The sequence below is a fragment of the Glycine soja genome, chromosome 11 (assembly GCF_004193775.1).
Source record: "Glycine soja cultivar W05 chromosome 11, ASM419377v2, whole genome shotgun sequence".
In the NCBI taxonomy this organism is placed as follows: Eukaryota; Viridiplantae; Streptophyta; class Magnoliopsida; order Fabales; family Fabaceae; genus Glycine; species Glycine soja.
The window spans coordinates 40,009,843-40,136,583 of NC_041012.1; the positions used below are offsets into that span (position 1 = coordinate 40,009,843).

The window sequence follows — 126,741 nt, forward strand, 5'->3', positions numbered from 1 at the left end:
ATAAATTTATTTTTAAAAATAAATTTAGTTAGTAATAAAATTTTCCCAGTTAGTTATTTTGTTTTAATATATAATGACCACACAGGTCTACACTAAAATTGAAACCATAAATTTCATGACTCTTAAAGTTATTATCTTAATGTTACTACAATATTCATTTTTATCACAAACTAAATAGGATATTATTTTTAATTTATTTGAATCACCTTTTCTTTTACATCATTTATCATTTGTTTATTAATTAACAATCACAAGCCACATGTTTTTTTTCTATGAAATCAATCAATCACCGGCCAGTTAAGCAAGAATTATTGACTTTGAGAGACAAAATGCCACAAGCTCCACACACCCTCCTCCCTCTTCCACATAATATCTTATCCAACAACTTTCGTTTAAAGAGGAAGCTAAAATTTTAAAATACATTGAAAAAAGAAGTGGCGAGGGCACATTCATACTTTTCTGCAATAATACTCTTCCTTTAAAAATTACACTCATTTTTAATTATTATTATTATTATTATTATTATTGTTATTATTATTATTCATCCCTTTTTATGTCTCAAACACTTTCTTAAAGCTCTGCACCACAACCTTCTTCAACTTGAACTCGAAGTATGCGGTTTGTGTGAGATCCAAAAGTCTATGTTCCTTTATTCAGTCTCAATTTTCCATCACAATCTGCTTCTTCAATTCTCCAATTTCAATATTCTTATTCTGCTTTGAAATCCTAAGCACCACCCTTTGTTCGATGTCTCTACTTATTCGTTTTCTTTAGCAGAGTTAGTGATTATCGCCGCAGCAGATCCTCCAAGATTAGTTCTTTCCGCTGATTCTTAGCTTAACGCCTTGTAACAATTCACACTCCAACTTGATCTGAGACTTTGGCCTTTTCAGCTACATTTCAAGATCTTCTCCATTTCTTTTTGGTTTTTTTGGTTTTTTTTTTTGTTCCCTATTTAGTTTTTTTATATTTTTCATATTCTAATACTATGATATCCTAGTACGTGTTTTTTAGTTTTTTAGTTGCAGTTGTTGTATTCGCTGCTAAACTATTCTAGGTCTCTTTTTTTGTTGAGCTCCGTTCAAGTTTGAATTGAAAGTTTTCTCCTTTACTTCTTCATTTTTTATTTGGTTTTTCTTACTTTGCATTTTGAGCGCCCCTTTTGATCTGGGGGCGTTCTGGTGTTTGTGTGGTTCTCTGTTTTAGTGTTTTCTTTTCGGAGATTTTGAAGTGGAAGTGGGAGTTTGGGTGATCTGGGTTTTGAGTTGAGGTAAGGGGTTTGTTGGATACACCTATTGGCTTAAACCATTTGAAGGGTTTTTATGCTTTGTTGCGAAGATGCTTCCTGATCAGAGAAAAAAGGTAAAGTTACTTAACTGATGTGTATATATGTAGCTTAATCTGTGACACAACACAGTTGTGTTGTGTTGTGTTGTGTTATGAGTTCTGCTTCTATAGTATATGGATAGAGTTTGTATTCATCATGATTGAAAATTTTTGTTTTCTTATCCCATCTTGTGTGGAGCTCTTACTCTTCTCTGGCACTACTTTTTTATTCTCTCTCTCTCTCTCTCTTGCTTGTGGATATGAGAACCGTTTCTAGTTAAGAAGAAACAAAGTGTGTAGCAAATGACTATATTTCTCTTCTATATGCCTAAGTCTGTAGTGTTTGATTTATGAGAGACTGCAGAAAGTTTTCCATCGCTTAAGATTTGATTGTCTACTATTTTGGTTTCTATGGTATCTACAGACTATTGCAATGGCTTATTTTAGCCTCCACCTCTCCCCTTTTATGTTTCATTTCATTTTAATATTACCAGATTACTAATAGTGAAATTTGTATCTTTTTTAATCATGAATCTTTTATCCCTCTGAAATTTAATTATACCTTGCCAATTCTACATTTGGGATTTAAAACATTCAAAAAATATGTTTGTTTCATTACTTTTAGAGAGGATCAAGTCAAATGTACATTCCATATTTTTTGTAATACGAATCTTATCTTATGTTTAACTGTAAATTAACTGCCTCATCTTTAAAAACTTGGTGCGACCTTTATCCCCTGTTACAACTTTCTTGTATAAAAATATGGAGCATAATTATGTTTCCTTCATTAAAATATGGATGTTGCAGATCATTTAAACCATACGTATGGCTTTGAGTTGGCTTAGTATCTTCATTAGAATAATTTGGTTTGTTGTGTTTTAGCAGTCATCTGTAGAGGTGGACTTCTTTACTGAATACGGTGAAGGGAGCAGATACAGAATAGAGGAAGTAATTGGTAAAGGAAGCTATGGTGTTGTCTGCTCTGCATATGATACACACACTGGAGAAAAGGTTGCAATAAAGAAAATAAATGACATATTTGAACATGTTTCTGATGCCACTCGCATTCTTCGTGAGATTAAGCTTCTTAGACTTTTACGCCATCCAGATATTGTGGAGATCAAACATATTCTGTTACCTCCTTCTAGAAGGGAATTCAAGGATATATATGTTGTCTTCGAACTCATGGAATCTGATTTACATCAGGTCATCAAAGCTAATGATGATCTGACACCAGAGCATTACCAGTTTTTTTTGTATCAGCTTCTTCGAGGCATGAAGTATATACATACAGGTTAGTTAGGGAATCTTTCGTAGATTGCCTGCTGTAGCATATATATATTTTTGTTATTGCATAAAACTAGTAGCAAAATTATATGATCACTATGGCTGATTTTGAACTTCTTAATGGACTTGTAGCAAATGTTTTTCACCGTGATCTAAAGCCAAAAAACATTTTAGCAAATGCTGACTGCAAACTGAAGATTTGCGACTTTGGTCTTGCCAGAGTGGCTTTCAATGATACTCCAACTGCTATTTTCTGGACAGTATGAATCTTTTTCCCTGAAACTATCACCTTCAATTGAGCATAGCTCTCTTTCTCAGTTCATCTCGTCACCTCTTAATGTTTGTTTGCTTGCAGGATTATGTTGCAACCAGGTGGTATAGGGCTCCTGAGTTGTGTGGATCCTTTTTTTCCAAGGTGCAATATATGTTATGACTTATGACTATTATTTAAGATCATTGGTCAATTTTATCCAAGATGATTTACCCCTGCTTGATATGATTTACTAAGTTAAAAAGATTTATTTTAAATGATGAATGTTTCAAATAGAAATTTTAAATTTTAACTTTACTAAATAATATATGTACAACCACTTTTTCTCACTTAAGTAGGTTGGCCACATAGATCAACAGGAATCAGTGCCTATCATTGTTTGTTTCATAGTTTAAAGCAGTAGCCAGTAAGTTGATCCCGTCTATGAAATGAAGATGGACAATGTTTCTATGCTTCTGTGTACCATAATGATTTATTATCTTATCCCGGACCTGGACTTGGTAAACATATTTGGTCATAAACTTTTGTTTTTCAGTATACACCAGCTATAGACATATGGAGCATTGGCTGCATTTTTGCAGAACTTTTGACGGGAAAACCTCTTTTCCCTGGGAAGAATGTTGTCCATCAACTAGACCTTATGACTGATCTTCTTGGAACTCCATCTCTTGAAGCCATTGCTAGGGTCTGTTGTTCAGTTTCCCTTCCTTTTGGCAATTTTGTTTGTTCTATTTTGTTACTCAATGCAACCTTGGTATTACACTAAAAGGTACGAAATGAGAAAGCTCGGAGATATTTGAGCAGCATGCGAAAGAAGAAGCCTGTTCCTCTCTCGCAGAAGTTTCCTAATGCAGACCCCCTTGCTCTTCGTTTGTTAGAAAAAATGTTGGCATTTGAGCCTAAGGATCGGCCTACTGCTGAAGAGGTTAGATCTTGATGTCCATCTATCTGTAGTTCACATTCTCTGTTATATCTGGTTATTAGGTTATCATGTGTATAATAATGTCAGGCTCTAGCGGATCCATATTTTAAAGGCCTGGCCAAGGTTGAGAGAGAACCATCTGCTCAGCCAGTTACCAAGATGGAGTTTGAATTTGAGAGACGCCGGATAACAAAGGAAGATGTACGAGAGCTTATATACCGAGAGATTCTGGAGTATCATCCAAAGATGTTGAAGGAATTTCTAGAGGGATCAGAGCCAACAGGTTTCATGTATCCAAGGTATTGTCTAAATCTCTATCCAAATTTCTGTTTTGCACCTCATTAGCACTTCATGAACAACACATTTGGGGGTTGGTCTCACTTGATATTGTTGCCTAACAGTTCATAAATTTGGACACTTGTCGGTTTTACAATTTTCATTTTTGCTCATTAAGGAGCCTATGTTTACAATACCTTTTTAGTTAGATTTAAGTCATGTAACTCCTATATTCAGAATAGAGTTATGGCTAAAATTATCAAATTTATTGAAGTACAAAAGAAAATGCTATGACAAACTTCCAACAAATACTAACAAAACAACCTCCATTGCTTTTTCTCTTAAGGTTAAAAGCCACATGCCCACTTGGTTTTCAAATTTCATATTAAGTTCATAGATATATGAAAATAACTGATATATGGATACTTACTATTTGGCATGTCTTGCTAATTTTCTTCTTTTTCTTAAAAAAATAAATTACATCATATGTTTGTTGAGATGCAATTTTAACTGCAAATTCATCATTTATGGGATTGTAAATTTGTGATTTTCAAGCATATTTAATTTTAGTTGATGTATTTTAGAATTGCCTAGTTTTGTTACTCTAATTTCTGTTAGGTGTAACATTAGCTTGTTTTTCTTTTCCAAATTGTATTTTGAATAGTGCTGTGGACCACTTCAAGAAACAATTTGCATATCTTGAGGAGCATTACGGCAAAGGGGGGACTGTTACTCCCCCTGAGAGGCAACATGCATCATTACCAAGGTATCCTAATTTCTGTTACTATTTTTTGAAATTGTTCCTTTCTTCTTTTTCCATTGTTCTTTTATATTGTCAAATTCCAATATAGAATAACCCCTTTATTTGCTTTGGAATTGCCAACTTCGCTGATTTGTTGCTGTACATGCAGACCTTGTGTATTGTATTCAGACCACTCAATGCAGAATACATCTGAGGTTGCAGATGACCTATCCAAATGTTGCATCAAAGAAGTTGAGAAACAACCCATAGATAGCAGTAGTGCCATCCCTATGTCTCGACTTCCTTTACAAGCACCCCAAAATATTCAAGGTGTGATGATTGACTTTAGTATACATTTTGCCCCTTCTCTGTCTCCCGTTTGTTCTTCCTATCTATGTTACACACATGGCTGACATTATCTGATAAAGAGTGTTGTGCCGTCCTGAAGCTTGTTTCATTTTAATTCATCTCTTTTTAATCTTTGCAAACATGTACTTCTTTCTTCAGCCACATGGTGGAATTTTGTGTGAATGGCTGATAGCTACAAGTCTGTATAGAAGAAATGCTTAAATAGAGCTGTGGAATTCTTTTATTTTATTTTATTTTTTATGTTTTTTGTAATCATATTCTTTATTCTAGCTGCACCTTAATGTATCCATATACATGCACATAATTCACAAGATTTGGCTACAAAATGTCTGGCAGAATATAAATACTGTTATTCCCAAAAAAGAAAAAAAACTGGCTTATAGAATATGGTAATATTACATATAGATTTAACTTGGTATAATATAATTTTTCATCCTACAGATTTAAAGTACCATGATGCTATTATCATCCAATGTACATTTGTGGTTCCCTTTCTGTAGGTGTTGCTGCAAGGCCCGGAAAGGTTGTGGGTTCAGTAATGCGTTACAACAACTGTGGGGTAGCCGGGACGGCCGAGGCTGAACAGCGTCGGGTGGTCAGGAATCCATCTGTTTCAGCTCAGTACGCAGCATCGAGCTGTTCATATCCTAGGAGAAACTCAGGCTATAAAAGTGAGAGGGGGACAGAGGAGGGTGGGATTGAAGGTTCAAATGGACTGCAGCCAAAGCCTCAATACATGGCAAGAAAAGTGGCTGCTGCTCAAGCTGGACCTGGTGGTCAGTGGTATTGATAATGAATTATATTGAATCTATGTGGCCAACGAGAGCCTTGTGTTGTGCCATGAAACTCTGATAATACCCGAGTTTCTCGTGCTATGCCTAATGTTGATCATCTGAACTGAAATTTCACATTTGAAGTAACAAACAAAGGGGAAAGCTTAAGGGACTCAAAGTCCTAATGTTGAAGTATCTAGGGGATGATTTCTAATTCACACAATTTGCATGGTCAAATTTGAAAGGGTTCTCATGATCCAATTGATGATTTTCTTGCACTCTAATTTGCTAATAAAAGAGTACACGAAAGATCTGAAAAACCATGAACTTGAAGGCAGACCGGTTGCTTCATTGCATAATTGAAGTTGTTACTTTTACCCTAGTATTATTTGGGTACCAATACCAAGATAATGTATTTTCTTCTTTAAAAAAAAAAAAAAACTTATAGCCAAACTGCCAAAGTCATATTCTCTCGTCTCTTTCTCTATGGGGGTATCTTTGGTGTTAGTAACTTAATTAGGTGCAACAAAAGAAACGAAGTGTTGGTCCCCAATGAATGTTAACTCCTTGTTTCACAGGTTTGCTTACCGAATTCCACGTGTGCAGTCTGATATTTCCCTGCAAGTATTTTCCTCAGCCTATGAAAATCACAAGTGCTTGTCGTATCTTATTATGGGTGAACGTGGGTACACACTTTTATGTCGTTACACAGAAAACAACACACTAATTCATTCAAGAGATAAGGAGGCGGTTTTCTATGCAGGTCCTATTTGGGGGATGGAGGGGCTCAGTTCCTCTGTCATTCAGACTTTAGCATACAAATGCAGCAAACTCGTTGCCCACATCATCAGATGGCACTTTAACTCATCAGTCTCATTCATGACATCTTTTTTAGATCACGCCCTTTATTCGCCAAGAAGTCTTAAACCAAGACAAGAACAGTAATAGAACAAGTAAGAGCATGTTTGGTTTATCATCTAACTTGTGTATGAATTTTGAGACAAAATCACAGTTCAATGGAAATTGAATGTAAAAGGGGTTTTAGATGTTTTTTATTTTGCCACTTTTAATGATAAATCAAACGTGTACTAAACCATTCATTTTGTTCGTTGCCCATTAGCAAGCAATGGATAATTTTCATGAGTAGAAGTAATGTTCAAGTTCAAAACATTCACACCTTGACTGGTCTAGTGACATTGTTTTCCAACTATAATAAAGGTTTTCCATACTGTAATTCAATAAGATTGTTGAATTTTAGTATAATTATTTAAAAAGTTGTGTTCAAGATGGTTTCTAACTAATTGATGACATAAAATCTTTGACCCAGTATGTCATTATCAAAATCACTTTTTTTCCCTCCGTTTCTTCTGTTGTGTAGTATCATCTAATGAAGTGAGATTTACTGATGTATATAGGAGAAGGAGTTAGTAGTTTTTCATAACACAGTGAATCAATATTTCTAAGAAATAAAATCTAACGAAGTGATTTTTCTATCGAACAGTATTGCATGTAAAGAAGGGCATTTCTAAGAAATAGTAAAAACCTAACGAATAGATTTTTCTTTTCATTCAGAAACAACACATGTTTAGAAGCAAGATTCCAAAACCTTAGTCAACAACAAGAGTGAGTTAGTACGCCAGAATAGCGTTCTGAGTATAAATATCAAGTTGTAGAAAGTATAGTCTTAATTATATTTTTTTTACTAAACCTGTTCTCATTTCATCAATCTATCTCAATTCTCATGTGGACGAGCAGTAGTATTTACAGCGAGTGTTCCATGCTCCGCAGGCTCCTCTGCACTTCTCTTCCCCGTCTTCCACTAAAACCACAATCTTCCTCCTTAACCATTCTCAACTCCTCACTCACCCAAAATCAAAAACAAAAACAGAAACCCTTATCTTCCCACACCATCAAATCCTTCTCCACTTCCAAAATGGGGGACGCGCCAAGACCCTTATCCGTTCCAATCCCCACTTTGGAAAAAGCAGAACGCTCCGACCTTCTCCGCGCCCTAGAAGCTTCCATGGGTTCCCCTTTCAGCTCGGAGCCTCTCTCCCCAAACCCTAACTCTCTCATCATCGTCATCAGCGGTCCCAGCGGCGTCGGCAAGGACGCCCTCATCTCGCGCCTCCGCGACAACTCCCGCCTCGCCCTCCACTTCGTCGTCACCGTCACCACCCGCCCCCGCCGCCCCGCCGAGGTCGACGGGAAAGACTACATCTTCGTATCCAAGGAAGAGTTTCTCGGGATGGTGGAGCGGGAGGAGCTGCTGGAGTATGCACTGGTCTACGGTGACTACAAGGGGGTCCCGAAGCAGCAGATTCGGGAGTGTCTCGCGAAGGGCTGCGACGTCGTTCTGAGGGTGGATATTCAGGGGGCTGCCACGCTGAAGAAGGTGCTCGGGAAGTCGGCGGTGTTTGTGTTTGTGGCGGCGGAGAGCGAGATGGCGTTGGTAGAGAGGCTCGTGGACCGGAAGACGGAGACCGTGGAGTCGTTGTTGGTGAGGATTGGTACTGCCAGGGAGGAGATGAAGCATGTTAAGAATTTTGATTATGTTGTGGTCAATGCTAAAGGGAAGCTTGATAATGCGGTCAAGTTGATGGAGTCTATTATTGATGCTGAGAAAGCTAGGGTTTCTCAGAGGACTCCTCTTTTGTAACAGACATGCACATGGTATACCTGATTTATTTTTATCTTTTTCTGAGTATGCAATTGAGGATTTGTGTTTTATGTGAAATTTCCGTGCTCAGTAGAATGAATTTGTTTGCACTTGACTGAATGAAATTGTCATGTGTGTTTCACTGTGGAAAGGATTGGTGTTTCTGAGGAAATGGCAGCTGCCCCCCCATTGACAATGAATTGAATCAAAGGATATATTCAAACCAATGTTTATTATGTTCTAAGTTCTCCGCAAAACTCAAAATATCTCAAGTAAGCAAAAGCATCTAAAGAGGGATATCCACACAACATATGAAGTAGCTGTTTGTTTCATTTGGTAGTAGTTATCCATACAACGTACTGACAAAATTCAGTATTTTGCATGGACTATGTACTTGAGTGATATCAGCTCTTTGCAATGCTTCATTGAGATGTGCCCAAAGGTATTTGATAGTGAAATTTGGAAAACAAAAAGGTATTAGGTACGTACTTCTGTGAGCATGTGTACCTGGTAAAGTTAGATAGTTGACAGGCTTAGATTAAAATTGGGGGCCTGCTACATACTCTAAAATTGGATTGATATAAGTTGCACATAGTTTTTGAATGGAGAAGGTCACTACATTAAATGTCAGAAACACATTTTGCACTGTGAAATGTTGACATTATGAATTCAAAGTTGAGATTGTCTCAGTTCATAGTGTGAGATTCTTTTTATTATGGAGATGCATGCTATACAGGGGTGAGTTTATTTTTGCTGGACCTGCTTATTCTTGATTATAAATAACAGTATTTGCTATATTTATTTATTTACTTTAATAAAATGATTTTTTTCCTTACAATTTTTTATTATGTGTTGATATTGATTGTGGTACATCAAATATGACATGTGGCAGTATGCTGTAGCTCCTTGTACTATAAAGAACTTACTTATATGCTTAATCATTAATATTTTTTGAATTGCTATTTCCTTTATTTTCTGGGCTAACATAAGTCACTTGAACCTTGTGTTTCTGGTACTTGTAACCAAAGATAAGCACCAATACTTTAAAATAGTAGCAAAATCTGTGCCAGTATTGATGTTGGACACTTCACAGATACTTGGTACTCCTAGTTTTGTTTTACAGTTTTTTCAGTTCTAGTTTTTGAACTTTTATATCAATATAGGCAAGACTTCAACAATAATTGGACAAATGATAGTATTTTATTATGTTTACAATGATTTATGCTAACTGATAAAACATCTTTTATCTCTTTTGATTTAATATTTGAGTTTTTAATTGAATTTTAACTATTTTTATTTATTGTATAGTTGTACCTGTCCTGTAATTTTAAGAATTGCCATATTTCAGTGTCAGCATCATGTTGTATCTGTGCTTTCTAACTTGTAACGTGCATGACATAACTGACTGTATTGTTAATATTGCCTTTTCCCTGTAGGTTTTATGATGGATGATAAACTGAGTTGGTGATTTTTACTTGTGAGCTTTGCTTGCCTCTGACGAGCTTGATGCTCATTTCCTACAACTGGTGTCATGTCATCATGGGAAGACATGTTGGGGGTTATGCTTGTGGTGATTCTTCCAATACTGCCTTAAATGAAGTACAAGTTCTTGGTGAATAGAAATTCTAATTACAATGTCTAATATCATTTGTTTATTTTATTCGGTGATCTGGTTTGAAATAGTTATCTAGGAAGCATATTGAATTTAGTGGATGAAACAGTGAACTGAATTGACACATATAGCCTTGATACCTGGTGTAATCCTTCTTATGAACTGATTCAAAAAGCCAGTGGCTCAAACTTAATCACAATAGGTTTTTATGCATATATACTGGGTTCTACTTTTCCTTTCTCTCTCCTCTCATTCACTCTTTGGTTAAACTGCAATATTTAGATATGCTTGAAGAACAGATAGGAATGAATCAATTTTTATACTTGTTCAGTTGTTCTAATTCAATAAAGAAGGTGGAAAATAAGGTTTTTTTTTTTTGATCAGCCAAAATAAGTATATATATATTAGCAAAGTACCAGAGGTACTAGAATTACAAGCTAAGATTCTAGTCTAGTTCAGCACCATAACAATTTGGTTGCAGACCAGAATAAGTTTCATATTATAGACTAATACAATTATTGAACCTAGATTCAAATCCTCATCTGCGGAAGAATCCTTCAGATAGGTGGAAAATAAGGTTATAAATTATTTCCATCTTTTCTTTGTATATTTACAATTAGAGTTTGTGAACAATGAAATAAAGATCCTAGTCGCTCTTATGTCACATTTGTTATTACCTCTTCAGTTTAATATTTTAGTGGCATAATTTTGCTCTCATCTTATCCGTGAATTACACGAGTCATATATGATTTGGGTTGAAGATCCAATCCTTATTTTTTCGTTTACTGACATGGATTTGATGTAATGTATTTTTGAAGTTACTTAAAGAATGTTGCTGTTTTTATTATTATTTTTCCTCGCCGTTTACCCTTTTTTAAGAAGTTTTTGCCGTGGAAGTCATGACTTCATATCAAATTGAAATGGTAGAAGATAAATTGTTAAAATTTGGGTTATTAGAGGAATGAATGGATCTAAAACATTGCTCAAGCATGTGAGTCTTCTCCAGAATCTCCTCATATTCGAAATTAGGAATCTCCTCCAAATGATGGAAGAGGGCAAATTTGACTTGGCGATTTGGCTGAGCTTCCTAGACCCTGCAGTGTCTGCGTGTCGTGTAGTTACCTACTTCCCTCTCCATATTCACCAAAAAAAAAGATTAAATTCATATATCATGATGAAATGATGGTTACATCCTAATTTTAAAAAACTGTAGCTGAGAGATATCTCATTTCATATTCCTAACGTATTGAATAAATGAGGGTTATTGCAACTTCTACAAAAAGTTCTTCTGGTTTTTAGCATCGCCCTTGTATGGTGCAAAGGTTATTTGTCTTGACAGAAGTTTTCGTGTACTCTGGTCATTGAAACCGTATTGTTCGCAATGATGTGTCAATATGGGTTCACTATGGACCCAAATTGTTTGCTGCAGGAGCAGACCCAGAAGTTTAATTTTTCTTATAAATTTTTCACATATATAACAATAAGAAATTTAATACATATAATTGATTTTTTTTTTAGTAGAAGAAAAACTTCCTTTCTCTAATTGTAGGTAATTTAAATCCGTTTACTATTGTGGCAAATGTATTGAACATGAAGGAAAATTTAAATATTGTTCTAGTCATTGTGGTTTTTTTTAATTTTTTATTTTAATCTTTATACTTTATTCGTTTGTTTTGAATTCCTATAATTTCAAAATTAGGTCCGTGGTGCAAAAACCAAAATCCAAATTGTATGCACGATGCTAATTTCTAGTGATTTTAAAAATCATCCGATCAATTTTTATTTTATAGAAAATCAAATTTAAACTTTTAAGGTATAACTACTAACTATTTTTTTAATCAAATATTGAAACTAAATGCATTTAAATCGTAATAAAAAAGAAAAACTACACACATATTGATAAAGAACTTAATGTCTATGCAATGTGTAAAACTTTTTACAGTCGGTATATAACTTTTTTGTCATTTATAAAACTTTAAATTTTAGGAAATAGTAGTTTTTTTAAAAGTTTATCAGAAAGTTAAAAAAAACTTGTGAAATAAGTTGGATGAGAAAATTTAAATAATAATAAAATAATTATTAAAACAAAATTGTAACAGTAGCATGACGAGAGGTTATTCTTGCCATCGAAATTGTAGACGAAAAAAATATCATTTTTCAAAAATATAAAAAATAATTAAATTTTAAAAAAAAGAGAAAATTAAAATATATTTTATACAGTAATTGAAATAATAAATTAAAATGGAATAAAAATTGAAACAGAGCAGAAGAGAAAGGAGCAACACATACTAGATAGCTCATCCCCTTTGCATATAAATAAATAAAAATATCTCCATTAACTTAAGCTTGTAGCATATATCGCTGCTCTGTTTTACGTGTACGCGTAAAATAAAACCAAGATATTCCACAAGCATAAACTTATGGCCTGGGTTCTTTTAAGGAACCCAAAGAATCTAGATTTGATTATTGTGAGGTCCTTAATTATTTTCTCTTTTTTTTTTTTTTTGCTTTCTTCTTAGGCCTCCCTTTTCTGCTTCACTTTCTTTTACTTTTCCCTTTTCGCCTACGCTTTCTGGGACCTAAAAACGAAAATGAAAGACATGACAAAGACCTTAATTTGTTACAGAACAGCAGATTGTTCCTCACATGGACTCATTGCATTTATACTGTGCTATCTCTATCTCTTTCTTTTTTATCATGGAATAAAATTAAAATCAATAGTCAAATTCGTACATGAAAGCATGAAATACTAATAAATTAATTCTTCAAAAGCTAAAAATTTAAATTTAGTCTCTTCATGCATAAAAAATATGACAAATTAATCATGCCGACAATTTAATAATAAATTGGTCTTTAAACTTTGTAACTTAATATCAAATTGGTCATAAAAAATTTCAACTTATTATCAAATTAATCATTAAACATTACAACTTAAATGGTTTCACAAATTTAACGACTAACTTGTTGCACAATGAGGAACTAAATTATATTTTTAATCTTTCAAGGATCAATTTGTCATCGCATTACTTTAGAGGACAAATTTGACTATTAACCCGTAAAATAACATATATTATCATTGGCTTAAATATATTTTGTGTTTTTTTCATTTTCATCCTTGTAAATTATTTTTTTTGTTTTAGTCATTGCAAAATGTGTTTGTTTTATTTTTCGTTCTTAAAATACTTTAGATAGCACTTTGAATTGTAAAAATATATTTTAAATAGGAAAAAAAATATTAACTAAAATACTTTAAGGAAGAAAAACAAAAAGAAACACATTTTGTAAGAAGTAAAACAAAAATAAAAAAAACTAAATTACAAAAATAAAAAATATATTTAAACCTTATTTTTGTCGCTATTTTATGTACTAGAGGCTAGTCCCAATTGTTATGTAGTTAGTTTTAGGCCTATAATTCCCAAAAGTTAGTTTATGGGAAAAAGGTTGCCTTTGTTATATACTTTATTTTGGTTGTGCTACTATTTAATATGAGACTTCCAATACAAATTTTAACGCCGAAGGCCTAATATTTTGAGCATAAAATTTTCAAAAGTTAAATATTTACATGTTATACATATTTATATAATAAAATACATGAAAATATGAAATTATATAAAATGATTTCATTCAAAAAACATAAAGGAATTCACATGGGTAAAATGTTCTTTTTCGTGTTAATCATCAAATTAAAAACTTATCAATTAAGGGTATGAAAACATTTCCGACTCAAATTAGGACTGTTCAAGTTTACAAAAGAACTCAAGTTAAGTAGCATAATAAAATAAAGTAAAATGACATGTTTAGAATATTATGCAACTGAAATAAAAACTCATGTCTCAATGTCACATTCTATTAAAGAATTGTGTTTCGATGTCCTCCAACACGAGGTTCCCTAAAGCAATCCACCTAGTCATCTCCTCCACGAACACAAGGTTCGAAATTATCACATGATCCAAACACAAACACAAGGAGAGTGAATTATCACATTCCTAAACAAATAAAGATAAATGAAGACACATATATAATATCAATATAACAAGCTCAACTTAGCACAATTTGTATAATTTTACCACTCATTATGTAACATCAATTGTCCCAAGGATTTAATCACAAAATCACATTTCACACCTTCACATTAATCATGTGTTCAAAACAACAAATCTCAAGTACAACACAACATCTCACACAATTCATTACCCACCATCATGTAGCAAGTCACAATGATCATTACACATGTGTTATGTAACAGATACACTAAGACTCAAATATATATGCAATGTGGTACTATGTCAGTAAAAAATCTCATCGGATGCCTAGAAATACATGACAAGATAGACCACACACTGGTAAGCCAGGTCACTCTCACTAGGTAAAATCATAGAGAGACCCGTTAGGGTCATGCTGTTTTGCGAGAATGCTCCAACCATGTTGGATCAGCACATACTTAAAAGAGCACTTAAACCGAGTGTATTTACCCCCAAAGTCTAGACTCCGAAGAGTCCGTCAGGGCTTCTCCCTCCTAATTCAAGTTCAACCTAGAAAATATTTTAACAAACAAACTTTATCTATGAACTATATAAACATATGACTCATCAATTGTTTTCAAAATAATTTTAACTTGTCGCGCCTCAAAATGATTCAACTCGTCGGTTTCCCACAATGGACCCATCACAATATTCATTGTGCATTAACTCGTCGCCCTTGAAGGATTTTACAATAGTTTAATTGTATAGTTCATAACTCACAACTCAATGACATCACTTTACACTTCACAATAACATGTATAATCACATTGAGGAACATATCAATCCCACACTTGTTCACAACACATGTCTCATCACACCTTTTCACTAACACATTATCACTTCACACACACACACACACACATCATACAATAGTAATCTTCCAACATTTAAGGCATATAATCATTTACTTATTTATTCAGTTAATAGCATGGAACATGTGATCAGATCATGGGGAACAAAACCCCTTAATCAATTTCAAGAAAACATGCAAGAATCAAGAGTTCTCAAATTTCTAGGTTTCTAACATTCAAAGCCAAACACTCAATTAAACCATTCAATTCGCATCAGAGCATTAATTAACCCATCAAACATGAGCAATTTGTAGTTATCATTGTGCAGACAAAATTAAAACGCATAAAAACACCCCAAAATTAATCTCAATTTGATCCTCTAAGGATCTTTATACATGTTCACTTTAACCCCTATTGCGATATACTCATCTCTTGCCTTTAAGCGAGCTCACATGTGTAGTCTGACAGTGATAGCGATGTATCTAGCGGTTTCCTAAGATTCATCAAAGCTTTTCCTTTGATTGTTTTGCTAGAGTTTTCAAGCATTAGAGAAAACAAAAAGGGATTGAAGCCTCAATTGTGTGAGGGTAATTTCTCTCTCTTAAAATATTATTTCCTATATCCCAATGATGGGAATGTGCAATTTTGAAGGTGGTGTCCAAATTTACAGACGATCCAACGGTTAATAAATCCGAAATTATAGTTTTACTAGATCATATTTGAGTGTATGCGGGGAAAAAAAGGATTTTGGGAGAGAAAAAAGGAAGAATGAATTTGGGAGAAAGAGAGAGCTTAAAATATATCATAAATGTAAAAATTGACCTAATATATTTTTATGTATAGTTAAGATACTATGAGCCTATTATTTACTCTATTTTTATTTTATTTTATTATTTTATAAAAAAAGAACTTTATTTTACTATTTCATTAAATAAATAACCAATTAAAACATCCATTTATTTTCTAAAACATCATTTTACTCTATTTATTTTTTAATACTATGAAACTCTTATTTTAATTAACAAAAAATCTTTTCTCTCATTTATTTAATTTCTAAAACTCTATTAGTTTTTAAATATTTTTTTTTTATTTCTTTTACAAAAAAATAAAATGTTACATTGTCTGATAATGAGTAACTCAACAATAATTACACAAATAAACTCTAATACTATCTTATAATTACGGTTCATACCTAATTCAATCACTAAAGTTACCGTATAAAAATGATCTTCTGCTTATTTATACGGTTAATCATACTACTATGTGATAAGAACAAATGGTCATTAGACCCATTCCAATAAAGCAACAATCATGGTAGCTAAATAATGCAGTTTATACTTTGCATTTTTGAATTAGATGCTTGAGGCTCAATAACCAACATTTCCCTTTTTTTATTATACAAGATGGGTAGCACGCATGAGCAACGTAATTAGCCACAAGCTAAATCCATACACACAAAAAAAAAAAAGCTACGGGTTTCGAAAGTAACTCGTTTTTAATGGAAAATAATGAGTCATGTTAGAGTGTGATAATGATCTATCCGTGCACTCCAACTCCAAGCGACAACAGAAGAGTTTTCCCGTGTGGTATAGCTTTTAAAAAATGTGGAGAAACCAATCATAGGGAAGATGATTTTTGTGCGTAATTTTCTGTTACTTTACACATTCACATGCTCTAATTTTTGCATAAAGCTTCATGCAATTCTTGTGGGGAAGACTCTTCTACATGGATTCTACACAAGAATCAGTTCCTTATACATTTTTTAATGTAAAATATGGAGTAAATAAAAAATAATATGTGCGAACATTTTTTTTTATATAATCTCTTACGGAAAAATATGTATACATTAGTTGGAATGTATATACTTGTCTAAAAATATCTACTTGATTTTTACATTTTCCTTTTTCTGAGTAAAGAAAGATGGAAAACATATTGAAAGGTATATACTTAATGTTATTATTTTTTTATTAGAAGGATTTAAAAGGGAATAAAAAAGTTATTTAAGCTTAATATAAGTTGTCTAAAGTGTAAATGTTACTCTCTTTTTTTTTTTTCTGCAAATGCTCTGTTACTTTGTGGGCTTAAGTAACTCACTCTTTTTAAAGTTAGACTACAGTTTGAAAGGAAAGATCGCTCAATAAAGACATTCAGGCAATTTTTTTTTATGGATATTAATTACTGATAAATAATTTGCATCAATATCACAAAGATTAAAAAAATTTAAATTATAATTTGTGTGAAAGAATTTTTTTTAATAGTAGAATGGAATTAACTTATTTCCAACAGATACCAAAAATATGTCTACTTATTATTTTTATCGATGTTAATCGTAGCATAGACTAATAATAAATAGCAACAATATCTCACGTGTGCTCAACAAAACATTTGGAGATAAAATTATGAGCTGACAAACTACAACTCGTATTTTTTTACTTTTGCCAAGTCAACCAATACTTTTTAACAGAGAATTAATCACGCATGGCATGGGTTGAGGTGGACTACTGCCAAATTGTAGATAGAGAAATGCATATGATTTTGTAATTAATTTTTAATAAATTTCCACTAATAAAAAGTATATGTTATTATTTTTTTTTAATATAATCACTGTATTTTATCAGAATCAAATATGTACTAAAGTATGAAAATAGGTTTAAATAAAAGTAAAAACTACACACACTTACACAGCAATGAATCTATTTAGTTTTAATTGATTAACTTTGAGAAAAAAAATCTGTTCAATTCTTTAAAAGCTTATTTTGAATATATTGCGTGTAGAGTGATGTTATATCTTCTTATAAATACTCTTGTAATTAAATTTTTTTACTGTATTATTAAAAATCTTAAATATAAAAGTAAATATATTTAATGTCTTGAAAATATTTTAGGCTCTGAATTATGATAGCGACTGTACCTTTTACATCATTTCTCAATAGAATCAACGTAGGAAAAGTTCTATTGGTCTCAACATATTTACTTTTTACATTATTTTTTATTAAAAAAGTATTTTTGATCTTGTGTAAATTAGGTGCATTTCTATTCATTTTCACATTAAGATCATGATTATGAGCATTAAAACTACTTGAGTAGTTTCAAAAAGATGTGTGCCAAATGATTTCTAACGGTGTTTTTACTTTTTGAGAAATATTTACTATAAAATTTTACACTTTCATGTATATATATATAGTAGGTTTATTAATTTTATAATAATTTCTTATACCTAACATGATTTTTAATTGATTCAGATTACTTAAACTATTGTATATTTTGTTGTATGAATATCCTTTTTTCAAAACACAAACAAGAAATGTTTACTTCTCCTTACTGCCAGTGCCAGAGCTTCCATTCCTCTCCATGTCTGTATAAAGTAGAAAAAGACCAATCTGGTTGACGAACAAAATTATTTGACTTGCTACTCCTTTCAGTTGCAGTATTCCACCAATTAGAACTTGGTGTGAATCTTTGAAGCTGATACTTCAAAAAAAAAAAACGTGAGATATCCGCTTTGTCGTGTTATGCTACGTAGATTGACACTTATAAGAAACTTTCTAGGAAGAGAAAAACAATGCAAGCTTTACACGAGAGAAAGAAATAAGTTTAACCCTTCCACACGTTACTAAGATTGCTAAAAAAGCAAAAACCAACGACATCTTCGAAAATAGACGGCAAGATAGTGAAGCTTGGCGTCACTCTTTCCCCAACACGCCTCAATATAAACGTGCCCTCTAAGCTCCTCATTCTTATTCATTCCATTCTTGTATAAAAAACCCTCTTACCCTTAATTCTTGATAGACACTATACAACAACACAAAAAACATTCACTTCAAAATTGCAACATATAATAGCATTTCATTAATATCATGGATCGTAGGCTTTCTGTGAAAATAGAAGGAGAGGGAAGTGTTCATATACAAGTTGCTGAACTCCACAGGCTAAGCGAGACAAGCAAAACCAGCACAATGTTTGAGCCTCGTGGACTCAGCAGCATTGAGAAGAGAGACAGTGATGCAGCTGATAACTACTCTTTCTCTTCAGCAACGGCTAGAGCACCAGAAAAGAAGCTGACCCTCTTCGCTCTTCGTCTTGCGGTGCTTGAAAAAGCAGCCACTAGCCTTGGAACTCTTGGTTTCATATGGGCAACCGTTGTCCTTCTTGGCGGTTTTGCCATCACTTTGGACAAAACCGATTTCTGGTTCATCACCATCATACTGTTGATTGAAGGGACAAGGATTTTCAGTAGGAGCCATGAGCTTGAGTGGCAGCATCAAGCCACATGGTCTATAACTGAAGTTGGAATCAACAGTTTCAGGATGCTAAGGTCCTCCCCAAACTTGATTCTTCAAAGTATCAAGAGCCTTTTCAGGCCAATTGTAATCAAGAAGCAAAGGAGAGACATGGTGGAGGCTAATGTTACCCCGAGGCATAGTGATAATCATAATACCATTAGCATAAGGACACCAACTCGCATGTGGATTAGTTCAGATGTTCCACTTCTTCCATATGCTAGATGGTTTTTCCTTTCAAGGCATATCAGCAAGCTTTTGTATTGGCTTCAGCTTTTTTCGGCCATGGCTTGTGTGGTTCTTTCGTCGATGAAGCTCATCAAGCATAATTATGGGGAGGTTGCCAAGGGAGACACTGACAAGAGGAACCGCGAGTCAGCTTTGAATATCTTCTATGCATTGGCTTTGGCTGAGGCTTTGCTTTTCTTGATGGAAAAGGCTTACTGGGAATGGAAGATCAGCTACTGCAAACTGTTGGATGAGGTTAACAAGGAGTGTGGGTTGGGGCCATCGGGGATGGTGTCGATTAGAAGGTTCTTTTATGATTCCTATTCTAGGTGTGTCAATGGGAGCATATTTGATGGGTTGAAAATGGACATTGTCTGTTTTGCTATGGATCTCTTGGCGTCAAACTCACCCGATGAGCAGCTCATTGGAGGAAGAATTCTTCGCCAATTTGCGGTGAGTGAACGGTTTTCTGATGATACCCTTCAGAAGCTTGGAATTTCCATTTCTGTAGTGGAGAGGCTAGTTGAGATGTTGAATTGGACAGACCACAAGGAGGAAGAGATTAGGCTCTCAGCTGCAGAGATTTTATCAGCACTAGCTGGCAAGAAGCAGAATTCTCTCCGCATAGCTGGGATACCAGGCGCTATGGAATCGATATCATCTCTTCTCCAAACTAACAGGAATTGCATACATGCAGCTGATGAAATTGGAGAAAAGAAACTCATATTTGATCATCCCAATTATGGCTACTGGACATTTAACCATTTGGGACTCCTCATTCTGAAGAAACTTGCCCGTGATCACGACAACTGTGGAAAGATTGGAAACACAAGAGGCCTGCTCCCAAAGATCATAGACTTCACACATGCTGAAGAGGGGTTGTTGAAGAATGAGAATGTTACACCATCTCAAATTCTGACGGTGAAGAGATCTCTGCAGCTGGTGAAGATGTTGACTAGCACAACAGGCACCTATGGGAAACATCTTCGAAGGGAGATTTCGGAGATAGTTTTCACAATAAGCAACATCAGAGATATTCTAAGGCATGGAGAGAAACACCCCTTGTTACAGAAACTGAGCATAGAAATTTTAACCAGTCTGGCATTGGAAGAGGAGGCAACAGAAAGGATTGGAGGCACAGGTGGAGTACTTAAAGAATTGTTTAACATATTTTTCAAAGATTGCATTGCTGAAAATCAGAAAGATGTAACCACTGTTGCTGGGGAGGCCCTAGCAATGCTGGCATTGGAAAGCAAGAACAACTGTCATAGGATTTTGAAGTTGAAAGTTTTGGAAAGGCTGATAGAGGCATTGAAATTTCCACTGCTTCGTGTCAATGCCGCTAGAATTCTAAGAAATTTATGCACCTACAGTGGATCAGAAGGCTTCAAACAGTTAATGGGGGTTACAGCTGCAGCACCCACAGTAAGTGTTATCTACCATCATAGTTTTAGGCTAGTAACATGTGAATTTATATAGTATGTTTTTGTTGTATGCTTCAAACTCAATTTTTAACCATCGCACAACCCTGCAGGTGCTTCAGGCAATCATGTCACAAGAAAACAAGCTCCAAGAAGTGATGATTGGACTAGCGGCAAGTGTTTTCACATTCATGACTTCCTCTGAATCAAGCACTGTATTTGAAGAATCTGGGATCACTGAGGCTGAACTGGCAAATAAATTAATCCATATTCTCAAGAAACACCGATATCCTCCAACTAAGGTCCCGAGGATAAGGAGGTTTGTGATAGAGCTGGCAATTTGGATGATGAAAGAAAGAGAAGAAAACATTCATACTTTCAAGGATTTGGGAATGGAGGAGGTGCTGGAAGGTGTCTTAGAGACCACTTCAGAGCTTGAAAGCTTTAATGTTTTCTCTGGTACCGTGGGACTGAACCGGCACAATCTAACAATTCACTCACTGGTTGAGACAGCATTGAAGTTGCTGGAAGATAGGTAAATTAATGAATCACAGAAGTATATTGCAAAAGTCAGTAAACCATGTTGATCCAGAGCAATCATTGTAATAGTACACTTGTACATAACTGTGTGTAAACTAGTAATTATAGTAAATTCTTTTCGAAGGCTGCCATGTTTGCTGGGGCTGGAAAGATAGCTTGACTCAATGATTTATTCATTTTTTTTTTCAGATTCAATGTTATTATTTGAATTGAATTATCCATATTTCCTTTTGTGATTAAATTCATTCCTTCCTGCATTGAAATTAAAAGAAAAAAATCCAAATAATATTAGATTTTTCCTTCTTTAGACCAGACTGACTTGGAAGTAATCTTTTGATTGTTGTTTCTATCCTTGCTCAGATGTCTAACAAGGTTTCACAGTTATAGAAGAGCCGGATGTTGTGGCTTTAGTTGTGGCAGCCAATCAAGTTATTCTAACAATTACACCAAACAAGCAAAAAGAGAAAGGAATCTTAAAGAAATTGACATTATTAACTAAACCAAAAAATTTGAACCATTTTCCCTCTGGTCCACGAAAAACATAATGAACTAGTATAATTCTCTAAAATAAACAAAACAAAACACATTGAAACGGAACCAGCGCACCAAGTGTCAAAAAATAGTCACACCATAGAATCCTCCTAGAACATAGCTCTCAGTCCCTACTCAACTTATTTACAAATTACAAAAGATGTTGTAGAATTTAGACCAACATCCTAGGCCATCACTTTGGAAACAACTCCTGCACCAACTGTTCTGCCTCCCTCTCTCAAAGCAAATCTTTGTCCTGTTTATAAATAAAGTAACTACCGTCAAATCATATTGTTGAATGTAGTCACAAACTAAACAAAAGTTGTAAGTAAAGACAATGCAGAGACAATTTTAAGTTAAATTCTAGACCTTCCAAATTCATCAAAAAGCAATTGCGACACATTAACTTTTAGGGGATATACAACTGAAAAAAAACTTAGTTTCAAAGAATTAAAAGAACATAAAAACTACGCATTTAAATATATAGATTATTAGTTGAATCCACTTAGGGTACTTGCCCTGTAGTCTGTAGTTAGTACTAATTAATAAACTAGAGACAATATGAAACAAATAATATATAGGTGACCTATTGTAGATAATGCAGCATCTTTATGATCTATGTGACATCTAGGATTCAACCTACCTATTTCAAGAGGAACAGGTGATATCAGCTCAAAAGTAGCAGTCACATTATCACCAGGCATAACCATCTTAACACTTTCCGGTAATTCCACCTTTCCGGTAACATCTGCAGTCCTCAAGTAAAACTGTGGCTTATAATTAGAGAAAAAAGCAGTATGACGGCCACCTTCATCTTTTGAGAGAACATAAATCTCTGCTTCAAACTTCTTATATGTTTTAAATGCACCAGGCTTGGTCACGACCTGTATTTTACATCAATAAAAAGTTTAGAAAAAGAAAAAAAAATTGGTTCATTTTCATAAATTGAATTACCCTCATAAAACATAATGAAATGAAATAGTGGTTACAGATTTTCATATGAGCCCTCATGAATTACAAAATTTAGCAAGAACTCACCTTTTCACGTCAAGAATGAAACGATTATCATATTTCCACTACCATATTAAGTTTTAGATCAATGCTGAACATAAATTTCATATGTTAATATTACTTTGCACTTTCCACTCACCATTCCTCTCTGTACATCATCGCGCTTCAGACCACGTAGAAGAAGTCCCACATTATCACCAGCCTTGAAATAGACACAAATATTTAATTATCCATTAATCCAAATCCAGGTAAAAGGAAGGAAGGAAAGATGGTAGTGTGATTTTACTTACTTCCCCTCGATCCAAAATTTTCTTGAACATTTCCACACCAGTTACAGTAGTCTTCAAAGGTCCACTCTGTACACTAAGACTGATAAATACAAAAGCATATACTATAAAGCAAAACAGTCATTAACATGACATGATATATTTGACCTCCATGTCTACCTGTGTTAGTCCCAATACTTCAACCTCCTCACCTACTTTGATGGTGCCTTGTTCAACACGACCAGTCACAACAGTTCCACGCCCCTTCGCAGAAACCAAACATGGTGGAAGGAACACAACAAGCAGTTGACAACATGTAAAGTAAATATAAACAAATTATTTAAGAAATACAGAACAGAATACAGTAAGGCTAAAGAAATGTCATTTTATTAGATTATCATAATATGGTCTCCTATTTTCACCTCTGAGTTAGAAACCCTCCTTCTTTTGTTGAACTTACATTCCATATACTCCGATTTGCTTCTGCTTAGGCGAAAGCCATGTGTTTCTAGAGCTCGTCTCCAAGTTTCCAACCTCTCATTCAACTCCTCCCTCGACTCTCCAAGGAGGACTATGTCATCTGCAAAAAGCATGCATCTCGGCGCTATCTCTTGGATCGGGGGCGTTATGTGATGCAAAGGTACCGATCAAGCTAAAGGGAAAGTTTTATCGGACTGCGGTAAGACCGGCGATTTTGTACGGAACAGAATGTTGGGCGGTCAAGAGCCAACATGAGAATAAAGTAGGTGTAGCGGAGATGAGGATGTTGCGGTGGATGTGTGATAAGACTCGACAGGATAAAATTAGAAACGAAGCTATTAGAGAGAGGGTTGGAGTAGCGCCTATGGTAGAGAAGATGGTGGAAAATAGACTTAGGTAGTTTGGGCATGTAGAGAGAAGACCGGTAGACTCTGTAGTGAGGAGAGTAGACCAGATGGAGAGAAGACAAACAATTCGAGGCAGAGGAAGACCCAAAAAGACTATAAGAGAGGTTATCAAAAAGGATCTCGAAATTAATGGTTTGGATAGAAGTATGGTACTTGATAGAACATTATGGCGGAAGTTGATCCATGTAGCCGACCCCACCTAGTGGGATAAGGCGTTGTTGTTGTTGTTGTATCATAATAAGGAAAGAGTTTGTACTGTGTTAAAAGCTGAAGTCTCTTGCAAGAAAAACTTGAAAATAGTAGATAGAAATGTACATCGTTAGTGACTTTTTAGGGGTGGTTATATTTTTTCCCTCCTTTTCATCCTGATCCTTATTCATGGAGGAGGAGGAAATCAGGGTGACACCAATGTCCAGAAATTGCTTTGTATTATGAATATGATATTTCAATAAGAATTGTTCTGATACACATAAGTTATGATCTTTGTGCTTACCTGAATTGAGAAAACATCTTCTACTGGCATTAAGAAAGGTTTGTCAAGTTGCCGCACAGGATCCGAAATGTATTCATCCACAGCATCCATTAGTTTTAAGATAGCCTTCTTTCCAAGTTCTTCATTAGTTCCCTGCAATGCAGCCAGAGCAGAACCTCGTACAATTGGAATATCATCCCCAGGAAATTTGTAGAAATTAAGCAGTTCTGCAAAAATGTTGTTTGTCAAAAGGATGCACATCCAATTAGTAGAATATATAACAGAAACATTCTGTTAAGTGGTAGATGTAGAATATAAAAGAAACATTCTGATAAGTGGTAGATTAATTTTTCTTCCCCTTCAAATAAAACTTTACAACACTTCATACCACGAAGCTCCATTTCCACAAGTTCAAGCAACTCTGGATCATCAACAGCATCAACCTTATTTAGAAAGCAGACCAATGATGGCACACCAACCTGACACAGGAAACAAGAAAAACACCCCACGTATGTTTTTGATCTTACAGTTTTGGAATGTAATTAGATTTTATAAAAACTGAGTTCTGCTTTTACATATTGACAAAATGAGCTATCAACCTGACGAGCAAGCAGTATATGTTCCTTTGTTTGAGGCATTGGCCCATCAGGAGCAGAAACGACAAGAATTCCACCATCCATTTGTGCAGCTCCAGTTATCATGTTCTGTAATTTCACCAAATGAATTAATTGAAGATGAAGTCCATACAGACACGAACATGTACAGGAGCATCAAATAATCAATCATGCAAAAATAAATAAGATCAGACATTCTTCAAAGTAATGCAATGCATATTCATTCAATTCAATATAGAAGGAAAAGCATAAGGGTCATAATTCACACCAAGAAAATTGACTTGTAGAAATAAATAATAATAACAATAATAATAATAATAATAATAATAATAATAACAATGAACCATATAGATGCTTTAACAAAGTCTATTCCCATTCCATCTAACCTTACCTTAACATAGTCTGCATGTCCTGGGCAATCAACATGGGCATAGTGCCTCTTTGCTGTCTCGTACTCTACATGAGCCTGTAAGATCAAGAGAAGTTTGTAAAATTTTATTACTAAAACTATTAGTTCTGTATCATTCACAACATGCATAATTGGAGTATGGACTTAGGAAAAAAAAAAACAGTGATCTATCTCTCACAGTCGCAATAGTAATCCCTCTCTTCTTCTCCTCGGGAGCCTTGTCTATGTCCTCAAAGGCAATGGCCTTAGCTTTACCTTCTTCAGCTAGCACCTGTTCCACAAAATCAATTCACGTATATATAAATATTGTCAAACTCAAACACAAGACCTGAATAACAAAATGTTTATGCCAAAAAGAAATTGAAATTAAAGGTAGAATTCCACTATTTAAGAATCAGGACATGGAAATCAAGCCAAACCTTGGTAATTGCAGCAGTCAGTGTGGTTTTCCCATGATCAACATGCCCAATTGTGCCCACGTTAAGATGGGGCTTTCTGCAAAAAAGAACAACAACTTCAACAATGAAAAAGAAACACGCATTAAACAACCCTCATAACCAATAGCATGCAAAGGAACAAGAAACAAATATCTCTATCTGCTATCTGTATTTCTATTTCCACATACATACCCAGTGCCTCCACAGTTAAGGACTGATTGAAGGTGAATTCATATATAAAAACATATAATATCCTGAAGGATATACAAGTGCTCAAACTGGTTATTTGGGCTAGCGAACTTAAGTCGGATAATATTTTGCTCATACACAATAATCACTTCTACTTCAAATGATTAAAGGTTGCATTTTTCTTCACGTGCATGATCACATGCACGTAAGTGAATTAATTAACTACCATATGCAAGGACATGTATTCAACTAACATAAAAAAGAGGGAAAAGAAGAAAGAATAAGAAAGAGAAAAATGGTGTCCCTAGTAGTGAAGGAGGGTCTTTACGTTCGAGCGAAAGTGGCTAAGGATCTCCGTAGAGAAACGAGCTCCAAAGGAGGTGCATTATTGCAGTTTTGGGATATGACGGTGCAAGTTCCACGAGAGAGTGAATGGTAATTAGCATTTGTGAAATGCAAAGAGAAAAGGAAGCGCTTAGAATTTAGGTTTCTGAATGCAACGGAAGCCATGAGAATATGGATTATACGCCCTTCACACTGCACTGAAGAATAAGGAAGGAACGGAGAAGAGAATAATAACAACTGAACTGATCATAGTCCAAGTTTGTTACTTTGTTCGTTCTTCATCTACTTGGCGTTATTTTAGCTGACACGTCGTCAACAGAATCCGCAATAATATTCGCAAGAAACAGCCACACAAAAATTTCATCAATATAATGATTTTAGAGATTTTTTTAAAATACTTATCCTTTTTATATATCATTTTTTAAACTACACGTACAACAATATATATAACATTAAATTTTGTATTTATCTTTTTTTTTCATTCTATCATTTATTATATTTCAAATTCAAATTTATTTTCTTTTTTCACTCTTTCCTTCTCTTAATTATATATATATATATATATTACAATTTTTTTACAAGTATAATTTATTTTTTTATTAATATTTTTTGTTCTAAATTGAATTTCAATATGTCCAAATTCTATAATTAGTTATTAGAATAAATAGTTCTTCAAATCTCAAATCTTTCAATTTTATAATTATCATTAACTAAAAATAACATTATATCTATCGTAAAAAAATATTATATCAAACTATAAATTATTAATTATAAATTTAAAGTATAATGTATATGTTTATAAACATTTATTTTTTTATCACAAACTTTAATTATATTATAATTTATATATTAAAAATATTTACTTTTTAAAAATTTAAGTTGTATATACATGTATATGTAATTAAGACTTATTAAGCTTAATGAAAAATAAAATAAATTTAGAAGGTTAAGGGAGCGAGACAAGTATATAACAAGTTGTTTTTAAAGGTAGAGTGGTGACAAACTAATTAAGTCAAAAAGTATTTGTTTGAATTCATATTTTTCAATTGCTTATTATGACTATTTTTTTTTGTTTAATTGATAATAATGTTCTTTGTAGTTTAATATGTATTTGTTATTCAATTCAACTTGATTGATAGTTTTGTTATGTGTTATTAGTGTCATTAGTGGTTGCATAGACGGTAAATAATATTAAAAAAATTGTTAGTTTCACATGTACAAATATGAATTTAATTAGAGTATGTTAGTAATGTAAAATATTTTACACTAGCACTCAATGATTCATGTATGATAATTAAATTTATTAATTTTTGTAATAATTATTTTAAGAGACACATCTGAACTAATTTATAATTGGTTGATTTTACATTGATAATGCATGGAAGATGACCTCTAGAAATTTTTCGTATTTTATATTTATTTCAATTTTACAATTTACAAAATAAAAATAAGCATACTGTGTTCATAAGAGTTTCATTTTCAATTTAAATTAGTATATATAAATTTATTGAGATTGGGAGAATTTCTAAGATTAATGAAAATTGAAAGATATGAAAACTGATGATTATTAATAGACAAATGACCTCTAGGGTCTTTTATTTTATTTTATTTTATTCAGTTCGATCCTTTAACTTTTTAAAAAAATTATATGATCAAATATATTTTTTAAAAAATAAATAACTAAACTGAACCAAAAAGATAAAATAAAGGACCAAATCAAACTTTTAAAAAATAAAGAATCAAAATATCAAGCTAAAATAAAAAAAAATAAGATAAAAATCAAAATAGATCACTTATCCTTATTAATATTAATGAAAATTGATCAAAGAGATAATACATGAAAAGTTCTTTTCAACTAATTTGAAATGTTGATGTGGTAATATTGTATTATTAAATATTACTTATACATGGTTCATGTTTCGGACTTTACATAATATAAATAGATTAAAAGAAAACAAAATTATATATTATAACCAGAAGTCAGGCGTAACAAAAAGAACGTGAAAGCCCCCCCACAGTAGTTGAATACAATTACACCAATCTTCGATAAGAAAAATGAAAAAACATTCAAGGAAAAAATCAATAAATCATGCATAAGCATGGCCAAATAATGGGGACTTCCAGAAATTCTAGTTCGACGGGGTAAAAACACAACAACTCTCTCTTACAGTGAAAGAATATAAGATGAATGCTAGATGATAATCTAAAGATACAGAACCTAAGTACAAGCAACCTATTTCTTTTGTGGGGCATTTTACAAACTAATGTAGTATATTTTGTAGTTACAAAAGCCATGACTCTCTAATCTTATCGATTCTGACTGTTTCTGAAAAACTTGAAATCCCAACGTCGCAGTAAGCCGTTCAAGACATGACCTGTTGGATTCTTAATAACAGTTAATGTGGCTTTTGTATTGTGTGAAATGTCAGTGTCTGATGAACTTTGTAAGCTAGCAGAACTATCATTACCAGTAGAAGCACTTTCTGTATCGCCAGACTCGGTGACCGATGAAGTGTCCAATGGTGGTAGTGGTGATGATGGTATTTTGCTTGATGAAAGACTTGTTACAGGACTTGGAATCACTGAAATGGAATTTGACTCAGTTTTCAAGGGCTCCAATGCATCAGATGAAGTGGAAATTGTTTTATCACTGTGGTTGAGTAAAGAAGATTCTGTCTCCACAGGTTTGGAAATCTCATGTGAATTAGAAGCATGTGAGTCATTCTTATCCGATGGCTCTATAGACATGGTACTACTAGCACTCCTAACAGGTGGTTGTTCTACCTCTGGAATTCGTATTTCCCGGTCTTTCAATGAATCTATCACTGCTTCCGTGAACATCTGGATAATATGCATGAAAATCCATGAAAACCAATTACGCAACTTTCAGTGTATAACATCATGCATTCATAATTTCAATTTATCTTATGCGATAACCAACAAGTTGACTCACTTTTTGTTCTTTCTTTGCACTAGATGGACAGCCTGTAAAGTCATCAAGTTGAAATTCCACAAAGTGGTCATCATCTAGATCGGTTGGAACGAGGGGACTATAGAGACGACCATTTGATAATTCAAAACTAATCATTGTAGAAGATGATGAGGAAAGATCATCACATTTCTGTGCCTGTTGTGCAAAACATCACGCAAAATTAGTGACTATAGTTCATTTGAGTTTGATCACCTAACCAACTCCATTCAAGTTAGGCCTCTGATTAAACATGTTTATTACTCATATTACTATCTATTACAGATTACTGTTCCTGTCTTTATCCGAAGCTATACATTTGAATAAATTACATTATTGAATCATGAGAGAGTTGAAACTCGGGTATTGGGGACTTCTGGTTGCACTAGTAATGGTTACCCACCATGCACATGCAAAAAATAAATAAAATCATGTTCGGTAGAAATATAGAAATGAAAACTTATCTGAACACAAGCTCCCCCTTTTTAATCTTTTAACAGTTAAATGAAAGATGATCTACAGGCTAGTGACACTCTTAAGTCTCAAGTCTCAACCCATTATAGCATTCCCATTCTTAAAGTCTTACCAACCACCACCATCTCACTCAATACATACTGCTGAGAATGTTGGACCACAAATATGCCATGGCATAAATGCCATAACGTACATCATTAATTTACTATTAATATGGAGAAAGAACAAAATATAATTCAGTACAAAGACACGAAAAAAGATAAATCCATACCTCACAGTCGAGATGTGCATCTTTTGAAGAAATATGTGATGGAACCTGAGAAAGTCAAAACAATAATATCATTCAAGAAATAAAAATCTTAAAAAACCAAGAACCACATCATGTCATAACAGCTCAAATTACCAATCTTCCAGGACTATGCAATAATTTTATAGAAGAGAATATATCATATGAACAAAAGGACCAAATTACATTTTATATTTATCACATGAATATTAAATTTTCCCTGCTTCCAGTTCCAGACATAACTGGTATTGCAGGAAGCACCAATCAACATTTAATATTTATTGTGTGAATATTTTCTCAGCAAGCTATTTGCATGATATTCTTAGTTCTGACGGTAAACTTAGAGCAAATAAATACAAACCTCCATCCTACTCATTGGTTTTTTTGAACGGACGTGCTTAATGTCTTCCACAGTACTGCTTGTTGATGTTTCTGCAATTAACAAAGAAACAATTTAAGAGATTTGCATTAATAGCAAGGTTACCAAATGCAAATTCTCATGGATACCAATTCAGAAGGAATAGTTAAGAGACATGGAGTACTTGAATCATGCCTTTGTTTTGGAATGATGGTTCATTGCCAAAGTCAAATTCATGCACAGATCTCCAAACATCCTGTGTAGGAAAAACATTTAACATTTAAAATAACGTTAAAGAATGGAACTTTGTATTTTGATCAAAATGGAACCAAAGAAATGCATGGTGAATTTACCTTACCAAAGTAATCATTCATAATGTCAAAAAATGATTCCCCAAGCTCATCTTCAGGAGGTTGTAAAACATTGTGAAAAAATATGTTTACGGAATCAAAATAATACTGAGGACGCGAAGAGTTGTGATCTCCCTCAAATTTAATTATGTTTTTGTCCCCCTACAAAGGATAATCGACAATATTATAGATCCAAAAGGTCAGGCATGCGAGAATGAGTAACCCAAATTCCATAAATAACGGACTAAAAGGAGAATAAAAATTTAGTGAGTAAAAGCAAACATTTCAAATTCTTGCAAACATATTTACCATGTAAGCCTCAAGTATACGATCTGAGTGATGAGGACGAATAAAATCATCATCAATGGCATGCCCTACTAGAGCAGGAACAAAACAAGATTTTGCTACCTGCAATGCCAACAAATAATGAATGAATAGAATGAAGAATATGAAAGTGCAAAAAACCAAAAGAAATTCAATATGGTAAAATTTCCCCCAAATAGTTTTTTTTCTGTAAAGTCTTGCATCTGATTCGGATTTTTTCCCCACTAAAGATCTATTAAAGAAAAAAATAATGTTATTACATAAGCAGGGGAAAATACAGGAGAGAAAATTTCTACACTTTTGAATGCTCATAAAGTCGTTATTTTATATGTTTAGGAGGACAAAAAATTGTTCACTATTTTGGTTGTTTTGCCTCTGTCCTCCTATACTTCATGAATGATCACAAGCACGCAATCTAGAAAGAAGATTCTAAACAATGAATCATCCTAATTCCTACCATTTAATTAAAGTTAAAGAAGTTCACCAGGTCCAAGAAAAGTGCAGTCATCGTTGTCAATAATCAAAAAGAATCATGATGCACATGATAAGCCACAAAGTTTGACAAAACCAGAACCAGTCAAATTGTATCACTCTACCCTACGTCCCTACCAGAGAAAAATTCCTCTTGGTTCAGTTTTTAATTCCAAACTTTTAACTAGTTCAAACGTATTTGACTTAAATCATATAGCATTGATTTCTTGACAGGGAAAGTTTCCTTCACACATGATAATTGACTAACTTTAAAAAAAAAAAACTCAGCACAAATATGTTAATAATATATTTATGAGTTGCTGAGTAAAATTACAGTCATATGACTGACAAACTAATAAGTGTACACTATTTCCAAAAAAAAAAAAGAGAGAGAGAACAAAGTTTCCACAGACCACAAGTGTATCCATTTCTCAAATTCAAGCTAAAAATAAAATGTTTCTTAAGCAATCTCAGGTTCAGATGCTGGATTTGAACTGAAGTTATATCAAACAAATAATGAGGAAAAGCAAAGGAAGAAAGTTCACTAATTATTTTTCCGTCAAATTATTCAATCATTACATACAGACAGGCAAATAAAAGTGATTTTTTTTCGTTAAACAAAAAAAAATCAAAAGGAAAAATAACCTTAACGGTGTTCAAGTCTGTTATGTCAAATTTTGCTTTCTTCTGGATTGTTTTTCGCATGTATTGAATTGCAAACTTCACCTGTAACAGGAAGAACCAAATATAAATGGAAAAATCGTAGGGCAATGACAATCTATTCTCATAAGAGAGAAACAAGGGCCATGAAATCAGATGCTAGCCATGTGTATAAAGTATATAAATATTCATTGAGAGGGCTAAAGATACTCATATGTTGCAAATTGCAAACTACAAATATTCACAGACCCCTGTCAAAAATAGCAATCATTCATCATAGGTGCTACATTACTCCATAATAAACTATAGCCTAGGTCAATTACTTTTAAAGAAATAGCTTATAAAAAACCATCTTTACAACATCCTTGTCACTCATCACAAAACATGTTTATGAACCTAATAGATGTCTAGAAAAGCTATAAGTTCCAGCCTGGATGGATAGGGACCTTCGTTGGTATTAAAATAAACCTCCCCCAATCTAACTTTCGATCATAATATATGGTTGGTAACAAACCACAGACTAAGCCTGAAGGTGATTTTAATAACCTCAACATAAAGAAGCATTAAAATATGAATGAGATTATAGATTAATAGTTTTGGTTAGATTAATTCTATAAAAAAGTATTTCTCATTTCCATCGAAAAATATAACGCACTCACTGTGAATTTTGGCAGACGGACTCTATATGTATCTACAAGTTCCATCATTAAATCAACCAAATCAGAGAAGGGACTGTCTAAAACCATTCCTGCGATTGAAGGATCCTCAGCTCCATACATAAGGCTGCAAGGAATGACATCATTAATGGCAAGTACGAAGTGATATACACTGGTAAGACTGAATTGCTAAACAATCAGGGAGTTTACAAATTGACTTTAAAAATTAAGAAACACATGGGTAGCACACTGTTAATGAGGAGAATGTGTTTTTGGTAGGAAATGATTTGAAATATTCATTGCAGAAAGGCATAAATGCATACATGAAAAGCAGATCATTTCCACAAGTTAAGTGAAGGTACTATGAAGGTACTATGAAATGCTTCATACTCAAGTTAAGGTTGCATTCTGCACTCTGCAGACAACCCATTAAGGTGTATGGCATATCTATGATTATCTACGAAATGCCATACACCTTCTTTTACAAGTTAAGGTCGTGTTCAGCTACCATTTTAAGGGCTGTGATCCCTTCATTGTTGTTTTCAATGCTATGATCAATTGATCGTTATTAACAATTACAAAAAATCATAATGAAGTCTTTCTTCATTTATTCACCTCAAGCCACACTGGCTCTTATTAGAAGAGGATCACAACAATAAGGTCAAGTATGCAGTTTCTATTCTTTAACAAACAAATCAACTTATTGATAATTAACTATAAGATCTGGGTAATAATGGACCATATTACAATATCCTGATACAACCCTATGTACCACCCCTGCCTAGGAGACATTTCTTCAACCTTATTTACAATGTAAGGCCGAATGAAGAAGTGAATCATGAAATATTACCTAGTCACAGCACCCATTGAGCGTCCCCATAAGCCAATCAGAGAGACATTTCCATCTGCCCGCAGATAGTTGACCACTGCCCTCAGATCATCCTTCTGAAAACAGCCAAGAATGTTAAATAATCTTCATAATATAAAAAAATGGAAACAAAGCAAAATAGAAGAAATGCATATGCAAACTCACAATGAAGTACAAACACAAGCATTTCATTTCTACTGTGATGTAAGAAATTTATTAAAAAGAAATGAGAAGTATCCTGCCTGAGGCACATCACAAATTTTCTGCCAACAGTACTCCAACATACATGTTACCAAAATTAATTTGGACTCGTTGATAATACTTTTGGATTAAATTTGCGAATATGCAAGTTTGTTTTCTTCTACCCCTCTTCACTGGATTATCTTACAGTTTTTTCAACAAGCCTCTAACACTCCTCTCCTCACATGATCAAACCACCCTGGGTAAGCTTTTGTCAGCTTCTTCTTAATAGGTGCTACTCTAACTTTCAAAAACTCCCATTTTGTATGTCACTGCACTCATCCACCTCAATCCCTGCTATGCTTTTTTTCTTCTTTGGCTCTTCTTGCTGCTTCAATGTCCAATAGGCAACTTTCACTATAATAAAGCACTGATGATACTTATCCAGCAGAAGTTTTCTTTTGAGTTTGGTGGCACTTTGTAATCACAAATTACACATAAAGTGCTTTTTCCATTTCATCCACCCGTCTTCAGTCCCATGTTTTACATGGCTATTAATCTCCCTATTGCTTTGGAAGATGAATCCTAGATACCTAAATCATGCAAATTGTGCCATGATATTATCCCCAATTATATCAATGATAATGATACAACTAAATATTATTGTATGTTTCAAACAGTTAATGAGCAAGCACTTACTTCATTCCAACCTAGAGTGACATGCTCTCCTCCAGAGATTCCTGATCCCGAGAAATCCAGAGTAAAAACTGTAATATTTGAAGGAAGTAAAATTAGAGCAGCTTCACTGGCATCAACCCTGCATCCACTGCCATAAACATTGCACAAAATAAGCAAGATAAGTACATTTGATAAAAGTCTTATTAGTTACTTCTGCAGTTCTTATTTTTTGAGGTAAATCATCCATTATATTTGTTCATATGCACAAAGAAATGTAAGATAATATACTTTTTAGTCAATAAATATTTAAAAAAGAAAAGCTTTGAAATTGGCGTTGTTATATTGAAAATGCAGCACCATATCAAACTAATTGCATGTATACATTTATAAAGACATAGTTGAAAAGGAAAAGGTTTTGAAATGGGACTGTGTTAACTTCTAGTTATACGTTTTATAGTAGTAAGATGGTAAGAAAGGTGAATATAAACCAACTTTTGAAATTGATCAAAGTGCAAGTTTAAAACGATTAACCACATCTTCTAATAATAAGACAAATACACATATTATTTACATTAAACCATTATAGTGCTTTTTCTAAATTAAAAAGAATATGTTTAAAACCGAGAGAAAATAAAATAAAAAAAAAAAACACACATCTTCAAAGCAAAGTCTGAAATGTCTAGAAGAAAACTTTGTTGTTTGAATAAAACTCTTTTAAGTTTGAAGCATCAACTGCATGCTAACCAAACAAATTAAGAAATGCATATTTGTCCTGCAGTCACCTGTTTCCATGGCAATATATCACACATGGCAGAGGCTTTCCATCAGGACTGACTATAGGCATGTAATGGCTGCATTGAAGAACATCCCCACGGCTGTTTTTTATCTGCAGAATATCAAATATTACATGACACTGATAATTCAGGTCATCAACTCAACTAAATAGAATATAACTTATAATGCTTATGATGAAAACAAAGAATGGCATCAACAAAAACTTTGCAAATGAATTAGATCATCACATGCATACATTTTATATGTTATAACTTAAATAGAAGTACTATGCAAAAAAGGAATCACCATACTAATGTTTTAAATGTGACTAAGCAATCCTTCCATGCTGGCATGCTAGATAAGAAATCATTCTTGTGACAGTTCTCCAAAAGAGCAATCACATAACTTGGAATTGGAACAAATTATGAAACTGAATTTCTTTCAGAGGGTAAAGGTTATGGCTTCAAAAGTAGAATCCTTTTCTAGCATATGGTTGACAATTTAGTTATTAACTATCAAATAAGATAAAATCAATCATTCCTGGATCCAATGCTTTTACCAACAGAATTTTAACTATACCTCCACGTCCTTCCGTTGAAACCATTTCCCTTTTAGCATGAACTCGTGATCCAATAAATCACTTTTTGGATCATATTCAGCTCTGCATGCCAGTAACGGATACAGTCATAACGTAATAGCACAATAGTTTATGTTAAATTTGAAACAAAAATACTTCAAAAAAAAAGTAATGAACCATGCAAATAACAGAACTCGATGTCAGTTCATCTTATGACATAATTGAAGAAAGAGGACATCAAGTATGTAGCTATTTTGAAGGGCTTATATATCACATAATAGAAATATGTCAAGGCACTCAGCTTCACCTGGTATCCTCAAAATTAGAAGGATGTTGCGACACTTGAAAAGATTTTCAAGTTTTTAACTTGCATGATATCTCCATTACCCTTCTTACTCTTTTTTTTTTTTGGGGGGGGGGGGGGGGCTAGTGTTGTCGAGATTCAGATACATGATTTGCAGATCTCAATTTTTCAGAACACACAAAACAATAGGAAGTTGTTATAGTAATACTATGTATATATTATAAAATAAAAACTATTTTCATATGTTTGTTTGTATGGAAAAGGAAGAAATTTGCAGAAAAAGCTTGACGTGGCCATCGGTGTTTACAGTATAGGTACCATGAAAAGGATTACAGACTTACAGGATACTCACATTACAGAAAAGTAAGACTTTTAAGGTAGCTTAAGAATAGATCTCAAATTTCCAACCAAACAAACAACAAACCAACTTAACAGAATGAGCACACTGCACACCCCCCACCAAAATATAAAGATAACTCCATAATTCTCATGGAAATAGACTAATATCTTTCCTTGTGGAAAAAGATGACAGGGGTGATTACAATTATACTAAAAATCAATAAGAAGCATAAGCAAACACCCAGATGAGAAAGTGAACAAAAAGAAAAGAACTTTGACTGAAAAAGTTGATCCAAGCAGAGAGAGAGGAAGAAGGAGAAAAGATGGTGTGTACCTGGGTGGGCGAATGATGAAGTTGACAAGCGGTTCCATATTTAGAAACGATCAGAGATGGTATGGTTTCAGCTGTTGAAGCAAACTAAGATATAAAACATTTGAATTTTGCAATGAAAAGAAAGAGAAGAGAAGAGAAGAAAGAAAAAGGTGTTGAAGGAAGGAGAGAGAGGACTTGGTTATTAGACAAGACAACTGTGAGACAAAGAAGAATGTAACAGAAAGAAAGGGACCGGAGGGAGCATGCTTTTGTTTTAGTTTTTCTTGGTCTTTTGTTTACTTCCATTCCAACTGTGCTCCTTCTTTTTCTTTTGTGTTGGAAATAACAAACCAAAAGAAAAACGAAAATAGAAATGATAATAATGAAAACGTTGTTCTTGTTGTTGTTGTTGTTGTTTTCAACCAAGTCTCGTCGTCACCTTGCTGATGCCAAACTTCCAACTGAATACGGACAGTATCGAAGCTGGTGTTGCTGGCCGAATGAACTGATCAAAAATAGTGTGTCATCCGCCACCAGCACAATGCAAGAATAAAATACTATTGTATTAAATCATTAGTCCTTTGAAGAAAATTAATTTTTTTTACTAGTTTTAAGTATTTTTTTATATTTTAATCTATCTTTTAAACTTTACATTTGATTAAAAAAATGCACAATGCATGTTAAATCTATCTTTTAAATTTTACTTTGATTTAAAAAAATCACAATGCATGTTAAAGGTTATTTGTCCATGCGCTGCGTCTGCATTTTTCTAGTTTTTAGTTATTTGTCCATGCGCTGCGTCTGCATTTTTCTAGTTTTTAGTTGACATGAAAAATATAAGTTATAAAATGATGGTTTATTGGGTTGAGAGTTTGATTTTTATGTATTGACACTGTAAAATAAAATTTAAACCGTCGAAAAATCAAAAATTAATTTAAAGAAGACTTTTAGAAAGTTTATTCCATTAAAAAAGGTTATACATACTGATAGGGGCTAGTCCAATGTTAAATCATTTGTAAATAGATAATTTATTTGTAATGGTATTAGAAATTTAATTTAATAATGTGTATGAATTTAATTTAGATATGTTTACAGTGCAAAAGATTATACACTCACCCTATAATAAAATTATAATAATATGATATTTCTATTGAATTAATATGTCACTCTTAAAATATGTCTTCATGTTACTTGATATCACTTCATGCCATGCATCATATATTTTTGAATTGGACGCTGCCAGACTTGTCTTCTAATGATGGGTTGAAAATTATGATCATTCCCACTTAGGAGTAGATTGGCAGGGGCTAAGCGGTCAGAAATTAAAAAAAAAATCCAATTTCTTATTTCATGTAACTAATAAAAATTGATCAATTTAATTTAAGAACCTAACGAATACTAATAACTTTGGTTAATTTTTTGCTTAAAAAACGTAGGTTAAATTTAATTCAAATATAAATTTATATTAGTATGAGAGGAATTGAATCTATAAAATAAAATAAGAACATTAATAAATTTGTATTTTGATTTTTAAAAAACACTAAAAAAATATAATCCGTCTCACTACTTTTGTTGGGTTAAACAAGTCAGCTTACAGATCTCAAGGAATTCTATCAAGCTTAATTTAATATAAAATATAGTATCTACAAATAATAGAAAAAAATAATTAATATTAAATTTCATATGGAAAACTTAGCAAGTGTCCGTATTCTCCCCCACTTAATATGCACTAGTATTGGTGATGATGTCACAAATAGTAGTATATTAAGAGGAGCCGAAGCCATAGATTTTTGGTCAATACGAAAACAAAACATACAGCGGCATGGTTTGATTTAATTTTTAATATGCAGTTTTTATAATTTTTGTTTTACTGTTTTTGATTGGAGCGATTTTTTTTTAGTTTTTTAAGTGGACTTGGTGGTCTACAACCCTTTAATAAAAAATAAAAAATAAAAAAAGAAAGAATGATTCTGGATTTAAAGATTGTAATGTAGCAACCTCCCGATGCTTTCAGAATATAGCCATTTGTCAAATTATGGTAATTAATTATTGATGTCCATGTTATCTAGGAAGCCGTGACTTTAACATCATGAAAGTAAAAAAATAAAAAACATTGGCATGTGAGAAATCATAAAAGTGCTAATCATGATTGAGGTTTGGTTTCAATCAACAATCATACCTTTTTTATTTTAATATTTTCTCTTAAATTTCAAATAAGAATTAGTAATATATTGATACAAGACTAATATTAAATTGATAAAGCACAACGTCAAAAAAAATTTGATAAAGCACTAATAGTACATTCATCGTAAAAGTGTTTCATAAGAATCAGTAAAATATTGATAAAACATTAATATTATATTGAATAGTTGTAATAAATTAATGTCTTAATTAAGTTTTCAATTCCTTAAATTAGGAGGGTTTTTTCTTGGTCTTCTAAATAATTTTTATTATTCTTTTAGTTCCTCAAATGCAAAAAAGATTATTTTTAATTTCTTTTTTCTAATAAAAATTTACATTTTTTAATTTCTAAAATTTTGATGGAGAGACTAAAAAAAGTATTTTTTTTAAATTTGAGGGATTAAAATTTATAATTTTTATTTAAAAGGATAAAATGTAGATCCCATAGTTTAAGGGACTAAAATATAGTTAAATACACTATTTTTCATAAAATAAATTTTAAAAAAATATTTAAAAATAAATAGAATTTTAGTAAAAATGATGAGGTTTTATAATTAAATAAATAAGGAAAAATAATTTTATTAAAATAATGGTTTGAAGGAAAATAAAAAAAAAAAAATATTTTATTTATTCATTTGATAGGAAATAAAATAAAGTTCATTTTTGTAAAATAAAAAATAGAATAAATAAAAGGCCTAGAATACTCTAGCTATGAATTGAGACGTTTACATTTATGATACGTCTCTACGCTCTCTCTTCCTAATTTGTTTTCTCTACTTCTTTTTCCAAAATTCTTTTTTTTCCCCTCACACTGAAACTTTCTCTTTTCCCACAAACACCCAAAATATGTCATAGTAAAACTATGATCCTGGACTCTTCAACCGTTGGATCATCGTGAAATTTGAACACCACCTTCAGAACTCATTTTTGTACATTCTCACCATTGGGATTTATAAAATTATTTTTTACAGATAAAATTTAATTTCGTACGTTGATAGTAAAATGGAGGCTACAATCTCTTCCCTTTCTCTCTAACGCTTGGAAACCCTAACAACAAACAGAGAAAAAGCTTGAGAAATCTTAGGGAACTACTAGATACACTATTATCACTGTTGGACTACACACGTAAGCCGCTTAGAGGTAAATGATGAGTTTATCGCAATTGGGATTAGAATGAACATGTATAGGGATCTTTAGAGGATTAAATTGGGGTTTATTTTGGGATGTTTGTTGTGTTGTAATTCTTCCTGTATGATTATATAAAATTGTTTGAGAGTTTGTACTTCCCGTGTTGTGAAAAACATTTTTGTATAATTTATTTGTGTTTTGGATAATATTAGTGTGATAAATAGTTATATTGGGATCATGAAATTGTAATTGAAATTGTGTATAAGTGATAAATTGAATATGTGATGAATTATGGGATAACATGTTGCTTTGAGATTATAACATTGTTATTGAGATTGAGTATAAGTGTAAAGTTGAACAAGTGTTAATTTGTGAGTTACACGTAAACATGTGATGGTGGATTGTGAGGTTGTGATATGTTAAAATTATGGACATGAAATTTGATTGTAAATAAGTGTGTGGTAAACACTTGATGTGACAATACTTATGTTGTGAGCTATGAATTATACAATTACCTGATTGGTATTTACCTTGAGAAAAATGTTTATGCGCAATGTTAAAGGGAAAGTGTAGGATTCCTAGTTAGGAACCTAAAGTGTTAAATTGTTGTGCAATGTGTTAAACGTGTTTGAAATACAAGTGTGAGGTCGTAGATATTGTATAATTCATGAGCAATATCTGTGTGAAAAAATTGTTTTAGGGATTGGACCTGAATCAGGAAGGTTCGCCTTAACGGATTCTTCGGAATTTAGGCATTGGGGATAAAGACACTCGGTTTGAGTGCTTCTTTAAGCATATATTGATCCCAAATGATTGGAACATTCTCACAAAACAGAGTGACTCTGACTAGTCACCTTATGATTTTACTTAGTGAGAGTAACCTGACATACCCATTGTGTGGTGTGTCTTGTTATGTACTCCTAAGCGCCCCGGTGTGATTTTTCACTGACATGATACCACATTGCATATAGGTTTGAGTCTTAATATAAAACTCCTGCTAATTGTTTATTATGAAATTGATTGGTGTTATTACTTCTTGACCCGAGTATGTGATTCATGTGTAATGTGATTGATGATTGAAAAATGAATTTTAAACGATAAAGTCGTGAAGTGACGTGGATTGTATTAAGTTGAATTATGTTATAAATACTTCTATAATTTATTTTGAGTATGCCTTTGTTTATTTGTATTTTTTTAAAAATGTGATAATTCACTCCCTGTGTGCTATTTGTGTTTGGATCCTGTGATGATCTCGAACTTTGTGTTCGTGGGAGCAGATGACTAGGTAGATGATTTTAAAGAACTTCGTGCTAGAGAACACTTGAACATAATGCTTTGATAGGATGTGACATTGGAGATGAGTTTTTATTTTAATTGCATAATGTTATTTTATTATATTTTACCTCACTAATTTAACAATTTTTTTTAAAACTTTGATAACCTTATTTTGAGCTATATATGTTTTCAATAAGTTTTATTTGATAACAATGAAGTGAATGTGAATCCTTTACTCATATAAATTTTTCTATTAATATTTTTATATATTTTATTTATTTATATGTATATCGAGATAGAGGGTGTCACAATAATTTCTGATATTGGACTTGAAAGGAGGGAGCAAAAAGGTCTCACCTCAACAAAAAGTGGTCTATGTCTCATTAGTAAGAACTGGGCCCATGCCCAACATTTTTGAAACAATAAAACGTACAACAAAATGGGCATGGCAGGGAAAAATAATACTCATAAAGACCAAAAGCAAAATAGAAACAGAAGTATTTTTTTTCTTCTTATTCGTGGAATCGAACTCAAATATAAAATATTTACTAATTACTCAAAAGTAGAAACAGAAGTATACATATACCATGCATTTTTTTATTGTTCTTTTTTTAGCCTTTCAAAAAAAATATATACCATGTCTTTTTTATTTCTTTCTTTTTTTATAAGCACAAATACCATGCCTTTCCATTTCACTATATATATGTGTATTCTTTACGTGTTCGTTTATACAAAAAAGCTGTTCTGAATTCCATGTTTAAATTTTATTATTTTTAAATGGCCGTAAACTTTATACAACATTGCTTTTTTTTCATTTTAAGTAACATTTCTACCTTTAAAAACGAAATATGAATATCAATTTAGAAAGCCAAGGAGGGTTTTCTTTCTATAAATTGTTCATAATAAACTATCCCCGTTTGATGAAACTCCAACAAAACCTTTGGAATGCGTGGTAACGTGGTTATTGAAAGCACAAAGACAAAGCAGTTTTATCAGTCTCAATAGTAATTATCAAGAGGCACTTCCCAGCTTTTTCAGAACTTCTTTTCAGCACTTATATATGAAGAAAATGAGTTTGACTCATCAACAATCGTTAGTATATATTTATCGCTACAAATGTTTTAACTTTCAAGCCATAGCAAAAGGAGAGATTTCTCCATTACCAATTTGACTTCGCATGAGAAAAGAAAAGATATGGTGGGATAGAGATCAAAATCAAACAAATTAATATTGATGGTATAGGACAAAGTGGAAGTGTTATAGGTGAGAGTGTGAGACAGAATCTCAACCTTGTGGTTGTTAAGGATCCATACTTGAAAGGGTATTTCAAACACGTAAGGGTATATATCTGAGATAGTGTTCCTTATCCAATGCTGGTCCCCATAATCCAAAGCATAAGGTCTTACCCATCACCACCATCAACCAATTATCAATAACTCTTTGGCCAGAGAAAAGCCATGAAAACATCATTGGAACTTAAGTTTAATAATAAATTTTTACTAATATATTATTTTCAACAAAATCTTTTTTTAGAAATCATAAATATTTTCAAATGAGACAATTTTGCTCAAGTTTGAGAAGAACTATTATTATAAAGACTAAAATTTTCCTTTCAACTATTTGATACAGTTATATATATTAAGAATTTTCTTTCAAATTGATTGAAATTTTTTAGAATAACGAAATTATAAATATCACTTATTGAATAAAGAGTAAGAGCTATAATTAATTTCAGTTAATAGTAAAGGAAAATGCTAACCGGATATTGGTTAAAAAAATTAAAATAGAAAATTTACATTAAAAATTGTCATTAATACACTTTTATTATGATTTCTAATACATTATTAACGACTGGTAAAAAGAAATACATATTCTTAAGTCCAATAAATAAATAAAAACTTTGTATTATGAATTTCTTAATTAATTGTCTAAGCGCACGGTTAGCATGACCTAATAATAAATTATGAGTTTGGATGAAGTAGCATTTAGACATGGCAATGGGCGAGGCGGATAGGAGTATTATCTCTCAAATTCTTTACCCATATCCTCATATCTGTACCCGATATTCGACGGATTTAAGTTTATTGTTTCATTCTTGTATCCGTCGAGTATTGAGTATCTCCGACCCGTCCCATACACGATTTAAATTAGAAAAATATTTTTTTTCAATAAATTTATTAGAGCACGTGTGTCTACAAAAATAGTTAAGAAAATAATATTAAATTATGTAAAAATTTTAAAATAAAATTAACTAGTAATAAAAATTTTATGTCTTTTGATTAAATTATGTAAAAATTCTAAAGATTTTTAAGTGGCGGAGCGAGTTTGGGTTTGAAGTTGGTACGGATCTAGTAATCTCATACTTTTAGTTACTGGGGAAAACCTGAACCCAAACTCATATCCAGTCAACTCAAATATTACCTGTCAAAATTAGGATGGATTAAGTGAATATCCACATAGATTTTCTTGTGATGTCTAGTTGTATTTTGCTTATGTGTGTACTAAAATATGAATCCATGCAATTAATTTATTCTTCGTCACGTGTTGAGATTCTCTCTGACGTGTGGTATTATATTATATAGTCATTGTGATGGTTAAAAAAAATAAAAATTGATTCATGATATTATCCACATTAGAAGACCAAAGACGAAATTAGGAAATGTTATCTAAGCATAGACACAAACACCACCACACACACTACACAAAAGTATAAGTTTTAACCACGTGTAAATTTGAAGTGGTCCTGCATCCTTGCAAAACAATCTGACTCAGTTGAGTGGTCCTACACACTTTCAAAATTTAATTAGCTATCTACCATATAGATAAATATTAAATTTTATGTATACCGGTTTTACACACTTTAAAAAATAATTATAATTAAATTCTTTGACTTCAGACGAGACTCAAATGTATTCTCACATATTTTAGTTCTTGATTTGAATTAAGTTTAATCATATTTAAAATTCATTATGTTTTTTTTTTAAATATATTATGCACAAATCAAATTCAGCTTCTCCTCCGTAAATTCATTGTGCATTGTTAATTTAACTGAGTAATTTAAAAAATATATATAATGCAAAGAAGATAATGAAAGAAAGACGTGAAACAAACTTTTTTTCCGTTAAAGAAAATAACACTAGTCTTGATATGTGCTGATGTGCACAGTGCAACTAATCGTTTGGGGAACCTGCCTCTTTGAAACGCTGATGTGCATATTTGCTAGCTTTAGAATGCCCCATTCTTCTGAAATGGAAATTTTAAAGGACACGAGATCAAATTCATAACAAAAGTGTGTATTAACGTTACCTTTGATGTTTTGTTTTTCTGCAGCATTTAGCAAACAAATAAATCCTATTCCGAGTTGCACGAGACAACGTCAAGATGGCAGAGCCAGAGAGTACGTGGTTAGATGGTTAATCTAGTTCTTGAAATTCTGATTTCATGTAACTTAATTGGATGTTTTAGTGGAATTTTTAAAAGAAAATTCTGAAGCTGTAATCGACAATTTCATTCAAATTTATAAATTTAACCACTTATTGTTTCTCTCTTCTTCTTCTTTTTTTCTTTTCTGAATATATGTTAACGTGATTACTCTTAAGTCACACATTACCTATAAATTTAGATTGATATGAGTGACAAATAACAATTTTGATTATTTTTATAAAAATATATCAATTTTAAATATTACAGCGATGGTGAATCACAATTCTAATAACTAAATTACTATTTACCTTCATGGTTATGCTTTGTGTGTGTTTATTTATTTTTTGTTTGTAGTGTAACGCCCATAATTTATTTGTCACTTCCTTGCAATTATTTTTTAAAAAAATATTATAATTTTTTTGGGCATCCCAAAATTTTCTTGTTTATATAGTATTAAGATCAATGACTGATTTATATTTTAAATTAATAAAGATTGGCAGGGAAAAAAAATCTTACTTTTAAAAGTAAACAGACTAAAACAAAAAAACAATTTCAATAATCAATGACTGATTTAATATAGGACTGCAAATTTGGGTGAGCCTGGTGCATTCGGACTACACTGATTTGAATCAATATATTTTCAAGTTAAGTTGGATGAGATCAATTTCTACGTGATTTATAAATTTATTAGTCTAACCTTATGTATGTTATGGACTAAATGGGTCATTTTATCCGTGCATTTTTCTAAAAAAATGTATTTTGACCATATACTTTTATTTAAAAAGAAGGTTAATTGTAATTTTTGTATCTCTTTAATTCTTGATACACAATTTGGATGGTCATATTTTCCCGATTTAAGTTTCATATTTAAAATAATTCATATGTTTCGTTTCTTTTATATAATACAATTGAATTCTAAATCTAATAAATTCATTTAAGGTAAAAAAAAATTATTTAATTAAAATATAAAAATACAAGAAATAAATATATGTAACTAAAATTTATCATTGACAAAATTAATATATATTTTACATCTATAATATAATCAGTCCAACAAAAAGTGAGATTTAAAGTAAAAGTTGAGAGAAACTTTTTTATTTTAAAGAAAAAAATTATATATGAAGTCTTATAGACAATATGTGTGACATTTTTTACTTAAAAAAACTAATAATAAACGTTGATAGACCTAAAATTCAAGTTTTATTTATTTTATCTTTGGGTCGACCTTGAATATAATATGATGGAAAAAAAACACTTTATAAAATCCACTATATTTTGATAATTATTCTTTTCTTGGGTCTATAGGTACATGCATTATTTATAATAAGTAATTTTGTTGAGTTTAAAATTTAAAACTTTTTACGTAGTCAACCATTCATAAATCATGTTAGGAATGATGGTTAGTTATTGAAAAAACTCTTATATAATTGATAGGCAATGTAATAATTTTTTTTAGGTTAAAATATAATTTTCATTTATTTATTGTTTTAAATTTCTGATTTTAGTTTTTATTTTTTATTTTTTAATTCAGACATTTTGTCTTTCATTTTTAATGAATCTATAAGTTAGTCCTCTTATTTTTCAGTTGAGACATTTTGTCTCTTACTTTTTACAAAATTTACAATTTTAGTATCTTTTTCCATTTCAAACTTCACTTTGCATTTTTTTAATAAATTAAACTTGTTAACAATTAAATAATTTTAAAAAATATTTATGCATAAACTAATGTTTGAAATTAGTCATAAAAATTAAAATTACATATTTTTAAAAAGTGAAAAACGAAATATGTTAATTAAAAAATGGGAAAATAAAGTCACAAACTTTTTAAAGGTGAAAGGTAAAATATCTTAATTAAAAAATAAAAAAATTAAAATTACATATCTTAAAAAATAGGAAAACAAAAATTCCATTTTAGCCTGTTTTTTTAAGAAATGTAATAACATTGTACACTATTGTTATATGTATATTATTCTGGCAATTATGTTTGATCCGAAAGCATCATTAATTAGTGAGAACAACTTTCTAAAAAAAAAACTGTAATTTTGTGGGTGCCTTCCACTTTTGATTAAAAAAAATGATTTTTCACATACAAAATTTGAACTTTTATTTAAAGAGAATCAGAAACTTACTATATTTATTCATCATCGGTTGAATAACGTCCTATATTATTTTTTTAATCTTGCTGTTTATTAGGAAAATAGTTTCTGACTAATATAGAATTTGATCAAGAGAAAAAAAATAAAATCTAACAAAATTATTTCTCCTAAAAATTAAACTCCTAAAAATTGAACTCCAGTAATACTTCAATAATTCAACTTCAATTTTAACGTATTAACCCGTTGTACTAAATCACTTAGTTAACGTCCTAGTTTAATGTGCTTTCTATAATTAATTCAACTTTTAAAATCTGATTTTGAAATCTATATTCAATTAAAGCTTTAAGCTCAAATTTCTGGCTAACTTATCTTTTATTCCACTAACGACAGAGAAAGGATTTAAATGCTTAATTAATGTAGTTTTAAAAGGATGTTGATCTCTCCATTGCGTAGGCAAGAGCAAGACAACGCTTACCAAACAAAAACCGCTCTTAATTTTTAAAACATATAATAAAATGTTCCCTTATTATAATAATCAAATTGACTTCAATTAGCATAAAAATAATAGCCTTTAGTGGGACAATCCATAGTAACCTAGGAAACTCAGTACCAATACACATTAAAAATACAAAAGTCCAAGGATATAATATGCTTCAAATATTTGTTTTCCACACTCAAACTGCCATATCACGGGTGAATAAGTGAATTCAAACCAAGATCTAAACAAAAAGCTATCAAAGACAAATATTGTCCACAAAAAAAATTAATCATTATGATGACTGATTACAAATTACTATATTTCAATCAAGAAAATCTGATTGAGCTGGTTAAGCATAATACGTAAATGTTAAAAACAACCTCCTACTACTGTTATTGTGTTTAATTCTTACATGTAATTTCTTTTTACTATACTTTAAGCTAAAAGCCTCATTTATCTTGACTATGATTAAAAAAAGTGTATTATTTGCAATAATATGTTGGATAAAAAAAAGGGTAGCCTGAGAATGAACCTTATCTGTAACATTTCGAGTCCAAGCTTCTCTTGGTGCTCTTTAAGGGACCAAAAACCAATTTCATCCACTCGTAACATACCCCTATCGGTTTTAGAAAAGCCAAGAAAGTTTGTGTCCACCAACCTCTATTTTACACGAGTCTCTCATACTATGATACTATAGCTACACTTCCCACTGTGTCTCAGGGTCTGTGACACACACAGACTCACTTCAAGTTCCCAGCTTTTGCCATTTTTCCCACTGTTTATTGGTGAGTTCCTTTGTGTCATTGTGTGCAAACTCATTTGTGAGAGGCAAAAGCCAAAAGGGGTGACATTTAGTAGTATTTTTTTGGTTCTGTGGCTCTGATTCTGCTTATTCATGTTAGCTTTTTGACACAGTGGTAAATAGTTTATTTCTGTTATTATTGCTGTTTTACTTTAAAAGTGAATTTTTCAGTGTTTTGTGTAAATAATGAAAATGTATGAGGCTTCAAAAGCCAGGTTTGTTGAGTGCTGAACAAATGCAGAATGTGATCTTCGCTGCTCTTTCAGTAAATCCCAGATTTTTGTTTTTGGTCAGATTACATTATAATGCTTCTTATGCTATAAATGAAAAAAAAAAGATGTGGCATATTTTGTTATTTGGTGATGCCTTCGAAGATCTGGTTTACAAGAGGGTTGCTTCAAATGTGGTATGATGGTATCACATATCTTTGTGAATAGCTCGTAGTTTTATGATCATAAACCTGAAAGTAGACTTTTTAGGCCCGATACGTGGCTTTATTTATCTGCATAACTCACTTTTTCGTCATAGTATGCCTTTCATCTAATGACTAAAAAGTTGCCATTTTTCTATTGAAACAAATTTAAATTTCATATTACATGACTAAAAAGTTACCATTTTTCTATTCAAGCAAATTGAAACTTCATATTACATACAACCAAACCAGGCATATTTTAATTCCCATATTGTGGTTAACTAGCCTACAGTGTAGGATCACCGGGATTCCTTTTATGTCTAATATAAATTTTCCCAGATACATGTTTAGTGTGTTTGAGGAGGGAGAAGAAACTAAAAATGTGCTACAAGAACAAGCTAAAGTAGCAGTGATAAACGGGTCACTATAATGGTTCAAAGGGGAAGCAGGATTTGATTAAAGACAGCTTGGTGTGTGGTAACTATGAACAGATGTTGATCTAAGTCTGATCTCCAAATCAAATTCTTGCATAGTATTTGATAAACATATTTGATTTGACTATCAGAGCATCCTTGCACGTTTTCTTCAATGATTATTTTTGTGGTCTTTTGCATCGAATCTGATGCTATGGAATGTGCATGAGTGTGATGATGACTCAGATTGGAATGCCAGGTTTTCAAAAAGAAATTTGTTTAGTTTTCAGTGTGATCTTAAGTAGTCATCATTGGAGTATGGTTGATGTAGATAAATGTTATTTTCTAGATTACTAGATTATAATGCTCGTGTTTTATCATAATGATGTTATCTAGTAAACATCGTTTCTTTTCCCTCAGGGAGGGGGAGTTTTCATTATTCATGATCAGAGAATGGCACAAATTTTAGCATTCTTTTCACACACTAGAGTTTAGTTTTAGAAGGATTTGACACAATTTCTTTGCAATGATTTTATGTGTGGCTTGATTAGTCATCATCTGATGGTGGTTACGGAATAGCTGATAGACATTATGCATTAAATTATAAGGCTGTTTAGTATTATTTTTGTTTAATATTTAACCTAAAATTGTATTATGTATTATAATTTGATTTGATTCATATCTGAGTGGGGGTTCTCATAACTACTTTAACTACTTTGTGTACTAAAGAGAAGAACTGCAGAACATGGCACAGATTTTGGCTCCCTCTACGCAATGGCAGATGAGAATCTCAAAATCCTCTCCCAATGCAACTCCCATTACATCAAACATGTGGAGTTCTTTATTGTGGAAACAAAATAAGAAAGTTTCACCTACCAGTTCTGCTAAATTTAGAGTGCTGGCAATTAAGTCTGACAATAGCACCATCAACAGGCTCGAGGGTCTACTTAATTTGGATATCACTCCATTCACTGACAAGATAATTGCTGAGTACATTTGGTATTCATTCTATTCTGCCTCCTTTTGTATCTCATAGTTCGCCGGATCCAATTATGACTAACTACTTCCTTTTACCTGCTTCTGAGTGAGGATGCAAGGTATTTAAAACTGAATTTTTTTTTTGAAACAGGATTGGGGGGACAGGAATTGATGTGCGCAGTAAATCAAGAGTATGTTATTTATAATGTTCTAAATAAGCTAAGAGAAATTATTCCTACCATTGTCATTTGAATTGTTTCATGCTATTCATGATAATCATACACATATATTTTCATTTCTTAGACAATATCAAAGCCTGTTGAAGATCCCTCTGAGCTCCCTAAATGGAACTATGATGGATCTAGCACTGGACAGGCACCTGGTGATGATAGTGAAGTAATCCTATAGTAAGAATTTTGGCACTGATACTTCTATTTATGTTACTTACTCTACACCATTGCAGTTTTAATTTTAATCTTTTTTTTTCTCCCAGTCCTCAAGCAATTTTCAAAGATCCTTTCCGTGGCGGTAACAATATTTTGGTGAGGGCTGTTATACTTGAAAGAGGTCACATGGCATGTTGATTGAAATTTAAATATAGATATTATGAAGTTAACTAGATATATTTTGTTTTGCTAAGGTCATTTGCGATTCTTACACCCCACAAGGTGAGCCTATCCCTACAAACAAGAGACACAGAGCTGCTGAAATTTTCAGTAACCCAAAGGTCCAAGCTGAAGTTCCATGGTATATATAATACTTCTTATCTTTAGCCTTAAACAAAAATTTGTGATGATAAATTACACGATTCAAGAATTTATTTATTTATTTATTTTTGGTTTAGTGTTACCAACTATTTTTCGATGCTAGAAATTTGTAACTTACTATCTAACTCTATGTTACACACACCACTTCTATTTCTGATGATTTATGGCAAAAAAGAAAGACATATAACCCCAGTTTGTTTAAATTTAAAAAAAGTAATTCTAAACAAACGCTTTTTATATAAGCACTTTTTTAATAAGTAATAAAAAAAGCAGAAAACTGCTTATTTTAAGTAAAAACAATTTAGACAAATACATCATAAAATCATAAAACTGCTTATTTTATTTAAAAAATACTTATTTTAAAAAAGTAAGCTCATACAAACTATCCCATATGATAAGCAATGCCAATTAAAATTCTGACATTTATAGTATTTCTTATCTAGTGATGCCTAACCAAATTATGACATGATATTTTCTCTTCTTCATTTGATCACTTACTCAAATAGAAGTTAACTGAACTTTTGGGGTGAATTACAATTTTAACAGAAAACATTCTAATATTATTGTATGTTAACTGTTCAAAGGTATGGAATAGAACAAGAGTACACCTTACTTCAAACAAATGTGAAATGGCCATTAGGTTGGCCGGTTGGTGGCTATCCCGGTCCTCAGGTAATGTCAACTCTTCGTAGTTTTCTTTTGGATTTTATTCACATTTCTCTGGAATATTGCAGTTTCATAATTTGAATTTAATTACTTATTCCTTCATATTTCAGGGTCCTTATTATTGCAGTGCTGGGGCAGATAAGTCATTTGGACGTGACATATCTGATGCTCACTACAAGGCTTGCTTATATGCTGGAATTAACATCAGTGGCACCAATGGGGAGGTTATGCCTGGGCAGGTATATCTCTTGCAGTTCCCTTTGTTTTAAGGCCTATGAATATTCATTTTTCCTCATTATTTCTGCTATGTATATTGCAGTGGGAGTACCAAGTTGGTCCTAGTGTAGGTATTGAGGCTGGTGATCATATCTGGGCTTCAAGGTACATCCTCGAGGTAATTCATTTTGCCTACTTTTTGGTTTTTATACACATACACACACCCTGGTTGGACCATTTGGTTCAATATAATGTCTTATTAAGGCTTTGTCTTTTGTGTGGTTCTTGTTCATGACTTTATGTTCAGCTGAATATTAAAAACTTCCTGTTTGCACTAAGGTTGATACATTGTTATTATTTGTGTATGCTTACGTGAGAATTGCTCCATTTGCTTAGTTATCAACAGACATTTATTGCCCATACATGTTCTTCTAACTCTTTCCTCTTATTTTAGAGGTGGATAAGTCAAAGGCCAAAGAGAACAGACCCTGAATTTTTTTTTTCCTTTCATCTATTTTTATACAATTCTTTAGTGCCTCTAAATTGTTTAGATCATGAAAGGTAATTCAGTATTCTGAAGTTTAAAGGTTCTTGACATTGCTTGTAACTGAATTGTTGATAGTCTCGTGTAAACAAAACATTGTGCTTGTTCTCTTGTCCCTTATCCAATTTTGTTATCTTCTAATTAAGTATATTGCATTTTGGTCTGGCCTGGCAGAGAATTACTGAGCAAGCTGGTGTTGTGCTCTCTCTTGATCCAAAACCAATAGAGGTACATACTGTAATGCTTTAATTAACAGTATTGCCTATCCTATGTTAATTATACTAATTGTTTTGGTTAAACATAGGGTGACTGGAATGGAGCAGGATGCCACACCAATTACAGGTTTTTGCCCATGTCTCTTTGCATGTGTCTTTAATTTACTAAATTACTAAGTTGGTAAAAACCATTTGTCTTTTAGTACAAAGAGCATGAGGGAAGATGGAGGCTTTGAGGTAATAAAGAAGGCAATTTTGAATCTATCGCTTCGCCACAAGGATCACATCAGTGCATATGGAGAAGGAAATGAGAGAAGGTTGACAGGAAAGCATGAGACAGCAAGCATTAACACATTTTCTTGGGTATGGTTTCAAAATTGCCAATACCTATTATCGTTAACGACAGGGTAATCAAGCATGAAGTTTTCTTCTTGTTTGCTACATACTAATAAAATTAAACTTGCAGGGAGTGGCTAACCGTGGTTGCTCAATCCGTGTGGGAAGAGACACAGAGAAGAATGGCAAAGGTAAGTCATCAACAATTATGGCCAGGCCACTTTATAGTGGCTCTAGATGAATTAAAAGTACAATCATTTAGATTTCTAATGGGGGACTAAAAAACATTATATCTGACTTCTTTAGCTTGTTGTGCTTGACTGAAGTTGCTAGCTGAAAATTTTAGTATTTCAAACTTTTTGAATAATTGCTAATTGCCTATGCAACAACTTCAGCTTACCATTAGGCTTATGGGTTGGATAGTCTTGCAGTGTCACTCTGGTCCCTTTTTTTTTTTATTGTTCTCCTTCATATGTTGCAAAATCACATGCCTTTCTTTCCTAATTGATGTGTTCTTAGCAAATTGTTGATGTTCTCTGTTATCACTGATCTCATTCTAATATTTCTATTCATTTCTTTTTCTATTCGAACCATTTTGTATACCACCGAATTAATACCAAAGTCATAATATACCATATATTAATTCTTAACCTCCTCAATCCTCTTGATCGTAGGTTACTTGGAAGACAGGCGACCGGCTTCAAACATGGATCCATATGTTGTGACATCATTACTTGCAGAGACTACACTATTGTGGGAGCCAACTCTGGAGGCTGAAGCTCTTGCAGCTCAGAAGTTAGCATTGAAGGTCTAAACCTATTGAATGATGGCATTCTGGATGCAAAATCACTTTCCTTTTAGATTATCTATATGTATTCTAATGATCTTGTTTGGACTAAAGAGGTTGCCATGCCCAGTTATTGGTTATCATATGAAATGCACATTGTATATCAGAAGTTTGGTTGGTACTATTTGCTTCAGGACAAATTTTCTTTGATGCTTGGTTACATTCAGTGTCCCCTCGGATTTTCTTTTCCTAGAAATATCTGAGCTTTCTTTTTTAGTCAAGGGAAATAACTGAGCTTATATAGCTCAGAATTGCGGGCATTCAAATTTTCACTTACATTACAACTTTCTATTTTGGGTGGGACTAAGCTCAATAATATTGAGAACCTTATAAAGAACATGGAACATTAATCTATTCTTAGTTGTGTGAAATGATTTATAGACCCTTTCATGAGGCCAACAGGAAAATGGTGGAAGAGAATATTAGCCATTCCTTTGGTGTGTGCAATGGTGACGGAAAAGAACCGTATGACTCTCACTGAGCCTCTGTCTTGTGAACTAAATATCAGTGATATTTTATTATCCACGCATTAACAATAAATTTAACAGTAAAATAATTAGCTGATAATGATGAGACATATGAAGTGTACCATGCTTCAAGCTACAGAATATAAGAAATTGAATTGGTAGGTATTGATTAACAGGGCATGCTAGATTTCTTAAGAAAAACTGTGTTTAACCCCATCATAATATAGAAATATTAGTGGAAGGTGGCAAAAAGAAAACCTGGGGATAGAGATTAACACTATTGCAAAATTGCGATGAATGAAAAATCTTCATTTTGCTGAAACAATTGTGAATTATTTTTCCATTTGGATACTGAGTTTGATCGAAAATCTTTAGTTCTACAAAAATTGGCACCCTTAAGATAATTTGGCTATATCATTGTATATTGTGAGATCTCCCACAACCATTTGAAAAGAGGACTCTAGTCACTGTACCAAGTTAGATGGATGTCGTTGTGATGTCATAGGCTATATGGTGAAGTGTTGTTGCAAAGGGATCAACAACGACATCAATGGTGGCATATTGGTTCAAGAACGTTGTATCTTTGGATGAACATTTGTTTTGTAAAACTGATCTTACAAAATTAATTTTGAGGTGATGCTATTTACATTTTGGATATTTTTATTCTAAAAACTAATAATAAAGCTAAAAAATTATAAATCATTTTTTTTCAACTCAAAAACAAAACATATAAATATTTATATAAAATTACGTTAGCTAATATTTTTAAAAATGACGTTAAAAATATAATATTTCATGATTTAAGTTGAAAGTTAAATTTAAATAACAACCAAATTAGATGATAATCAGAACATCCAAATTTACCTTAAACTCTAAATCTCTAATTCCATGCAGAAAATGTTTTAAAGACCAGAGAAGATTGTTACAAGTCCCAAGTTTTCATTCCATGGTTAACTGATTTGGTCATTATCTGTATCAACGAGACAATCGACATGAACCAAGAGTAGCACTACACTACCACTATCCATTGAGCCAACTTGTTCCCATGATTACAACAACACCACAGAGATTGAGAGAACCCCACCCACCTCATGAACTGTAACCATGCCGCCACCACCTTCCTTTCGCTCGCTCTCCCACCACCGCCAAGTTCCGCGCTTTTCCCAAAACGCCCTTCCGCAATCCTCAGGCCGTACCAAACCCTTTTGTCCAGCAACACCAGGCTCGGACTCAGAGTTAGAGCTTCAAATGGTGATAGTAACGTTCAACCAGCAAATTGGTCCCAGTGGATCCCTGCAGGATCTTTCGCCGCCGATAAAGTTTTCAGGTTAATCCCCGGTGCCACCGCCAGTCCGATTGGCCAGTTTGTTCCGTCCCCCGCCACGTTTCTTCACTCCATCGACCCTCGAGTCAAATTGGTTAGTCAAGTAAAATCACTTTATAGGTTTTGTGCAGAGTTGAGTTTTGATATTAGGTGTTCATGTTATGGTATGGTTGGACCAATTTAATTGAATAAATACTTTATAGGTTTTTATTTTTTGCCACTTAACGCTTTTGAGCTGAGTTGAATTTTGATTATTAGGTTTTATGGTATGGTTGGACTGTGGAGTGGAGTGGAGTGTTTTGTGATATTTTTGTATAAGAATGTGAAAATGAAATAATGATTTTGTTTTTTGTAACCTGATATCCAGTAACACTAACGCTGTGTTTGGATAAAAATTGGAAAAGTACTTTTTTGCAAATTCCAATGCACATTTCCAAATTCTAATGCACAAAATGAAGAAGAAATTGTTGGTTTGGAGATAAAAAGTACTTTTGAGCTCTTCCAACTGAAATCCAAACATGCACTAAGCCATCATAAATTAAAAAAATTTATATACAAACTTGTGATGGCTCTTTCTTTAACATCATTTTAGCAGAGAAATTAAAGATTATAATGTGTGAACTGAGAGGGTGAGCTGAGAGTGTTATTCCTCATAATACAAATGTTAAAGTCTGTTTGCGAAACCTCGGCTTTGGTTGGCATCTGCTGATTGTAGTTTGTGTCTTTGTGATAGTCCTTAATTTGGAAAAATGCAGCAAGCCAGTTTTCGAAACATAAGATTAAATAATCTGGCAAGCCAAATTTTGTTTGTTTCACAAGTCTAAATCATCATTTGCTTCTTCATCAGCTAAGGAATTGGATTGATGTGACCGTTTGGCTGGTAGTGAAGTTGTTTTTGATACATATTTGACTGCTTTTCATCATTGTTATTAAATGGCAACACCGTGGCGGAATGGCATGGTGGATTTTTTGCCAACTGCCATAGGCAATTTGTGAAGGGAGGCCTGCTATGGTGGCACCCTAGGCCATAATGATGTGTTTATATGGCAAAATTTTGGCCTTCCTTCATCCACCATTGGTAACAGTGGCTTTATTCATAGTGCTCAATATCAGAGTTCTTGTCAAATATAAATCATGATTTATATTTCAGCAGTTGTTAGTAGATTCATTTGTAGCTAGAATATTTGAATTATTTGTTTCGGCTTCCTGGTTTAAGCGTGTTTGTGATTTTTTGTGATCAATCAGTCTGATTTTACAGGTATGGCTTTTAGATCTGGTTGTTCTACCGGCAAGGTCACACATAATTATGCAATTTGGATTAGTAGTGTACCTGACTTTGCTTTCAATTTGGGTTCTACCAAAGAAATGCGTGGACGGTAAATAATTGTTAATCCTTGACTTGTCTAGCACAGGAAGTGGGATCAGACTCATATATAGATGGATTGTTCACTTTGCTTAGTTATATTTGGTTGTTGATCATTAATTTAAGGGTCCAGTTGGGATTTAATAGTCCAAGGGTGTTTAATCTGTCATTTAAGGTTTGCATTGTGTTTCATATCTGATGTTCATTATTGTTTTTTGATCAGCATGTTAATTGCTCTTTCCTCTCCCCTCTTTTCATGATTCAGCACATGGCATTTCTCATTCTTAATGCTTATTTACAATTTGAGCTAGCTTGTACCTTATCATCACGAAGTTGGGTTTTTCCTTTGTATTAATTCAAATCTACTTGACTGTTGGCTATTTATTAAGTTGTTATTATCTTGATTCTTGAAGTGATGTGTTGATTTGGGAATTTTCCTGATACTTTCATTTGTAGGATCAACTGGGAAGAGTTTATTTGCTATCTGAATTATTATTCATAACATCAGGATTGGGTTCAGATGGTGTGCCTGCAATTGTTCAGTTGAGAACACCACCACCTGCAATGATGGGGCTTCCTAATCTTCCAGTATCTTTAACAGGTTATGCATATACAATCATGAAGTTAGGTCCATTAACCTTTACCAGGAAAGGCCTATCTGTAGCAAGCACTGTTGCATGTTTGACTTTTACAGTAAGTTGCTTTCTACATTTCTGCCTTTTCTTTTCATTTTACTTGTGTTTTTGGACATTGGGTAGAACCATATCCTGTAAGCTTCCTAAAAACAACAGAAATTTTATGATTACGACTTCTGAGAATTTGGTCTGCATTTCTTTGGAAGGTATTTCAAAGTGCAAGTCCCTGCCTCACTGCTACATCCCCTGAACAGTTAGCATTTGCATTGCGATGGTTTATGCTCCCTCTGAAATACATAGGTGTTTCTGTGTCAGAAATTGTGCTTACACTTTTACTGTCATTGAGGTTTATCAGTCTTGTTTTTGATGAGGTAAGGAAAGTAAGGGGTTTTACATAAAAATGTATGAATTTGACAAGCATAGCTTTGATCTGAATTTGAAAAATACACAGCTTGATTTAAATTTTTCAAAGATATTACCTTTCTTGACTACTAAAACAACCATGCACGGCATGTGAGGGTGGGGATGTTGTTCTGATAGATATGGCTGATCACTGATGAAGTCTATTTTTGTTGTTTTAACTATTGTTGATGATTTCTTTACTAGTTTGAGTAATGTGTTTAAATCAGGGTCACCAACAGTGCATCATGTTACAAGAAATCAGGGTTTTGGATGTTGTGTTTGTTATATGAATGGTAATGAACTAGAAAATAGAAGCATTACTGATTTCATTTGTGAATTGGATGCTCTTCATTGAAGAATTTAAGGGACGCAAAGAGATCAATTTTATGGATATTATGGGAAAGTAAACAGTGCTTTAAATGATATCTTTCTGGTTTCTACAGTTTTGAAGTACCTCCAAACACGAATTAGATAATGTATTGTTTAGTAAAGTTTTCAGTTGTTACTGATGATTGGATTAGATTTAGGAAAGGCAATAAATAGTTTTCAGAAAGACCGGACATTAGCAATTTAACATAATATGGTGGGAAGGTTGGCCTAAATATTAGCCAAGTGCAACACACAATTAGATGATAGAAGTAAACATGTGAATCAATAAAACTTCTTTGACAATTGGAAGTAAAATTGGACATTCCATCAACAACTTCAATGGCCAGTTATAACCCAATTCAACTTAAACTATTAAGCTTAACCTATTCATTTTCCTTTAATGTACTCATTAAAATTTATAATTTCATATTGTTTTGTTGCAGGTCCGGAACATTGCTTTGGGGATTGTATCTCGTAGAGTAAATTGGACGCAGCTGACTGTTATGGAGACAATTGATAGTAAGTAAATATCAGTCATTAACAAAAAATAGTGTTCTGTTTCCTAATCACTTATTGACTTTCCAGCTAACTAGCTGATGGGTATTATCTGAATAATGATTGTGCATAAATCTCATTAAGATTGTTTATGCTTCACATTTGATGATAGAACAGCTATTTAAATAGGAGAAAATAGGATTTACTCACACCAAATTACAGAAATTACCACAATAATCTCTTGCTGTCCCAGAGTTCAGAAACTCATACGAAGATTACCTTTGTCCATAAAACTGCCTAATACCACTCCTCCCTGTCTCCTAACACTACCACACCAATAAAAACGAAAATATATAACTGTCCTAAATAACTGTTTGTTTGCATAATTAAATATGTAATTGTCCTACATAACTGAATAACTGTCCTGCATAAAGCCCCATGGCAGAATCCTACATTCCATGCCCTCTTCTAAAATATGCTTTCCAAACAGGAGGTTTATTGAACTGTGGAGCCTCAGTACTATTTGATTTGTCAATTGTCTAGGCTTTAGAAATTGATACGAGGAATTGCTTATCACAACACATTTTTTTGTGTATTTCCTTGATAAGGTTGATTAGACTGGTAATCAACATCTTTAGATATGCCTATTCTTGAGCTATATTTTTATTCCAATAGCACTTACATTTTCACGTTATGTGGTTTGACCTTATACTCATCTAGGTATCTATTACATTTATCCCAATATTTTGTTATATTAATATGACCAGGGCATTGAAAAAACCTGAATATTTGGATTGATACATGACTTGCTATTGTTACCAGATATGGCATGGTAAGTATAATAATCTAGGCCAAGCCTGATCCTGAACAAGATTACAGATGCCAGTATAAAAATCATGCTGAACTTTCTTCATCTGTAAAGCTCACAGATATTTGTACCTCGATCTAAATGACAACGAATTCCCAAAGAAACAAGTTTTAGCTTGCAGTTTAATCAGGATATTACTTGGTAGGTAGTTTGTATTGGAAACTTAGGGTGTGTTTGGTTTAAAGGATAGAAATAGAAGATAATTTTTTTAATTAAAGTAGATTGTAAAAGGTGTAGGTCTCACATTTAAAGTACAAAATTTCTCTCCTATTTCTCTCCTCCCACCCTAAACCAAACACAGCCTTTAGTTCTGCAATGGACAAACTGTTCTTAATTAGGTTAATGCTTAATGGATTTATATTAGGCTTAATGTCACTTTTGGTTCATTAAGTTATACTTTAGTTTCGCTTTGTTACATTAAGTTTAAAAAGTTTTGTTTTTGTCCTTTATGTTTTTGAAATGATTTTGATACTCTTTTGTGTTTTCCGATTAAAGCGTTTAGCTCTATTAGTGCTTTAAATTTTAAAATAATTAATTTAACATAGTGACAGCTAAAAACTATCCCTACCTTTATTTTATTTTAAAAATTAAAAAACACCCTAATTCCTAACTTCACTCCTTCCCCAAACACCAACAGTCACCCTAACCCATGTGCCCACCATCGCCAGCACACACCACCACCATCTTCTCCCATTTCGAAAACATCAAAGATCAAAACGAAACTTTTTAAACTTAATATACCAAACAAAATTTTTTAAACTTAATGTACCAAACGAAACTAAAGTATAATTTAATGGACCAAAAGTGACGGTAAGTCTTTATATTAAAACTTAAAGTTTTACTTGAAGATATTTCTTCATCGTCATGATTCTTTTCTTTTTTCCTTGTACGACTTTGCAGTTTTCTTTAACTACTTCCGGCGCATCTTCAAAAATATTTTCAGCCATGCAGAGCAAATTACTCAGGTTTATTTTAAATTTACATTGTCTTCTGCTTTGCCAATTTTTTTTTTTAATTTTTTTTAAGTTCTTCTACTTTATCATATATGCAACTCTTTCTAGAACTGTTGTATAAGCAGATGAATTTGTTTCAAATTCGTTAACCATTTGAAGGTTTTACAGATTCATGCTCCGACAAAGTGTTACTGAAGTTCCTACATATGAAAAGTAAAACATTTAGATATGTGCCCTTGTGTTTATTTCATAGTTTGAATTTGAACTATGACGGCTTCTAGGGTGGACCACTATCACAGGTGGTCCACCATGCACTACTATTAATGACCCTTGGATTAATCTATGGAGCGTCTTCTTATCATGCACTCTCTACACTATATTCCTTCTCCGTTCCTCTTCTTCTCCCCTCACCCTATGAACCACCTTGGCTAAGAATGGTTGCTGCGCTGCCGGAGTTACTATACCATGAATCAAAATCAAAGCAAACCCAGATTCAAAATCTAAAAATTAAATAGCAGAATTTCCATATTAGTTCATCAACAAATTCCAAACAATAATTCAAGCAATAAAAAAACAAATAACCCAAACACATTGTGAGTAATGTACTGTGTAGGGACATCAATCCAACACCGATTGTCCACCTGATGCTCTCATAATTCATGGTGCTGTGGATTAGAATACATTATTAGCTTGAAAACATGGAGCTCAAAACAGAAGTTGGGGGAAAAACCAAACACATGGTTCCTTGCAGCAAAGAACAAATCAAACCATGAATCCACTTGACATATCAAAAGTTCCCAAAATACATATACACAGATCAAGAAAATTGAAGATTCCTAATTCTTCAGTTAAACGATACAAACAAACTAAAAATAATTAAAGTAAATAATAAGAGTTGTAGCAGCAAAGGCGGGGATGAGGATCTCTATGATCAGATCTGGAAACGCGAGAGAACATCATGAGCACCACTTTGATCGTTTGTAGTGGCCTTAACCGGATCTAGACCGAGCACCACCATTGTTTGTCCGGGCCTTGTGTGGATGTGGATCGAGCACCACCACCGTTTGCCATGGCCTTGAGCGGATCTAGACTGACTACCAACATCATTCACCCTAGGGTCATTAATAGTGGTTCACGGACCACCTATAAAGGTAGTCCACCCTACAATGCTGAGTTCAGAAAATATGTACTTTCATTAAATTAGCATTGTCTGGTAGAGAGGCTGGAAATAGAGGAGAAATATTTAAATTAGAGTAGAGAGTGTGGGACTCATATGGGACCCACAGTATTTCCCTTCTATTTCTCTCCCCCCCGCCCCCACTCTATTGCCCCCCTAGTCCCCTGCCAAACAAAACATTCCTGTTACTTTACTCAATTTCCCTGGACCACTTATAAACTGACCTGTCAATGCTAATCTGCTGTTATATCGTTGTAGTCATCATAATCTGAAGATTATATTCTGATAGTTTAAGATAATATACTGCAGGCTATGGTAGTCAGAGGTTTTAAAGGGGACACTGGCAGTCATAAAATTTACTTTTTGTCCGAATCATCTTTTGGGATGCTAGATGTTATATCCTGATTGTGTTTCAAAATATTAGAAAAAATTTAAATCTCATATTCAAGATTAATAAAAAAAAAAAATCATCCACATTGTTGTTCACGCACCAAGCTTAAGAAATGCGGGACGTGAGGAGGTGTGTGGGAAAAAACCTAAGTCTTACATTAACTAAAAATAAAATCAAATTAGAATATGTAAGTGAGGAGTAACTCTCATCCCTTAAGTTAACTTTTGGGGTTGAGTTAAGTCTAAACTCACATTCTAAGTAGATGGTACCAAGATTAATAGGTGTTGTTCAAGCACCAAGTCCAAAAAGTAATGCGGCGTGAGGGATGTGTTGAGAAAAATTCAAATGTAATTCTTTTGTGGATAATAACTGAAAATTTTTTGTAAGAAATTCTATGCCTAAATTTCTAGTGGATTTCAAATTCGTAGGTAAATTTTATGCAGATTTTGAAACTTGTAGGTAACTTTCTTGTGGATTTAAAATTTGAAAGAAATTTTGTTGATAATTTTTCTGAGAATTTTAAAATAAATTAAAATATATTTTTCATCCTCATAAATGTAAAAAATTCAAAATTCATCCCTGTGAAATCTTCAGCATGTTTTTTTTTACTGGAAGCAAGGTTTGAACATTTGAACCTATGTGCATTGTCTTTTTTCATCAATTATATACAAAAAATGTCATTTATATCAATTATATGCATAATTGAAATAAAAAAATGTTGTGTTTACATCAATTATATACCTAACTTGTGTTTTAAAATTAAATTTAACTAGAAATATTAAGTGATAAATTTTATAATACTTTTTAGATCAACTAAGAGTGTGTTGATATAACTTGTTAATATGTTATCTAAATTATTTTAAGGATAAAAAAATAAAATAAAACAAACATAATATAAGGACCAAACTAAAAAAAAACTTAGAAGAACAAAAAAGTTGAAATTATTGTTGTTGTCAAGAGAATTTTTTAAAAATTTAAATTTTAGTTTAAATATATTTTTCTTTCTTGAAAAGTTATTAGATTTTATATTTGATCTTTGAAATAAAATAAAAAAAGATTATGCATTTGGTAATTGAACAATTTCTTATTTTATATTTCGTTCCTGCACATTAATATTTAGGACACGAAATCTTCACATGCAACAACATCAAAGAATAGTGTTTGAACATATTTGAAGAAGAAATTAAGTTTATTATCACAATCAGATCTAATAATGATGAATAAATCACAGTGTTCGAGAATATCATGAAGTGCACAGGAAATACATGGCAAAATTTATATCACAGGTGTCTAAAGTTTAAACACAACAAAGCAAAAGTGAAGATAATAAAAGGGAAAAACAATGAGATGGCAACAGAGCTACATGTTCTAAATTTCAAGTTATGAGGAAAGGAATATACCGTATACATATACATAACTCAGTAGCCCTGACCCTTTTTATTTTTATCACTTTGAAGAGTGGAGGTGAGCTTGGTGCTAGAGGAAAACGTGAGGGCCTCATCTCTTATGTGGGTTTGGTGAAGAATTAATGCATGCACGAGGAGGTTTTTGATTTTCTGGGCGCGTCTAGCATGGGAATATGGGTCGTGGACGAGGTGGTGCATGATCTGCGCACCTACACGCATCCTCAAAGAAACACATATCCTACTGTCATAAAACCTTTCACTCCGTGGGAGACATATGTTGAGGTCCCGCATGCTAGCCTGCGTCTTGATTTTTTACCGGAGAAAATCACATAGTCTTACTTGTATAGTAATACTTTTAACGGGCTTGAGGGTTTGATAATTGTAGTTTTATTTATCCCATTTAATGAGTTTGTCAATGTGTCATTATAAGAAAAGATGATTCATAATTTAATATTTATGAGAGGAAAGATCAGAGTGTCTTCTGGTAGAAACGAAAATAGAGAGAAAAATGATCATTTTAAAACTGAATAATATTCTTATGTTAAACTTAATGATTCCTTTGTCCAAATATTTGTAGTACTATTTACTAATATATTCATACTAAAAAAAATGATGTGTGCATTAACATTCTCCATTAATATAAAATGGTTAGATTTTAAAAATAAATATTTTATTTTTTTAATCCCTCGAATTAAGGATGAAAGGAATATGTGACTCTGTCCATATGATCCAACTCATTTAATAAATAAGTGAAGTTCAAACTTTTTAAAAAATCTATTTAGTTAAATAAATTAGATAATAGGTCTTAAGAAAAACTTATTAAGTTTGATACACTATCAGTTTAACAATAATATGTTATAATAAAAATATCATTATTAATATGATGTATAATATTATAATTTTATTTAAATTATAAAATTATTTTAGTAATTTAACAATTTGAATCATTTTACTTAATATAGTATAAATGGATGGGTAGCAAGAATATATATTAACCTTAATATTAATATTAATTGTTTTGAATGTTTTTTTTAATTTCAGTTTCAACTAATGTTATGTTTTTGTATATTTTCAGCCACAAGGCAACATTAACTTAGGACAAAGTTCAATGATGGCCGAGGAGATAAATCCAGTAACAGGGATAATAGTTTAATTATTTTTTTTTCACTTAAAATATATATCGATCTTTTTTTAATCGTGCAACTTTTGTTATCTCATTTATAAATCTTACAAAATAGGATAAATCGAACTAGCTTAGGTTATTCTCCTATATTTTATTTTAATTAGATAAATCCTCCCTAAACACCCTTGGTACGAACTACACTTGTATTTTCTTTTTACATGTTAACTTTCTATCTTAGAATATATTTTGCTCCATTTTACCTTCAAAATTATTCTTCATGCTTTCTTTGTTGATGAGGATCACAATGTTCACATTCCTCAGCCAACTTCCCCGCATCTCCCCTACAACCTTAACCAGTTGTTGCAAACAACTTTTGATGGAAGGAGCTGCTTCCCCAAGGAACTAGGAATTGTTTGGCACTGACATCAATACTGTTAACGGCAGCTGCCAGTCAAACAGATGTTTAGTGGCCTTGGGGGGCTTCTAAATGTTATTAGCATTTTAATCACCTATCATGACCTATGTAGCCGGTATATAGGACGACTTTTGGGTAGTTTCACGCTCCTTCTATTTGTTGTTCTTTTAGTTCCCTTTTGTACACATGCTGCTTACTTGTAGTGTTCGGAGGCATATCTGCCAAACTGGAAAGGGACTTTGTTTGTGTAAACTTGATCATTATCGGATTGGCATTAGCTTTTAACTTGTTGGATCATCCCAAAAGAAGATAACACCAAACAAAATCTCCTTGATGGAAATAAGGTGGTATAAAGTGTTTAATGTTCTCTACTTGTTTTTTACTATGAAGCATCGATACAGACATCGGACACGGACACGTGAATATCTATAATGTTCAAAATATAAAACGTAATATGGGTGTCGTGTCGGTATCGAACATTGACACGGATGCGTGTCGGACACCGGACACAATAAGAGACTGAGGTATCCATGCTTCATAAGTTTTCTATAATTAAATCATATGGTTTTGATCGAAAGTTATGAGAGTTAACGATGACACTGCTCAAGTTTTTAAGTATTGTTAGTTAATATTTTTATATTATTTTTTATTTGTATAGTATTGAAAATGCAACAATACAATGGGCCCTTTCAACAGCGTGCAACACGTATTCATAATGTGATCAACATTCTTTTAATTCATCCTTGTACCTGGATTGTTATGATTATCTTAGTACATAAAAGTGGCATAATAAACAAATTGTATTTTATATAATTTTTTAAACAGTTTTATATAGTGGAATATTCCCATTAGCACCTTTCACAGAACATTAGTAATTAAGAGATATTTATTCAAGCCATTATACGATATGTTTTCAAACAAGTCATGATCACTTCAAAAAAAAAAAAAAATTTATGTCATGTCCAATGTCAGTGACGGATGCTGAATTTTTTTTAGTGAGAGCAAGAAATAGTTAATAGGATTTCTATAAACTAAAAATATTATAAGATTTTATAAAAATATATAATCTCATAAAAAAAATCCAAAATATTTAAATTTTTATAAATTATAATTGTTCTTTACATATTTTCATTGAAATGTTTAGTGATTGTTTGATTGTCAATATTATAAAAAAATATTTTTTTTATGTAACTAAATAATCACAATCATCTATCTTTTCATGTAATTGCGCATTTTATTCTTCACAACATCAATTACATATAAATATCTTAGATAACAAACTATCTTAATCCATTTCTTGCTTTATTTGAGAATTGAGATGAAATCACTCAAATGAAAACATGTAATATAAGTTAGTAGATGAGTGATTGTGTTATGTTGAATGTCTATTAGAGAAATTAGAGCATTAAAAATTAGGTTATTATTTTGGATTCAATTTGATTTCTTAATTTATATATTTTAGATTCACTTTAGTCTCTTTATTTTTAAAATTTCTAATTAGATTTTTATTTTTAAAGTGAAATCAATTGGGTTTCATTTTTTAAAAAATATTCGGAGATGAAAAAAGAAAAATAAGATCAAATTGAACTCGTTTTAAAAAATAAAAAACTTAATTGAACCTTTTAAAACTAAAGAAACAAAATAAGACCAAAACGATAATTAAATCTAAAAATTAAAATAATAAAATGATAAATTTAGTATTAATTTATTCTTTATTTTTTATTTCTTATTTCTTATATTTTTTATATATATTTGAAAAATCATCTTATAGAAACAATACCTATTTTTTATAGGGGTAATTTTTTTATTACATATATAAATAGAATAAATAAATTTAGTGGAAGCAATTGCCCGAATTTTTCACCCAAATAATATAAAATAAATAAATATTTATCCAAATAATGCAACAAAAAAATATTAACTTCAATGATACAAAATATTGTTCACGTTAAGAAATCATTTTTGGGAGAACAATTTCTAAACTAGATTATTGTTTTTTTATAACTCAATTCAGAATGAGAATTGAGTTTTTTTTTTGTTTTTTTTTTCTGTTATTTCTTTTTTTAATTTTTTCCTTTTAAATTATCTATATGTTAGTATAGAAAAAAAATCTAATAAGTTGTTAAATGAAATTTTGTATAATTTTCACTCTTTTTTCTTAATAATACATTATTATTTTATTATCTTGGATAGTTTAAATCACTGTTTTATTTTCACTAAATAACCTTGATTATCTTTACTAAATCATTTTTTTATTTTACTACATTATAATTATTCATGCCTAAAAAAAGTGTAATTATTCTTTATATATGAAATTTAATTAGTTCTCTTGTCTTTTTACTACTTTTAGGTTCACTTAATTTTAATATCTTAAATATATTTAAAAACAAAAGATCAATAAAAATAAAAAACAAAAGTTAAAGCAACATCATTAACCAAGTTTCTTTAAGAAAAAAATACAAGATTTATAAATTAAAAATTTTAATTTCATTGTTATATTCATTCTATATTAAAATTGAACATATTTTATTTATTTAAACTTTTTAGGTAAAAGAATTATATCACTTAAATATATGCATTTTTCATAAATGTTTAACTAAATTATATTTAAATTGAGTATTTAAATATATGTATTTTTCTTAAATTCTATTCTAGATAAATTATATTTTTTACAAATTAATATATATATATATATATATATTAGTAAAATAAAAAAAATTAAAACAAATTTTTTAAAAAAAAACTGTAAGAAAAAATAGAAAAAAATTTTAAAAGATTAAAAAAATAAAAGAAAAACAAAAAAAAAATCAATTCTTATTCTCAATTTGGTCTTAAAGAAAACAAAAACCTAATTTAAAAATGAGTTCCTCGGAACTAATTGATTTCTAAACTAAGAAAAAAAACATTAGTCTAAAAATTGATTTCTAAATTATGATAAAAAAAAATAATACTGTTCACGTTAAGAAACGATTCTAAGAAAATTGATTTTTTAACGTGAATAATATTTTATATTATTGAGATAAATATTTTTTGGATTATATTATTTAAATAACTATTTATTTTTATTGGATCATTGAGGTGAAAAAATCACAATTGCCCACTAAACCATAAGTGCACCGTCACGAGTCACGTCATCTTAAAAGGTATTAAAAAAATGCAACAACTTTATGATAAACATTACAATAATGGATGATGTTATAGTTAAGTTGGGACAAATAATGGAGCTACAGAATAGCATATTGTACTAAGTACACAATTATTAATCAGTAAACAGGGGAGATTAGAAACGTTGCAGTGCATAAGCAGTGTCCACATCATTTTAGAAGAAGCTACTAGAATGAATTTTCCATTTTTGCCTTGTCGTTTCCTCGTTATACTTATGAGTGACTCACATAGAATTCATAACTTGCTGTCATCTTATCCAGAGAAAGATAGAAAGGCAAATGAATAAAAATAAATAAACAAATAAAAGAGAAAGAATGCGGTGGTGGCATGACTTTGTGGGGCTTAATGATAAGAATGTTAACACTGATCTTCATCACATAGACATCTTGTGGATGAAGTTCAACCTTCCGAGAGTAGTGAGTGGCAGAGAATTAAGCAGCTAACGAAAAATTGCTTATAAAAGCTATAGCTAAACGGGAAAAGAAAAGAAAAAGGCGAAAATTGAAGTGGTGAGATAAAGTCATGGTGGAAATCCTCTCTAGAGAAATACTTCTGTTGATCAAGTGCAATTGTATATGCAATTGTATATGTACCTTGTAGTCTTGTAAGTCATGGATCTAAATCCTTTGATTCTCTGTTTGATTACTATGTCAAAAGCTAGTGGCACCCAATCAAATACCCCCAAAAAAATAATACCAATAGAGTGCATTGGTAATTTTTTTTTTTTTTTTTACTTTGAATTACTTAACTAATAAGTTAAGGTATTGATTAGTATTTTTCTAAAATAAAGGATCTATATCATTCTTATACGTGTCTTTTATAATACTTTTTTTTTGTGTAATAAGCCATAGATTCCTTTTTTCGTTTTCTTCCTCTTCTTTTATCTTGAGCACACGCTAGTGTCTTTCCAAAACTGCAACGTGTCGTGGTATATTGAACCCAACAGCAACAGTTTTCATCTTATTAGTTACTACTTTATTAGAGTCTAGCAATCAATAATTTATTCTTCATCATCATCAACCACCACATAAACCTCTCCCTCACACTCACACACAGTCTCAGACTCAACTCAACATAAACACTACAAATCACTGATCACTGATCAGCACAAACACTTCCACCACCTCAACCTAACATGTCATCGCAGGGTTACCTCCACCGCATAGGCTTCACCAGGAAGAGAGAAAGGCTCATCAACCCAATGGACCGAACCTCACCACTGCCACCATCTTCGGTTCCGAAACAACAACCCATGTCAGAGTCACTTCCGCTACCTTTTCTCCCTGATGAACTCGTTGTTGAAATTCTCTCGAGGCTCCCAGTGAAGTCTCTCTTGCAGTTCAGGTGCGTGTGCAAGTCATGGATGTCCCTTATCTCTGATCCTTACTTCATGAAAAAGCACCTTCACTTGTCATCTCGATGCACCCACTTCACCCACCACAGGATCATATTGAGTGCCACAACCGCTGAGTTTCACCTCAAATCATGTTCCTTGAGTTCCTTGTTCAACAACCCTTCTTCAACCGTTTGTGATGACCTTAACTACCCTGTGAAGAACAAGTTTCGCCACGATGGGATTGTTGGCTCTTGTAATGGGTTGTTATGTTTTGCCATAAAGGGTGATTGTGTGCTTCTTTGGAACCCCTCCATAAGGGTCTCCAAAAAATCACCACCTTTGGGGAATAATTGGAGGCCAGGGTGTTTCACTGCCTTTGGCCTTGGTTATGATCATGTCAACGAGGATTACAAGGTGGTGGCTGTGTTTTGTGATCCTAGTGAGTATTTTATTGAGTGTAAAGTGAAGGTGTATAGCATGGCCACCAATTCTTGGAGGAAGATTCAGGATTTACCTCATGGTTTCTTACCCTTTCAAAATTCAGGGAAATTTGTGAGTGGCACTCTCAATTGGGCTGCAAATCATTCTATTGGCCCAAGTTCCTTCTGGGTTATTGTTTCCTTGGATCTGCATAAGGAAACATATAGGGAAGTTCTGCCACCTGATTATGAAAAGGAGGACTGCTCCACCCCTAGTTTGGGTGTTTTACAAGGATGCCTTTGCATGAATTATGATTACAAGAAAACCCATTTTGTTGTGTGGATGATGAAGGATTATGGGGTGAGAGAATCTTGGGTTAAATTGGTTAGCATTCCTTATGTGCCTAATCCTGAAGATTTTTCGTACTCAGGGCCTTATTACATTTCAGAGAATGGTAAAGTGTTGTTGATGTTTGAGTTTGACTTGATTCTGTATGATCCGAGAAATAACTCTTTTAAGTATCCTAAAATTGAGAGTGGTAAGGGCTGGTTTGATGCAGAGGTCTATGTTGAAACTCTGGTTTCGCCAATGAAGCATTAAGGTTGATGTGCCACGCAAAGCAAGTGTAAGGACTAAGGAAGAATAAGATGTGTAAAGTACTTTTAAGTCCATGTGGTTTTATCTCCGGTTCATGTATTTTGGCATTAAATGTGTAATATGTATATGCAGAACTGAGGGGCCAAGCATTGCATATATAGATGTTGTTAATATTTTGGTGAAGCTCAGTTATGTGTTGTTACTTGTGTCGGGTTATGTATCCCATCACTGATGTAAAACACTGCTTCATTTGTTAATATATGGAAATTGGTATATGCTTTCTTGTGTTATGGTAAGAAGCATATATTTAATGACTCATCTTAAATTCCCTGGCATTTCTTAAAGTAGAATCAGAAGTTTTTCTCGAGTTAAAAAGGACAAGTAACGGACTTCGTTTGAGAAAAAGTATACATTATTCTAGTGAAGTATAAAAAACAGAAAAAGGAAAACGGTAATACCTCTATACGGTTATATACCAAAACCTATTCCGTTGCCTATGTAGCAAAGCACAGTACCCTATTTGACCACAGGCATAAAGTATATAGAATGGAATAAAGCAAAAGACTCAAGAACTGGATTCTCTACCACAACTCTCGAAGCACATTTATGGCGCCTGTAGTATGCTCGCGAATGTTTTGAAGTAAAATACACAATAGAAGATGAGAGTTCATTATTGGGGTGGACCTTATCCAGATTTTCCTCAGACATGTCCTGTTTCTTGATTAAGTTATGGTTGTATTGTGATATACTCTAATAGGAGAGTTATCATGGTACCTAGAAAAAAATCTAAGAGTTCTGTTACAGTTGTTTTTTTAGGCCAATATTTTAATGAGTTTAGACAACAACAAAAAAAAAGGAAGAGAGGGAGTGATAGTTTTGCTATAATAATACCAAAATCCTTAAATCTCAGAGGGTATCATATAATTTGTCTACTAAATAGTGATAACACACCCTGGGATTTTTCTTATTGGATCCTGCAAAAAGAGATGTCAGGTAAAGCTCACTTTAAGTTCTCATTTTAGTCTTTAAAATTAAATAGAAGTGTCGGCCATTTTATTCTTCAATTATACAGAATCTTCACTCCTGACTTTACAAAAAAATAATTAATTTCAAATTTTTTACTATACTTTTATTGTCATTTTATGGATAAAAATAATAACTTTATTGAGTTAAGAAACACATACAATTTTAAGGAACGAAATTAGAGTTTACTCCACACAAATCACATGGATTCAAACTCTCTCATATGGAACACTTGATCGTAGTTTTTCATTAATAAGCATCCTCTTAATTACCACCACTTTCAATCCTTGATATGCTTGAACCTCCAACCTACCTAATTACTGCATATATTAATGTCTTTGGCATAAAGTTCCATTGTACGTGCAACTTCATCTTTCAGTAGATAAGAAGTAAATGTTCAAATCATGACAAGGACACCCTTGAGAGTGGATACTAGTGACTGACTCATCACTCATCTTAAGTTCTTTGCTGTTCCACAAAAGAATGAGAACTTAAAAATAAAGTTAAGAAAAAAAAGTCCATGGTTAAGCAGAAGACAACTTCCATAACTCCTATAAAACAAAACATAAAAGATTACAAAATTTGCTCTCTAGCACGGCACTGGAGGCAGAAGTGTGAATTCTAATCCGCTAAGTACTCAGATGCAGCCCAAATTCCATTCCCAACGAGACATTTTTTATGACCATAAATTAATTGAGACATTTGTCCCATTAGAAGAGTAGAACGCCAAAGCGGTTCCTGATGTGAAACATAAGTCAACAATTATGAGGCTGAGTGTGCGTGTGTCCACAAAAAGCAAGTACATTCTATACTAGATTTGCCAAAGACACAGTTAATTTAATTTTGGATTCTGATAGCTAACTTTTAAAGTGAAGATTCATTTACATAACATTATTTTAGTGATATTATTAGTCAATATAGAAATATGATTTTAACCGCAGTTTCACATGAGTGTGTGGTGTGGTAAGATAAATATGATATGCCACCTAGCAATGCAAAACAGAGGGCGTAAAGAAGAAAACATAAAGATAGAGCAATTCAGTGGTTTTCTTTTTATTTACATTATCCACTCGCCAATTTATGTTCACGTCATTCTATTTGCCTTAGACTGGTGAGACTAGCCATCTACTCTTGCTACCATAATTCAATTGGTATTTTCTGAGAAACGTAAAGGAACCAACAACAACAACAAGTGATGCTACCAACCAATTCCAAACCAGGTTCTCTATTGCGTTGAGTCTTCACACAAGAAGATTCTCGGTTCATTGTTTTTCCTTATTAATTATTATACATTCTTAGTTCTGTTTTTTCAAACATAAGTTTGGATACTCTCTTGACCTTTACGGGAATCATTTGGTGATCAAGATTAAACAAAGAATAAATGATAACATAACAGCAGGAAAGGACATGAAATTAAGGGTGAAAAAAAAAAAAGAAAAATACATCTAGCATGTTCTATTCCTTTCTAACCAAAGTTTCATTTTGAAATATTAAACTTTGAATTAATGAATGCAATATTAAAACAAATAAACAAGATAAATGGAACCTATTAGCTTAGTGAATAATAGATTAAAACAAGATATGTTTATTTATCATACTTAATTTTTTTTCATCCTAACCATCAAACAAGCTTGTACTAGAGAAAAATAAAAAGTAAAATCAACAAATTTCTCATGTATTACCATATTCTAAACAGAAAAAAAAAGTATGATAGATGTTTTTTGTTTTCGTTATTAACAATAAATATTTATTTCATATAAAACTAAACATTTATTTTATTAGCTACAAATAAATTAAAATATACCTTTCAAATTTAGAAGAAAAATTATGAGATAAATTATTTGAATTAAAAACGTCATCTGTATGTTTCTTAATATAACTTTGGTCAGGTCGTGGTATGTTAGATTAAGATGAGAAACTCGTAACTCACTTTCCTTTGTTAACGTCATCGAATCTGAAATCTTATTGATTATAAATTTTTTCTTGTTAATTTTTTACTGCAAATTAATCAGCAATATTTATGCCTTGTCCTTGATCTATTTAAGGGCATCTAATTTTCCTGCAGCCTAGCTGAACTATTGGCTTCCAAGAGGAATCTTTTTGCTTGCAGCAAATTAAGGAAATCACAATTATTCTCAGCACTTTTGTTCCTATTTTGAGCACGAGGCTCGGTGGCATTTCATTTGCATTGGTTTTATTTAATCAAATTCCAATTGGTATCAGACTTCACAAATTTCTTTGTTTGTTGTTTTATGTATTTTTTTTTAAAGAGCAATAGAATTTTTATTAGTAAGAGAAGTACAAGTTGTACTACTCCTACAAAATCCAGCAAAGTACAAAGCAAGACAATTAACCAAAATGGCCTGATACATTAACATGCAAACACGAAGACAGAGACTATACAACCAAGAGGATCTAGCTGAACATAATGTGTATCTGTTGTAGATTTTCTGTTAACGTATTCAATTTCTACCTAATAAAAAAAAAAAAGACAGGATATACAAAACCCCTCCTCCCTTTTAACCACTTTCAAGAAGTAATATATTTACAGACTCAACAACATCATCCTTTATATTAACATGTTTCCCCTCAAACACCCTTCTATTCTGAGCCTTCCCACAAAGTCCACACCACTATCCTTCCCCATCCACGATGCAAGATCATAAATTGATGAAACTGGGAAATAACCCCAGTCATTTCAATGACATTAAAAAAAACACAAATGTTTTGTGGATTCAGGTTTCTCCTTGACACCCAACACACCAAAGATTATTATCATCTAATATGTCTCTTTTACACAAATTTTGCTTTATAGTATTTCTGTCCTGTAAAACCATATATTCATGCAAAAAATAACCAACTTTAAAGGGGACTATTTTATTCCAAACTTTTCCTCACCTAAAACCCCTTCAAAATTAGCTATTTCATTCCCCTTTATATCTTGGGTCAATTAGACTAACCCACAAACAGCAGTTACTTTCTTGCTTGTTTTAAAATTAAATAGTACATTAATTTGTTTAAAAAACTGTATACGAAATATGTGGCGTGCATAATTTTCATTTAACTTCTTGTCTTATTTTTTTAATTATTCTTTGACTTGTTATTTAACTAACAAAATGAATGGAGCTAGAGTAATTTTGTTCGATTGAGAGACACCTAATTCTCATGTACATAAAGAAAAGTATAGATATGATAAATAATATAATTTCACAAAACGAGGTAGATGAAAAGAAATGAAATATTGACAATGAAGTGTTTGCGTCCTCCCTTAAAAAAAAAGTGCTTGTACCGGCAGAAATTCTATATATCATATTATAATGCTCTAATGCTCTATTTTTCTAAAGAAAGAAATTAAAGTACCACGTACTTGCAATATAGCCTCTAGACGGTTATGGGTGATCCCACAACTAACATGAAATAAATGATGATAATTAATGATTAATACAAAAAGCATCAAGAACAAAAGAATGACGCAAATTAAATTTAATAAAAAGCACACATTGGATCCGTTTAAAGAAGAAAATAGGATAAAAACTATCCAAATTCGTTAGTTTTAATTTGTAAATTTATTTTTCCGTCCATCATTAACATAAATGAAATCAGATTCTTTAATGAAAATATCTTTATCATGTTGTCATATATTATGCAGCACTTAGGTTAAATTGTTCAGATATTACTTCAATTTGATCCTTAATGAAAATAATTATTGATGAGATCTCATTTATTTTCCAACTAAACTCTAAACTAATTATTATCACTTTTTCTTAATAAATCTGAGGTTCAAGATAAAAAAAATTATTTAAGAGGACATGCATGAAGTGCTTGTGTCAAGAAGTATAGATTGAATTAAATCAAGCCACTAATGACAAAAAAAACTTACATTTACATCTTTAAAATCCTTTTTTTTTTAATTAAGGAAGGAAAGGCAAGGGTAGGGAACCAAATTCCAACTAGGTAAAAAAGATAGCAAAAACAATACAAAATCATGAGGGGGCTAGGCCGAACCCATGATGATCAAAGATACCAAAAAAAATAGGATCATAAATGAAACCTGAAAGAAGGAAGGTTAGATCTATTACGACTAAGGCTAGACAAAATGAAAGCTGGGAGAAAGTTCCACCAACAGAAACCTGTGTTATGCACACCGAAGGCTGCCAGACTGTCAGCACAAATATTGTCTTCTCTAAAAATATGCAAGATACGAAACTGCATTTGGGAAGCTATGAACATACAATTTCTCCATTTGTTTGAGTTGCCAAGGAACAAGTTCCGCTAATTGGAAAGCAGCCACCACAAGCATAGAGTTGCACTCCAGCCAAAGATTGGTCCAACATTACTCCGAACAATTTCAATGGATCTCATGGCTGCTAGGATTTCTGCGTGAGTTCCGTTGAATCCACAATTTCACTCACTAAAAAACAATATAAACATGGAAGAAGATCTTACTATGTGCCTCTAGTAGATAGTAATTGACCATTCCCTGCGATAAACAGGACAAGTTTTTCCACCAAGTAACCAAGCGTTAATGCATCATGTCGAATGAAATTCATGGACATACACTCCAAAAGGTTGAATTAATTCTTCATCCTTAAATTCATGGACAAGTTGTTGTATATGGAAGAAAACTTTCTCTACCCTCATACTCAATGTCTCCAATTCTTGTGTTTTGAGATCCTTTTGTTTCGTTATCATGTGAGTTATCCATGCATGTCCAATACAATAGCAATCCCAATATATAACAAAAATTTTAAATTTTTCATATGAGTTGTAGTCGTCCATCCTTGTTAGAACAAATGAAGATCATAAATAATTATCTTATGTGGGCAACATCTATTATTTTATGGGAACAAAAAAATATTTATTTAATATATTCAAATAAAATAATTTATTTTGTGAGGCCAATTGTCCACTTTGTTTTACACATAGATTCATCCCTCATGATATAGTATAGTTAACGGACTCCTACACGTTTTGCTTCAATTGTATAATTGAGTCATTCTTAAATGGTTTATCCTTAAATGACTTACCCTTACTCAAAAAAAAATGACCCACCCTAAAAATGATAAGGTTTTTTTTAGAAAATCATAGGAAACTGTTGTTTATAAAGGCAAGAGCTTAATTTTAAGTAACCAACTTGAGAAATACATCTCTGGTATAAAAAAAAAACCCTAAGCAACAAACAGTATTATAAAATTAGCAATCGTATTGGTATTGGACGTAGTCAATTCATGTTAATTGCTCGTTGTAGCTACTCTCAGATTAGACCAATTTCTGCTATATTTGTGACGTAATTGTCAGGAAATTGTGCTTTAGCTAAGTTGTACGTTGGTTTAAAAATCTAAAGAGAAAATTAATTGGATTCTATTCACGTTTAGCTAAACAATAATTCTGTTGAACAATTAACTATCTAGCAAGTTTAGGTCATGAAGGCTTTTTTTATTTCCTGCAGTTATCATCTCCCATTCCAATATCCCTGATTCCCTTGCTTAAAGATATAGGATGTCTTAATGTGTGCGTGTGGAAAACATTTTTGGGAAGACATCAATCCTTAAATAAATTTTAATACCTAGAAATTAGCCCTTAGTTTTCTGGTGAGGAGTTTCCTATTTTAGCACAAGAAAAAAAGATGTACATGTAGTTTCTTATTGGAGTTGCATTCCCACGTTTTCTCTATTTTCTGTTTGGGTCTTGTGCCTCGCAATTAAGTGAAAAAAAATATACATTTACTTTATTTTTTTGTTTTAAGAAAAGAAAAACATTAAAATTAAAATTAAATAGTACACTAATTTGTTTAAAAAACTGAATGCGAAAGATATGGCGTGCATGATTCTCGTTTGACTCTTAACGTCTTTTTATTCTTTGACTTATTATTTAAGTAACACAATCCTTAATGGATTGGTACGGATTTTTTTTTAAAGATATACAAAAGTAATCGTGTGATACCTACTACTCATCATGGACATCTAGAGAGAGAATAGATGTGATAAGTAAACTTTACTATAATATTTTTTTTCTTATAGAAATTGAAGTACCCATAAGATGGTAAGAGACTAATTTACTACGTACAGAGAGATCATAGAGTGACTGAGTAATAGCTACCTAGCTTTTGATTCTAAATCAAAACCAGTCCATATATACAACATAATTAAATACATAAAAAGTTTCACTGAATCTACTTTTCATTCACTAATTAAAAAGACATTCTAAACATGGAAGATATAATCTTACTTAATAATAAGTGCATCTAGTCTACACTAATTGATAAATCCTTGCGACAAACCGGACAAGTAGTCTTTCCACCACCGAGTAACCAAGAGTTAACGCATGACAAATGAAACTCATGGACACAAACTCCAAAAGGTTGAATTAACTCTCCATTCTTGAAATCTTCCATGCAAATAGGACAATCACGTTGGGATTCGTCATCACCCTGAAAACATATAGCGGGGGGCAAGGCTCTCATGGATAGCCTAGCAGCATGTGCTCTTGGGGCAAAAGAAAATGGTTGTACATCTTGCCAAGGTTCCCTTCGAGCCCTTACACTCGCGATCACAATGCGAGTCCTTGTGAGAGGGAGAGAATTCTGCGGATCACTAGCATTAGACGACTCAATGTTTTGAAACTCTCTCGTTCTCTCATCATCCACGTCGTGTGAGTTATCCCAGTTGTCACGATCTAATACAAGCGATCCTAACCAATACCATAGGAACAAACCCAATATGGAACCCAAAAATATAAAAATCCCAGTTGACGCATGGTCTATCGTAATCAGAACAATTATGAACATGAACGTTAAGAACAATAGCGGCCACAAGGCCTCAGCACGACACTGTCGACCCATAAGGATTAGGGAAATAGATTATGTATCTGAGTTAGAGAGAGAGAAAACCAATGCAGAAAAGAAAGATGCTGTTTAGATGGTGGATTTAATTAGGTTAATTTATATAACTCTTCTAGATAAAGTGATTGTTAATTGATCTTTTCTCAGTTATTTAAAGTAGATAGATTTTTTGAATTAAAAAAAAAAAGTAGATGCATTTTCTTTTTTATCCGGATTTTTAATATATAAAAGTAATCAAAGATGCTACTGTAAAGCGCGTGTTAAAAAAGATGTGCTGATATCTTTAAAGTAATCAAATTAAAACTCCAAAATCGGAGTAAAATGTTAGACTTTAAGTTATTAAAAAAAATTCTTTTAAACTTAATAATTTGACCTATTGCAGTAAACATATTTAATGATAATAATGCATTAAATTTAAATTAAGATATTCTAAGACTTTTTTACTTGTTAATTTATTTAAGATCTTAAACTCCTTATACTTTATACTTGGAAATTCAGCATAAATATTATTATGACTGGCCTGAAGGGTTCTAGGCTCTTGATCGAGCCTCTCTAATGGCTTCAACGAGAGTTGCAGTAGCAAGCGCCTCCACATTGCAGTTTCTCAATCCCTGAATAACTGAAAAGCGTGGTTGAAGATATCGCAGTCCAACCCTAGAATTGACGCCACACACGTATATCGTTAAATTATCAACCACCACCGTCGATGATGGAGAAGAAGAAGTGGAGGAAGAGGATTAGCAAGAATTGACCTCGAATTGGAAGATGCACGAGGATTCATGCCACTGCAGAGAAGGAGAAGATTCACATTGTTCGTTGAGGGATTCGGAAGCGCCGACGAGGATTCTATTAACGTCGTTCATTGAAGATTCAGAAGCTCGAGGGTTTTGCAAGAGAGTTCTGGATTTGGTTGAGCGGGAACATTTAAGATCAGTTTAATTTACAATCGTTCTAAACCAAGTTTTTAGAACGGATTAAATTAAAATTGTTCTAAAAAGTAACTTTTAGAATGATTTATTTACGATCGCTCTAAAAATATTGATTTTAAAAAATATCATAGTATTTTTTTAAAAAAAAATGATTCTTTTACTGTTCTAAAAAATTGTTCCAAAAAATATTTTTTGCATTAGTGTTCAAAGGAATATAATATAAATATAATATTTGCTGCAACAATAAGGGTCAAATGATTATAATTTGTTTTCCTTCTGCATTGCTTTCCGATTGCAAATTAATCAGAAACCACTATGCCTTGTCCTTAATCTATTTTATATTGTGTCTAATTTTCCCTCAGCCCAGTTCAATTATTTGCTTCCAAGAGAAATCTTTCTGCTAGCAGCAAAGGAAACCACAAGTATTCTTAGCATCTTTTGTTCGGTTGTTCCTATTTGGAGCACGTGGACATGACTTAGAATATTTTCAATAATGGGTGTAACTTAAGTAAATTATTTTGAGTTTTTTTATCTTTTATTAATTGATCCCCACTAGTTAAACAATTTATACATATTTTCTTCAATGGTATAATTTTGAACAAAACCTTAAACGACTCACTTAAATTATCCATTCATAAAATGATAAGAATTTTTTTAAAAATCATAACTTCATAAGCAATTGTTATTTATAGAAGTATAAGGACGCAGATCACATTGGTAGTGAGGACAGTTGATATGACTCTGATTATAATGATGGTGAGTGATGATAGTGAAAGTAACGTTGACCATCATCGTGATAGTGCTATATTTAAAAAAATTTAAGATGACATAAATTAAATCTTTAAAATATTTAATTTTTTGTTTAGTCAATATTTTAGAGATTTTATGATTAAATAAAAATTTAATTTAAATTTAAAATATTATATCTTGACCTTTTATTGTAATCTAACAGTTGAAACTCATGATTCTCATTCTGACATAGTTGATACATCCTCTCATATTTCTCTCTATATATATATAATAATGTACGAAGAGAGATGTTGCTTTCTATCTTAGTTGCTCCCTCAAGATAAAAAATATATATATTAGACCAACATATAGGATAAAGGATAAATTAACTCATCAAAAAAAAGGATAGAATAAGGAATATAATAAAATTATTATATGTTGTTAGTGCAACAAACATGATTATAACAAGATAATCGTGTGGCAGTTACTATTTTCACTCTTTCTTATTGCTAATACAATCCCTTTTGTAATTTGTTTTACCAAAATATCCTGTGTCCCAGAAACTAATACACTCCCCTTTTACCAAATGGTGATTCTGTAAACAGGGGTTGGCATGAGGATTTCTGGAAATCATCATGCCTTCAAGCCGTGTTGGCATGGTTCATATGCTTAAAGTATGTGGTTACGGTGTCTCATATTATGACGTGTGGGATATGGCTTGTAGTATATATGTTAGTGGATTCTAAAAAGGATGATTTATGCGGGATTTTTGCTGCAGTGATTTGAGTTGCTCGATTTGTAATTGTAAGGCTCTTATTGTTGTAATCAATTGTTATGTTTTATAATAGGAGGTATTATCTGTTCCTATGTAGTTAGCGTTTGTATGTTCTATGTAAAACGAGGAAAAGGGGAAGAAGCCAAAAATAGGGATTTTTTGTCTTGCTTCAATAAATCACGATTTTATATTCCCTTACTCCAATTTTGCTACCCAATGGTAATGTAATATACAGGTTTCAAATTGGGACGCATAATTCATTATGTTTCCATGTCTATTTGGCAGAATCCTGTACCTAGAGGGAGGAAGCGTAAGGGGGGTGTATTAGTTTCCAAAATTAAGAATATTTTGATAAATATTTATAGAAAAAAGAGTGTATTAGCAAAAGTGAGGAGTGGATATAGCAAAAGTGTAGTCAATTCTATCAGATCAAGACACTAAATGGGCCTCAAGTTTTGTTTAACATGTTGGAAAGTAATTTTTTAATCTACTTTAGAGACTTTATTATTAAATTTCCATAAGGTTAAATCAAGTCTTAAAAAAGCTTATATTAAATCATAAAGTCCTAAATTTGAAAAATAAAGCATATTTAAGTTTTATAAATACAATTAATTTGTCACACACACAAAAAGTATGATAGGAATCGATAAAATTGGTCTGAAAACAGGTCCAAAGCAATAAAAATCAATAAAAACTAGTGGATATTAATTTGAAACAGCATTCTACCACCAAAGAACGTTGTGCCCTCAGCAATGCAATTAAAACATCGTATTTGAATGGAAAATTCCGTGGACGCTTGCGTTGTAAGAGGACTGCTAGATCTAAATTTAGAAAACTATTCTCAAGTATGAGATGTTTCTCTTTCTATAGACTAAACAGCGTAGTCCGTTGCTTGTTTGTCTCGCATTACAAACAGTCAAATTAGATCTGGTTTGAAGGTTAAATGGGCATGCGTGGCTTTCAAAGGACTTCTTGATTTTAGGTGATAGGCTTTAACATACGTTTAAGAAGTAAAACTGAAAAAATCTGTTTAATTTTCAGTTGAGAGTGATTATAACTGAATTTTGCTTCCATTGTCATGAAATGAAAGGAAAGGTTGTTTTTGCAAACACTTTTTACAAAATAAAATTCATTCAAACTCAATTTGCAAACTTTGATCAAAACATGTACAAACACAGAAACCACCGTGAAATCTGCTTTCAAGCTCAAGGATGGGGAATATGGTACCGAAGTAATCAGTTTGAATTCACATCATCATACCCACTCAACCCCCTTTTACCTTTACCATATTTTCAATATAGGTAGGAAAAACATCATACAGACAGAGAAGATGATTGCAAAGATTTAGGAGGACAAGAGATCCATCTTAAAAAAGATGTTGCTCACTGGAAAACCATTCTGATTTTCATTACGATCAAACCCAGCAACAGAAATGGCTGGTGCAACTTCGTTAAATACTCAATTAAGATGGAAACCAACGTCACTCATTATCACGAGCACGGGGTTTCGGTTTCTAGACCTACTTAAACTGGTATCAACCACTCCATCTATGGAGCAAGTAATCTCCAGTGAGTAACTTAAAAATATTTTAGTAAAACCAGCAATCTGAACCATGCATTGCTTAACTTAAAAATGAAGAAATACCAAGTAGGATGGAAAATGTAGGTATTTGATTAGAAGAGCTAAAATCCCACCAAAAGAAACAGTTAAAGCTACAAAAAAATAATTGTACAACATGTATGCACAACCTCACAGAACATTCACCTGTGCCAACAAAGCTTTCTCCCACCCTCGCGCAAAATTTCAAAGGCAAGTTTATACTTTTCAAAGGATGTTGCACCAGCATCTATGTATTTAGATGCAGTTTCTCTTAGACTCCATAGCATCAAATTTTTTAGTTCCTGAGAGCTACTCCATGATTCCATGTCAGGAAAAACACCATCCTCGGCATTTCTTGTCCATCGGTGTAAGATGTAGCGAGAAGGGACTTCTCTTAATTGCAATATCTGGAAAACCCTCAACACGTGTCTACAAAGAACACCTTCATATTCAAACATCTGACAGCTACAACTAATGCTGAGATTTGATGCATTAAATGTAACTACATGCTTCTCCATATCATTTCCACATCTACGCACCATATATCTGCTCAGACCCCCTTCCTCAAATATTTTAAACCCAAGATAGCTAAAGCACTGCAAAAGCTCTTTCTGAAATATTTTGAAAACAGTAAGAGTGTAAAGCCTTCTACATTGTTCTTCTACTGGTTCTTTAGTTTGCAAAATGGGTTGAAAATTAGAAGTGTTAAAATCCTCTTTTCTTTCTTCTTCACGGCGTCGCTCGAGACCCCTTTCATACCGAGGAATGAACTCCATGAGAGGTGTCTGGGCATTTAAAAGTGCACCAAAGAATGAATCAAGGCTCTCATTCATGGGAATGCCAGCAAAAAATGTGCCCTTTAAATATAATGGAACCCAAGATGCACGCTTCTGATACATTTCTTTTAGCCAAGCATCGTCCTTCAATCCATATTTGTTGAGTAGGACATTCCATGTGGCGTCAAATTCATCAACTGTCTGACTCTGGTAAACACACTTTTCATAATCTTTTGTAAAGCCATTACCCATCAGACCCATGTTCTCTTGTTCCTTTGCCTTAATTTGCCACAAAGAAAAGCGATGATGGGTTACAGGAAAGACTTTTGCTATTGCCCTCTGGATTGCAATGTCTTGATCTGCGATAACTGTCAGAGGCAGCCGGCCAGACATTGCCCTAAGCCATGTCTGAAACAACCAAGTGAAAGATTCTTCAGATTCATCAGCAATTAGAGCACATCCAAGAAGCACAGGTTGCTTGTGATGGTTGACTCCAACAAAAGTAGCAAATGGTACCAAATAGACAGTTTTTCGGTATGATGTGTCTAAGACAAGGACATCACCAAAGTGACTACATGAATATCTAGATCTTCCATCTGCCCAAAATATGTTCATGCAATTTCCATTGTCAACTTCCATGGCATAAAAGAATCCAGTATCTTCTGCTTGTCTTGATTGAAAATACTCTAAAAGAATGCCATACCACTCACTTCTAATGTGATTTTGCCTACCTCCTCTAGGGACAGGGTAGTTATCTATTCTAAATAAGTCACCATTTAACAATCCAGTATCTACCTCTTCAGCCAAAATATTAGAAGCAGGAAGACTTTTTGCCCTGCCCACCTTTTCAGAGTCCAGATCATGGTTATGATCTTTTCGGAGGCGGTCCACTATCCACTTTCCCGATGGCTGTCTCTTAATCCTTAAATAAGCCCCACAACCAACTCTTGAAGGGTGCTGGAACCCCTCTTTAGAGCAAACAAATCTGCGGGATGTGATCGACCCATCATTCTTAGAACGAAACAATTGACCAATTCGAACTCCAAAACCCAAATGCGCTGCATATGCATGATAAAATTGGTAGGCTTCGTTAGGTGAACTGAACTCTTGACCCACATATGGTTCAGTCCTGGACTGTCCTTCAAGTTCTTCCTTTCTCAGACGCTTGAAATCAATAATGCCAAAGGGACAAGAGGACTCATCATTGGCTTCTTCAAGCAATTTCTTCCTCGTCCTGCGAGGAAACTCAGTAAGAGAGTTGATAACTGTAGCACCAGCACCCTTCGGTTGCAATGTTGGAGTGCAATTTTCACCACTGATTTCAAGATGGTGATTATGGTCCTTATGAAAATGATCAACCACCCACTTTCCAGAACCATTTAGTTGTACCCTTATGAATGCTGGACAGTCAGTTCTTGAACTAAGTTGATGTCCCTCCTTCGAGCACACAAATCTTCGAGAAGAAACTGACCCATCAGTTCTTGATCGATAAAGCTGACCAATCCGAACTTTAAACCCTGTTCGATTGGCATATGAAGTGTAATACTTAAGTGCTTCATCAGCTGTATCAAATTCTAACCCTATGTATGGGTCACAAGAGAAATCTATTCCCTCCTCCACACAAGTATTACTCATTGCCAGTTCAGTACCAACAAAATGATCCTTCACAATCATGGTCCCAAGTTCTTATCCATTAAATTCTAATTATCCATATGGACAATGGAGAAAAATCTTAGGCGAAAACTGCAGTGTTTCAAACTCTTACAGGCTTTTAGGAAGTTATATATTAACTTTTCTTTTCTTCCACCTACCTCTTTCGAGTCAAGCAGAAGCACATTCCAGTTGCATATGCTATGGCGAAGGAACCTATTCCTGTAATAACTGAAATATACAGAGTTGTATAAGATACAAACTTCAACACATCCATGGACTTACTTAAAAATTTAATCACCCCTATCCTAATTCTTCAGGCACATTTTTCCCATTATCTCGGTGAAGAAACAATTTGACAATATATAAATATAATAATATGGAGGAGAAATAACCATGAAACTTTGAAGTAAGAATAAAAAACGAAATAAAGGCAATTACAGGAATGAATATAAGGAGTAACTAATACAAAACAATCGTTTGGAGTAAATTGAAGTTTTGAGCGAAATCATAAAATAACAACGAAAGTCAACGCAGCAGGAAATAGATCAAGAAGTTAGGGTTTCATAAACAAAATTTACCTTGAAGCATCGATGGAATGGTTGGGAGATGTATAGAAAACTGTGAAATTGGAACGACGATTAGAAGAGCGGAATCAAAAGAAAAGGAAGGAATTTAAAAGAAGAAGATAGAAAAAACGGTGAATGTGTTCACGTTTCTTCTCCACTTTGAGTTTGGCGTTGGCAATGGCAGTGTAGGATTGGGATATAAATAGGATCCGGATCCGGATCCGAATCCGATTACCATAATGTTTGTGGGAATTATTTTTTTCCTGCAAAACCGTGTCAAATGCATCCAATAAACTCCAACATCTGTCATCATAGTACAAAAGATTATGCAATCAGAATCATCTAACCAAAATAAGCGTGTATTATACACTTATTAATATTAATAAAATTATTTTAAAAATTATATCAATAATAATTTATAAATAAAAGATATTATAAAATTATTTTACATTATTTCTTTACTATTAAACTCTACCATTATTCTCTCTTTTTTTAAAAAATAAAATAAGATATATTGTTATTTGTACTATGTTTTTTTCTGTTTTTTTTTATTGTGAAACAAAATTTACTTCATTTTAAATTTTAAATTTTTTTATGAGTTAAAGATTATGAATATCCTTCAACTATGCATGAAAATGGATTACTCTAGATCTCTCCTAAATCTAGTCTAATTTGTCTTTTTATATTTTTGTAACCTAAGTCTAGACCTATTACACATAAGGAACACATTTTTAGACTTAAATTCAACCTTTGCAAAAGCTTGACAAGTCCATTAGATCATTTAAATGTCTTTTTCATATTAAGAAGTATAAAAATATTTTTTAAAAAAACAAAATCAAGGATTTTCATTAAAAATAATAAGACGATTTTAAATCACAAAATATGGACAAAATTTGCCTACAAACATTATATGTAACATACTATCAAAATCTTTTAAGTCTTGTCAAGAAAAAAGAGTATATATTTCTGTTACTCATCTATGCTTATAAAAATTAGCATATTTCAAACATTAATTAAAATGATTCAAATCGTCAAATTATTAAAATAACTTTATAGTTTAAATAAAATACTTACAATATATATATATATATATATATATATATATATATATATATCATATTAATAATAATATTTTTTATTTTAAAATATTATTGTTAAACGGACGGGCCATTAGACTTAATAGACTTTTCTTAAGGTTTGTGGTTTAGCCTATTTAACTAAATAGTTTTTTTTAAAAAAAAAAGTTTGAGTTTGATCTTTTTACTAAATGAGTTGGGTCAAGTCAAGCCTTAAATAGGTTGAGTCAGAGGCTTTCATGGATGGTCTGACTTACTTTCACCCCTATCTTTAATTCAATGAGTCAAAAATTAATTTTATTTGTGATACATAATTGTTGTTGACTTAAGAAAATTTTACACTAACTAAATAAATTATTCTTTCACATGTGAATACAACGTAATTGGGTCAATCCTTCAAGTTATTTTAATATTTAATTTTACAATTATTTTTTTTTAAATAGTTAACATGACTTTAGTGACATTAGACTTGTTTCTTGTACAATTTGTTGGTGTAGAGATGTCTTTCTTTTTCTTCTTCTTTCTAGGTGAAGAAAATTTATAAAAGCATCATGTTGCTTATTTTTAAATATAATTGTTTAATTTTTTTATCATTGGATTTGGAGGTGATCTATAGTGTAACATTGAATTGTTTAAAATTAAGCTTTAATTACTTATATAAGCAACAATTGCTTATGAGTTATTTAACTATGATGTGATATTTAGGGATTAATTAACATAGAATAAAGAACTCAAATGAACAATTTAAATTTCACCTATTAAAAATATTTTAAGCAACTAACATTAGTGATGTAAATGATTGATCTACGTCTTTTCCTTATAAAATGGTACTTGCAAAGATATTTAGACATTAAGTTAACCACACAAAGATAAAGTGTAAGAATATATATCAGGTTAAAAATCATCTTAGATTATCTAATGTCCTTACGGGGGGATAGATAGAGATCCTTTAATCTATTAGCCTAATTACCTTATATAAGCACAATTAATTATAACGAGAGTTTCTATTTTTTCTTATTTATGACAGTCGAGTTCTTATTCGATGGATGTTTACTAAGTCGAGCATCCCTGGAATGGGCGTGCTGAGTCCGACTAATACAATTGAATTTATAGTTATTGAGCTATTTTATTTTTAAGCAGGTTTGTTGAATGTGGGATCTGTACTTTTTTGTTGTGTAAAAAATTGATGCCATTGATACGGAGGGTGGACGGGTCAGATAAGATAGCACTTGAAATGGATTTTAGAACCGTTAAAAGATAAGCACGAACACGTAATTGTGGCACTACACATTAATTAAAGACTTTTTTACTGCGTTAATTGAAGATTAATAATCCCAATAAAATGAAAATCTTTTTAATCTTGTTGACTTATATTTTAGATAAAAAAAATTTACAAAAAATTATAGATTAAAAGTTATGTAGTTGTTGTTCAGTAATTTTAATTCATTTTTTATTAATAAAGTAAATATTATATTTTATTCAGTAAAAATTATGTAAAATATACAAGCCAACAACTATCAACAATTCAATATCATCTTATATTTCTTTTAAGATAAATAATCATTTTTGTTTCCGAGTGTGTAAAACATTAATAAATTCGTCCCCCAAAAGATGAAAATTAAAGTTTAAGTCCTAAAAGTGAAAAAAGTGTGACAAATTCATCCATTCATTAAATTATGTATATTATCGTTAATGAAAGAGTTTACGTGACACATTAAAGGACAAATTTGTTAGCGTTCTCGACATTCAAAGACAAAAATAATTATTTACCAAAAATATAATTTAATCTTTATCTTCCCTTTTTTAATCGTTGAAAACATAACATACAATAAACACTTAAAAAATAGGAAAACAAACATAAGTTACAACAAATATAATAATAAGTATAATCTGTCTATTGTTCTGAAATTAATTTCTAATGAAGCAGTACTTTACCAAAAATATGAGATTCAAACAAAAATGCATGGACATTAAGTTAATTCTTAAAAAAATGAGACCTAACTTGATTTTATCACTACTTAATGTTGTCACAATAAAAATTTCAAAGTAGACAAATTATGTTTATTAATTAATATTATGTTTATTATTATGTTTGTTTAGCTATTTTTTTAAGTGCTTATTGTAATATATTTTTGCAACGATTAAAAAAGTGAGAAAGATGTAGATTAAATTATATTTTGGATAAATAGTCATTTTGGTCTTAGAATTTGTGCAACGTTGACAAATTCGTCCATGAATGTATAATATAGACTATTTCATTAACGGTAACGAATAAAAGTTAACATATAGATGAATTTGTTGCAATTTTTTCATTTTAGGAGACTAAAATTTGAATTTTCATCTTTTGGAGACAAATTTGTCAAGTTCTACACATTCATTAATTAAGAAAATTAGTTGATCACATTTAATTACATCAATTTTAATTAAAAAGCAAAATTTTCTCAACTCACCCTTTATTAAAACTTGGTATCAAGGGCAAGAGAATCATTGAAACTTGCTTTTCAATTAAATAAAAGATATTTTAGAAATAATAATATAAAATTAGTTAAAATTTTCTTATATTTAACACATATAAAAGTATGTTTTTCTTCTTCTTATATTTGAGACTAAAGAGAGATGTATATTTTTTTGGAACAATTTCTTAGTAATGATTTTCTTGTTTATTTTATATCGTAAATATTTAATGTTTTTTTTGTATTTTCAAAATATTAAATATATTTTTTAATTTAATATTTCACTAAATATTTTTTTTGTTTTCAAAATATCACATACTATATTTACTTTTTATTTAATATTTTATTTATAAATTTTACAAGAAAATATAACATTACTCAATTTTTATATCATAATTTTTTAGTGATAATCATGATATTAATATAAAATAGTCCAATTAAAGAAGTGATTAAAATCAGGTTTGAGTGAAGGACAAATAAGAGAAATGAAAGACCCATAAGTAAAAATTAATTTTACAAAAGCTACCCTAACCTTGCTTGAAGTTTGACCATGAAATACATGCATTCAATGGGTTTCAGCACAGTTCCAAACATGCACTAATTTTTGTCGGGAATCTCAAGCATACAAAATAAATATTTTTTTAAATATGATTTATTTCATATCTATAAATTAGTCAGAATTTTAACTCTAGACCAGTTAGTTAAAATAAGGAGATTATTATGACTCTTGCCAAAAGTTATTGGTTTTTTATATCGTAATTAGATAGTAGTGTATTTCACATGTTGATTGAAATGTTTTATTACAAGTTGGTGCAGCTAGGAGGACAGGATAACCCATAAATTTCTTGATTTCCTTAACGTAAAATCGAGGAGACCCCTTTTCTAGTCAATACCGCGTATGAGGCAATTTCGGAAGATAAAGGAAATACTAACGAGAAAAAAATAAAAAAACCCAAATACTACCAAAATGGTCGATGATCGTGAGGGGGTCCCAATTTGCAATTCAACGTCATCGCGGTGCCTGTGACTATTCAGAAACAACAGCGGTGTGAGAATAGCAAAGACCGATAACCCATATATGAGAGTTTGGATCAAGAAGAAGAAGAAGAAGAAGAAGGTTGGTTGATTGGTCCCATTGATTCCGAAGAGAAAAGAAAAGATGTTTGAGCCACAACAGCTATACACTCGCGCGAAGACCGAGGAATTCGACCTCGAATCAGGAGAAACCCTCTACCCAGGGCTGAGCGTCGGCGAGAACCAGCTCCGATGGGGTTTCATCCGCAAGGTCTACGGCATCCTCTCCGCGCAGATCGTCCTCACCACCCTCGTCTCCGTCACCACCGTTTTCTATACTCCAATCAATGACCTCCTCAAGGGCAATTCCACCCTCCTCCTCATCCTCCTCTTCCTTCCCTTCATCTGTACGTCTCCCTCATTCCTTATTCCAGTTATTGTCCGCTTTGATGCTTGTGTCAGAGGAGTATGTTTATAAATTATCCTTGTTCGGAGTTGAAGGTCGTGGGTTTCTCCGCTAACAAAAAAATTAACCATTAACATTTGCCGATAAAAAAATAAATAAATTATGCTTGTTCTCGGTTACTAAGCAATGTTGGAATTTTTAGGGTTTGGAACAATTTTATAGATCTCTGATTAGGGATCTGAAATTATTTTGCAGTTTTGATTCCCCTGTTGAAGTACCAGCAGAAGCATCCTCATAATTACATCTTGCTTGCACTCTTCACCGTGTCGATCAGTTCCACCATCGGAGTCACCTGTGCCAACACCGACGGTTCGTTTTTTTTTTTTTTTTCGATTTGTAGAAATTGATGGAGGTTAAATGAAGGGTTTTAAATTGTTGATCTGAAATGAATGTGAAATGCAGGGAAAATTGTGCTTGAGGCTTTGATTTTGACCTCCGCTGTGGTTTCATCTCTTACTGGCTATGCCTTTTGGGCGTCCAAGAAGGGCAAGGATTTTAGCTTCCTTGGCCCAATATTGTTCACCTCCCTCATTACTCTCATCCTCACTGGCATGATGCAGGTCCCTCTCTTATTTCCTCTTAACTAATCATTTTTTTTATGTAAAATTTCATGATGAGTGCATTATGTATGTTTATGATGGATGGAAAAATGTTTTATAGACACCCATTATGCTATAAGACACCTAGAGATAGAGAAAAAAGAGAGGAAAATATAGGTATTATAGGGTTTATGATGTGATAGGAAGAGAGAAATGAAAGGTGTTGGTGGGGCGTTTAAAATAAGTGGGTGTTTGTGTATCATTGCTCATGATGGATGCTTTGCTTGCCATTTTCCTCTGGCTTAATATCTATGTATATGATGGATGCAGATGTTCTTCCCTCTTGGACCTACTGCCCATGCTATCTATGGTGCAATTGGTGCTATGATATTCTCTGGCTACATTGTGTATGACACTGACAACCTGATCAAGCGTTTCACTTATGATGAGTACATTGGAGCCTCTGTTACTCTTTATCTTGACATACTCAACCTCTTCCTTTCCATCTTAAGGATCCTCAGGGAGGCAAATAATTAGTCATATCGAGGTTGAGTAATACCAAACAAATTCAAAAAGACTATGTTGCTTCTTTATTTTTATTTTTTGTGACTATGTTGCTTCTTTATAGTATACCGTAGGAAGTATTGTGAAACATAATAACACCGTGCTTCTCTTGTACTCCCTTACAGCTTATGATACTTTTGATGACATGAAATTTAAAGCTTTACAATTGTATGTATGCGTGATATAAGAATCTCCCTTGCGAAATATTTTCTGTTTGCTTTGTTTGAAGTGAGTTGTCTATCAATTTAATGCTATGTATACAGTAGTATATGGCATATCGTAGCACCACCGAGCATTGTGTCAACAAAATTGTTTAGGTACAATGTGTATGATAACTCTGTAATGTTGACCTCGCTAATTTTGCTCAGGGTCGTACAATCCACTATTATTTGATACACTGCCCAATTGCATATTTTCAATGAGTGTTAACATGACATTCTTTAACATTCCTTTCAATACACTCTCGTACTCTCTCCTGTTACTAGTTTGGGAATGAGATCAATCAAATAGAGAACTCAATCTGAGACCTACATGTGTAGTGAAATCTATATAAATTTCACTCAATAAGAAAAAGTGTTTTTGGCATTTCTCTAACTTGAAACATGAATTTGTGCAGTCAACTGCTTAAGTTTTTTGCGTATTGAATGTTTGGCCATATAACAAGTAATATTGGAAAATAATACAAGTTGTTTTTGAGTTAATCGCCTACAGATTACAGAAGTTTATGCTGTCGGTTACTTTCCAATTTAACCATTGCTAAGTTTTCTAAGATAGAATCATAGTCAACCAACATTTGATTTCTGTAATAAGAACCATGCCATATACATTTTCACGTTTTTCCAGCCAAAGATAGAAGCTTCTAGTCAAAGGAACTTTGAACACCCAATAATGCTACTACGTGCACTCTTCCTGTATTGCAAAAAGTACGTAGGGGAATCTTGACTAGAAAAATGCTCAAACGAAAGGCTATAAGCTATCAGGTCTTGGATCTAAATAATTATACTAAAATTTTGAGTTAAATAACGAATTGATAGTAATTATGTGCCAATGAATTGCAATTGCACTAATGTTTCTATAATTATTCATCCAAGTTGTCATAATTTTTTCATCACATCAATTAGCATATTAATTACAAAAGAATTCTCACCAAAAGGAGAAAAGCTTGTAAAAAAGGTCCATAAACCATTGCAAGACGTACAATACTCGGGAGAACTAGTTACTGTAGAAGAAAAATGGTTTACTCTTATTATTATGGTTTATCAATTTAGACTGCTTCTGGGGGAAAAGTCACAAAGGTCTCGTGACACAAAAGTTTGTGTTTATATCTCTCCCACAGTCCCACTAGAAAATTCCTAGAGAGAACCCTAACCCCTTCTAGGGTGGAAAACTTCAATAGGTCTCCTACTGTAGGAAACAAATGTAGTCCGTTTGATATGGTCTCTTTACAATCAAGAGCTAAGATAAATGAGGGACTACCATAGACATCTTGTACCGGAATAAATTTTAAAAAATAATATTAGAGTCCTCTTCTCCTTTCACCGACCCTCACCAATCCACCCTCTTCAATACCTTCTCCTCCGCCGGAAAATAATAAAGCATGTTTTTCTTCTGGGTTTATTTTGAATTTAGATAGATAATGATTGCTCTATAATCAAGAACAAATATTTTATTGTTTTCAAGTACGGCTTATATCGCAGAAGATCGCCAGGATACTAATCTGACATTCAAAGTTCAATAAGGAAAACAAAATCGTTAAAGAGCAGCTCAACCCACCAATAGGAAGGATTGGGGTGCAAATCACCCAATCTAAACCAATTCATACGCATAGAAGAAAGTCTTAACGCGACTTCTTAAAATCATAGAGCTCTCTCCCCACATCATTAAAAATCAAGGATAATAAAAGGCAATGACCTTAAGAGATGGCATGCAAACAACGACTACTAGTAACTCTAAAGAGGCAAAGCTTATCGCAACATTTTCTAGAAAGATTTTTTATACACCTAAGTTTTTTATACCCTTTAATTTATGATTAAGAGTTAAGTCATCAAGATTATCGATATGGAATGAATGAGTTTATAAATTACAAGTTATGAACTCACGAATTGGATTGTTCACGAACAAAAAGATTTTGTGAGAAGAATCATTCACATGGTGCTCGAGTCTCCTAGGATTTAATAAATTCCTTCAACATATTCAAACAGCAAAATTAACAAAATTCTTTTACGCAAACGTAATATTTCAAAACTACCTCTATCTGCTAAGTCATGTTTAAACTCATTAGTTAATGTGGTAACCTTTTGAAATGTCTACTGTGACAAATAATACAACAATGATGACATTCATTTAATTACAAGACTGAATAAAAGGTTCCTATTGTCAGCTCTGTCTGGCTGTTTAATGTTTAAGTATGCAATGTTTAGGGAGAGAAAAGGCTTAGCCTATTGCATACCCGTCTACCATGTTAATATAAATGCAGACAATTACAAGATGCTGCCAGCTTAATACTACTAAATAAATTCATACTGAAGTGCAGCTGACATATCAGTAATAAGGTGGCTCCATATGACATGATTATACAAATCCTTTTTAAAATAGCAGTTGCAAATAACTGAACATGCCTTCCTGTAAAAAGGTACACCGAATATGGTGTGCAAGAACCTTCCTCAAAGAGGATGAAGAATCCACAAGAACTTACAAATTAAACTTTCAACTGGTGTCCACCTTCAGACTTAAGCTTGTATAAGACGTAAAAAACAATTTATTTACATTGTTAATTTATAAGAAAGAATTATACACTTAATAAGCAATTTGTGTTTAATAATTAAAGCATCAATGATATGAACCCACAATCTGCTCATTATTTGGCAGCCTCATCATCATCTTCAATATCCCAACTCAGATCCTCATCTTCGTCTGCCACACTCAATCTCTTCCGCAAATCAATCCTACTTGTGGCCCCTTTACTCTCATCATTGCTTTCAATATCTTCAATTTCATCCCAGCCAATGTCTTCTTCCCCAGGCATTGAAGGCTGGCTTGAAACAACTGAAATATCACTGTCTTTGCACGAACCATTGTTATCGTTATCTGTCTTCCCTTCTGATGCCTCTTTCTCTTCACATTTAACATCCAACTTATCTCCACTGCTACTTACATTCTCAGGTACATTAGATGACACATTCTCCGACTTATCATCAACATCAGTTTTCAATTCAGGAGCAGAAACACTCTTTCCATCATCCTCTATCTCCAAATCCTTCTTCCTAATCTGAACATTCTCAACAACCTTGCCATCATCCTTCTTCCCAGCCTGAACATTCTCAACATCACCACCATCCATGGCACCGTCACCAGATTTTCCCTCCTTCACCTCTGAAACGCTACGGGTATCACCTAAAGGCTCATACCCATCATTACCACCTTCATCATCATCATCAAAATCCCAGGTCAAATCCTCCTCTTCATCCCCGGAAATTGCACGCTTCACGAGCTTAGCCCTCGTATCCTCAGCTTGCCTCAGCTTATCCAGCCTATAAAAATACCTGCTCCAGAAACTCTCATCATCAATCCTACTAGGCACAACCTTCTCATAAATCTCATCAACAACTTCATTCTCTTCAATCAAATTCCGAATCTCCTCACTCTTCTCATTCACCTCAAACCCTAATTTCCACTCATTGAAATTCCCCAAATCCTCAGGCTCTTCCAAATAGGTATTCACATCACACTGAAGCGCACGCACCAGCGTATCAAACCTACTATACCGTTTCAAATCCAAACCACGATCACTGCTACCACTACCGCTCAACAGTTTCTTGCTAGCATTGTTATTATCGTAATTGCTCGAATCGAAAGAATCGGAATCGAAATCAGAGGCTAAGAGAGAGTCCCTACCGTGAGAGATAATCTGCGCTGTCGAGTTCCAAACGGTGCTGCCAATGTCATCGATGGCTTGGCCGACGGACTCAAGCGACTCCTGCGCCACCGACGCACCGACGTCCAGCGACGCCGGCAGGTCTTGGACGGCGCGTGAGGCGGCTTCGCGTATCACCGCCGTTTCCTTCCTCAAACCGGACCCGAATTCCTCGAGATCGCGACGGTAGTTCTCGAGGACGGACTCGGATTTCGAGGCGAGGGTTTGGATGAGGCCGCCGAAGCTCCACGCGGAGTCGTGGTGGCTCTGAGGCGGATCGGGGTTGTCCGATTCGGCCGGAGGAGAGTCGGGCTCGTCGGGCTCGTCGGCGAAGACGGACTTGAAAAAGTTCATGGCGTGGTGCTTAGGCTGTGTATGGATTTGGAGGAAAGTAGAAAGGGTTTATTATGAATTGTGGATTTTGCGCACGGAGAATGGATGTGTGTGTATATGATTGTGGATTTATAATATGATGTGATATGATGCATGTGGAATCGCTTTCACGTCGATCGCATCACATCCATCCAATTATTCAAAATTTTCCTTCTAGTTCTACTTCAATGCCATCTTCCATTTCAAACCACTCCTTTTTAGTTTAGGCGCTGCGTCACTAAATCACCTCATTACCAGGATTTTGCGTTCGGTTATGGTAGACTTAGATATTTTATTTTTTAAAATAAAATTTGTTTTTGTGTACAAAAATTGCTTTCATCTCTAATTTTACAAAAATGTTATTTATCTTAATATTCTTATTGAACGGAACATTAAAAACATAATAAAAAGGAAATAAATAAATAATAATTTTATTAAGTCAAAAGTTAAAACGAGAATTCTTTATAATTAATGAAAATACTCTCTTCATTTCAAATTTATTAATGTTTAAATTTTTTCACATAAATTAAGAAAAACAATAAATAAGCTGGTTAATTTTTTTTTTACCAAAATATCTTTAATATCTTCTCAATAGCTATAAATATATATTAATTATTTTTAAAATTTAGTGTAGGGAACAAAATTGGATAATTTTTTTAACACTTCATTAAAAATTGAAAACAATTTTTTTAATGTTAAAATCAATCTATTTGAAATAAAAGGAATAGTAAATTAAGGATTTGAAATTTTTAAAAGTACAATGTAATTTGTTACGAAAATAAACTGCACGAAAACTAAAGTGAACGGCTCTGATTTTTTAAAGTGAAAATATTGGTTAAAATAAATTTGACGGAAAGCACGGAATAACGTTGAGTCGTTGATTTACCTTTTCGTACCTTTCGTGTAAGCTATTCTTCGTAATATTAAGCATTTTTTCATTTTCAAATTAAAAAATGTATGTTGAATATGGGATATATGATTTGTACATTTATGATGACCTCGCACAGTTATTTTAGAATGTTGTTAGATCTTGATGTAAGTTTAATTAGAAACGATACAAGTAAATTCAGTAAAACAAGCCAAAGTATACGGCACGCATTGTTGATTTTAAAATACAAGAAATAGGAATCAATATCAATATAACTATGAATACAACTTAAGGTCCCTCATATTCATGTTTTTACTAACACAAATTTATGAAAAATACATAACTATGAAATTTCTGATTATGTTAGATTCTGAACAAAAAGTAGCAGTATAAATGTTGATAACAACCTTTTAGTTGTCATTTTCATGCAATTTAAGTAACTATCAATGCTATTAAGCAGGATCCAATTTATCATTCATTGAATTATGTGGTTGAAAAGTAGATATATATGAGAAACACCACTTACATTTTTTCTTAACTTATAAAAAAACGTAAATGACATTACCTTTGTTATTTTTAAAAAATGATTAAATATGTTTTTATTCTCAAAAAATATCATGTTAGTTTTAGTCTTAGTAAAAATTTAATACAATTGTAGTCTTTACATTCACTCAAAAACACATATTTTTAATCCCTGATAAAAAAAACTAAAACTATATCACTTTTACTAAATATAAGGATAAGGATTATAAACAAATTAAAAAAAAAACAACCAACGTTTCAAAATGTTTTAAAGGGTAAAAAAATACTTTATCCTTAAAAAATAATAAAAATAATCATAGTTGGGATATAATACACTTTAATTACTTGTACAACTTTATCTTCTCTATTGTACTCCATCCGCAAGCACGACTTACATTACGTAAAAAACTTTACACTAGTTTGGTAATTATCATATCAATTTGCACTATTATATTCGTTAAAACTTCTCAGAAAATCCTTTGATGTATGATAGGAAGAAGCAACAATGATTACAGCACCATCACCATCTATCCATAGGTCATAACAGAATTTGTTGTCCTCGAAACAAAGTCTGTGTCCTCTGTTCGTAACAATGTACCTCATGAAGGGTGTTAGATTTTGTAAAGAGAACTGAGAATGATGAGAAGAATGTTAGTTCATCTGTGCAACAAATACACTCCCAATGGCATCTTCACTATACCAGTATGAAAGCTCGATAATTTTAATTCAGTTTGTTTTACAAACACATAGTTGGTGTCTTGTCCACATAAAAACTCATGGACCTTTTATGTTTCCTATAAACAGAAACATGAAATCCTTGCAGCAAATTAGCTTTGGATATACAGGTCACAAAAGGACTTGTTACAAAATCACACACAGCTGCAGTAGAAAAAAAATTAACTTAGATCGATAGTCTTTCAATTTCCTTGATGATAAACTCCTTTTCCTCCTCAAATTGTTCATCTTCTGAACCTGAAAAAAAGGTGAAAGAGCTCATACCTGTGACTTATAGAAGAACACTTTTATTTAAGGGTTCGGAAACTAAATGGAAATTCAGAACAACATTATGTAATCGTAGGTTTCAAATTAAGTAATTACTAAACGTGTTATAACCTTTTCCTGGGGACAGATTATGAAGCAAATCTAGTAGCTTCTCCTGGTTCTTCGACAAAATAATTTTTACTTCGCGAGGCTTATTAGGATTAGCAACAAAAACCTAAATAAACACGTGAGAAAAGATCAAAACAAATATATGATCATCTCCACAACAAAATGTTATGTTGTAGGGTATATTTCTTCAGAAAATAAAAACCTTTGTCAATTAGATTAAATGCATTAAAACAATTTATATATGTAATCTGCCATTAACCAAATTCCCAAGTCATTGCTACTAACATGGTAAATACAAGACTTCTCCAGTTCTCAACGGATGCCAAACTTTACAAAGAGGATTGGATACCCCCATTTACAAAATATTAGCAGGCACGATCTGGTTTGAATATTACATCCACAAAAGGATAAGCTCATTGTATAACTTAAAAGCATGAAGAGGGAAAATTCACCTTGAAAATGTGGAAAGCTGATAACTGAATATTTTTACTTGAATCCTGCTCAACCCCAAATATTACAAATAAACACAGTTAGCAGAAGATAAGGTAAAAAAAAACAAAAGCAATGATTTTTATGGAAACTTGAAAAAACAAGCATAACATAGCCACCCCCCCCCCCCCCCCACTTTCTCACTGAATTAGTCCTCTTCTCACATGAACCAACCACCTTTAGAAAATTTTCACCACTATCTCCTAAATAGGTGCTAGTTTAACTTTATCTTGGATACATCCTTATCTGCATTATCCTCACCTTTTAAATTTCATTGGCACTCCATTTCCAAATATTCATTACCATCCAACATCCATAAACACTTATATTTGTGATTTTTTAGTGAAAATGATGTACATGAGTCAGTGTTATCAATGGCAGAACATCGTGGAAGGCCAAAACTCTGCCATATAAACACACCATTGCACCTTATGGCGGGCCTTCCTTCACAAATTGTCTATAGCAGTTGACAAAAAATCCGCCACACCATTCCGCCATTTAATGAGACTCAGGTGTATATTTCAATTTTCACACTAATAATATTACAGTATTACATATAAGTATATAACCAAACTGACCAGATGTTGTTAATCAACTATGAAATCATCAAAAGAAAATGTGTTCAAACAGTGTTTCTCTACTTGATAAATCATTTGAGATAAAGCATACCACAGAAATTTGGAACTGAGAAATTACATGCAAGTGGTTATGGTAATGATATAAAACAAAAAAAAGTAAAACCGAGGTAGGAGATAAGATAAAATACTCTTCACTATATGTGCAAATTACAGCTAACAGAGAAACCAAGCTATACAACACTTAACAGAAACAAGGAAAATGTTCAGTTGTGCATAGCATATTGCATATATCATGAATAGTGTAGCAAGTAAACACATAAACTGAGCATCATGTAAGCATGCCCATTAGTCAATGGGTAGAAAGGAGAATATGATACAATTACACAGGGTTATGAGAAGTTATACCCTCAACAATGTCATCATGACTTTCAAGTAACGAACTTCTAAGATGTACTGCTTCATTATCTGGGAATTAGGAGATTCCAAAAGAAATTCCGAGAGAAGCTAAAATTCATAGAAATTTAATTGTTAAATTCACATAAATAAAACTATGATTGGGAAACAAAAACACCGAAAATTGTTGCCAGAACAAACCTTCAAAGACTGCCTCCTTGTGACATAATTAGGAGATGTCAAGAGTTTCTCATATAGATCAAAGAACTGGGAACATAAAGTCCTATTAGAAAAGCTGAAATGTAATATGGGAGATAAAACCACACCAATCATTCAATTTGCAATATGCACTATGTACACGTTCAAATATGAGGATATGAACACTTAATTATATCATAGAGAACAGAACAGTTAATCGATGAATTTATTTTCCAAACGATTTCCTGGGGTATAAATATTAGATAAACATTTTTTTTCTCAATCAGCACAAAAGTGCTGCCTTGATATGGCCAAATCAGATAAATATGTCAAGGAGGAAACAAACCTCATCATAGTGAGCTGTCAAAAATTCAGAGACCACGTTTACATGCTTAGTAAGAAGATCCTGCAAAGAATATCCATAGGAATGTATGAAGTGTCATGTAGAACTTTAAAATCATCAGTAAGACCAATAATGGGAATTAAAAGGGGGGATGATTCTGATCTGACCTTAAAGGTAGAAAATGCATCAGATGCAACATCAAAGTTAGGCAACTCTACAAATTTAAAGAACAGCACAAAACTTGCAGATTCCAATATGTATCTGAAAAACACTCAAAAAATACACAGTTAAAACAGTGTAATTGACTTGGCTTCTAAATAGACTATATACAAACACCAGACTCAAAATGCACATTAGTGATAATCATCTGTTAAATTTTTACTTCTAAAATAACTTAAACCCCCCCCCCCCCCCAATCCCTTTAAGAAATGAATTTTATCATCCTCAAGCCCAACCTCAAGAAATTGTCCTGTTGTAATCTCCTTAAGACTGTAATGTAAGTATGGAATTACAAATGATAGAAACCCATAGCGATCTTGGAGGCTGGAACACCAACAATTAACAAGAATGCCAGCTCTAACAGAACCACATTCAAGCATTGCAATTATGCCAACATATTGCACTATATTTATTGTGATAATGCAGAAAAATCTATGTTTTTTCCCTTATAATATAAAAGAATCTCTTATTTAATCCACTTTAAGCCCAATAAAACAATTCCAGTAACAAAAATGCACATCAAATCTTGGCATGATCAATCTGAGCCCACAACAAACATGGAAGATATCAAAGATATGAAAAATTAGGAAGAAGACCAAAAACAACAACCCAAGATATCTTACCTTGCAAGTGATGGAAATTTGATGCACTCCCTCAACATTATGCCACAGCTCAAGGCAATATCTTTGTTATCATAGCTGCTTGGAAACACATATAGAGATGTTTTGAGCAACTGTTTAAATTTATCATATTTGAGAAGATTGATCACATAACTATGCAATTGTTTACTTATTGGGCAGTGAAATTAAATGTGCTGTAGATTGCTTAAGATACCTGATTTTAAAAAACTCAGCTTCGCAATTATTGATTTTAAGGGAAACCATTTGGCAAGAATCAGTTTATAAAGTTGCAAGCAAAATTGTTTTTGTTTGATGAAAGGAAATAAGGACAAAATACCTGGCATGTTATGTCACAATTCAAAAATACTCTAGGGATAATTTGGTCAAATTATATGATTAAGGGAAAATAAATTATGAAAAATCAGAAATAGGTGCTATCTGTTTTTGCCTAAATCCCTTTTCTCACGATGGTTTTTGCAAGAATTTTTTTTTAAAGCATTCCAAAAACTCTTTTAAACAGGAATTGAGAACCAACCTTGGACATCTCAAAGTGACTGTGGGATTCCAATATAAATTTCCAAACCAATCTTTTACAATAGCAATAAAATTTGTTTTCAACATTGATTTCACTTGTAAGGTCATTGAGGTTCAGTTCTATACTCCAAATTTTGGGAAATATCATTCAGAAATGCTTTAACAGAAGAAACACATATTCTAAGGTATCAATGTTAAAATTACATTAATGCAGTAAATTGTTAACTAATACTTCTAAAAAAATTAAAACTACAGACAGGAGGAGACAGCAATAGTGACAAAAAGGTCATCAATTTGTTAACAAAATCTTTCAACATAGAACAACATTATTCTATCAAGTATCAATTCTACATCTAAAAATATTTTACACCTATAATATTATAATTTTCTTAGAGTGAACTGCCCATAAAAAATCTCACATGAACCTTGGCATTTATTTTCAACTCTTAATTGGAAAAACTATTTCATGGCATAAACAGCATGGCAGAGTAACTTCATTTTTGTGATATCAGTTTCAAGAACTAAAATAATTTCCAAATGTAATCCAACTTTTTCCAAGATCATATCTTGGAAATAAAGAAAAACCAAAATCTCTCATTTTCAATTGGCTTAGGTCTTAGAGCATCAGTTTTAGTTTTCCAGCATGAATACAAATAAAAAAGATAAAAACCCACAATTGAAAGAGGTAAGAGGGAAGTGAACAAAAAGGAGTTCAAAATTGGTAGGAAAAAAGGTGCAGCAGTAAAAAGCTTACCATACAACAAGAAAGTCTAGTAACTCAATGTGTTGTTCAATGTATTCTACACAGTAATAATTGGTCTCAACTTTATGTTTCAATAATATCGACCAACAGTGGACTAAATCCTTTCTTGCCTGTATCAAAATTCACAAACCAATGATGAGCAACCAGTTAAGTCAACTAATAATGGTAGAGCTTGGTATTGATGATAATCTTACTTCCCATCCTAGTATAGGCAGCTTGTGAATTAGAAGAGTGAGAACATCCTCCTTGCAGATTTCCTCCACTAACTGTGAAACCTGGTCCAAATTTGGTTCTGACTCTCCGTCTCCAGAAAGCATGGTTCTCATTGTTACAAAATTCTTTTCAACTTCCTCTAAAGCCTACAATAAAGCATAAAAGGCATTAAAAATCAGTAATCCATTAATGGGTAACTGCAACTAAAAGAAACGCTTAATATCATATCACTGAAGCAAACACTTTCTTCATTTTGCTTCTCTCCAGAATAAATATCTACAATAAAATGGTACAACTAGAAGCATGCCTAAGATAAAAGAAACATTGAGAGTGTGAATTCTCAGACCTAATCCTCTTAGATGATTAACCAGACATTGAAGAGTTTAAGTTTTTTTTTTGCACAGCAAAAATCAGTATTATATATTATATATAATACAGTACTAGGTGTACTGCAGAGAGGATAAAAATGTACAAGGCAAAAGTTGCCTAACCCATCTGAAAGTTACATAATCACATTAGCTGAAACCAAAAAGGAACCAACCCCCTAAGCCAACTCCTCCCTCAAACTAGTAGACCATTGATTGAAATGAATATGGAAGTCTTTGTCCATACATTTTAACCATGACCACGTGTGGAATAAAGCTTCATCCAAGACTTTTTCGGGGTTGAAAATATGGTTATTAAAAACCACTGAATTTCTATGCTTCCAAATAGTCATGGATAAAGCTATCCAAAGCACTGCCCATCTCTTGTCTATATATCTTTTGCTATTCCAATGCGAGAATTGTATGAAATGGTTTTTAGGATCAATGGGGAAAGGGCCCACTCTATATAAGTTAAAAGAGTGTTGAATCTGCCAAGTTCATATTCTGCAACCATTATATGTACCATTACTAGAGATGAGCCCAACTAAATGCAGCAATAGATACTTGAAGCCACCAGCATAATGCTCTGTAGCTTCTTTTGCTCTCTAAACAGTTTTCAATTATTTTAGTTCAACAAAAATGCATTTATTCGATAGACACCAAATCCCATTTAAACACAGAAAAGAACCTTATACACAGAGAATTACGTATCAACAACACAGAAGGAGTAAATGAGCCAATTTCTATTAGGAAGTGTTTAGGCTCCCTCTTTGGAGGATTTGGGCCCTATGATTATGAATCAAACCAATGTGCTGGCCCATAAAGCCCAGGCATCGAGAACCTCATGATGACATGCCAAACTCAATACAGTCGTAAAGCAATGAGAAAACCTCGGGAACCAAATTTCACGGGATCAGCCCTGAAGGCATTTCCCATGCCTCATCATGTCATAAACACTATCATTGCCTGCAGGAAATTGAGATAAATAGGTCATACAGGCCTCAGGTACACTCTTGAACTTTACACTCTCTTTCTGCTGCAAATACTGACTTGAGTGTCAAAGTCCCTGCATATACCATTAGAGTTCCTCTGTGGTGAATTTGGGCCTATGATTATGAATCAAGCCAATGTGTAGGCCCAATATTGTCAGATTAGATAGTTGGTCTGTAAAGCCCAACACTGAGAACCTCATGATGCACCAAGCTCTACACAGCCTCGAAGCACTGAGAAAAACCTCCAAAAACTGAAGGCACCAAATTTCATGTGATTAACCTTGGAAGCATTTCCCTCGCCTCATCGAGAGAAAAACTACCATTGTGTTATGAATGCAAGAACAAGGGGGAAAGAGCAGCCTAGCTTCGAGGGCTAGGATCCTCCATAAGAGAGAAAGATAAGGAAGAAACTTGTATTATTTTTCTGCTGTCCAATACATTCATGTTTACTACTATATATATGCATCAATGATGTTGTGATTTGAAAAGAAGATAACAGGATTCTAGAGAATTCTAGCGAATTCTAGCAATAACAAAAATTTAGACAAGTATCAGACAGTAATATTCCTTGTCCTGCCACCTCAGCATTCCCTTAACATAATGGATTACACAAAATCCCTTAGGTGCTGAGGTTTGGTGATCTTTTTAGTGGGCCTTTGATGTATGCTAGTGATTGTTCCTATCGTGCCTGGTTGTATTGTATCTGATGGTGGTTTCCGTGTTACTCCCTCCATAACATTCCCTGACCCATTAAAAACACCTTGTCCTCAAGGTGTTGGCTGTAGGAAGATTGAACCTGGATCCCAAATTAGAATGGGTGTAGGAATGAGTGAATGTATATTAGTGGCACGGAGGCAGAACTAGTTAGCGGCCGCCGTGCAGGATGACGCTGCCGTAGGAGATCATGTTGCAGTGGCCATGGCGGTAATGTTGGTGGACAGTGTGAAACACCTCCGGCAAAACCACTTGTGCCCCAACGTGTTTCGTCACCAGAGGGGGCAGCTTGGACAAGAACTCTGGCACCGATACTGGTCGCAACGACAACAAAACCACTTGCGCCGCAACTTGTGTCATCGGCAGAGGGGGCACCTTGGACGACAACTCTAGCGTACCCAAAAGGACAAGTTCCTCCACGGTGTCACAAGGGGCTTTCTCGTCGGCATGGTTCCCTACCTCGAGCACGAGAGGAGGAAGACTGTTATCGCAATGGAAGTTGTTTATGCTCTCAAGAGGCAAGGCAGAGTGAAGTGGTGTTACAAGCTGTCCCACAATGTCTCCTCTGCTGCTAGAATCCTCAACATCTACGTGAAAATTGCTTTCCATTTTCAGGGGTAAAGTGGGAGATGATGGAGGAAGAGTTCCCTCGGTACCGAACAAGCCTAGCAAACGTTTGCGGGTGCTCTCAAAATCAATCCAAAAGGATTGAGCTGGATGTACATAAGGAGAATGTGTGTGATGAAACGAAAGGAATGGATCTTGCAGAAATGATTGATGGTGGATGGCTGTGTGGAGAGGATACCATGGAAAGAGATGGTTTGGTGGGTGGTGTGGGCTGGCATGGCAGTCATGGAAGGCACCCATTGGAGCTCAATGAAAGCACCAAAATGTTATGAATGCAAGACTGGGGGGAAAGAACAGCCTAGCTTGGAGGGCTAGGAACCTCCATAAGAGAGAAAGATAAGGAAGAAACTTGTATTATTTTTCTGCTATCCAATACATTCATGTTTACTCCTATATATATGCATCAATGATGCTGTGATTTGAAAAGAAGATAACAGGATTCTTGAGAATTCTAACGAATTCTAGCAATAACAGAATTCAGACAGCAATAACTGAAATTTAGACAAGTATCAGACAGTAATATTCCTAGTCCTGCCACCTCAGCATTCCCTTAACATAATGGATTACACAAAATCCCTTAGGTGCTGAGATTTGGTGATCTTTCTAGTGGGCCTTTGATGTATGCTAGTGATTGTTCCTATCGTGCCTGGTTGTATTGTATCTGATGGTGGTTGCCGTGTTACTCCCTCCATAACACATTGCCTATAGGAGAATGATATAATTAGGCCATACAGGCATCAGGTACACTCTCCCTAAATTTACACAGTCCTCTTCTCCCACAAACACTGACTTGAGCATCGGAGTCCCTCCCGATATACCATTGGAGTTCGGCTCAAGCAGACCTAAGAACATATCATTCGGATATTCCTCCTTCCATTGTTGGTGCTTAATAGGAAGCTTTCATGAGTTAAAATGATAGTACCCTCCCCCATTTGGGAAACACATAACATAATTAAAAAATTGATCACTTACAGGTTGGAAATCTCTTCTGTTAAGTATAATTCCGCCACGGTTGTTTTTCTCGAACAAAACTACTCACATAACAACAAGTTACATGCACAAATGACTAGTTTTCATGTAAAAGGCTATTTTTTTACAGAACAAAACACACTTCACAAAAATGGAACAATTTGCAGGAGCAGTTACGATAATTTTAAGACATGCCCACGATTGAAGACCGGAAATTTAACTGAGAAAACGAATACCCAGATAGAGCATTGAAAACATGGATCAAAAGGGTGGTAATTACGCGAGTGAATCTAACGTGGGGTAAGTGGGTGAAGAAGAAGAAGAAGAGGAAACTTACCTTCTCAAGGGCTTTAACTTCAACAACGGTTTTGGTATCGAGGGCCATGAGACTCTCCTTGATGGACTTGGCCACCTCTTGCGGCGTTTTAGGCCTCAAAGCCTTGAAAAACGAAAACGACATGATGATCGATGATCCTTTCTCTCGCTGTTGATGTTGGAAATGGAAAAGAAAATGCTGCTGCTGGTATAGCGCTTCTTCTCCTTCTTCTTCTTTTGAACTTTTTTTCTCTTTTCGATTTCAACTACTCATCATGATTGTGATTTATGAGTCATCATCGCCAACAATAATGAACCCGATCATCGCAGAGATAGAATCGTAGTGCCAGGGTTGTTTTTCCTTTTCCTTTTCTTATTTATTTTTCACAGTCAAGACAACGTTATAAAGCTTACACAAATCTTAGCGAAACATTTTTTTCTAACGCATTTTTTCATCACAAATTTATGATATTTCTTTATAAAATTTATTAGAAATTATAAGAAAATTTAACCTCGTTTTATATTTAATGAATTATACTAGTATTTATAATTTTTAATAAATAATAAAAATATGTTAGAAAGTATACTTTTAATATTCTTCAAAGCTTATTAAGAATATAACAAATGTTTATAAGTGCTTTAGATAAATTGATAAAAAAAATTAAAATAATAATATTTAACAAATATAATTTTTAAAATTTTATTATTCTCTTTGACGGGATTTTGAAAGTTTTTAGGACTTGCTTTCTTAAAATAAAATAAAATTCGTATTTTCTTATTTTATCCATGTGGAGTGGGGGAGAGACAATCGCCTATGGTCCCTCCAAAATTAAGCTTTTGGCGCTACGATGCTAAGAGCATCAAAATGATACAAATCGTAAAATGCCTCACCCCCCCTTCTTTTTAAGTAATTGTTGTTGTTGTTGGTTATACATGCAATACTTGTTTAAATTTACCTATTCTCTTACACCTCCTTAACGGTGAAAAAACAATTGTAACATTATTCAAATATGAATGAACCATCTATAAAGATGCCCTCACTTGCAAGGAGTTGAATTGCAAAGAAATTACAGGTGTTTATTAGATAAGGGATTGTGGAACTTTTCAAAGAGCTGTGGAAAGTCAAAACAAGTGAAAAAGTTGTATAGGAGATCTAATTTCACTTGGTGTTATTGTAAACTTTTTTGTTCTGCCTTCAATTTTTAGATAAAAACTTAAAAAAATGTTTAATGCATATTTAAATTAAAATTATAAAAATTTAAAAGTTCTTTTATTCTCAAAACAATTTTTTTTTATCTTTACTCGTATATTAAATTTTGCAATTTTTGTATTAAAATTCACAAAAAATAAAATCCCAAACTTTAACCCAAACATAGTCTAAAACCTTAAATAATGTTATTGTTATTATTAGCACTTGGCAAAATTAATAGGCATGTGACCAGATAAATTTTATATATTCAGCCAACTTATTTGGTAGTTTTATTTTAGTCCAAGTAGTTTGGCTTCGTTACCCTTTTTGATTTAGAGAGTAATTTTCTGATGTTTGAACAATGACTCCTTGTTTGCAAATGTTGCTCTTGGTTAATTGTCTTGAAGTTGCTACTCCTCATCTCATTGTACCGTAGTTCTTTCTTTTGGCCATTCATGTTCATTACAAAAAAATAATTTATTTATTCAATTAAAGAAAACGTTAACAATAATTTTAAATCAAATAATTAAAAATATTTTTATAATTTTACAGTTTCATTTAATCATAAATTATTATTTAAATTACTTTAAGATAATTATTTTAAAAATCAATAAATTTACCATAATTAAAAACTTTTTACATGGATAACCTTTTTTCTCTATATTTTCTTTTATAATTAGGATTATTATATTCGTACATTCAATTTTTTTTCCATCCCATTTTGACTATATATTTTTTTCTTTTTATCATTTGTCACACTCAACAATTTTTTTTTCCTTTTTTTTTATTTTTTCTATCTCTCCTTCCACTCATACACTTTAAATTTGGATTGAACAGTTTAGTTTATTTTTCATTTATTAATTCCTTAATTGATATGTTTAGGACAATTGTTAATAAAATAACTTTACTAGTTAATAGCGTAATTCACGAAATGCTCACTGCACATAAAATCATAAATGGAGAACTGGTCCCGAAATTATGACACAGCTGATGAAAGTAAATGATACAACCACTTTTGCCATTGCTGTGACCGTGAGACTATGGCATTCAAGATGCAAGCTTCCTAGTGTACGGTAAATTCTATTTTATTCTTCATGCACTTTTAAAGTTGGCATGCACGAAAAGTTAATAGTGTAATTCAAAGAACAAATTACCTAGGATAAGGATTCACTTCAATGATCAATCAACTAAAGAGAAAAAAAATTTAATTTCAAACTTTATAGTATTTATTTTTCAACTTTTATAAAATTAATAAAATATAAAAAAAAATACTTTTGTCCTTAAACGTGTAATTCACTGACAAATACGTCAGTGGAAAATGAAAATATACAAAATTTTGTCCCAAAAAGTGTAAAAGTGTGACAAATATATCTAATCATTAACTTCCATCCGTAACCGTTAATAAAATAACCTATGTGACACAAAAGGACAAATTTGTCACTTGAAACATGGTCATGCTGATTAAATTGGACAAAAATGTCAATAAAATATCATTTTTTGACTTAAATGTCAATAAATTTTGTTGAATGAAAATATCAACATTTTTTATTAGAAGAAAATGTTAGTAATTTATTTTTTAAACTTAACTATCGACGTTCCATTAGACAAAAAAATATTAATAAGTTATTATTATTGGACAAAAAATATTAATAAGTCATCATTATTGGACAAAAAATGTTAATAATTCTTTATTGGACCTAAATATCAACATGTTTCTATTGGACTAATTTGTTAAACTCAAAATTTTGTTTCATTTAAGGGTAAAATATAATTTTAGGATAAATTTTTGTCATTTTTTATCGTTACAAGCATAACATTACAATAATTACTTAAAAAATATATTGGCAAACATAATTTAAAACAAACATAATAATAACGATAATATTGATTATCAGCCGTAATTTGTTTGTCACGATATAAATTATCCAAAATAATTATTGTACCAGTTTACCAAAATAAAATATTGTAATAATATACCAATCATTACAAGTTTTTCCAAATTACCATAAAAGATAAATATATCTCATATTTCACTTATTGGAATCTTTATTGGACAAAAGTTAACGGTCAGATATATTTGTCATACTTTTTATACCTTGGAGGACTAAATTTTGTATTTTTATCTTTGAGGGACACATTTGTTAACGAATTACACATTCATAATCTCGGGGATGAAAAGTAAAAAAATATTATATGACAAATATATCCTTAAGTGGACAATTAGAAATGGTCATGTTAGGACAAATTCACCCCCCTATGTCTGTCTATTTTATTTTAACTATGTTGGACGAAAGTTAATAACCACATATATTTGTTAAACTTTTTATACTTTCGAGCACTAAATTTTATATTTTTATATTTTAAAGACGCATTTATCAACGAATTATATATTCAAGGATAAGAATGATTATTTTTTTAAAAAAAAACCAATCACTAAATCATGACTAGAGAATTAGCCGTCTCAAAGGTCAAAATGGACTCTATCCAATCCAAGTTTCAACTGCCTTCACACAAATCTTTTTTAAACTTTAATGGCATAAAATATTAATTAATAAATTAAATAAATTTAATATCTGAAAAATTATGAAAACATAATATTTAATTTATTTAGTAAAAAATAATATATAGAATTTTTATTAAATTTTGCATTAAAATATATAATAATATTATATTTTATGTTTATAAAATCTTTTAATTTTTCTAAATCTTTTATACGATATGCTGATAATTTTTTGTATACACGAAGGAAAGTAAAGCTCAGCAAAAATTCACACACAAAACCTCAGCAAAAGTGTTTTCCAAATTCAAGAAAAAATAATCTAATCATACACATACACTAGCTTGTATATTGCTCTCACCAACATAATAATTAATAACCTAATTACGTACACCGATCAATAAGATATGTAATTTTTTTGGTGAATAATAAGATATGTAAATAGTTACTGTAAAAAAAATGTAAATATTGTTTTAATCACTGAATAAATAATATATATATATATATATAGTTTTGTTAGCATAATAATAATAAATTTAAATTATTTTAAGGAATTAAATTAATATAAAACAATGTTTAATTTGATTTAGATTTAAAATAATATCATAATATAATAATTATAAATTTTTTTAAGGATAATAAATTTTTAAAATTTATAACAAAATAGATTGTATTTGAATTTGAATTTAAAAATAATAGGATATTCATAATTAAAATTGATATAATTTAATTTAAATTTTAAAATATAAAAATAATTTAATTAAAAAAGTGATGGAAAATAAGTATTTCCCTCTCAAATACTGAAATTTATAATAATTAAAAAGTAGAAAGTTGTTTTTGCATGACAATCTCTCTCGTTAATTAAGTTTTTAATTCTCAAATTATAAATTTTGAATTTTTAGTTCTTAAATTATTTTTTAAAAAAAATTTGCACCTACAAAATTTATAGTTATTAAAAATAATCTCTGCAACTAATGTGTTAACATATTCTGTTAAGTGATCAAATATAAGAAAACAAGATGGATTGAATAAAACGTATATGTCATATACATATTATACATGCCACGTAAATTTCATTATATTTAGATAAATAATTAAAATATTATAACATTAAAATACAAAAAAAGAAAAAAAATGATTAATATTAAATTTTAATATAAACCTAGAACAACCACTCAAGAAAAGATGTGATACATAGAATCATAATTCATTTTCTTAGTTTATAATCTATGGTAATATTTATAATCATAGATAACTCATTACTTAAAAAAATATTAATAACAAAGAGTATTTTTAATATCCACAAATTCTTTAAAGAATATTAAAAAAAAATAATAATTTAGGAAATTAAGTATTAAAAACTTAATTAACCTTATATTTAAAATGGAGAGAGGTAGGGATAAAAGGAACCGGCAAAATGTCACCCACAGATAAGGACCGTATCGTACGCAACTGGATCTGCTCTTCTGGCGCTTGCTGAAACCTCGTCCGAAACGTTCGTTTTGGCAAAATCTGAATCATTGGAATTTTGAAGCGACTCGATTCGATGCGAGGCCACGATTGGATCAACACGCTGCTCCCCGACGAGTTACTCATTGAGATCTTCCGCCGCCTGGACTCTAAGTCCAACCGCGACGCCAGCTCCCTCGTCTGCACGCGGTGGCTCCGCCTCGAGCGCCTCACACGCGCCGCCATCCGCATCGGCGCCTCCGGCTCCCCCGACCTCTTGATCCACCTCCTCGCCGCGCGATTCTCCAACATCACCACCGTTCACATCGATGAGCGCCTCTCTGTTTCAATCCCCGCTCACCTCGTAAGCTCTAATTTCCCTTACCTCACTCCCAAATTTCTCTCTCTGTTCTCTGCTCCTTAATTTCTGTATCTGATTGTTTCCTTTTCCTTCGTTTTACGCAGGGGAGAAGACGCTCGAGCGGCAATTCCTCGGTGAAGCTGCACGACGTGAATGATAAGCACGGCTCTGCCTCTGATCAGAGCGATTTGGATTCACTCTGTTTATCTGATTCTGGTTTGGCTTCTCTCGCCGAAGGCTTTCCCAAGCTCGAGAAGCTGAGGTTAATTTGGTGTTCTAACGTCACTAGCGAGGGGTTGTCATCCCTAGCAAGGAAATGCACTTCTTTGAAATCCTTGGACTTGCAGGTATTTGTTTTGCTTTGTTCATTTTTGGTTTGCCGTTGCAATTGTTTTGTCGTGTTTATCTATTTTGGTTTGAAGCTGTTGACGCTGTGTTTTTAGCCTTGTTGTGAAATTACATCAGTGAAGTTGCTTAGCTTTTCAATAATAATAATAATTCTAAGTATGTGAGTGTGTGCTTTGAAGTTTGAAATGAAGGTCTAGGCTATGTTTGGTTTAGCGTTTGGTCTCCTTCAACTTGGGTGAACTAAGCTCAATTTGATTATATGTTTGTTTTTAATAAGTATGTTTGCCAACTTACATTTGGCTTGAAAGTTTCCATTGGAATCAATATGGATGCTTTTGCAAACTCAGTTTGTCTTGTGAGGCATTGGAACTTGAGATACCAATATCCTTTTATCTTATCAGTGCATGTGCATCTTTGTCCTTGTCACTCTATCAATAGATAAAACTCTATGGGTAGCTTGACGTGTTATGCTTATTCATCATTTTAATCAATGAGATTTTCTTTTAGGGTTGCTATGTTGGAGATCAAGGTCTAGCTGCTATTGGACAGTGTTGCAAACAACTTGAAGATTTGAATCTGCGTTTCTGTGAAGGTTTGACTGATAATGGTTTGGTTGAATTAGCATTGGGTGTGGGAAATGCGTTAAAATCTCTTGGAGTAGCAGCTTGTGCCAAAATAACTGACGTTTCAATGGAAGTTGTGGGATCACAGTGCAGATCCCTTGAGACCTTGTCATTGGACTCTGAGTTCATCCATAATAAAGGGGTGCTTGCTGTGATTAAAGGATGTCCACATTTGAAAGTTCTAAAGCTGCAATGTATTAATCTTACAGATGATACTCTAAATGTTGCAGGCACTAGCTGCTTGTCTTTGGAGTTATTGGCTTTATATAGTTTTCAGAGATTTACTGATAAGTGAGTTGCTTTCTCAGGATTACATTTTAGGACTTGTTTCATTTGATTATGCTTGAATTCACAAACAATCACATGCACTGGGCATAGTACAAATTGCCTATTTCTCTTATTTTGTGACTTAGATCAACCATTTGTAGTGTTGATCAGTTCAAAAGGGGCATTCAATTTGTTTTTAATATCTTTTTTAAATTCTGTTTTTTGATAAAGTCCAATGTCGTCAATTGGTCCATTTTGACAAGCCTATCTAGTGGGGTGAGACTTGATTGCGTTTGTAATATTTTTTTAATTTTCCTTTTACATGATCCTTAAGGGTGCAACCTTTTAGTTGTGTACATTTGGACACAATATTTTTTCATGTCCCTAACTATTGATTTTGCATTCTGATAATAATTCTTTCAATTTTTTTTAGTTAGTAATACTTTTTTTTTAATAATGTCTACATCCAGGGGTTTGTGTGCTATTGGGAATGGATGTAAGAAGTTAAAGAACTTGACTTTAAGTGATTGCTATTTCCTCAGTGACAAGGGTTTGGAAGTAATTGCTACTGGCTGCAAGGAACTTACTCATCTTGAAGTGAATGGATGCCACAATATTGGAACTTTGGGGCTAGAATCTGTTGGAAAATCCTGCCAGTATGTTTTTCATTATGCCAAGTTGTCTCAAAATGTTATTGATGCATAACTCTTGCATGCAACAAACTCCTCATTTAAGAAAGAATCAGGACATGGAATTGGATAACTGCTCTTGAAATAAGAAACACAATGAATTTTATGTTTCTCTATCCAACATCTGTGATGATAATTAATTAATCTTGTGGTGTCTTGCTTTTCCTTACATGCATTTTTGTTTTTCATGTTTGTATGTGTGTGTAACTATATGCATATATTTTTATCCACCTATGTTGCTGTAAATGCATTCTTAAAATCTGATTAAGTATTCCTAGTGGAAGCTGCAAAAACAAATTTTATATATATATATATATATATCACATTTCTACCTCTCACAAACTCAATGTGAACAGGAGATGCTGCTCCTATTGACATTGTTGTGTGCCTGTGTAACTGCATGCCTATATTCTTATCAACCTATGTTGCTGTACATGAATTCTTAAAAGCTTATTATGTATGTCGAGTGTAAGCTGCAAAAACAAATGATATATATATATATATATATATATATATATATATATATATATATATATATATATATGTATGTATGTATGTATGTATGTATATGTATTCACAGCAGTGCATATATACATCACACAAATCTACCTCTCCCAAACTCAATGTCAGACTATTCCCGCTGACATTGTTGTGTGCCCTGTTGATGCTAGTAACAGCTCTTTTCTGATGCAAAGAATGTGAACATTTAGATTACTTCTAACAGCCTTTCCTCTGAACACTCTGGTGATGCTAAGAGTCTCATTTTGGTGTAAGACAATATACTCGTTGAACCGCATGCTTTTGAACATTTGGCTAAAATTCACAACACATGTTAAAACATCATTAAAAATTGTTTTGACTAGACGTAGGGGATTTGATTTGTGTATTTTAGTTATCAAGCTTGTTGGAACTTCATAGTTTCTCTTATAATCCATCTTATTCTTATCAATCTTTGTACAAACACCAGTTAAGGTTTTTAATTTATATAAAAAAAGATTAAGGTAGTGTTTGGTCCAGTTTTCTTTTCTTGCATTTCTTCTTTAAAGGAGATGAATCAAATACATTTTGAGAATTAAAAAATTCAAGAGCTTAATTTTTATAAAAGAAAAGCCAGGAAAAAGTAGATTTAATGAAAAAGCTAACTGAAGTAGCTTTGAAAAATAAGCCACATACCTTTGCCTCTCTTCCCTCTCATCTTGAACTAGTCAGTGTGGGACATTGAAACAAAGCTTTTAATTTAAAAGTAATTTTTAAGTTAAAATTGTCAAAACCACTTTATTTTTAAAGCCCTTATTTGAGCTTTAAAGAAAGTTGGGCCAAACATAAATATGACAGAAACATATCCATGCTATGGTCATGTATTTGAATATTTAGCTCACTTTCATTAGTGATGCTAATCTTAGCTTTCTATTGCACAGACATCTCTCTGAGTTAGCATTGCTTTACTGCCAAAGAATTGGTGATGCTGGTCTTGTCCAGGTTGGACAGGGATGCAAATTCTTGCAAGCACTTCAATTGGTAGATTGTTCAAGCATTGGAGATGAAGCCATGTGTGGCATAGCTAGTGGCTGTAGGAATCTAAAGAAACTTCATATTCGTCGCTGTTATGAGGTACTGTCTGCATTTCGCATTTGGTTTTCTTTGAGAAAATGTCATTCTATGTGTAATTTTTGGCTTCAAATTGATGGTTTTTTTTTTTTTTTTGGATGTCTCACTCACTTTCAAAATGCATTTTGCACCTTGTAACCTAGGATAACTGTTGAGTCATTTTGACTAGAATTAATACTAGCACACGTTATGCAAGCTTCTACAATTTTGTCCTTATTTATAATAGTCAAATATTTTAAAATAATTTTTTGTTCTTTTGGTGGGTTCACATTCAAAAGTAATTCTACGTCACAATCCAAACAAAGCCCAATTGTTACTTTTAGTCAAACATTTCCTAAAACAAAACTTTCAGGTTCTTCTGATAAAAGAGATACACTATATTTTATCATAAACAATTCAATGAATTCTAAGCTGTGGTTATTTGCCATTATCCTTCAGGTTTTTTTGTAGCTCTTAAAAGATTACATATTTAATCATTTTTTTATAACCATGTCAATTGTGTAAGTTAGTTGCATCCTAGTCCAGTGCTTCTCATTCATTTTAAGCAACAATGTACCTTGTTATTGACTTTTAATATAATATGCATTTACTCATTATTTACTTGTTACACCAACTCTAGCCACCCCTTCTCTCCTCACACTATGATATGATTAAAGCTGAGTACTGTTGTTTTTCCTCTTTAATGAAAGTGAGGGATATATAAGTATTTGAAAGTGGTATAATAGTTATCTTAAAAAAAAAAAAGTGGTGTAATACTTGCATGAATGTTTATTATACATCCAGTGTAAAACAATAAGCCAACTTTTTACTATTTATACTTTATATTTATTTTATGTTTTATATCAGGTTATAATTTTTTTTTGTCCTTTCTCCTTATGTTTCTTTTTTTACCACATGTATTAGATTGGGAACAAGGGGATCATTGCTGTTGGTGAGAAGTGTAAGTTGCTAACAGATCTTAGCATTCGATTTTGTGATAGGTAAAACCTTATTCACAGTTTTATTTATTCTCCCTTTGTGCAGAAATCTCAGATGTTTATTTTATACTACTATAATATTATGTTGTTAGGGAGTTTGTATTACATTTTTTCTTCGGTATTTTCCTTTTGCATTTATTTGCAAGCTCTAGTTTACATTTGAATCTTTTGTTTCGTTCATTGTGGATGATTTTGACCTTAATCTCTTTGATAAACTATTAGGGTTGGCGACAGAGCTCTTATTGCTATAGCTGAGGGTTGTTCCCTTCATTATCTGAATGTTAGTGGTTGCCATCTAATTGGAGATGCTGGAGTGATAGCCATTGCAAGGGGGTGCCCTCAACTATGTTATTTGGATGTGAGTGTATTGCAGGTGTGTATACTACTTTTTTTTTTAATACCCAAAGCAATGTAGTTTTCCTTTAGTTTATTATAGCCTTTATCGTTTTCATTTTACTTATGATACATCTTTTTGAAATTTTTTGTGCTTTCTTGATTCAGTTATAACTTTTATTAAATCATTGTTGATGAAACACATAGACTACATAAATATTCGCATGTAAAGGAGACATCTCAATATCAAAACCTTTTTAAGAATATATACTAGCATGAATATTCTCTGAAGTGATGGATGTTACTTCAATAGTGTCATAGAAACATAATTATTGTTAGTAAATTAATCATTAATTATTACTATTGATAAAATTTTCTATTCCTACATCTTATCAATGTAGTAATTTTATTTCATTTCCTCTTTCTTTTGAGGCGAGCACCTTTGAAGATTACTGTCTTTGTTACATTTTATAAAAAATATTTCATGTATTATGTTTACGAATGAGCTCAAGTTTTCGCGTATATAAAAGTTGAGGGTAATGCATACCTTTTTATTGTTTTGTACAACTGCAGAAGTTAGGTGATATAGCTATGGCTGAATTGGGAGAACACTGTCCATTGTTGAAAGAAATAGTACTCTCACACTGTCGACAAATAACAGATGTTGGGTTAGCACATCTTGTAAAAGGTTGCTGCACAGTGCTTGAGTCATGCCACATGGTTTATTGCTCTGGTGTAACTTCAGTTGGAGTAGCAACTGTGGTTTCTAGTTGTCCCAACATAAAAAAGGTTCTTGTTGAAAAGTGGAAGGTTAGCCAACGTACTCAGCGTCGAGTAGGCTCAGTCATCTCCTACTTGTGCATGGACCTCTAGATCTCCTTCGGTGTATATGTACACCTCCAAGTTTTTTTTTTCTACATTTAAATATAAATAAAGCAACAACAAGTTAAGACAATTGGCGCAATAGTAAGATGCATGTACTAGAGACCACCTTCATTCACTGGACCACTTACAATCCCTTGGTGAATGAGGTTTTTTCTTGTACATATTCAGGAGTGACTCATGATTTTATTTTATCGTAGAAGTGAAAAGTATAGGAATCAATAGGTCTAGGTAAATAAGTGTTGCTTTTAGTAACTTATCATTTGTTTTCAAAGAAAGGACTTAAATATGTTTTTGCTCTCTAATATATTTATTTTATAGTTTTGGTCCTTAAGAAATTCATTGCTTTGTGCTCATTAAAGATAGAAGGTTTTAGTATATTAATATGTTTGGATTGGTGGTGGATGATGTAATGGAAATGAATGAAAGATGTTCCATTGTTTGATTTATAAAAATTGGAATTAGACATGCTGGAAAAGTTGATTGATCATGATCCATTCTATTTCTTTGTTTCACCCTAATCTTCTTTCTTCCAGTTTGTTACGGTGTGTGCTTGATGGAGAAAAGATTTTAGATTGTAAAATAACTATTTTATCTTAATCACTAGTTTCTTAAATACAATAGATTGAAAATAAAGATGATATGACAATCATATAGCAATCAAAAAAGTTATAATTCATTTCGTTCAATTTTTAAAAAAGATGAAATGAAATTTTTGTTTCATTCCATTATATATAAAATATTCAAACAATGGACCAACAAGTTTATTTCATTCCAATCCATCTTATTCCATTATATTATAGTCCATTGCTTTTCATTTTCTATCACTAATAGTTTAAAAGTTGTTTTTTGAGTTTTTTTTATTAGTTTTTTTATTCTATCAGTATTGTATGCTATAATTACAGAATTGTCAAATTAATTGTTGCATAACATGCAGTAATATTTACTTTATAAGGTTTAAAGTGAGATATAATAAATAATTAATTTAATAATCATACCACATTTTAATAATTAGAAATATAAGAAAAGATAGTTATAAAATCACAAGTTCATGCTTCACTTTTGATTTTCAATATCTTCATAAAAGAGCTTTCTTCATTTTGAATACCAAGAATTGAATGGAAAATTGTATGGGGGATAAATGGTTAGATTTGGTTACATTAGTACATACGTATGTAGAGAAAGAGAGAGATATTTCATAGAATTGAAAATAAAATAAAAAAATGTTGGAATGAAGGTATTAGTAGATCTAAACCTTATAGGGCAAGAAAACTTGCAATTGATCTAGTTGATGGACCATTCAAGGAGAAACATTACAGACTGATAAATCTATAACTCATTTGTATTTATATGATTGTTTTAACTGATATTTATATTAGTTCATGGGGAATTTATGAGAAAATGAAAAGATAATGAGGAGATTCATGTAATAAATATTTCGATATTCTCTATTTGCAAAGTTGCATGAATCGTCTTAAATATTTGAGTTTTAAAGGTTAAAGAAGTGAATAGTAGAAGATGCACGTGTGCTTCACATTCAAAGAAATGCCTTCATCCATAATGTAAAAAAAATTAAGAAAAACATAAAATTTTAAGAGGAACACACATGATTAAGTGGTGAAGAATTTTAAAAATATAGAATAAAATAAGTATAATTAATTTCAAATTTTCGATTTTATTTTCTTTAAGAAATAAAAATGACTCAGTATTCTTTAAGAAAAACTAAATTAAATATACTCTTCATAAAATATATTCTGATTAACAAATATTCCTGGCTTTAGTGAATTATCAATGAGTTTAGATTATAGTCCATTTAATCAAATTTAAACAAATTGGCGTGAACCGGATTCAGAATACCCGACCTTACATATAAAAAATAGTCAAAGAGTAAAAGAAAAATTGGGTGGAAGTCTAACACTGTGTTGAATGAAGAATGAAATAAGGAGATGTGAGATAAGACAAATAGAATTAAAATAAATAGAGTTAAAGAAATGTGTGGTTTAAACGTCCAGAACAAAAACATGTAAAAAATTTCAAGTATTTTGAATTTGTATACTCATTAAGAAAATCAAAGTTAATCCAAAAAAGTTAAATATTAAATTATATTTTTTTAAAAACTACAACAAAAGAATAAATGGCTCTCCTCCCTCACTTTCCCGCTATTGAGTGGGGAAGTTTTTTTAGTCTAGAACTAAAAATAAATAATAAAAAAAATCCTCCACTCTGTTTTTCCTACCAAATAAATAATAAAAGTATTTTATCTTATCCATCTTTCTTGGTATTCCTTATCCATACACACCCGCACATTATAATTAAAATTACAACGATGTTTATCCATTAATAAAAAAAAAATGTTTATCCCGTCATCAATTGAAAGCCACAAATCCCACACGTTACTCGTGTTAGGCAATTATTTTGATGTTTTTTTTAACAATTTAATTGGTTAAGGAGTTCTTTTTCTATTTTAGTCTAGGACCGACCATGCGTGTTATATATATATCCCATTAATTAATTTAGGTCGAGTCGGAATAAAATTGATCACTATAGGACAAAACTGACCTCTAACTAATCCATATCTTGGCTAGTGAGTGTGGCAACAGTGTCTAATTGAATAATTTTATTCTTATCTTCATTAGTCCATTTTTGTAAACTGAGTCCGTGACCCCAGTAGCAGGATACAAGCATTATTTACGTCACGTTATGTATATGTATTATACTCATAACACAACAACTTTAACTTTTAATGGTTATATAATATCTATATTAAGATTCACTCCTTTCCGAATCCCAGTATCAATCCTTACAGACAGCTCTAAACAATACTTAATGGCATACTCGAAGATTCTTGTCCCCCTATAGATTTACCATTTGTTTTCCCATTACACTAATACTATATATTTCTATCATGTAGATTAATGTCTTAATCCTATTTATGTTTGGGTTGGGACATACAGGATCTTAGTAGGGAAAAAAGATCTCCACAAATGACCATCACTTCCAATGCTGCCATACATTTTGAGACACCTATCAACTAAAGGGTTAAAAAAAAGGTGAAGAAGTCTAATAGATCAAACAAACAGAACAAAAAAAATAAATCAGACTTCATGTTATGATTCAAATTTAGGATTTCTAATTGATAATATGCGCATGCCTAGCTATTTAATTGAGTTGTTTTTAAAAACAAACCTACCTAGTAACTATTTTTTTTATATTCTCAAAACTATGGAGAGGAAACTTCATAATTAATCTTGGGAGTTAAAACGACATGGGTAAATCCCTTACGTAAGGAGATGTTTTTCGCAAAAATTGAGTTAAGGACCTCTTTGTAGAATATTCCTACACATACAAACCTTGCAATTCCAATCTAGTAGCTATTTATTTATCGTTTACTAAAAAATCAAACATAATATCGTAGTCTGGATACTCTTAATTTTACCATATATTTAAAAGTAAACATTTAGCTCCAAAACAATTCAACATTTAAAAATGAAGACTAATAAGGATTAAGAGTTCCAAGGCATAGTTAATGTTTCTCTAAAAGATATATGGCCATGAGAAAACCTAGTTACAATTAGTTCTATTGCCCTTTGAGAGGGGGATAGATATTAACGATGCTATTAAAGCTTTTTCAATGTCCAAGAGATTTGCCAAATTAAAGGACGGTGTGAATAACTTGGAGTCAAGGATGTAGAAAGTTCAATTAATAAGAAAAGAATATTACTATTAATTAATCATATAGTCACTCGATTTCATATTATACAAACATTTAAGATTTTAACATAAATATTGAGAAATATAATTAATTTATTAAATTTCAAAAAAATATTATATAACATTTTAATATAATATTATCTATCTCTTTAATTTATGATTAATTTATTTTTGGTATATACTACTCCCATTCAATATTGATTAAGAATAATATCAAAAAAATATTTAATACATTAATTTTATAAAATGGCATCCATTGTCGAACAATTTTTTTTCTCAAAATCCCCCTATAATCTAAAATGGAGGGACTAAGCTTTATGAAGAGGACAAATAGTTTGGAGCAGAGGGAACATGATGACCTCCACGCTGACTTGTATCCATGCCAACATGCCTCAATCTCTCTCTGACATTATCAATTGCTTCAAAGGCACCTCTTTGCTCTGTCCTTGAGACAGATATGAAATCTAATATCTGTGACTACAATTTATTTTTATATTAATAATAACTGTTTTTTATTTAACAATTTCATGTGGCCTTTAGCTATATCATAAATCTATTTTATTTATCAGCAATTCAGCATGGAGTCCATGTATTATATGATGTGGTATTTTTCTTCTTTTCTTAATATTTTTCGTAAAAGTAAGATTTAATTTCGTATACTTGTGTTCATTGTTAAAGAATTTATTACTTGAATTGTTTAACAATGAACTATGAGCATCATAATGGTTAAAGGGGCCAAATTCTTTTTTTTTTTTACTTTAAAAAAAGGCTATTGTAACAATTCTATAGGTTAAAGGGGCCAAATTCAAGTAATAAATTGACAATGGACATAAGTATAAGAATTTGCTATATAAGAGATTAAATGCAGTAGCTTATTGTAACCGGTACATATATTATATATGTCATTATGCAAAGTCAAAGGAATCTAACTATTTGTTTCAACATTATGTATGAATTATTATAATCTTTTTTTACATTATTTTTTATTTTTACGAATAAAAAAAATATCATTATGTTGAAATATATTTGGCCACTCACTCGATATGAGCTTTTCCTCTTCAGCTATACGCAGTTTGATGCAGTTATATGTTTCATCTTGCCACCGAGCCAGCATCATCATGGTTGAGCAGGGCAGCCATTTAGATGAATTTTCAATTTGAGAGTTTATACTCAAATAGTTTTTGTTTTTTGCTGTTAGGTTCTAGGATTGCTCACTTCCATTTTTGCTTCCTTTTTTATTTTTATTTTAATAATGTTTACCACTTTTTTCATTCAAATTTATTATAGCAATTTAAGAAAGAAAAAAACACTTATATAACAGTACTATCTCCCACCTTTTCCTAGCTTCTCACTCTCCCTAGAGCGTGGAGCAAAAAACCAACATTCAAATTAGGGTGAACCGTGAAACAACAAGTGCAATTCAACTGTTCGAATTACACCATGTTTATGTCAGCACTTGCTCAGATTCCACTAGTACGTGTTAGTAACAGTAGTTGGGTATCCATAAGCTAGCTGGTTAAACAGTTAATGATAAGTTTAATTAATTAGATTTAGGGTTGTATTTAGTCAATTATTAGTTATTAAGATTGAGAGTTAATGCTCAAGACCTTTGTTCCGGGAAGCAAAATAACTAGATTTGTAAGAAAAATGGCTATTATTGCCTCCAACTTCGTGAGATTCTGTCATGATTGGAGAGGGTGATATAAGAACAAACCTACTTGTAGTATTTTAAGCATTGTTTTTTAATTATAATTGAACCCAGTAAAGCCAGCACATTCAAAGTTATCACGACTAATTATCTAAAGTGAAAGTCTAATTTTACTGAAAAATACTACAAAAAAAGTTCTTAAGATACGGTAGCTAATTTTTGCCTCATGTATATAATTGAAAATTTAAATATGGATGAGATGTAAAAATTCTTCAACGAATAAAAAATGAAAATGTTATTTTGCAAGAAGTACTTCATGAAATTTGTATGAATTCATATAAGAAAAAAAAATAGTAACATTTTTTAAAATATTTTCTTGAGAAATAGCACATTAAGTACTATCAATTACAAAATTTTACTCCTTAAAAGAGTTCGATAAGCTAAACTGCAAATGTCATGAAAAAGCACTTTAAAAGAGCTTGCATATGGCATTGCTTTTGTACAATTGCTGCCATCAATCAATTTAGCTGTGGATTAGAGCAATGGCAAAATTTGGGCAATAGATAGAGCAATTGGCACGGGATATTTGAAAGACAAATTAAAAATGCAACTCACAATGATTCCAACAATACATGCTTGCAAAATGATAATCAGATTCAGACGTCACAGGTTCTAGTTGCAGGGCTAAGAGGTTTTCTCAATTCTTAAACACCCCAAAGTTACGTCAATGAGATGCAGTCTTTAGCATCTTGCATGTCATCCACTCAGTGCCATCATATTCTATTTTTCAGAGTGTAAACTTCAAATATTAAACATTACAGGTTTATTTTTATTTTTATTTTTGTTACACAAGGTAAATTTTATTTAATGGGACATTTAATCAATGAAAACTTTTTACTTTTCGAGAAATCTTAGATTAAAAAATTATGATTTTTAGGACTAAATTTTAGTTTACTTTTCCGAAAAATATTCTCAAGAAAAAGATTCAAACTTTTTTAAGTGGAAAAAAATTTTAATTATGTATTTTACTTAAATTTTTAATTTTCAGAAAACATATTAAGAGTATCTAAATGTATCTTACATATTTCTAGGAATTATGATTTCCAAGGAATTGACTTTTCGCATGATTCTTGAATATGAAAAAACTTTTTTCCTACTAAACATCCAAAAAAATTCAGCCTTTAAAAATTACTTCATCAGTTTAGTACTCCATCTAATAAAATAAAATTAATAAACAAATAGTCCTCCAAGCTTACAAGCATGAGACTTAATCATTTTCCCTACATTTCTAGCAAATGATTAATCCTTAAAAAGTTAATTTGTACAATCTTAGTCTTAGATAAAATCATTAGTAATTCAGATTAGTCCTTAAAATGTTAACCGTAATTTACTTTCATCGCAATCAATGACTAATAGATAGGAGTCTCTTAAACAAATCAGAAAAGTAAGACTAGACGAAGCTAAATTTAATCACTTGGTAGTATCGCAATTACACATAAGTTTTAAATTTGATTAAAAGTGAAAAAATTGAGGTATATTTTAAATTTGAAAAAAGATAAATTCTACCTTTTATAAACTTTTTCCACCCATAAAAAATGCAATCATAATTAGCAAAGCAGAATCTTCTTAAATTATATATATAATCTGAAGTTTCAAATTTGAGTCATGATTATATAATATATAATTAATTAAATGCTTGTGGAGAGGAGGAATTTTGCCATTTATATTGATTTTTTTTTGTAATAGTCATTTATAATAATTTTATTTAACTTGAACATAATTATGTATTGCACATGTGATGCATATAAAAATGTTAAAATATCAGAAACATTTTTTTTTATTAAAAAGTGTTATTAATGAATTCTTATCAAGATTTCCAATATACTCTTAATGTTTTTAATAAAAAAAAAAGGACTATAATGGTGAAGATAGTGCATGAATTTTAGTGAAGAGGGTACTATGGTTGTGCGGTGAGTCTAACGAGGGCATGATTGGGTAGGATTTCCCTGTACACCAAACTTGGATTGTACGGGAAAGTAAGCGAACAAAACAGCTGGCAGACAAGAGAAAAAAGGTCACGCAGCAAAATGATGCATGCGAGGAGCAAATAGGGATTCGAATTTTGCAAGAAATTTAAAATAAGACTCTTTTTTTTTGTCTATGATTAGAAATCATAAGTATTTTCTAACCTATTATTGAATCAGAGAATAATATGGTTGTCATTAGATTAAGAAAATTATACCTAGAATATAAATTAAATAAATTTTTTTCATTAAATATATCATTCACACACTTATGTGACAGAAGTAAAATCTTATATTATTATATTGGGCAAAAAAAAAAAGAGATATAATAGAGATGCATTTATTTTCAAAATGAAAGGAATGATATATGTGGCGTGTATGCATGGTAGGATGGGATCATATGTGTGTCAATCCAGTATCTCCACCTTCTAGAGATAGATTTTGCTCTGGCTTTGGCAGGGCTCGAGGTCTCACGTTAAAACATTTCGAGGAAATCAATTAAAATAATTTTTTGATTGGCCTCTCTCTGCATATTTTATTTTAATTGTGGGGGACTTTCTATTTTCAAGAGATTGGCCAGTTAAAAGCTCAGAACATGTCTTGTTTGTTTCAAAAAATCTCAGCACACCTACGAGGAATGATTCTTGTGGGAGCCATATCCTTCACAAGAATCATCTTTAGTAGATATAGATTTAATTCATTATTTAATCTTTATATTTAAAAACTCTATTTTATTGTTAGTTCTTTGGCCGTGTAAAATCATCACAAAATGAAGACATAACATAAGGAGTAAATTAAACAATAAAACATGAAATATTGCTTGTATAAAAGTTAAAATTTAAATTTTTTAAGTATACATAGAGACTAAAATGAAAAGTTAATATAGATATAGAAACCGAATGGTTAATTAATTTATTTATTGTATATTTAATTATTTATTTGAATTAATTTAGTTTAATATGAAAACTTTTTATTATACGTACCAATATGAAAAAAAAATCCTATTAAAAAGATAATTGTCCCTAAATTAAAATTATTACTAATCATGCACTTATCCTAAAATTTTCTTAAG

At 32.2% G+C, this 126,741-nt stretch overlaps 12 protein-coding genes, 1 long non-coding RNA gene and 1 pseudogene across 20 annotated transcripts; 8 read left to right on the top strand and 6 right to left on the bottom strand.

Annotated features, from left to right (window-relative positions):
- Positions 1 to 545: 545 nt before the first annotated feature.
- LOC114376538 (mitogen-activated protein kinase 15-like) lies at positions 546 to 7,015 on the top strand. The gene is made up of 10 exons (XM_028334704.1): positions 546 to 1,362; positions 2,212 to 2,620; positions 2,746 to 2,873; positions 2,969 to 3,028; positions 3,420 to 3,569; positions 3,654 to 3,809; positions 3,894 to 4,105; positions 4,747 to 4,848; positions 4,994 to 5,154; positions 5,694 to 7,015. Exons 1-10 carry the CDS (start codon positions 1,339 to 1,341, stop codon positions 5,981 to 5,983), a joined length of 1,692 nt encoding a protein of 563 aa, XP_028190505.1. The 5' UTR covers positions 546 to 1,338; the 3' UTR covers positions 5,984 to 7,015.
- Positions 7,016 to 7,629: 614 nt separating this feature from the next.
- LOC114376539 (guanylate kinase 3, chloroplastic-like) lies at positions 7,630 to 10,452 on the top strand. Of its 4 annotated transcripts, none has more exons than XR_003658985.1 (4): positions 7,630 to 8,639; positions 8,778 to 8,897; positions 9,034 to 9,106; positions 10,062 to 10,452. XR_003658985.1 is itself a non-coding variant. In XM_028334706.1 (2 exons), the coding sequence occupies exon 1, from the start codon at positions 7,708 to 7,710 to the stop codon at positions 8,623 to 8,625; it is 918 nt and encodes a 305-aa protein (XP_028190507.1). In that variant the 5' UTR covers positions 7,640 to 7,707; the 3' UTR covers positions 8,626 to 8,639; positions 10,062 to 10,452. The 4 variants fall into 4 exon arrangements, 1 of the variants encoding a protein (XP_028190507.1); XR_003658987.1 differs by having other exon boundaries at positions 9,034 to 9,067; XR_003658986.1 differs by lacking the exon at positions 9,034 to 9,106.
- An 8,361-nt stretch (positions 10,453 to 18,813) lies between these two features.
- On the top strand, positions 18,814 to 21,760 carry LOC114375003. Its single transcript, XM_028332734.1, has 2 exons — positions 18,814 to 20,983; positions 21,093 to 21,760. Exons 1-2 carry the CDS (start codon positions 18,908 to 18,910, stop codon positions 21,516 to 21,518), a joined length of 2,502 nt encoding a protein of 833 aa, XP_028188535.1. The 5' UTR covers positions 18,814 to 18,907; the 3' UTR covers positions 21,519 to 21,760.
- A 222-nt stretch (positions 21,761 to 21,982) lies between these two features.
- LOC114374200 (elongation factor Tu, mitochondrial-like) lies at positions 21,983 to 26,906 on the bottom strand. The gene is made up of 12 exons (XM_028331814.1): positions 26,664 to 26,906; positions 26,129 to 26,204; positions 25,888 to 25,980; positions 25,692 to 25,766; positions 25,286 to 25,390; positions 25,075 to 25,165; positions 24,708 to 24,913; positions 23,508 to 23,591; positions 23,352 to 23,417; positions 23,201 to 23,263; positions 22,694 to 22,934; positions 21,983 to 22,306 (listed from the first exon to the last, which is right to left on the bottom strand). Exons 1-12 carry the CDS (start codon positions 26,843 to 26,845, stop codon positions 22,236 to 22,238), a joined length of 1,353 nt encoding a protein of 450 aa, XP_028187615.1. The 5' UTR covers positions 26,846 to 26,906; the 3' UTR covers positions 21,983 to 22,235.
- Positions 26,907 to 28,746: 1,840 nt separating this feature from the next.
- On the bottom strand, positions 28,747 to 37,744 carry LOC114374199. The gene is made up of 14 exons (XM_028331813.1): positions 37,282 to 37,744; positions 36,307 to 36,388; positions 35,736 to 35,839; positions 34,975 to 35,101; positions 34,078 to 34,172; positions 33,231 to 33,354; positions 32,557 to 32,637; positions 31,426 to 31,524; positions 31,120 to 31,278; positions 30,962 to 31,022; positions 30,770 to 30,840; positions 30,394 to 30,438; positions 29,634 to 29,807; positions 28,747 to 29,521 (listed from the first exon to the last, which is right to left on the bottom strand). The coding sequence occupies exons 1-14, from the start codon at positions 37,317 to 37,319 to the stop codon at positions 28,988 to 28,990; spliced, it is 1,794 nt and encodes a 597-aa protein (XP_028187614.1). The 5' UTR covers positions 37,320 to 37,744; the 3' UTR covers positions 28,747 to 28,987.
- A 10,619-nt stretch (positions 37,745 to 48,363) lies between these two features.
- LOC114375809 (glutamine synthetase leaf isozyme, chloroplastic-like) lies at positions 48,364 to 54,253 on the top strand. Of its 3 annotated transcripts, none has more exons than XM_028333672.1 (14): positions 48,364 to 48,626; positions 50,198 to 50,467; positions 50,598 to 50,637; positions 50,750 to 50,853; positions 50,940 to 50,988; positions 51,087 to 51,193; positions 51,798 to 51,885; positions 51,990 to 52,118; positions 52,199 to 52,273; positions 52,814 to 52,867; positions 52,944 to 52,981; positions 53,058 to 53,217; positions 53,321 to 53,381; positions 53,865 to 54,253. In XM_028333672.1, the coding sequence occupies exons 2-14, from the start codon at positions 50,214 to 50,216 to the stop codon at positions 54,002 to 54,004; spliced, it is 1,299 nt and encodes a 432-aa protein (XP_028189473.1). In that variant the 5' UTR covers positions 48,364 to 48,626; positions 50,198 to 50,213; the 3' UTR covers positions 54,005 to 54,253. The 3 variants fall into 3 exon arrangements, with proteins under 3 accessions (XP_028189473.1, XP_028189475.1, XP_028189474.1); XM_028333674.1 differs by having other exon boundaries at positions 48,382 to 48,626; positions 50,211 to 50,467; XM_028333673.1 differs by lacking the exon at positions 48,364 to 48,626 and adding an exon at positions 48,672 to 48,758 and having other exon boundaries at positions 53,865 to 54,197.
- A 1,105-nt stretch (positions 54,254 to 55,358) lies between these two features.
- LOC114376717 lies at positions 55,359 to 65,250 on the top strand (annotated as a pseudogene).
- LOC114376718 lies at positions 61,406 to 64,331 on the bottom strand. The gene is made up of 2 exons (XR_003659013.1): positions 63,882 to 64,331; positions 61,406 to 62,491 (listed from the first exon to the last, which is right to left on the bottom strand). It is a non-coding gene; the product is annotated as an uncharacterized LOC114376718 (long non-coding RNA).
- A 3,813-nt stretch (positions 65,251 to 69,063) lies between the features above and the next one.
- LOC114377562 (F-box/kelch-repeat protein At3g23880-like) lies at positions 69,064 to 71,261 on the top strand. The gene has a single exon (XM_028336131.1). It carries the CDS (start codon positions 69,726 to 69,728, stop codon positions 70,944 to 70,946), a length of 1,221 nt encoding a protein of 406 aa, XP_028191932.1. The 5' UTR covers positions 69,064 to 69,725; the 3' UTR covers positions 70,947 to 71,261.
- An 11,626-nt stretch (positions 71,262 to 82,887) lies between these two features.
- LOC114376653 (protein FAR1-RELATED SEQUENCE 7-like) lies at positions 82,888 to 86,102 on the bottom strand. Its single transcript, XM_028334860.1, has 2 exons — positions 85,847 to 86,102; positions 82,888 to 85,496 (listed from the first exon to the last, which is right to left on the bottom strand). The coding sequence occupies exon 2, from the start codon at positions 85,287 to 85,289 to the stop codon at positions 83,001 to 83,003; it is 2,289 nt and encodes a 762-aa protein (XP_028190661.1). The 5' UTR covers positions 85,290 to 85,496; positions 85,847 to 86,102; the 3' UTR covers positions 82,888 to 83,000.
- Positions 86,103 to 90,409: 4,307 nt separating this feature from the next.
- On the top strand, positions 90,410 to 92,171 carry LOC114376844 (BI1-like protein). The gene is made up of 4 exons (XM_028335140.1): positions 90,410 to 90,784; positions 91,039 to 91,152; positions 91,246 to 91,403; positions 91,713 to 92,171. The coding sequence occupies exons 1-4, from the start codon at positions 90,523 to 90,525 to the stop codon at positions 91,917 to 91,919; spliced, it is 741 nt and encodes a 246-aa protein (XP_028190941.1). The 5' UTR covers positions 90,410 to 90,522; the 3' UTR covers positions 91,920 to 92,171.
- Positions 92,172 to 94,509: 2,338 nt separating this feature from the next.
- Positions 94,510 to 96,454, bottom strand: LOC114376767 (protein DOS2-like). The gene has a single exon (XM_028335031.1). It carries the CDS (start codon positions 96,211 to 96,213, stop codon positions 94,804 to 94,806), a length of 1,410 nt encoding a protein of 469 aa, XP_028190832.1. The 5' UTR covers positions 96,214 to 96,454; the 3' UTR covers positions 94,510 to 94,803.
- A 1,822-nt stretch (positions 96,455 to 98,276) lies between these two features.
- LOC114377549 (calcium-binding protein 39) lies at positions 98,277 to 107,450 on the bottom strand. Of its 2 annotated transcripts, XM_028336108.1 has the most exons (11): positions 107,086 to 107,449; positions 103,063 to 103,227; positions 102,860 to 102,978; positions 101,575 to 101,649; positions 100,900 to 100,993; positions 100,736 to 100,795; positions 100,393 to 100,458; positions 100,204 to 100,302; positions 99,184 to 99,228; positions 98,735 to 98,837; positions 98,277 to 98,593 (listed from the first exon to the last, which is right to left on the bottom strand). In XM_028336108.1, exons 1-11 carry the CDS (start codon positions 107,206 to 107,208, stop codon positions 98,523 to 98,525), a joined length of 1,020 nt encoding a protein of 339 aa, XP_028191909.1. In that variant the 5' UTR covers positions 107,209 to 107,449; the 3' UTR covers positions 98,277 to 98,522. The 2 variants fall into 2 exon arrangements, with proteins under 2 accessions (XP_028191909.1, XP_028191910.1); XM_028336109.1 differs by lacking the exon at positions 98,735 to 98,837 and having other exon boundaries at positions 107,086 to 107,450.
- A 4,707-nt stretch (positions 107,451 to 112,157) lies between these two features.
- On the top strand, positions 112,158 to 118,741 carry LOC114376578 (F-box/LRR-repeat protein 4-like). 2 transcript variants are annotated; one of them, XM_028334750.1, is made up of 8 exons: positions 112,158 to 112,562; positions 112,664 to 112,906; positions 113,415 to 113,821; positions 114,268 to 114,453; positions 115,905 to 116,097; positions 116,998 to 117,074; positions 117,294 to 117,444; positions 117,978 to 118,741. In XM_028334750.1, exons 1-8 carry the CDS (start codon positions 112,296 to 112,298, stop codon positions 118,275 to 118,277), a joined length of 1,824 nt encoding a protein of 607 aa, XP_028190551.1. In that variant the 5' UTR covers positions 112,158 to 112,295; the 3' UTR covers positions 118,278 to 118,741. The 2 variants fall into 2 exon arrangements, with proteins under 2 accessions (XP_028190551.1, XP_028190552.1); XM_028334751.1 differs by having other exon boundaries at positions 114,340 to 114,453.
- The last annotated feature ends 8,000 nt before the right edge of the window (positions 118,742 to 126,741 follow it).

Bases quoted from the DNA above. Each gene is read 5' to 3' on its own strand.
- LOC114376538 (XM_028334704.1), top strand. From the start codon at position 1,339: ATGCTTCCTGATCAGAGAAAAAAG. The intron at 1,363-2,211 runs GTAAAGTTACTT...GTGTTTTAGCAG, and splicing joins TTCCTGATCAGAGAAAAAAG to TCATCTGTAGAGGTGGACTT. The intron at 3,570-3,653 runs GTCTGTTGTTCA...TTACACTAAAAG, and splicing joins CTCTTGAAGCCATTGCTAGG to GTACGAAATGAGAAAGCTCG.
- LOC114376539 (XM_028334706.1), top strand. From the start codon at position 7,708: ATGTGGACGAGCAGTAGTATTTACAGCGAGTGTTCCATGCTCCGCAGG.
- LOC114375003 (XM_028332734.1), top strand. From the start codon at position 18,908: ATGGATCGTAGGCTTTCTGTGAAAATAGAAGGAGAGGGAAGTGTTCAT. The intron at 20,984-21,092 runs GTAAGTGTTATC...ACAACCCTGCAG, and splicing joins TTACAGCTGCAGCACCCACA to GTGCTTCAGGCAATCATGTC.
- LOC114374200 (XM_028331814.1), bottom strand. From the start codon at position 26,845: ATGGCTTCCGTTGCATTCAGAAACCTAAATTCTAAGCGCTTCCTTTTC. The intron at 25,391-25,691 runs GTAAGGTTAGAT...GTGAAATTACAG, and splicing joins GACATGCAGACTATGTTAAG to AACATGATAACTGGAGCTGC. The intron at 23,264-23,351 runs GTAAGTAAAATC...GTCTATTTCAAG, and splicing joins AAATTTTGGATCGAGGGGAA to GCTGGTGATAATGTGGGACT.
- LOC114374199 (XM_028331813.1), bottom strand. From the start codon at position 37,319: ATGGAACCGCTTGTCAACTTCATCATTCGCCCACCCAG. The intron at 34,173-34,974 runs GTAAGTGCTTGC...GGCTGTTTTCAG, and splicing joins TCACTCTAGGTTGGAATGAA to AAGGATGATCTGAGGGCAGT. The intron at 31,525-32,556 runs GTTATTTTTCCT...TTGGCATTGCAG, and splicing joins CAGACTTGAACACCGTTAAG to GTAGCAAAATCTTGTTTTGT.
- LOC114375809 (XM_028333672.1), top strand. From the start codon at position 50,214: ATGGCACAGATTTTGGCTCCCTCTACGCAATGGCAGATGAGAATCTCA. The intron at 50,468-50,597 runs GTATTCATTCTA...TTTTTGAAACAG, and splicing joins ATAATTGCTGAGTACATTTG to GATTGGGGGGACAGGAATTG. The intron at 50,638-50,749 runs GTATGTTATTTA...TTCATTTCTTAG, and splicing joins ATGTGCGCAGTAAATCAAGA to ACAATATCAAAGCCTGTTGA.
- LOC114377562 (XM_028336131.1), top strand. From the start codon at position 69,726: ATGTCATCGCAGGGTTACCTCCACCGCATAGGCTTCACCAGGAAGAGA.
- LOC114376653 (XM_028334860.1), bottom strand. From the start codon at position 85,289: ATGATTGTGAAGGATCATTTTGTTGGTACTGAACTGGCAATGAGTAAT.
- LOC114376844 (XM_028335140.1), top strand. From the start codon at position 90,523: ATGTTTGAGCCACAACAGCTATACACTCGCGCGAAGACCGAGGAATTC. The intron at 90,785-91,038 runs GTACGTCTCCCT...ATTATTTTGCAG, and splicing joins CCTCTTCCTTCCCTTCATCT to TTTTGATTCCCCTGTTGAAG. The intron at 91,404-91,712 runs GTCCCTCTCTTA...TGATGGATGCAG, and splicing joins TCCTCACTGGCATGATGCAG to ATGTTCTTCCCTCTTGGACC.
- LOC114376767 (XM_028335031.1), bottom strand. From the start codon at position 96,213: ATGAACTTTTTCAAGTCCGTCTTCGCCGACGAGCCCGACGAGCCCGAC.
- LOC114377549 (XM_028336108.1), bottom strand. From the start codon at position 107,208: ATGTCGTTTTCGTTTTTCAAGGCTTTGAGGCCTAAAACGCCGCAAGAG. The intron at 100,303-100,392 runs GTTTGTTCTGGC...TATGAATTTTAG, and splicing joins CAAGGAGGCAGTCTTTGAAG to CTTCTCTCGGAATTTCTTTT. The intron at 99,229-100,203 runs GTATAACTTCTC...GGGGTTGAGCAG, and splicing joins TCATGATGACATTGTTGAGG to GATTCAAGTAAAAATATTCA.
- LOC114376578 (XM_028334750.1), top strand. From the start codon at position 112,296: ATGCGAGGCCACGATTGGATCAACACGCTGCTCCCCGACGAGTTACTC. The intron at 113,822-114,267 runs GTGAGTTGCTTT...GTCTACATCCAG, and splicing joins TTTCAGAGATTTACTGATAA to GGGTTTGTGTGCTATTGGGA. The intron at 114,454-115,904 runs GTATGTTTTTCA...TCTATTGCACAG, and splicing joins TCTGTTGGAAAATCCTGCCA to ACATCTCTCTGAGTTAGCAT.